We start from the raw sequence: 144,179 nt of genomic DNA, 5'->3' as shown, positions 1-144,179 counted from the left end.
CGCATAGTGTTACACCAACCACCATCATCTCGCATAGTATTACACAAACCGTCATCATCTCACATAGTATTACACCAACCACCATCATCTCACATAGTGTTACACCAACCTCCATCACCTCACATAGTATTACACCAACCACCATCATCTCACATAGTGTTACACCAACCACCATCATCTCACATAGTGTTACACCAAATACCATCATCTCGCATAGTATTACACCAACCCCTATCATCTCGCATAGTACTACACAAACCCCTATCATCTCACATAGTATTACACCAACCACCATCATCTCACATAGTGTTACACCAACCACCATCATCTCGCATAGTATTACACCAACCACCATCATCTCGCATAGTATTACACCAACCCCTATCATCTCACATAGTATTACACCAACCACCATCATCTCACATAGTGTTACACCAACCACCATCATCTCACATAGTATTACACCAACCCCTATCATCTTGCATAGTACTACACCAACCTCCATCACCTCACATAGTGTTACACCAACCACCATCATCTCACATAGTGTTACACCAACCACCATCATCTCGCATAGTATTACACCAACCCCTATCATCTCGCATAGTATTACACCAACCCCTATCATCTCACATAGTATTACACCAACCACCATCATCTCACATAGTGTTACACCAACCACCATCATCTCACATGGTGTTACACCAACCACCATCATATCGCATAGTATTACACCAACCCCTATCATCTCGCATAGTATTACACCAACCCCTATCATCTCGCATAGTATAACACCAACCCCGATCATCTCGCATAGTATTACACCAACCACCATCATCTCACATAGTGTTACACCAACCCCTATCATCTCTCATAGTACTACACCAACCGTCATCATCTCACATAGTATTACACCAACCCCTATCATCTCACATAGTGTTACACCAACCACCATCATCTCACATGGTGTTACACCAACCACCATCATATCGCATAGTATTACACCAACCCCGATCATCTCACATAGTATTACACCAACCTCCATCACCTCACATAGTGTTACACCAACCACCATCATCTCACATAGTGTTACACCAACCACCATCATCTCGCATAGTATTACACCAACCCCCATCATCTCGCATAGTATTACACCAACCCCTATCATCTCACATAGTATTACACCAACCACCATCATCTCACATAGTGTTACACCAAAAACCATCATCTCTCGCATAGTATTACACCAACCACCATCATCTCGCATAGTATAACACCAACCACCATCATCTCACATCGTATAACACCAACCCCGATCATCTCGCATAGTATTACACCAACCACCATCATCTCACATAGTGTTACACCAACCCCTATCATCTCGCATAGTACTACACCAACCACCATCATCTCACACAGTGTTACACCAACCACCATCATCTCGCATAGTATTACACCAACCCCTATCATCTCGCATAGTATTACACCAACTCCTATCATCTCACATAGTATTACACCAACCACCATCATCTCACATAGTGTTACACCAACCACCATCATCTCACATAGTATAACACCAACCCCTATCATCTCACATAGTATTACACCAACCACCATCATTTCACATAGTATTACACCAACCCCTATCATCTCACATAGTATTACACCAACCACCATCATCTCGCATAGTATTACACCAACCCCGATCATCTCAAATAGTATTACACCAACCACCATCATCTCGCATAGTATTACACCATCCCCGATCATCTCGCATAGTATTACACCAACCACCATCATCTCGCATACTAGTACACCAACTCCTATCATCTCACATAGTACTACACCAACCACCATCATCTCGCATAGTATTACACCAACCACCATCATCTCGCATAGTATTACACCAACCCCGATCATCTCGCATAGTATTACACCAACCCCTATCATCTCACATAGTATTACACCAACCACCATCATCTCACATAGTGTTACACCAACCACCATCATCTCGCATAGTAATACACCAACCCCTATCATCTCGAATAGTACTACACCAACCTCCATCATCTCGCATAGTGCTACACCAACCACCATCATCTCGCATAGTATTACACCAACCGTCATCATCTCACATAGTGTTACACCAACCACCATCATCTCGCATAGTATTACACCAACCCCGATCATCTCACATAGTATTACACCAACCCCTATCATCTCGCATAGTATAACACCAACCGTCATCATCTCACATAGTATTAAACCAACCACCATCATCTCGCATAATATTACACCAACCTCCATGATCTAACATAGTGTTACACCAACCACCATCATCTCGCATAGTATTACACCAACCACCATCATCTCGCATAGTATTACACCAACCCCTATCATCTCGCATAGTATTACACCAACCGTCATCATCTCGCATAGTATTACACCAACCCCTATCATCTCACATAGTGTTACACCAACCACCATCATCTCGCATAGTATTACACCATCCACTATCATCTCGCATAGTACTACACCAACCGTCATCATCTCACATAGTATTACACCAACCTCCATCACCTCACATAGTGTTACACCAACCCCTATCATCTCGCATAGTATTACAAAAACCACCATCATCTCACATAGTATGACACCAACCCCCATCATCTCACATAGTGTTACACCAACCTCCATCACCTCACATAGTATTACACCAACAACCATCATCTCGCATAGTCTAACACCAACCCCGATCATCTCGCATAGCATTACACCAACCACCATCATCTCACATAGTGTTACACCAACCACCATCATCTCGCATAGTATTACACCAACCCCTATCATCTCACATAGTATTACACCAAACCCTATCATCTCACATAGTATTACACCAACCCCTATCATCTCACATAGTAGTACACCAACCACCATCATCTCACATAGTGTTACACGAACCCCTATCATCTCACATAGTATTACACCAACCGTCATCATCTCACATAGTATTACACCAACCCCTATCATCTCACATAGTACTACACCAACCACCATCATCTCACATAGTATTACACCAACCCCTATCATCTCACATAGTGTTACACCAACCACCATCATCTTTCATAGTATTACACCAACCACCATCATCTCGCATAGTATTACACCAACCATCATCATCTCGCATAGTATTACACCAACCCCTATCATCTCACATAGTATTACACCAACCCCTATCATCTCGCATAGTATTACACCAACTGTCATCATCTCGCATAGTATTACACCAACCACCATCATCCCACATAGTGTTACACCAACCCCTATCATCTCGCATAGTACTACACCAACCGTCATCATCTCACATAGTGTTTCACCAACCACCATCATCTCGCATAGTATTACACCATCCACCATTATCTCGCATAGTATTACACCAACCCCTATCATCTCACATAGTATTACACCAACCACCATCATCTCACATAGTGTTACACCAACCCTTATCATCTCACATAGTATTACACCAAACGTCATCATCTCACATAGTATTACACCAACCGTCATCATCTCGCATAGTATTACACCAACCCCTATCATCTCACATAGTGTTACACCAACCCCTATCATCTCACATAGTGTTACACCAACCACCATCATCTCACATAGTATTACACCAACCACCATCATCTCTCATTGTATTACACCAACCACCATCATCTCGCATAGTATTGCACCAACCCCTATCATCTCACATAGTATTACACCAACCCCTATCATCTCGGATAGTATTACACCAACCGTCATCATCTCACATAGTATTACACCAACCGTCATCATCTCGCATAGTATTACACCAACCCCTATCATCTCACATAGTATTACACCAACCGTCATCATCTCACATAGTATTACACCAACTCCTATCATCTCACATAGTATTACACCAACCCCTATCATCTCGCATAGTATTACACCAACCGTCATCATCTCACATAGTATTACACCAACCCCTATCATCTCACATAGTATTACACCAACCCCTATCATCTCGCATAGTATTACACCAACCGTCATCATCTCGCATAGTATTACACCAACCCCTATCATCTCACATAGTATTACACCAACCCCTATCATCTCGCATAGTATTACACCAACCGTCATCATCTCACATAGTATTAAACCAACCACCATCATCTCGCATAGTATTACACCAACCCCCATGATCTCACATAGTGTTACACCAACCACCATCATCTCGCATAGTATTACACCAACCACCATCATCTCGCATAGTATTACACCAACCCCTATCATCTCACATAGTATTACACCAACCGTCATCATCTCACATAGTATTACACCAACTCCTATCATCTCACATAGTATTACACCAACCCCTATCATCTCGCATAGTATTACACCAACCGTCATCATCTCACATAGTATTACACCAACCCCTATCATCTCACATAGTATTACACCAACCCCTATCATCTCGCATAGTATTACACCAACCGTCATCATCTCGCATAGTATTACACCAACCCCTATCATCTCACATAGTATTACACCAACCCCTATCATCTCGCATAGTATTACACCAACCGTCATCATCTCACATAGTATTACACCAACCCCTATCAACTCACATAGTGTTACACCAACCTACCATCATCTCGCATAGTATTACACCATCCACCATCATCTCGCATAGTATTACACCAACCGTCATCATCTCACATAGTATTACACCAACCTCCATCACCTCACATAGTGTTACACCAACCCCTATCATCTCGCATAGTATTACACCAACCACCATCATCTCACATTGTATGACACCAACCCCCATCATCTCACATAGTGTTACACCAACCTCCATCACCTCACATAGTATTACACCAACCACCATCATCTCGAATAGTATAACACCAACCCCGATCACCTCGCATAGTATTACACCAACCACCATCATCTCACATAGTGTTACACCAAACCCTATCATCTCGCATAGTATTACACCAACCGTCATCATCTCACATAGTGTTACACCAACCACCATCATCTCGCATAGTATTACACCAACCCCTATCATATCACATAGTATTACACCAAACCCTATCATCTCACATAGTATTACACCAACCCCTATCATCTCAGCTAGTAGTACACCAACCACCATCATCTCACATAGTATTACACCAACCCCTATCATCTCACATAGTGTTACACCAACCACCATCATCTTGCATAGTATTACACCAACCACCATCATCTCGCATAGTATTACACCAACCGTCATCATGTCGCATAGTATTACACCAACCCCTATCATCTCACATAGTATTACACCAACCCCTATCATCTCGGATAGTATTACACCAACCGTCATCATCTCACATAGTATTACACCAACCGTCATCATCTCGCATAGTATAACACCAACCCCTATCATCTCACATAGTATTACACCAACCGTCATCATCTCACATAGTATTACACCAACCCCTATCATCTCACATAGTATTACACCAACCCCTATCATCTCGCATAGTATTACACCAACCGTCATCATCTCACGTAGTATTACACCAACTACCATCATCTCACATAGTATTACACCAACCACCATCATCTCGCATAGTATTACACCAACCGTCATCATCTCGCATAGTATTACACCAACCCCTATCATCTCACATAGTATTACACCAACCCCTATCATCTCGCATAGTATTACACCAACCGTCATCATCTCACATAGTATTAAACCAACCACCATCATCTCGCATAGTAGTACACCAACCCCCATGATCTCACATAGTGTTACACCAACCACCATCATCTCGCATAGTATTACACCAACCACCATCATCTCGCATAGTATTACACCAACCCCTATCATCTCACATAGTGTTACACCAACCACCATCATCTCGCATAGTATTACACCATCCACTATCATCTCGCATTGTATTACACCAACCGTCATCATCTCACATAGTATTACACCAACCTCCATCACCTCACATAGTGTTACACCAACCCCTATCATCTCGCATAGTATTACACCAACCACCATCATCTCACATAGTATGACACCAACCCCCATCATCTCACATAGTGTTACACCAACCTCCATCACCTCACATAGTATTACACCAACAACCATCATCTCGCATAGTCTAACACCAACCCCGATCATCTCGCATAGTATTACACCAACCACCATCATCTCACATAGTGTTACACCAACCCCTATCATCTCGCATAGTATTACACCAACCGTCATCATCTCACATAGTGTTACACCAACCACCATCATCTCGCATAGTACTACACCAACCCCTATCATCTCACATAGTATTACACCAAACCCTATCATCTCACATAGTATTACACCAACCCCTATCATCTCACATAGTAGTACACCAACCACCATCATCTCACATAGTGTTACACCAACCCCTATCATCTCACATAGTATTACACCAACCGTCATCATCTCACATAGTATTACACCAACCCCTATCATCTCACATAGTATTACACCAACCACCATCATCTCACATAGTATTACACCAACCCCTATCATCTCACATAGTGTTACACCAACCACCATCATCTTTCATAGTATTACACCAACCACCATCATCTCGCATAGTATTACACCAACCGTCATCATCTCGCATAGTATTACACCAACCCCTATCATCTCACATAGTATTACACCAACCCCTATCATCTCGCATAGTGTTACACCAACCGTCATCATCTCACATAGTATTACACCAACCACCATCATCTCGCATAGTATTACACCAACCACCATCATCTCACATAGTATTACACCAACCCCTATCATCTCACATAGTGTTACACCAACCACCATCATCTCACATAGTATTACACCAACCACCATCATCTCACATAGTATTACACCAACCACCATCATCTCGCATAGTATTACACCAACCGTCATCATCTCACATAGTATTACACCAACCCCTATCATCTCACATAGTATTACACCAACCACCATCATCTCACATAGTATTACACCAACCACCATCATCTCACATAGTATTGCACCAACCACCATCATCTCGCATAGTATTACACCAACCACCATCATCTCACATAGTGTTACACCAACCCCTATCATCTCACATAGTATTACACCAACCCCTATCATCTCACATAGTATTACACCAACCACCATCATCTCACATAGTATTACACCAACCACCATCATCTCACATAGTATTGCACCAACCACCATCATCTCGCATAGTATTACACCAACCACCATCATCTCACATAGTATTACACCAACCCCTATCATGTCACATAGTATTGCACCAACCACCATCATCTCGCATAGTATTACACCAACCACCATCATCTCACATAGTATTACACCAACCCCTATCATGTCACATAGTATTACACCAACCCCTATCATCTCACATAGTATTACACCAACCACCATCATCTCGCATAGTATTACACCAACCCCTATCATCTCACATAGTATTACACCAACCCCTATCATCTCACATAGTATTACACCAACCACCATCATCTCGCATAGTATTACACCAACCGTCATCATCTCGCATAGTATTACACCAACCCCTATCATCTCACATAGTGTTACACCAACCACCATCATCTCACATAGTATTACACCAACCCCTATCATCTCACATAGTATGACACCAACCGTCATCATCTCGCATAGTATTACACCAACCCCTATCATCTCACATAGTATTACACCAACCCCTATCATCTCGCATAGTGTTACACCAACCGTCATCATCTCGCATAGTATTACACCAACCACCATCATCTCACATAGTATTACACCAACCCCTATCATCTCGCATAGTATTACACCAACCGTCATGATCTCACATACTGTTACACCAACCACCATCATCTCACATAGTATTACACCAACCCCTATCATCTCGCATAGTATTACACCAACCGTCATGATCTCACATACTGTTACATGAAATCCCAGTCACACAACCCCATACACCACAACACTGAACAGCATTACACCGCCACCTGGCGTCGAAGCCTGACGTCACAGAATGAAGCAGATTGCTGAAATAAAGTGTAAGCTGATTCTCGTCTCTCTAACTTTTAGGTTTCTTTTTTCCCGCGATATACAAGACGGAACCCAGCTTAAAATACCGCTTATGGAAGGGAAGAACTGCCCCGCCACCACCACCCCCCCCCCCCCCCCTCGACGTCTGACAGCGTGATTCATATTTCAAATGACCACCATGTACATCATTTTAATGTTTCCAAAACTCTTCGAATATTTCCTGGTGAATTACATATCCCTACATGTCAGTGTTATATTGAATACTGTAAACGACATTGTAGAGTACGAAATGTTAAATTGGAGATGGCAGATCATTAAACGCATTGAATCACTACGGTCACTTGGCAACTAAGCCACTCATCGATTCATCTGTGTGCTGAAGTCGACTTAGGACAACAAGGAGGCTTTCACTGCTGATGTTGTGTTGTTTACCACCCTGGGTATCTGTGATGTTGTAACCATTGATCTCTTACAACACGTACGCTTAACGCACCTACATCAATAGAAATCCACATTCCTGATCTGCGAAATAACTTACATAATTTATGTTTTCCTATGTTTCCTTTTCCCATTTACATGTATAGCTTCCTCGCTCTCCCTTTGTCTCTCCCCACCCCTCTCTATCTCTCCTCTCTCTCTCATTCTCTCTCTCCTCTCTCTCTCCTCTCTCTCTCTCCTCTCTCTCTCTCTCTCCGAACTCTCTCTCCGAACTCTGTCCGAACTCCCTCTCGTCCTAACTAGACGATCACAGGTCCTTGACGAAAATCCATCGTGTTCAGCATTTTAGCCGCCGTGATATTGCTGGAATATTGATATATGCAGCGTAAAACTAAACACTCACTCAGTGTTTATGATAGGTCCGCTTCATCTCAACGTCACGAAAGAGCGTCAGTGAAGTTATTCCAAATGGCCATGCATATTAATTTCAAGACGCTGTTGTTCCCTTCAACATACAAAGATATTTGATCATCAGTTAACATCTCAGATTTGTTTCATAAATAAGTCCTTGTGTTTCATTAACGTAGCGGGCTTTTTAAAGGTTTCAGTTAACTGCTTACAGACGGACCCAAAAGAAGTCGCTCTCGCTCACAGAGATATTTTACTTTGTGTTTCCGTCACATAACTGAAATGCATATGATATCTCTCTCACTCCCACCGAGATGACTGGAAGACGGACTAAGCAGTCTGAACATAACAGTCACTGGAGATGGTAGGTTAACCAAGCTCACAACTATGTTACATTGTCGTGTTAGCAATCGAGAAGACGTCCTGGTTGGTTTAAATAGACTGTAAAATGTTTTTTGATTTGTAGGCACCATACAAGATGTGTTTCTCTGATAGATGTCGTTCCTTCCACAATACGTTAAGTCATCGTGATATAAACGACGCCATATTGCAGATATGACAGCAGACACCGAAACATGGCTTGTGAATAACTGCGCAATGAGCGAGTTTAGTTTTTCACCGCTCCTAGCCCCAGCAATATCACGGCCGGGGAGACCAGAAATCTGCTCAACACTTCGTAACAATGTGGGGAATCGAACCCGTGCCTTCGGCAGCACCAGAGAATTCCTTAACCACTAGCCAGACAGAGGCTACTGAATCCAGCTGTGGAGGATAAATAGAAAAGGTCATGACAAATACCTCCATCTTGGCCTCATTATGTTGACGGAAAGCAAAGAAGGGGAAGTCGATGACAGCTGTATTTTATTCAGTTCATTAAGAAACAAAGGTGCAAAAATTCCATATTCAGATGAGAACAGAAATACAAGCAAAATTTGCTTTTAAAACAAACAGAATTAGCAGTCTGAGTATGTTTAACTGGATAATTACTTCAAGGGTGAACATATAAATAGGTGACTTTCCACATTCTAGAAATCACAGTTGTCTGCAATAAAGGTATCTTTGGGCAAGATACATTCAGCAGGACAGGACATGTCGTGCCTTTAACATGGTTCCATGTCTAGTATTCGTCTCCTTCCTCCTCTTCGTCCTGAGCGGAATCCATTCCAACTTCCTCGTAGTCCTTCTCCAGGGCTGCCAAGTCCTCACGGGCCTCGGAGAACTCTCCCTCCTCCATACCCTCACCCACGTACCAGTGGACGAAGGCTCGTTTGGCGTACATCAGGTCGAACTTGTGGTCAAGACGAGCCCAAGCCTCGGCAATGGCAGTGGTGTTGCTCAACATGCAAACAGCTCTCTGGACCTTGGCCAGATCACCACCGGGAACAACAGTTGGTGGCTGATAGTTGATGCCCACCTTGAAACCAGTGGGACACCAGTCGACAAACTGGATGGTTCTCTTAGTCTTGATGGTGGCGATGGCAGCGTTGACGTCCTTCGGGACAATATCACCACGGTAAAGCAGACAGCAGGCCATATACTTTCCGTGACGGGGATCGCATTTGACCATCTGGTTGGCGGGCTCGAAACAAGCACTGGTGACTTCAGCAACACTCAGCTGTTCGTGGTAGGCCTTCTCCGCAGAGATCACTGGTGCATAGGTAGCCAAAGGGAAATGAATACGTGGATAGGGCACCAAGTTGGTCTGGAACTCGGTCAGATCCACGTTCAGGGCACCATCAAATCGGAGTGAAGCAGTGATGGAGCTGACAATCTGACCAATCAGACGGTTCAAATTGGTGTATGTTGGACGTTCAATGTCGAGGTTGCGGCGGCAGATGTCGTAGATAGCCTCGTTGTCGACCATGAAGGCGCAGTCGGAGTGTTCAAGGGTGGTGTGGGTAGTCAGGATGGAGTTGTAGGGCTCCACGACGGCAGTAGACACCTGTGGGGCGGGGTATATGGCGAACTCAAGCTTGGATTTCTTGCCGTAGTCCACAGACAACCGTTCCATCAAGAGAGAGGTGAAGCCGGAGCCAGTACCACCACCGAAGCTGTGGAAGATGAGGAAGCCCTGGAGTCCAGTGCACTGGTCAGCCAACTTCCTGATGCGGTCAAGGACAAGGTCAATAAGCTCTTTGCCTACAGTGTAGTGGCCACGAGCGTAGTTGTTGGCGGCGTCCTCCTTGCCGGTGACAAGCTCCTCGGGATGGAACAGCTGGCGGTAAGTCCCGGTACGGACCTCATCTGTGGAAGAGAATTGTATCTTCTGGATCTGTCCTGATACCAAATTAATTCTTCGTGTCGTCAAGATAATATTGACGATTGATCGTCTGAGTCTAAAGAACTTTTTTCGTCAGTTCTTTATAAATGCCTGTGGTACACACGTCATGTCTTAAACAGTGCTGAATTAAATGTCCACATGACAGACCATGTAACGGTATGACTGTAATGAAATCGACAAGTCTTTAAATCACTCATAACCACGGCACTTACCCACTACCGTTGGCTCAAGGTCGACTTACCCACTACCGTTGGCTCAAGGTCGACGAAGACGGCCCTGGGGACATGTTTTCCCGCTCCAGTCTCGCTGAAGAAGGTGTTGAAGGAGTCGTCACCACCCCCGATGGTTTTGTCAGAGGGCATCTGGCCATCGGGCTGGATGCCGTGCTCCAGACAATACAACTCCCAGCATGCATTGCCCATCTGGACTCCAGCCTGGCCGACGTGGACAGAGATGCATTCCCTCTGGAAACAATGAATACGGTTGACTATACGAACTTGCATGAAAACAGGTTCGTAGAGCAGGAATGCGTCGGTTATGTTCATAGCTGTATCAGGAGTTATTCCACAAAATATTCACAAAAATTGAATTCGTTTCTGAGGATAGTCAAGGACAATCTTTTCTGTTGCCTCCTTCTGTTGCTGGCTCATGCTCCATCAGACATTATGGAGTTCTTTCACGGAGCACCTTCTTACAATTAAAATGAGAGCTGTTAAATGCATTATTAGTCATATATAATTTACACCTTCGGTATTTCAGTATCTGTGGCTCATGTGACGTGACCGTCGCCATGTAGCCGGAATATTACTGACTGCGGCGTAAAACTAAACTACCTCACTCACTCACTCACTCATGTCACGAAACTTGCCTTTTAACTTACATCAATCTGTATTTTTAAGGAATAAGTATCGATATTCGTTTCAGTGATGGCTGTATAATTAATCTGAAGTGATGACTGTTGAATAGGACATAGCATACACATCAATATCTTCCATGATTTCACACCATCTTATCAGTGATGACGTCACGGACAAATGACTATCTGGTTCACTTAGTTTGTCGATGTAAACATAACACTACGGTTGCCATGGTAGCATCACGGGAGACTGCACACGGCGTGATACATCCACGAGGATGACACAGACAGCGGAATAACGTTCATGACAACGCCTTCTAAACGATAACGTCCTATTAATCGATTCCCCACATAGGCACAATATGTGTAGCCCATTTCTGGTGTCCAACGCCGTGATATGGTTGGAATATTGCTAAAAGCGGCGTAACACCACACTCATTCATTCACTAATACTTTCAAATAAACACCGACAGAACAATATTAGAATTATTTCAAGATAGGTATAGCCATTGGGGCACAGCACATACAATTCCTTGTAGGTATACCTGAATATACATGTTGCTACCTGGGTTGATGAACAGTTGCTTTACTAAGTTGTAGGCTAAATGATGTAGGCTAAAGTCTCTAGGGCCTTGGAATGAATATACTAAGCCACAACCGTATCTTCACAACACCTCTCCACATCATTAATCACTATGTTTAGCATGATAACTATGCTTATTGATCTTCCGACAGGAATACCTATATTTTCAGTCTTCTGTTGCTAACGTTTATGCTACCTTCAAGACTGGGTCAAGAGTTATGTTGCCAACAGCTTATGAATGACACCAACACTCCCGTGCCAGAAGTTCCTACAAACGAGCGTCTAAAGTTATACTCGAAATGCCCGAAGCCACTGTGGCTTCATGTAGTGTTACTGCATTAACCAAAACATTGTACTTACCATGGTGAGCTAACAGTGGTGCCTGACCTGTCAAAGACGAACTCGCTGAAACCCTTCCAATGAAGACCGGCGAGACGAATGAACCTGTGACAGTAGTGGTGATCAATTGTACCAGACTCGTTGCCAAGACAGTCGCGAAACAATTGTCACTATCAACAGTTCGTCTCCAGCACTTTAATCATTTAAAACCACTTGTGCCTCGTGCCTTGTTTCTTCATATAAGCACTGAAACGTGACGTCTTGGTTGATTGATAATGCCGACTGCGTCAGTTTATTTGTCAGTATGTACTTTGTTGAAGTTTTAGTTGTTAGAGAAAGATGATGAAGTAGGTGGGGAGGAAGGATCGATGTTTTAAATACATTGGCTGCTTTGTATCTACAGTTGCCCTAGCTGCTCTGTTGACTTAAATATTTCTATCCCTGGGATGTCCTTAAGTGCAAATTGCCAACTGATACCAACATAGATGGACGGTTGGTCAGTTGATTGGTCAGAACCAGGAAGATGCAGGCCAACAGGAGATGGAGTCTCGGGTGATAAGCACTAGGCATTACTAATGATGGAACGGGCAAATGGTTGTCTGGTTCAATGAGCATGTCATAATCAAAATGAACACTAGTTGTCATTGTAGCTGAACGGATATCGCACCAGCGCTCTACGTGTTTTTTTAAGTTTGTACATATACCATGAGGGGTTGTAGATCTGGGTGACACACCTGCACTATCAGCGATAATATGGCCATTACTTCGATTAAAGAGTCACAACAGTCTTTATGTTACAATGTACGTCAGTTATGAAAACCCATTGCTCTTATTATTTGTGATTCTATTCCCTGAATAAACGAGCCATGGTTTTCCAACAGCTGACAGTGACTGTCTCTAGGTGACGGATTCCCCAGCTGTTTATGGTGACTGTCTCTGGGTGACGGATTCCCCACTGGTTATAATGACTGTCTGTGAGTAACGGATTCCCCCACTTTTTATGGTGACTGTCCCTAGGTGACGGATTCCCCTACTGCTTATGGTGACTGTCTCTGGGTGACGGATTCCCCAAGTGTGTATGGTGACTGTCCCTAGGTGACGGACTCCCCTACTGCTTATGGTGACTGTCTCTGGGTGACGGATTCCCCAAATGTGTATGGTGACTGTCCCTAGGTGACGGATTCCCCTACTGTTTATGGTGACTGTCCCTAGGTGACGGATTCCCCTACTGCTTATGGCGACTGTCTCTAGGTGACGGATTCCCCCACTGTTTATGGTGACTGCCTCTGGGTGACGGATTCCCTCACTGTTTATGGTAACTGTCTCTGGGTGACGGATTCCCCCACTGTTTATGGTGACCGGTTCTCCCACAGATTATGTCAACTGTCTCTTTTTTCTCTCACAGTTGATCTGAATTGATCGTAAGTGACTGGTTCTCCTGTTGTTTATCATAATTATCCCAGGGTGACTGGTTCTCCCAAACTTTAGATTGATTGTCACAAGGTTCCCACACAGTTTACAGCGATTTTCTCTACAATTCTACAGGTTCATCTGTTCATGAAGAGAAGTTGTGTTTTCCTCACAGCCGCCCTGGAGAACATCAAACTCGTGTTCTTCTGTTCTAACAGTTGTACAGATGTGAGGTTCGCAAGAAGGTCACAGAACATCATGCAATATTGTGTAAACATAATGATGCCGCAATCTCGTTTCATCCTTTGTACTGTTGCCCGGATGATGGCAGTGTGATACACAACTATTTTCGAATTAACGACCACGCTGTTTCCGCTATGGGATTCAAATTACGTGTGCCTAGCTTTCAAATTTGTCCAGTATTACATTGGTCTGTCTATTCGTTAAGCTACTTAATTTAGGTGATCATATTCCGAATGGCCATGCATGTTCATTTCAAGACGCTGTTGTTCCCTCAACGTTCAGGGATCTTCTAGTGATCGGTTCTTATCCTAGATTCGTGTCGGTGATGATACCTGGTGTTTCCTTAACGTTGCGGCCTTTTTGAAGTACTACTTGCTGCCTTGTCAAAAAGAAGTCGAACACTCGCCGCTTAGACTTTTCGCGATATTACTGAAATGCCGCTCTCATTCACACGCACCGAAATAACGGGAAGATGGAATAAACCGTGTTAGCATAACAGTTACTGTCTAACTACTGGAGATGTTTGGTTCAGCAAACTGACAGCTATTTTACAACTTCGAGTTAATAATCACGACGACTCAGTGGTTATTTAAGTGAAATGTTTCTTTATTTATCGGCAGCATACCAGGCTTGTTTCTCTGATAGATGTCTTTCCTCAAGCAGTAAACTAAGATGCCGTGATTAAAATACAATCTGCTATGCTTTGCAAATACATAGCTAGTATTGTAGAGTCTACTTAATCAAGGTGTGGAGAATTAATAGAAACGGTCATGACAAATACCACCATCTTGGCCTCATTATGCTGACGGGAAACAAAACAAATGGGGAACGTTGATAACAGCTGTATTCTATTCAGTTTATTACTTTAAATCAACACTGTTCTTGGATAAACAAAAAGTAACAGAGTCCGAATTCAGACGTCAAAAGGGATAAAAACAAATTTGCTATTAGAACATTTGATGTTTAAACTGGATAACATTAGGGTTGACAGATAAACAGGTGACTTTTCGCTGTAGTTTAATGCTAGAAATCACAGTTCCCCGGAATACAGTTATATTTGTGAAAGAATATCTAACAAGAAAGGACACAAGAAGTTCCATGTCTAGTATTCGTCTCCTTCCTCCTCACCCTCGGCATCAACAGAGTCGACTCCAACCTCCTCGTAGTCCTTCTCCAAAGCAGCCAAGTCTTCACGGGCCTCGGAGAACTCTCCCTCTTCCATACCCTCACCCACGTACCAGTGGACGAAGGCTCGTTTGGCGTACATCAGGTCGAACTTGTGGTCAAGACGAGCCCAAGCCTCGGCAATGGCAGTGGTATTGCTCAACATACAGACGGCTCTCTGGACCTTGGCCACGTCACCACCGGGAACAACTGTTGGTGGCTGATAGTTGATGCCCACCTTGAAACCAGTTGGACACCAGTCGACAAACTGGATGGTTCTCTTCGTCTTGATGGTGACGATGGCAGCGTTGACGTCCTTCGGGACGACATCACCACGGTAAAGCAGACAGCAGGCCATATACTTTCCGTGACGGGGATCGCATTTGACCATCTGGTTGGCGGGCTCGAAACAAGCACTGGTGACTTCAGCAACACTCAGCTGTTCGTGGTAGGCCTTCTCCGCAGAGATGATTGGGGCATAGGTAGCCAAAGGGAAATGAATACGTGGATAGGGCACCAAGTTGGTCTGAAATTCGGTCATATCCACGTTCAAGGCACCATCAAATCGGAGAGAGGCAGTGATGGAGCTGACAATCTGACCAATCAGACGGTTCAAATTGGTGTATGTTGGACGTTCAATGTCGAGGTTACGTCGGCAGATGTCGTAGATAGCTTCGTTGTCGACCATGAAGGCGCAGTCGGAGTGTTCAAGGGTGGTGTGGGTGGTCAGGATGGAGTTGTAGGGCTCCACGACGGCGGTAGACACCTGTGGGGAAGGGTATATGGCGAACTCAAGCTTGGCTTTCTTCCCATAGTCCACAGACAACCGTTCCATCAAGAGAGAGGTGAAGCCGGAGCCAGTACCACCACCGAAGCTGTGGAAGATGAGGAAGCCCTGGAGTCCAGTGCACTGGTCAGCCAACTTCCTGATGCGGTCAAGGACAAGGTCAATAAGCTCTTTGCCTACAGTGTAATGGCCACGAGCGTAGTTGTTGGCGGCGTCCTCCTTGCCGGTGATCAGCTGCTCGGGATGGAACAGCTGGCGGTAAGTTCCGGTACGGACCTCATCTGTTAAAGAGAAATGGACCTTCAGGATATGTTCTGATACCAAATTGATTCTTCTTCTTCTCAAGATGATACTGAAGATTAATCATCTGTGTCAAAACAACATTTCTTAGATTTCTTTTTTCGTCAGTACTTTATAAATGCCTGTGGTACACACGCTACGGCTTAAACACTTCTAATTTCAATGTCCACATGACAGACCATGTAACGGTATGACTGTAATGAAATCACTAAAGTCTATGCATCACTCAAAATCACGGCACTTACCGACAACAGTGGGTTCAAGGTCGACGAAGACGGCCCTGGGGACGTGTTTCCCTGCTCCTGTCTCGCTGAAGAAGGTGTTGAAGGAGTCGTCACCACCACCGAGGGTCTTGTCAGAGGGCATCTGACCATCAGGCTGGATGCCATGCTCCAGACAATACAACTCCCAGCATGCATTGCCAATCTGACATCCGGCCTGGCCGACGTGGATAGAGATGCATTCCCTCTGGAAACATGAGTAAGGTTGACTTTTAGAACTTGCATGAAAACAGGTTCTTAGAGCAGGTATGTGGTGGCTATGTTTACAACTGTATCAAGAGAGATTCAGAGGGGCTGTGCACGTGTAATACTTCGAACATCAAAGGTGTTCACTCTAAAACACATTCACATTCACATTCACATTCACATTCACATTCACATTCACATTCACATTCACATTCACAGGTGTTTTCATCCTCTACACCAAATGGAATTTGTCTCTGAGGATGGTTGAAAACAGTCTTCACTGTTGCCATTGTATAGTTATATGTGAGTTTGATATCAAGGCTGATTAATACTACACCAGATATTACGGAACCCCTGGACGAAGCATCTCTGTACAATTAAAGTAAGAGCTATTAAATGCATTTTCAGTTATATATAATTTTCGCCTGTAGTATTTTAGTATATGTGGCTCACGTGAGGTGACCGCCGCCATATAGCCGGAAAATTGCTGAATGCGGCGTAAAGCTAAACTGAATCACACTCACTCACTAATATCACAGAAGTTACTTTATAATCATAACATTGAATACTAGTAATTGAATATTGTGGTGAAAGAGTCATCGACGATCACCTTTAACTCGATCCGTACTTACAAAAAATATGTATCGATATTCGTTTCAGTGATGACTGTATAATTACGTCATCCAATCTGAAGTGATGACTGTTGAATAGGACATAGCATACATATCAGTATATTCCATGATTTCACACCATCTCAAATTATTCAGATATTTCTCACCAAAATATATGTTATATTTCGTACATTTTGTTAAAGTATTCACGTTGTAGCAGACTTGTTATCGGTAACTTGCGTAACTGACAGCTGACCATGCTACTGGCATCGCCCCATGCCGCTAAAAGCCTGATTGAGAATACACTCCAGTGTTTGTAGTGACCGCTCCGGCCACAACTTAATGGTCAAATATTCAAACCTGTACACGCTGTAAAGTTAGACAGATGTAGATGTGGAGGCTTAACCACGTACATTACTGGTTATTACTCAACTTTTCCGACAATACACGGCCAATTATAATCTCTAAAGCCATCTCCAAAAATTGAGTAATATCTCGATGCCATAACTTTTCAAAAGTTAGGCAAAGCGTCGTCTCCATTTCAGGGAAACTGATCATACCATACAAGCAGAGAGTTCAGCTATATAAGCACCAGGGTCTGAAACATGCATCAGTCTGACCCTGGGACCCTTCTGTTTGTATCAAGGTAAGACATAGTTGCTTAATGCTTTGCTGTTTCCATATTTTTTTTATTAAAATGCGCCTTACTTGAACAATGAACCTAGTTCTATATGTTATCAAAGTCATATTCTAATCTTGTACCTTGGCCGCGCTGTTATGATTAATGTAACTTATCATGCAACGGTATCATTACTACGGTAGTTCTGTATGCCGATACTTTGTAAGACTGGTATAGTTATAACTTAAACACAAAATCTGGCTGTATGACAAGTTTACAAGTCAGGCTTCTATTATTTCTAAACTATCGCAATATGTGTCCTGGACATTTCCGTTAACAATGTATATACGTGAGTTCTGTAATTTAGGATATGTACAGGTGACACGCTGTGAGAATGCGGTTTAAGTCGCCATATTCGCACAACTGTATTATTCGTATGTGTAGAATTCGTCTTTTCAAATATTATGGAAAATGTTGAATAATACCCATACTTTCCCGTGTCAATTCACTGTTCAGTTACATTCCTGCCTGACAGACGGAGTTATTAGTTCACTTCAATTCGGATGTTTAACCATCGCATATTGTCGAAACCCAAAACCAATTCTAGGTGCGAAGTATCCTTGGTGATAAACCAAGTACGACTTTAGTAGCATCACGGGAGACTGCACACGGTGTGATACATCCACCAGGATGACACAGACAGCGGAATAACTTTCATGAGCTTTCTACATGACATCGTCCAGTTCATCATTTCCCCACATGGGCACAATATGTGAAGCCCATGTCTGGTGTCCAAAGCCGTGCTATTGCTGGAATGTTGCTAAAAGCGATGTAACACCATACTCATTCATTCGCTGTTAGTTTCGAATAAACATTGACAGAACAATATTGATAAAACAGGTAGAGTCACTGGTACACAGCACACACAGTTCCTTACAGGCATATCTGAATACACATGTGTATCCACAAGTACCTAACAGTGGATAAACAGTTGCTTTTATATTGTAGGCTAATCTCTAGGGCATAGTTTAAATACACTCATCCACAACAGGATCCCTTACTTTAAGTCAATCTCACAACACTCTACACAACACCTCTCCTCATCATTAAAAACTGTGTTGATTATGATAACCGTGATTACAAATTTAAGGTATTTACAGGAATCCCTACCATTCTTCTGTTACCTTGAAGATCGTTTTGACTGCGCAGTTTTTATAATGCTAAACATAACTTTTTGATGACTGAGTTATGTTATTAACAGCATATGAATGACACCAACACTCCCATATCAGAAGTCCCTACAAGCGAGCGTCTAAAGGTATACTCGAAGTGCCCGAAACACCGGTGCATCTGTACCAGCCACTGTGGCTTCATGTAGTGTTACTGCCTTAAGCAAAACATTGTACTTACCATGGTGAGCTTACAGTGGTACCTGACCTGTCAAAGACGAACTCGCTGAAACCTTTCCGACGGAGACCGGCGAGATGAATGAAACTGCGACAGCAGTGGTAATCAATTGTACCGGGCTCGTTGCCAAGACAGTCGCGAGACAATTGTCACTATCAACAGTTCGTCTCCAGCACTTTAATCATTTAAAACCACTTGTGCCTCGTGCCTTGTTTCTTCATCTAAACACTGAATCGTGACGTCTTGGTTGGTTGATAATGCCGACTGCGTCAGTTTATTTGTCAGTATGTACTTTGTTGAAGTTTTAGTTGTTAGGGAAATATGATGATGTAGGTGAGGAGGAAAGATCGATGTTTTAAATACATTGGCTGCTTTGTATCTACAGTTGCCCTAGCTGCTCTGTTGACTTAAATATTTCTATCCCTGGGATGTCCTTAAGTGCAAATTGCCAACTGATACCAACATAGATGGACGGTTGGTCAGTTGATTGGTCAGAACCAGGAAGATGCAGGCCAACAGGAGATGGAGTCTCGGGTGATAAGCACTAGGCATTACTAATGATGGAACGGGCAAATGGTTGCCTGGTTCAATGAGCATGTCATTGTCAAAACAAACACTAGTTGTCATTGTAGCTGAACGGATATCGCACAAGATATCTACACGAACGTTTATGTTTGTACATACACCATACGGTGTAGATCTGGGTGACACACCTGCACTATCAGCGATGATATGGCCATTACTTCGATTAAAGAGTCACAACAGTCTTTATGTTACAATGTACGTCAGTTATGAAAACCCATTGCTCTTATTATTTGTGATTCTATTCCCTCAATAAACGAGCCATGGCTTTCCAACAGCTGACAGTGACTGTCTCTAGGTGACGGATTCCCCAGCTGTTTATGGTGACTGTCTCTGGGTGACGGATTCCAACACTTTTGATGGTGACTGTCTCTGGGTGACGGATTCCCCACTGGTTATAATGACTGTCTGTGAGTAACGGATTCCCCAACTGTTTATGGTGACTGTCCCTAGGTGACGGATTCCCCTACTGCTTATGGTGACTGTCTCTGGGTGACGGACTCCCCCATCGTTTATGGTGACTGTCTCTGGGTAACGTATTCCCCAAATGTGTATGGTGACTGTCTCTGGGTAACGTATTCCCCAAATGTGTATGGTGACTGTCTCTGGGTAACGTATTCCCCAAATGTGTATGGTGACTGTCTCTGGGTAACGTATTCCCCAAATGTGTTTGGTGACTGTCTCTGGGTGACGTATTCCCCAAATGTGTATGGTGACTGTCTCTGGGTGACGGACTCCCCCATCGTTTATGGTGACTGTCTCTGGGTAACGAATTCCCCAAATGTGTATGGTGACTGTCTCTGGGTAACGTATTCCCCAAATGTGTATGGTGACTGTCTCTGGGTAACGTATTCCCCAAATGTGTATGGTGACTGTCTCTGGGTAACGTATTCCCCAAATGTGTTTGGTGACTGTCTCTGGGTAACGTATTTCACAAATGTGTATGGTGACTGTCTCTGGGTAACGCATTCCCCAGATGTGTATGGTGACTGTCTCTGGGTAACGCATTCCCCAAATGTGTATGGTGACTGTCTCTGGGTAACGTATTCCCCAAATGTGTATGGTGACTGTCTCTGGGTAACGAATTCCCCAAATGTGTATGGTGACTGTCTCTGGGTAACGTATTCCCCAAATGTGTATGGTGACTGTCTCTGGGTGACGTATTCCCCAAATGTGTATGGTGACTGTCTCTGGGTAACGTATTCCCCAAATGTGTATGGTGACTGTCTCTGGGTAACGTATTTCACAAATGTGTATGGTGACAGTCTCTGGGTAACGTATTCCCCAAATGTGTATGGTGACTGTCTCTGGGTGACGTATTCCCCAAATGTGTATGGTGACTGTCTCTGGGTAACGTATTCCCCAAATGTGTATGGTGACTGTCTCTGGGTAACGTATTCCCCAAATGTGTATGGTGACTGTCTCTGGGTAACGCATTCCCCAAATGTGTATGGTGACTGTCTCTGGGTAACGTATTCCCCAAATGTGTATGGTGACTGTCTCTGGGTAACGCATTCCCCAAATGTGTATGGTGACTGTCTCTGGGTAACGTATTCCCCAAATGTGTATGGTGACTGTCTTTGGGTGACGTATTCCCCAAATGTGTATGGTGACTGTCTCTGGGTAACGGATTCCCCCACTGGTTGTGGTGACCGGTTCTCCCACAGTTTATGTGAACTGTCTCTGGATAACGTTTTCTCTCACAGTTGATCTGAATTGGTCCTAAGTGACTGGTTCTCCTGTTGTTTATTATAATTATCCCAGGGTGACTGGTTCTCCCAAACTTTAGATTGATTGTCACAAGTTTCCCACACAGTTTACAGCGATTTTCTCTACAATTCTACAGGTTCATCTGTTCATGAAGAGAAGTTGTGTTTTGCTCACAGCCGCCCTGGAGAACATCACAATCGTGTTCTTCTGTTCCGGCAGTTGTACAGATGTGAGGTTCGCAAGAAGGTCACAGAACATCATGCAATATTGTGTAAACATAATGATGCCGCAATCTCGTTTCATCCTTTGTACTGTTGCCCGGATGATGGCAGTGTGATACACAACTATTTTCGAATTAACGACCACGCTGTTTCCGCTATGGGATTCAAATTACGTGTGCCCAGCTTTCAAGTTTGTCCAGTATTACATTGTTCCATCCATACGTTAAGCTACTCAATTACGGTGATCATATTCCGAATGGCCATGCATGTTCATTTCAAGACGCTGTTGTTCCCTCAACGTTCAGGGATCTTCTAGTGATCGGTTCTTATCCTAGATTCGTGTCGGTGATGATACCTGGTGTTTCCTTAATGTTGCGGCCTTTTTGAAGTACTACTTGCTGCCTTGTTGAAAAGAAGTCAAACACTCGCCGCTTAGACTTTTCGTGAAATACCGCTCTCATTCACACGCACCGAAATAACGGGAAGATGGAATAAACCGTGTTAGCATAACAGTTACTATCTAACTACTGGAGATGTTTGGTTAAACAAACTGACAGCTATCACGACGACTCAGTGGTTATTTAAGTGAAATGTTTCTTTATTTGTCGGCAGCATACCAGGCTTGTTTCTCTGATAGATGTCTTTCCTCAAGCAGTAAACTAAGATGCCGTGATTAAAATACAATCTGCTATGCTTTGCAAATACATAGCTAGTATTGTAGAGTCTACTTAATCAAGGTGTGGAGAATTAATAGAAACGGTCATGACAAATACCACCATCTTGGCCTCATTATGCTGACGGGAAACAAAACAAATGGAGAACGTTGATAACAGCTGTATTTTATTCAGTTTATTACTTTAAATCAACACTGTTCTTGGATAAACAAAAAGTAACAGAGTCCGAATTCAGACGTCAAAAGGGATAAAAACAAATTTGCTATTAGAACATTTGATGTTTAAACTGGATAACATTAGGGTTGACAGATAAACAGGTGACTTTTCGCTGTAGTTTAATGCTAGAAATCACAGTTCCCCGGAATACAGTTATATTTGTGAAAGAATATCTAACAAGAAAGGACACAAGAAGTTCCATGTCTAGTATTCGTCTCCTTCCTCCTCACCCTCGGCATCAACAGAGTCGACTCCAACCTCCTCGTAGTCCTTCTCCAAAGCAGCCAAGTCTTCACGGGCCTCGGAGAACTCTCCCTCTTCCATACCCTCACCCACGTACCAGTGGACGAAGGCTCGCTTCGCGTACATCAGGTCAAACTTGTGGTCAAGACGAGCCCAGGCCTCGGCAATAGCAGTGGTGTTGCTCAACATACAGACGGCTCTCTGGACCTTGGCCACGTCACCACCGGGGACAACTGTTGGTGGCTGATAGTTGATGCCCACCTTGAAACCAGTTGGACACCAGTCAACGAACTGGATGGTCCTCTTGGTCTTGATGGTGGCGATGGCAGCGTTGACGTCCTTCGGGACGACATCACCACGGTAAAGCAGACAGCAGGCCATGTACTTGCCGTGACGGGGATCGCATTTGACCATCTGGTTGGCGGGCTCGAAACAAGCACTGGTGACTTCAGCAACACTCAACTGTTCGTGGTAGGCCTTCTCCGCAGAAATGATTGGTGCATAGGTAGCCAAAGGGAAGTGAATACGTGGATAGGGCACCAAGTTGGTCTGAAATTCAGTCATATCCACGTTCAGGGCACCATCAAATCGGAGAGAGGCAGTGATGGAGCTGACAATCTGACCAATCAGACGGTTCAAATTGGTGTATGTTGGACGTTCAATGTCGAGGTTACGTCGGCAGATGTCGTAGATAGCCTCGTTGTCGACCATGAAGGCGCAGTCGGAGTGTTCCAAGGTGGTGTGGGTGGTCAGGATGGAGTTGTAGGGCTCCACGACGGCGGTCGATACCTGTGGGGAAGGGTAAATGGCGAACTCAAGCTTGGCTTTCTTGCCGTAGTCCACAGACAACCGTTCCATCAAGAGAGAGGTGAAGCCGGAGCCAGTTCCGCCACCGAAGCTGTGGAAGATGAGGAAGCCCTGGAGTCCAGTGCACTGGTCAGCCAACTTCCTGATGCGGTCAAGGACAAGGTCAATAAGCTCTTTGCCTACGGTGTAGTGGCCACGAGCGTAGTTGTTGGCGGCGTCCTCCTTGCCGGTGATCAGCTGCTCGGGATGGAACAGCTGGCGGTAGGTGCCGGTACGGACCTCATCTGTTAAAGAGAAATGGACCTTCAGGATATGTTCTGATACCAAAATGATTCTTCTTCTTGTCAAGATGATACTGAAGATCAATCATCTGCGTCTAAAGAACATTTGATTTCTTTCTTCGTCAGTTTTTCATAAATGCCTGTGGTACACACGCCATGTCTTAAGCACTTCTGAATTAAATGGACACAGACCATGTAAAGGTATGACTGTAATATATTCAGAAAAAATATAAGCCACTCATAACCACGGCACCTACCGACAACAGTGGGTTCAAGGTCGACGAAGATGGCCCTGGGGACATGTTTCCCTGCTCCAGTCTCGCTGAAGAAGGTGTTGAAGGAGTCGTCACCACCACCGAGGGTCTTGTCAGAGGGCATCTGACCATCAGGCTGGATGCCATGCTCCAGACAATACAACTCCCAGCATGCATTGCCAATCTGACACCCGGCCTGGCCGACGTGGATAGAGATACATTCCCTCTGGAAACATAAGTAAGGTTGACTTTTAGAACTTGCATGAAAACAGGTTCGTAGAGCAGATATGTGGTGGCTATGTTTACAACTGTATCAAGAGAGATTCAGAGGGGCTGTGCACGTGTAATACTTCGAACATCAAATGTACAGACGTTCACTCTAAAGCAACTTCATGTCACATTCACAGGTGTTTACAACCTTTACACCAAATGGAATTTGTCTCTGAGGATGGTTGAAAGCAGTCTTCAATGTTGCCATTGTATAGTTATATGTGAGTTTGACATCAAGACTGATTAATGCTACACCAGATATTACGGAACTCCTGGACGAAGCATCTCTGTACAATTAAAGTGAGTTATATATAATTTTCGCCTGTAGTATTTTAGTAGCTGTGGTTCACGTAAGGTGACCGCCGCCATATAGCCGGAAAATTGCTGAATGCGGCGTAAAACTAAACTGACTCACTATCTTACTCATATCATGGAACTTACTTTATAATCATAATATTGAATAATTAAATATTTTGGTGAATGAGTCAACAACAATGCCGTTTAACTCGATCAGTACTCTCAAAGAATATGTATCGACATTCGTTTCAGTGATGGCTGTATAATTACGTCATCCAATCTGAAGTGATGACTGTTGAATAGGACATAGCATACATATCAATATCTTCCATGATTTCACACCATCTTATCAGTGATGACGTCACGGACAAATGACTATCTGGTTCACTTAGTTTGTCGATGTAAACATAACACTACGGTTGCCATGGCAGCATCACGGGAGACTGCACACGGCGTGATACATCCACGAGGATGACACAGACAGCGGAATAACGTTCATGAGCTTTCTAAATGACATCGTCCAGTTCATCATTTCCCCACATGGGCACAATATGTGAAGCCCATGTCTGGTGTCCAAAGCCGTGCTATTGCTGGAATGTTGCTAAAAGCGATGTAACACCATACTCATTCATTCGCTGTTAGTTTCGAATAAACATTGACAGAACAATATTGATAAAACAGGTAGAGTCACTGGTACACAGCACACACAGTTCCTTACAGGCATATCTGAATACACATGTGTATCCACAAGTACCTAACAGTGGATAAATAGTTGCTTTTATATTGTAGGCTAATCTCTAGGGCATAGTTTAAATACACTCATCCACAACAGGATCCCTTACTTTAAGTCAATCTCACAACACTCTACACAACACCTCTTCTCATCATTAAAAACTGTGTTGATTATGATAACCGTGATTACAAATGTAAGGTATTTACAGGAATCCCTACCATTCTTCTGTTACCTTGAAGATCGTTTTGACTGCGCAGTTTTTATAATGCTAAACATAACTTTTTGATGACTGAGTTATGTTATTAACAGCATATGAATGACACCAACACTCCCATATCAGAAGTCCCTACAAGCGAGCGTCTAAAGGTATACTCGAAGTGCCCGAAACACCGGTGCATCTGTACCAGCCACTGTGGCTTCATGTTACTGCCTTAAGCAAAACATTGTACTTACCATGGTGAGCTTACAGTGGTACCTGTTCTGTCAAAGACGAACTCGCTGAAACCTTTCCGATGGAGACCGGCGAGACGAATGAAACTGTGACAACAGTGGTGATCAATTGTACCGGGCTCGTTGCCAAGACAGTCGCAAGACAATTGTCACTATCAACATTTCGTCTCCAGCACTTTAATCATTTAAAACCACTTGTGCCTCGTGCTTTGTTTCTTCATACAAGCACTGAATCGTGACGTCTTGGTTGGTTGATGTATGTGAGGAGGAAACATCGATGGTTTAAATACATTGGCTGCTTTGTATCTACAGTTGCCATAGCTGCTCTGATGATAGAATTATTCCTATCCCTGGGATGTCCTTAAGTGTAAACTGCCAACTGATACCAACATAGAAGGACAATGAATCATTTGATTGGTCAGAACCCGGAAGACGAATACTAAACAGCCAAATTGTGCATTTAATGATAAAAGCATAAAACATTTTATTAACTGATGCCTAACTGGGAACATTTTCACATATGGAGGCACTCAAAATGGGCAAGTCCACAATAACATTGTACACTCAACACACGGACACGTGGAGTATTCACTGTAAGGGGATGTACATTGTTGTGGAGTTCTTGATGAATTTGACTGAGTTTAGCTTTGCGCCGCACAAAGCAATATTCCAGCTACATGACGGCGGGTTTCTGCACATGAAGCAGACCTACCAACTTTGGGAGGGAAAATGAGGTCTACTTCATGTGCTTTAGACAAGTAGTGTTAAGTCTGTTATAATTATGTTGTTTCTACCCAACTAATCCGGACTATATGCGTTCTATAGCTCGTTAGTTCTATTTGACTACCTTCTTAGTAACACGGTACATACAAAATGAAATCATATATATATATAGGTTATCACGGGAGTGTGTTTTGGGATGGTTAATTTCCTGCATTATGAATAAACATTGTATTTAGCGAGCATTGGCGATTCCAAAGACTACAACGTCTGCAGTTACTGTTCGTAACCTAATCATTTTATAACGATGCATTGCAGCATGATCAACATGAAGTATGGTGGGAATATCGGTTTCTCGATGACTGCAAGGATCAAATGAAGTCATATTCATCCAATGTTTTCACAATACCAGGTTTCAACTTTTGTGCAGCGACATTTGGCTGTTCTGATATTACTGTAACATATGTTTTCATATGAGCCAAAAAGTCTCGTTTTGTACCAGTGCGAAAGCATCGCTTTTCTAAAAGAGATGACTTATGCTTTCATCATGTAAATTTCCGAATGTGAAATGTGTCGCCTAATGTACACTCTGATAAGAGTTCTGATGTGAAGGATTTGATTTATTTCACTTAGGTTATTGCATTCCGCTTACCATTCCCTATTTTCGAAAAAAGTTCATGTTTTCGTAGAACACAAGATGGCGGCCTCCATGTACCCATTGCCATGTGCTCTGGAATAAAGCCTTGAAGCATGAAACAGACACTGCTTTTCATGGTCCCGCGAGCCGGATACGTTGCCAAATGGATGGACAGCCACTGAACCGTGTCTTTAGTGATGAATCTAAATTTTCCAACATGGAAAGGCTAGCCGACCCAGTCTCCCATGCAGTTACCAATGCCATCACGAAGACACCCCCACTCTGGACATCAACGGTGACAACCTCCACTGCCAGTGCCCAAGGTTTGATTCAGGGTATTATGTCTTTACGTCAATCCTCACGAGAGAGACATTTACCACACCATTTGACAGATTATGTGTTAAATCTCCCAGATGGCAGGAATATAGACAAGTCAGTTCGCTCTGTAGAGAAGTCTGATCACTGCAAAACTAAACACTCCATGATAACCAAGACTTCAAATGTATCCAGACGTTCAGATATGTCAGATGTGTCACTTACCTCTAAACTCAGTGATCTCCAATCAGCAGAATTAACGAGACAAAGAAGGCAACTAGAGTTAGCTGAACTAAAGAGACAGGCTATAGAAGATGCCAAGGTTGATGAAGAAATGAGGGTGTTAAATGATAAAGCATATTTAGCCCGCATGGAAGCAGAGGAGCAAATGCTTAGGGCTCGAAAGCGAGCAGAAGACATTGAACGTCTAGTGATAAGGCAGCGTCATAAAAAGGAATACTGAACTGGGACGAGAGCGCAGGATCCGCAAAGCAGAGAATTCCTTGAAGGAGGCAGATCTTTTGGCATCCCTGATAGGAATAGGTTTGAATCCACCAGCTGCAGTAACCACTTCCACCACTATTACCCCATCAACACATGGTCAGCAAGCTGTAATGGCAAATGTTGAAAACCAGGTTGAACAAGTTGTTTTCAAAACTGAGAAGACTAACCAAGAGGACTCTGCATTCTGTTCATAATGCCATGCCTGTACCATATGAGAAGGAAACTTGTGTGAAACCGGATGAGCCATCCTTGCCACCGAATTTCCCAAACATAGCTGCTGAACCATTCCAAAGTGCTCCAGTTCACCCTTCTTCTGGGGACACATCCTTTGGACCCCAAACTTATGGTCCACCAAGTTTCCCTCATGGACAAACTCCACCTATGATACCAAACATGACTGAACTATTGATTTCCTCATCATATGGGATTCCACGACCTACTTTGCCTTTGTTCAACAGCGAGAAGGAAAAGGACTTTGCCATTCTCAAAATGGCCCTGGATAATCTGGTCAATGTCCATACTCATTTAACTGAACAGTACAAATACCAGTTGTTGCTTGATAGGCTGGGTGGCAGAGCTAAACGTTTAGCAGAAGCATACATGTATGCACCACAGCCTTACCCCGAAGCCTTTGAAGCCCTCAAGAATAAGTACGGTCAGCCTCGTCAGTTAGTTCAAGGAGAGCTTGGAGCAATTTTGAGTATGCCCTTTGTAAAGTTTGGAGATAATGAGGCATTTGAGAACTTTGCCCTTGCTGTACATTCCCTGGTTGGGGTGCTGAAATCTCTGGATGGTGAGAGTTGTGCAGAGTTACAGTGTGGTTCCCATGTGGATAGACTGTTGAGTAAGCTACCAGTGAGGCTAAAAGATAGTTTCATTGAACATTGCCTCAAGACAGGTGTGATAGGAGAGCACTCAAGTCAAACCTACACTCTTTCTCAGTTTAGTTATTGGCTTCAGATTAAATCTCAAGCCAGACGTTTATCTGGTCAAGTCACCTCATCATATCATAATGATGACAACCGATCAGGCAGTGGCAACAAACCCTTGAACATAGGTCGATTCAGACGAGTACCACCAAGGAGAAATGAACCAACAATGATGACCAGTTTCCATACGCGATCTGACTCACGAAACCCAAGTACCCATATTCCTACATCCAGTACAGTAAGTAGGGATGAGACAAAGACGATGACCAAGTTCATAGCCTACTGCCCTTACTGCTCTTCCTCAGAACACTATTTGAACTCTTGTAAGGAGTTTCAGAAACTATCATTAGACGGAATTATCAGATGGATGAAAGAAGGGAACCGATGCTCAAAGTGTGCACGTACTCACAAACCGGTAGACTGTACACTCAGGAAAGTGTGCCACACCTGCAAGGACTGCACTTGACTGTACTCCATGATGCTGTTAAAGCCCAAACTAACAAGGTATATTCAGTCATGACAGAGAAACCAGCAGTTTATGTTGATCAACCCTCCAAACCATGCTCTGTTATGTTGAAATTTGTTAATGTTGTCCTCCATGGCCCAGGTGGTCAGATGGAAACATACGCTGTCCTGGATGATGGATCACAACGAACTATGATTTTCACATCAACTGCAGAAAGGCTTAAACTCTGTGGTAGAACAGATGAAATCCTCCTGTCAACAATCCGGCATGAATCTTACCGTTGTACAGGGAAGAGTGTCAACCTTTCCACATCGCCAGGTGACTCGCCACAGATTCAGTATCCAATATCAAATGCGTTCACCTCACCTTCACTTTGCCTGTCAGAGTACACGTATCCAGTGAAGGATTTGCAGATCAGATGGCCACATTTGAGAGATTATCCTCTACCCTCCATCTACAATGCACAGCGTGTGATCCTGATTGGCTCAGATTATGCAGACATAATTCTCCCACAGGAGCCTGTGCAGTTTGGACCCAAGGGAGCACCGGTCGCTGTACATACGCGACTAGGCTGGTCTTTACAAGGTCAAGCAGACATGCACTTACACTTACGGATGTCACAGACAGTTGAGCAGTGTCTACTCACTTCCAGTGTTCACCGTGATCCTGAGCTTTGGAGTAATGTTGAGAAACTGTGGCAGATTGATGCAGTTCCCAATGGAACAAAGGATGTGACCAGGTCAAAGCAGGACAAGCAAGCCTTGGAAACTTTAGAGACATTCACAGAAAGAGTTGAGATGTATGAAGTAGTGCGATATGCTTCCCCCTTGCTTAGGATTAATAGTGGAGTTTCCCTTATTGCCACAGAAGAATCTGTTAAGCATAATCTCATCCGTACAAAAATGAGACTTACGTCAAATCCTGAACTAGCTCATGTGCACAAGGAAGAGATTCAGAAGTTCGTAGATGCAGGTTACGTGAAGATTATCAGCCCGGAAGAGGCAGGGGAAAGTGCTGAATCTTGGTACATTCCACATCATATTGTGCAACACATTGGAAAGAGTCGTTTGGTGTTCAATTGCTCGTACAGCTATGAAAGCAGAACCCTGAATGAGAATTTACTTCCTGGGCCTCAACTTGGATCGTCCCTGATTGGAGTCTTACTGCGTTTCAGACAGCATCGCGTAGCAATCTCAGGTGACATAAAGGCCATGTTCCACAAAGTGAGACTACTGCCAAAGGATCGACCCTTACTACGATTCATCTGGCGTGACATGGATCAGACAGTTCCACCAAACATTTATGAATGGCAGGTGCTACCTTTCAGAACCACCTGAAGCCCTTGCTGTGCCACATATGCACTGCAGACACATGCACATGGTCACAAAGAGGAAAACCCTGATGTATACAGATCAGTTGCCACAGCTTTCTATGTAGACAACTGCCTAGACAGCGTTCCCACAGCAGCGGAAGCCAAAGTGTTAGTACATGACATGAGTGCTTTGCTGGATAAAGGCGGATTCCACCTCAGGCAGTGGATGATCTACCTACAGAGGACCAGGCAGCCAATTATGAACGTTGGCTCAGTCTTGGCGAAGCAGGACTTACAGAAGGAACCTTGGGACTCCAGTGGCAATGTGACAGTGATGTGCTTGGATATAGGGTCAAGGAAATTAGCCATGATTGCCTCACCACGAAAGTCATATATCGAATCTTGGCAAGCCAGTATGACCCCTTGGGATATTTAACTCCTTTCACAGCAAGAACAAATGTCATTGTCCAAGATCTGTGGAAATTGAAGAGACACTGGGATGCATCTATTGTGGAGGGAAGTGAATATGAGAAGTGATGTTCATGGGAAAATTAGCTACCGAACATTGAGAACGTGAATCTACCTCGATGTTACACGCCTCATCATGTTCATACCACGAATTCAGTTCAACAACTACATATCATCTCGGATGCCTCGGAGCGTGTGTATGGAGCAGTTGCCTTCCTTCGGACAGTGTATCAAGGAAAGGTTTATGTCAGCTTTGTAGAAGCCAGATCCAGAGTTGCTCCAAAACGTCAGCTTTCCATACCTCGACTTGAACTCTCAGCAGCACTGGTGGGAGCACAACTTGCAGACATGCTGAACAGAGAACTTACCTTACCTATTGAAAGAGTCACCTTGTGGAGTGATTCAACAACAGTGCTGCCTTGGCTGAGATCTGATTCGTGCAGATATAAGGTATTTGTTGGAACCAGGGTTGCAGAGATTCAAACTCTGACCAACGTTGCAGATTGGCGGTATGTGAACACGAAAGATAACCCTGCTGATGATCTTACTAGAGGCAAGACACTGGAGAAGCTTGCAAATTCTTCCGCTTGGCAGAATGGTCCATCCTTCCTTCAACAATCACCAGATGAGTGGCCGCCTGACATAGTAATGAAAGTGGAGTATACAATTCAAAATTGTGTGATACGGTTTCCTGAAATGACGTAAAAGACACTACTTGACAATGCAAGACGTTTTGGAAATACATGATGGCAAGCTACTGGCTTGCGTGGTGCAGGGATGTCCTGTCGTAACATTGGTGCTTTTACTTCATGGCTGTTAGTCCACTCACGAAGAATCTTTTGGCCTACGAGGAACCACCAGATTGAGGAACACCAGTGATCGTGATGAATGTGTGTAAATTCAACTGTCTCAAGGTGACTGGATCTCCAACAGTTTAGAATGACTGTCTCAGGGTGACTGGATCTCCCACAGTTTAGAATGACTGTCTCAGGGTGACTGGATCTCCCACAGTTTAGAATGACTGTCTCAATGTGACTGGATCTCCCACACTTTAGAATGACTGTGTCAATGTGACTGGATCTCCCACAGTTTAGAATGACTGTCTCAGGGTGACTTGTTCTTCCATAGTTTAGAATGACTGTCTCAGGGTGACCGGTTCTTCCAAGTTTAGAATGACTGTCTAAGGGTGACCGGTTCTTCCACAGTTTAGAATGACTGTCTCAATGTGACTGGCTCTTCCACATTTTAGAATGATTGTCTCAATGTGACTGGTTCTCCAACGGTTTAGAATGATTGTCTCAATGTGACAGGTGACCCGTGAAGGTCCCGGGGTAGAATAGGCCTTCAGCAACCCATGCTTGCCATAACAGCTTGACGTATGTGCTTGTCGTAAGAGGCGACTAACGGGATCGGGTAGTCAGGCTTGCTGACTTGGTTGACTCATGTCATCGGTTCCCCATTGCGCAGATCGATGTTGTTGATCACTGGATTGCATGGTCCAGACTCGATTATTTTACAAACCGCCGCCATATAGCTGGAATATTGCTGAGTGCAGCGTAAAACTAAACTCACTCACACACTCACTCACTATGTGACTGGTTCTTCCACAGTTTAGAATGATTGTCTCTATGTGACTGGTTCTCCCACGGTTTAGAATGATTGTCTCTATATGACTGGTTCTTCCATAGTTTAAAATGACTGACTGTCTCAATGTTTTATGTTGACTATATCTGGGTGACAGTTTGTGATTTTGGTTGTCACCAGATTCGTATTGCCATACAATATCGGGACCATGTTTTGAGCCTAGCAACACCAGGTGAATCAACCCCAGACCATTCTGGAACGTAAGGTTCACCTGTCCATGAAGACCAGTTGTGTTTTCCTCACAGCCGCCGTGGAAAACATCACAATCGTGTTCTTCTGTTCCAACAGTTGTACAGATGTGAGGTTCGCAGGAAGGTCACAGAACATCATGCAATATTTTGTAAACATAATGATGCCGCAATCTCGTTTCATACTGTTGCCCGGATGATGGCAGTGTGATACACATCTATTTTCGAATTAACGACCACGCTGTTTCCGCTATGGGATTCAAATTACGTGTGCCCAGCTTTCAAGTTTGTCCAATATTACATTGTTCCATCCATACGTTAAGCTACTTAATTTCGGTGATCATATTCCGAGGGCCATGCATATTTCAAGACGCTCTCGGTCCTTCATCGTCCAATGATCTTCTGGTGATCGGTTCCTATCCCAAATTCGTGTCGGTGATGATACCTGGAGTTTCATTAAAGAAGAGGCTTTTTGAAGTACTACTTACAGCCGTGTCGAAAAGACGTCATACATTCGCTCACAGAGATGCTTTACTTGGAGATTTCGTCATATTTATGAAACGTTGTTCACAGTGGTCTCTCGATTATTCATCCACCGAGATGATAGCAAGATAGACTATTGGTAAACACATATAAGATGATCCACGACCGGACAAATGACCCCAATTTGCATACTTGGGAACGCTCCACAGAACGATCCACTTGAAACAAGAGGGAGACAGGTTGTCAGATAAATATCGAGAAGTTCATTTTCCCCGTGCGTTTCAAGCATTAATTGTTATAGCACACTCGATTTGGGAACAGGTACAATCCCAACGAATTGAACACAATATACTCAGCAAATATGTTTAGAACCACCGATCCATTTCACGAAGCAAATGACATTTTCCTGGGGTTTTTTTAAACAAAATTGTTGAATATCTAAAATGCTTGTGAATGCCCCAATCATCTATTTGTCTTCGTCTTAACTAAAGGTTAGCGTGGAATATCAGTATCTTATGCCTGAAATTGCAGTCTTATCATTCGAAGGAATATGCGCTGTTGATTTCATGTCACGGTTAGCATGTATTGCACGTGCATAATCGCCAAGCTACCTGTAGCAGCTAAGTGTACTCGCCCAATTCGTTGTACCGCCTCTCTTGTCACAAATGCGTTTAGTGCGCAGGATCATCTAATATGTGTCTAGCAGTATGTCGTCTGAATATAATACTCACTATCTCACCACTGGATATATTTGTTTGAACAAACTGACAGCTATCTTACAATCTCGAGTTGATAATCACGACGACCCAGTGGGTATTTAAGTGAAAAGCTTCTTTATTTGTCGGCAGCATACCAGGCTTGTTTCTGAGGGAAGTCGATGACAGCTGTATTTTATTCAGTTCATTACTTAAATCGTCTCAATGCAACTATCGAACCCATTCGTCAGGAGAGCATGATAATGACATCTCGAAATAAAACTTGCAATAATTTTTCAACAAGTCAGATTTATGTGTCATTTCAATTATGGATGAAATGCACTAATTCTCAGCTTTCTAAATATACAATCTGTAATAAGTGTATATACCTTAAATCGAAACGCCTGCGAATTAAAAATGTGATCGCCAAATTTCTCGGCACACAGTCGCAAATAACGGCTATTGTTGACTTCAAGCACATCACGCTGAGTGGTACCCAGTCTAATATTTTCTTCATAATGAAATATATATATATTTTTTTATATTAATTTCATCAATATTTTTGTTCTTTGGTGACGACAAAGCACATACGTTTCCCATTTTCTAACAATTGGTACTTTCGATTTAAATAATTATAAACAAAACCAATTTCAATGTTACATCACCGATTGGACGAACAGGAACGATCATGGCAACGGCGGTAAACAAACAAGTCCACATGCTTCGTGATGCCGAAGAAAATGTGCCATTATTTTGATATATCCAACTATTTTATCTGGAATTAATTACATGGTGTGAATAGGTGAATATGATTGTCACTGCACAGAAATTACCATATTTAGCGAGTTATTTTGATTTTGTTTGGTAAACCTTCCAACATTCACAATATTGACAGCTGTAGGTGACCCGAAAGGGTGTGGTCAACCTTGCCGTTTTTTCTCAGTGACAAGACACTAAGGATGTTTGAAAATATGTGTTCATAAGCAGAATGTGAACTCATATACATTGAAAGAAAACGACTCAATATGTATATAATGCAGATCATGAAACAGTATCACAATATTTGTAATTGTACCCATCCTTGATGAAACCGGAAGCGCGTACACAGCATGGCACTCGTGGAGGTAAAATATAAATGAGTTGGAAAACGACCATTGATACATTTTCTAAATTGATTCAAATTCCCGTAAGATCCATACTATGCACCAGAATTACCTTTCAGTCTTCCTCAATTAGTTACTGTTGGTTGTGTTCAATAGCAGTTGTCATTTTTTGCTTGTGTTGAAGTATTTTTCCTCAAGCTAGCCGTCGATGTGTTGATCTTTAGTTTAGTAAATCCAAAGTCGATGATTTTCACAGTCTTTTTTTTCGAAGAATGCTCTGACACGGGGAGACTTATAAATTGTCAGTGTGTCATAACAATAACATTATATTGTTTTGTGTATATCTTCACAAGAAGTACAGTTTTGATGATTGAAGATGTCATGAATGAAATCATTTTTCCTTTCGCAGAAACGAACGAAACCAGTGTGTAAGAATGTAACGTAAATGATTTTCATAAAAATCTGAACAAAATTGTCATCGTCTGTGGGAATGCTTTTCACTCAAAATCAGTACTTATTTTAGCCATTAAAACAGCCAAACAGCTAATCTTTTGTTCAAATAATTCTGTTACTTCAAAAAGCAGAGCTTTCGGGGTTTAATTCTATATCTACTGTACTGCATGTAATTTGTAAGATCAGAGTGTTTGGTGCGTGTGCATATTTATAAAAAAAAGTTGTCATGTGACTCAATGCATGGCTTGATACAGCATTTAGAAATGCACTAGTTCAAAATGTAACCTCATATTTATGGTCATACTTATACCTACTTACACAATGTCCATGTTCATATTTTACTGTCATAAACAGACTTCATCTGACAGACTGATGATCCAAACTGTCTTGCAGCATTGATACCCTGACCATGATTGACAGAGAGACTCAGTTCTTTATGTCATGAAATTTTATGAAGTAATATAAAATTATATAATTTTGTTGTAGTGGTGTTGTGAATATGGAATATCAAAAGACAAATGACAGATAATTGTTAAGCAGGAGGTGCAACCTGTGTTAGTCTGAGGCATCAAGGTAATCATTGAAGGTGGCACCAGGGACAAATAGATTTCTCTTTCCTAACACTGAGCTCTGCAATGAGTGGTTTTCGTTGTCCAGTTTGGAGCTATTTCATTAAGATTTCAATTTAGAATTTCTCATTGCCATATGTATGTGGCAAAGACATATCAAATGCTTCCAGACCCTAAACGAAAGACTGCTCTGTATTTGGCCTTTTGTTATTCAAAGAGGACTGTACTTGACACTTCTTGTTTATGGTGGTTTAGGCTATTGGACACTAAATAACTGGAGTATGTCATTATCAGACACTTCAGCAAACAGAAACAATCCTTGAAAGTTCAACAGATTCATTTCACATTGTGACATTGCTCCTAAACCCAGGAAAAGATAATAAGGTACGATAATTTCTATTTACAGAATATGAAGCCTGTTTACTTTCACCAGAGGCAATACAGCTGATTAAATGTATATGGTTTCTTTTTTTATCAAATGATAACATTTTCTGATAAATATACTGTTACTGCAACAACATCAATGATATTAGTCAAGTGTGATTCAAAATAATTCACCAAAGAGGTACTGTTGAAAACAAAAATAGGTCATCACCCATTTGTATTTGATGTATATTTAGCAAGATATTATAAAGAAACAAAATATACTAAATAATATGAAACATCTATCCATATATTTTATGGTATTCATGTACTTGTATTAAAGAATTGTGTAACATTGTCAGCTTTCTACATCACCGAAAGGCATTAATTAAAATTTGGTTATTTGCACATCCTGAGTGTCTCTGCCTATGTCAATTTGGGAGAAAAAAAAAATAGTTGTCATATTATTAATATCAGTCAGCATATGACAATATATGACAAGAGTTAAAATTATGAATGTAATTCAACTTGTTCTGAAATGAGACATATAATTTTGCATACATGTAATATCCCCAATTTCATTTGAAACTATAACTTAAAATATATTTTAGTTTATAAAACATGCATTGTACAGTTACTACACTACATCGTCACAAAAACAAAAGTGTGAATGTCATTTTGAAACACAAATGCCACGCCCATATCCGCGCACCTGTTGTTGAGGCTGATGTTTGTAAACGTTTTTGCGTCGGACCATGTGACAAATAAGAACAAGCTAGCATCAGCATGCATCACAATTATATCTTTGCTATCTTCATATTCAGTGGACAACAAAGTAATGGGTCTAAAATGAACCAAAATTCAAATAAATATTACTGAAATACTTGCATCTGGAGTGTTGATCGACTACTGTTTCCGGGTCAATCTCAAACTGGTTCGGCTATGTGCGGATTATATAGTAAAAAATACACCAAGAAATTGCTGTGAGCTCTGATTAATCATTTTAAACAGTTACTTGTGCTAAATTTGGGTTTGCCAGATGAAATTATATTATTAATATTCAATAATGAATGAATTTTATCATGCAATCCCTGTCTGTGACATCACATTCGGTGACCTTTGCACTTACCAGAAAACAGGTTGGATTTCACGATCTTAATTTTCGTCTGTCTCTCGTCATACTAAACGGAAAGTGATAAATGAAATACTTGTAGAATGAGAAAATCTCCCCTTTTCCCCATGTCTTACTTAGAAGAGTTCTGTATACTTTCTTCTGACCAAAATAGCTATATTTTATGTAGGGTTTGGACGAAGCGCTCCCGTGTTTGTTTTTCGTACGTGTAACACGATCGAACACCGGCAAAAATTAAAGAACCGTAACACTTGAAATGAAAAACTTGAAAAACTCATGAACGCTTATAAATCATGTATTTTATTCTGCTATTTTCATGACACGACACGTTTGAATAAACGTAATAGTTCCATTTCAATAAGACCTGTGATGACATCAAAACTATGATTTAATTACGACGAACGTTTTCGATTATTTTTTTTCAGAATTCATTTTTAATTTGTCGTCGCGCGGATATTTACTGATTCAAATATACGAAATTAAAGTCAGATATTTAGGAAATATCAGTAATAAGAATATTGAAATCGATTTGCGCTAATTGGACAATTTATTCGGTTCCTTAATGTAGAACGCATTGGGCTGTCAATCGAGTAATTTAGTAATTTATGATAATGTTCATTTTTCTATCTAGTATTAATGAGCCAAATATTTTTTCAGTTGTTCCTTATTTAGTGACACACTGACTGTTAGAAATCACCCACCCTCCTATCAATTCCTGATGCTGAAATTGATTCAGCAGGCTAAAGATTAAATCAACAGTGTCCTTAGATAAATAACAAAGTAACAAAGTCCGAATTCAGACGAGAAAAAGGGATAAATCAAATTTGCTTTAGAAACATTTTATGTTTAACTGGATAACATTAGCGCTGACAGATAAATAGGTGACTTTCCACTGGAATTTAATGCTAGAAATCACCGTTGCTGTGAATATCCAAAAAGAAAGGTCATAGTTCCATGTCTAGTATTCCTCTTCTTCCCCCTCCTCAGTTTCAACAGAGTCGACTCCAACCTCCTCGTAGTCCTTCTCCAAAGCAGCCAAGTCTTCACGGGCCTCGGAGAACTCTCCCTCTTCCATACCCTCACCCACGTACCAGTGGACGAAGGCTCGCTTGGCGTACATCAGGTCAAACTTGTAGTCAAGACGAGCCCAAGCCTCGGCGATGGCGGTGGTGTTGCTCAACATACAGACGGCTCTCTGGACCTTAGCCAGATCACCACCGGGAACAACTGTTGGTGGCTGGTAGTTGATGCCCACCTTGAAACCCGTGGGACACCAGTCGACAAACTGGATGGTTCTCTTGGTCTTGATGGTGGCGATGGCAGCGTTGACGTCCTTCGGAACAATATCACCACGGTAAAGCAGACAGCAGGCCATATACTTCCCGTGACGGGGGTCGCATTTGACCATCTGGTTGGCGGGCTCGAAACAAGCACTGGTGACTTCAGCAACACTCAGTTGTTCGTGGTAGGCCTTCTCGGCAGAGATGATTGGTGCATAGGTAGCCAAAGGGAAATGAATACGTGGATAGGGCACCAAGTTGGTCTGGAACTCGGTCATATCCACGTTCAGGGCACCATCAAATCGGAGTGAAGCAGTGATGGAGCTGACAATCTGACCAATCAAACGGTTCAAATTGGTGTATGTTGGACGTTCAATGTCGAGGTTGCGGCGGCAGATGTCGTAGATAGCTTCGTTGTCGACCATGAAGGCGCAGTCAGAGTGTTCGAGGGTGGTGTGGGTGGTCAGAATGGTGTTGTAGGGTTCCACTACGGCGGTCGACACCTGTGGGGAAGGGTAAATGGCGAACTCAAGCTTGGATTTTTTGCCGTAGTCAACGCTAAGACGCTCCATCAGAAGTGAAGAGAAGCCGGAGCCGGTGCCACCACCGAAGCTGTGGAAAATGAGGAAGCCCTGGAGTCCAGTGCACTGGTCAGCCAACTTCCTGATACGATCAAGGACAATGTCAATATGCTCTTTGCCTACAGTGTAGTGGCCACGAGCGTAGTTGTTGGCGGCGTCCTCCTTGCCGGTGATCAGCTGCTCGGGATGGAACAGCTGGCGATAGGTGCCGGTACGGACCTCATCTGTTAAAGAGAAATGGACCTTCAGGATATGTCCGATACCAGCATGACCCTCCTTCACGTCAACATAATGCTGAAGATATATCATCTGCATCAAAAGAACTCAGTATTTCTTTCTTCATCAGTTCTTTATGAATGCCTGTGGTACACACGCCATGCCTTAAACACTTCTGAATTAAATGTCCACATGACAGACCATGTAACGGTATGACTGTATTGAAATCAATAAAGTCTATACATCACTCATAACTACGGCACTTACCGACAACAGTGGGTTCAAGGTCGACGAAGACGGCCCTGGGAACGTGTTTCCCTGCTCCTGTCTCGCTGAAGAAGGTGTTGAAGGAGTCGTCACCACCCCCGATGGTCTTGTCAGAGGGCATCTGACCATCAGGCTGGATGCCATGCTCCAGACAATACAACTCCCAGCATGCATTGCCCATCTGCACTCCGGCCTGGCCAACGTGGACAGAGATACATTCCCTCTGGAAACATAATTAAGGTTGACGTTTACATGAAATCAGGTTTGTAGAGCAGGTATGCGTTGGTTATCTTATAGCTGTATCAAGAGGGGCTGTGCAAGTGTGTAACTTCGAAATATCAAATGTACAGGCGTTCACTCTACAGCAAATTCATGTCACATTCACAACTGTTTTCCCCCTTCACACCAAATGGAAAGTGTCTCTGAGGATGGTCGAAAGCTGTCTTTGTTGGCATCAAAGGAAGAGGACTCATCCATGCTCCATCGGATATTGGGGAACTGTGGAACGATGAACTCATGCCTATCTCCTTACAAGTTGAAATGAGACCAGTCCAATGAATTTTGAGCTCAGTATGTTTGTGTTTTTTGCGTTCAGTATTTGTGACTCATGTGACGGAACTTAAATCACAAAACGACACAACACCACACATATCGATATAGTTCATGACTAATGAACTATCTGGTTCACTTAGTTTGTCGATGTAAACATTAGACTACGGTTGCCTTGGTAACATCACGGGAGACTGCACACAGCGTGATGCTTCAACGAGTTTGACATAGACAACAGATTAAAGTTCAAGACAACGCCCAGAGCTTTCTAAACAAAGTCATCCTCTTCATTGATTCCCCGCATGGACACAATTTGTGAAGCTCATTTCAGGTGTATCCCACCCTGATGTTGGAAAAAATGCTAAAAACACCATATTCACTGACTCACTTATCCTGTTCAAGGATGCACTCCTTATTAGTGTCGAGTAAACATTAACAGAACAATATTGAAACTATTCCTTGTAGCTATACCTGAATATACATATCTAAACATGTTGCTAATCGAGAGGATAAACAGTTGCTTAATGCAGTTTAAATATTGTAGGCACATCTCTGGGGCTTAGAATATACTTATCCACAACGGGATCCATTACTTTACGTAAAACTGACAACACTCCACATAACACCTCTCCACATTATTGAGCACCAAGCTGTCAAACTATGTTTATGATGACAATTATAGTCATAAAAAGTACTCAGGTTGTTGATTGACATCTAGAATGTCATACCTAACATATTTCATTCTTCTTCGGCCTTGATGATCTGTCTGATCGCACGTTGTGCTGTAATGCTAAATCGAACTAAATGGACTGGATTTAGAGTTGCGTTGTCAACTGTATATTACACCCGCATGTCACACGTTCCTGCAAGCGAGTGTCTGAAGTTATCCTCGAAGTGCCCGAAACACCAGTACATCTGTATCAGGAACTGTGGCATCATGCAGTGGTACTGCCCTACCCAGAACATTATACTTACCATGGTGAGCTTACAGTGGTACCTGACTTCTCAAAGACGAACTCGCTGAAACTCTTCCGATGGAAACCGGCGAGACGAATGAAACTGCGACAACAGTGGTGATCAATTATACCGGACTCGTTGCCAAGACAGTCGCGAGACAATTTTCATGCACCATCAACATCAACATTTCGTCTCCGGCATTTTAATCATTTTAAACCACTTGTGCCTCGTGCTTTGTTTCTTCATACAAGCCTTGAATCGTGACGTCTCGGTTGGTTGATGACGCCGACTCACGTTGAAAGCAAGCTATTTCATGCGTGTCAAGGCTATTGGACACAATCTGAAATTTGAGGTTGATTTTGTTGATAGTGATGTATTACTGGATGATGCAGCGACCCTGAACGTGTCCAATCTGTCCTATAAATGATGATTTCAAACTTCTCTGAAGTAGGCCCATATACAGTGTGAGACCAATTCCTGCCAAAAACCTGATCTTGTCCTTTTTGACAAAGCCAGTGAAAATATTTATAATATTCTGTCCCTACTGACAGCAGCGTGACTGGCAAGACTCCTGGCACAGATCAGGAGAGTGTCCGGGTTCTCCACCGGAAGCACAGCCCTTCTGACAATCTGGGTAATGCAGAAGGCTGCAGTGTTGGGGACCCTCCATTTTCTCCGGAAAGTTCTTGGTGGGTTCGACTGGGCAGTGTTTCCTGGAAGATGTCCCATTCGCTGTCTGGGCTGCGTGTAGAACCGGCGAGGGCCCTGAGCTGATGATGAGCCTTGACGGCCTGACTGTGCTAGGATCACCCAAGCCTTTCTGCTGCATTTTCATCTTAATCTGTAAACATAATGAGTATTTATAAAGCATCTAGTAATTGTATTTATAAAGCGCTGTATCCATCCTCAATGTGCATGTTCAATAATAAAACCTATGAATGATGAAATAAGCCCATGAAAAACAGCTGGAGCCAATGCCTATGAATTATAGTTCATATACAATAAGGTGAAAACAGTCTATGAATAATAGCACGAACATGACTGCGTCTTGAGTTTTGATTTTAATGCAATTAATGATGATGAAGGAGAATGTCCAGAGGAAGTTTGTTCCTTAGTCGAGGAGATACGTGACTGAAGGACGTCTGTCCATGGCTTGTAAGATTATATGGCCGTGAAGGTCCCTGGATAGAACAGGCATTCAGCAACCCATGCTTGCCATAAGAGGCGACTATGCTTGTCGTAAGAAGCGACTAACGGGATCGGGTGGTCAGGTTCGCTGACTTAGTTGACACATGTCATCAGTTCCCAATTGTGCAGATCGTTGCTCATGTTGTTGATCACTGGATTCTCTGGTCCAGACTCGATTATTTACACACCGTCGCCATGTAGGTGGAATATTGCTGAGTGCGGAGTAAACCTCAACTCACTCACTCGCCAGTAAGACTATATACCGCCCTTGTGGGGAGACGACACGTTTGAGAAGGCACTGACTATTTTTTCTGAAAAGGCGCAAAGCAGACGGTAACTGGAAGTGGTGAATATGTGTGATCAAAGGTCTTCCAGTCAGCGTCCTTTTCAGGTCAAAGTATGGAGGATCTGGCCACATACAAAGCCAGAATAGGAACTTTTCGCCACCCACCTGGTACTCGGCAGGTGAGCGATGTTGACGAATACATGCCATTCACTCGACGCCGCGATCGTGATGTTGACACCATGCCTTATTGTTTCATGATATGCGCTTTGTTGTTCAGAGTACATTTGTCACTTTCTGTCCTCATTGTATGTAACCACAAGGTTATTCTCAATCTCTCGTTTGATCATTTTGTGCCGAAAGAAACAACATTTCATTGTGTTTCGTGTGACGTCACCAACTCTAACTGTGTGTTCGTATGGTGTTAAGACAAACCCGCGACCCGTCACACTTGAACAGGTTCAAGAGAACTTACTCAGCGCAATTGAAAATATGAAATCAGAATTAGCTACCGCCAAAAATGACCCAAGTTGACAGATCTCCTCTCTTCGGAAAGACATCAATGATATTAGCTGCAAGTGTGAACACCTCGAACGCTCTGTAACAGACATTCGTGAAGACATAGATATCATCAGACAAAATCATAATATTGTGAACGAAGACATCGATGCCCTCGCGGAGAAAGTCGATGCTGTGATCGTGACAATATTATAATATATGGCATACCCTAGGTTGACGGCGAGGAGAAATCTATCGCATGCAAGCGTTGTCCACTCTAAACGAGTACGCCACTTTCAAAACGTGGGAAACGTCTGACGTTATCCGTGCACACAGGCTTGGCGTGAAGCGGGTTAATGCTACCAGACCTCGTCCAATGATTATTACGTTGCACGTGTCTGACGATAAAGTGCGCTCCCTGAAAGCAAGACCAGCTTTCAAAGCAACGGGTCTTGGTATCTCTAGTGACCTAACGTCACGTCAACGTCAGCAACTTAAGGCTTTGAAGGGGACAAATATGTTCGGCTACTTTAAGGATGTCCAGTTGGTGACAGTACCTCGTTCAACCAGTGGAGCAACCGGATCTATCAACGTACGAGATGCTACAATACGTGCCAATACGAGGAAACGACGAGTGAGGTCGAATTCAACCCTCGGATTCGGGCAGAGTACTACTAGCAGTGACACAGGTATTACGCTCACTGATCACAACTTGTGCAACGGCATGCTCTCATTTCTGTGCTGGAATATAAACGGACTTCGTAACAAATCAGATGATGATGACCTCATAGACTATTTTAGTAAATTTGAGATTATTTGCCTTCTCGAATTAACTGTTGACTCTATTTACGACATAAACTGGTTTGTGGATTTTCAAAGTTTTCTTCAGATCAGCTGTGAAACTGTCTGATTATGGCAGACTTTCGGGAGGTGTCTGCGTATGTATACATCAGTCCATTAGTACGTTCTGTAAGTTGAAAACTACAGATATCGACAATTTCATATGCATACACATGTAAAGAGCTTTATTTGCTTTTGATAAGCATGTTAATTTGATATGCACATATATACCACCCGAAGGCTCTCCTTGTTATAACCATGTTGATACCAACTGTAGCTGAAATAAACTAGAGGATTTTTTTATTAGACAAGCAATCGGAACTAAGTGATACACATACTGTTTTGTGTGGTGATCTATATTCCCTATCTGGTACTTCTAATAACCCTGAACATCCTCAAGTGATGATATATTACACAGATACTTTCGGTTTCATGAAGATGGTGACGTTAATGTTGATAATCGGAACTCCCACGATTCAGTCACAAACATATTTGGCCAGAAACTTTTAGACAATTGTTACGCATTTCAATTGTTTATCGGTAATGGGAGAGTGTATGGCGATTTACAAGGGGAATAAAACTTCGTTTGGAGAAAATTTACTTTAAAAATTGATACAGATGTAAATGGGTCCAAAAATGACTTTGTGGAGCTTTTGTCGACTTCAGCTAATATTGTATGCTGAAAGATGTCAATCACAAACAACGAGCAAATATTCTGAATACAAATTGTAAAAAAGCGCGAAGCAATGCTCGTAGACATCTTCGTAGATTCAGAATGACTCGCAGCAATTATGATAGCATCATCAAATAGAAATTATAAGTTGTACAAAGCATTTACAGATTTTGACTTTTGAAAAAGCATTCGATTCGCTCAGTAGTTCTAAATTATGACAGTGTTTGAGCAAAACAGATTTACAAGGGAAAATGATAAGCATTCTGAAATCAATGTATTCTGACGTTCGTTCTTGCGTGAGTTGCAAAGACGGGATTACAGATTTGTTCGATTATCCACTTGGTTTAAGACAAGGTTGTTGTTTAAGTCCACTCGAATTTTCTATCTTCAATAGTGAATTATATCATGATATCAATTTATGTGGAAAACATGGAATTCAAATGTACCCAGATCTTTTAGAAGTCCTAATACTCCTCTTTGCTGATGACGCTATTTTAGTTTCGGATACTGCGGTCGGTTTACAAAATCAATTAAGAAACATAAACAGCTACACGAAAGAATGGAAGTTAACAGTTGATTTAAGCAAAACAGAAATTTTAATATGTTGGAGGGGCGGTCCTGTGGTTTTACGTGGAAAAAACTTTAATACAAGTTCTAACGGTTGGAACTATGTCACCCAGTGTGTGTTTTAAGATATTCAATACTCAGATTCAACCTATCCTAGTATATGGAGCTGAAATATGGGGTTTTCAGTGGTTCGATTCTATAGAGAGAGTTCATCTTTTAGCCTGTAAAAAATACCCCAATATACACCTAACTGCATGATATGTGGTGAATGCGGCAGATTTCCCTTATATATTAATTCTCAAATAAGATGTTTAAAATATTGGTTCAAGATTCTGAATCTGCACGAACAACATCTGCCAAAATTAGCTTACCATATGCTCTAAATGTCATTTAGGTCTGTTATCGCTAATGATTAATGAGGGTAGAAAACTTCTGTAGATAAAGAAAGTCGATGTTGTCCTTTATGCAACATGGATGAGAAAATGAAACCTATTTACACTGATATGTCCTTGTTATGATGAATTGAGACAGAGGGAACAATTGGATGCCAACCATTTGCCTACTGTTTTAATGTTACAGACTATGAATGGAACAGATCTCATAGACATGTCAGTTGTACCAGATTTTAGTGTCTGACGTGTCCAACAGTAACTCTGTCTGTTTGCCAGGCACATTTTCTCGTGATGTAATGCCTGTTCAACATGATCCCATCGCTAAGCCTGAAGTTCTAAAACGTGTGTCTCATCTTAGTCATATTGCCGACAAGCTCAGAGCATATCAACCTGACTTAGAGATAGGACTGCTGATTGGATGCAACTGTCCGGAAGCTCTGCAGCCCCAAGGGATAATCTCTTCAGATGATGCAGGGTCATATTTGCAGTCTGTTACAAGCTTGGCTGGACATCGAACGGACTACTTCAACTTACCCAAAATCTCCAGGGCAATACAGTAGTCTGCAGCAGAATGGTTCTACAAGAAATGGTGAAAGTCAGTGAGGTTATTAAACCTGAGTATCTTCTGAAACTGTTTGAGCTGGATTTCAATGAGCATGGTTTAGTTCAGGAACCTGGTCAGCGAGGATATTCAATCTAAGATCAACGCTTCATAGGTGACACTGATAAGAACATGACGTTTCCTGATGGCCACTTTCAGATTCCACTCCCATTTCGCAAGACTGATGTGATGTCATGTAACAGACACCAAGCTGTTAAACGTATTTTGTGGCAAAGAAAAAGATGTTATCACAGAGACTATGATGCCTCCATGAACACTATTTTGTTAAAAGGATACGCTTGTGAGGTTCCCAAGAGTGAACTTTGTGGTCGACCTGGTCATATCTGGCATTTGCCTCATCACGGCGTGTACCATCCCCGTAAACCCAACAACATCCGGGTAGTGTTTGATTGCAGTGCATTCGATGGTGTGTCAATAGATGATGTACTGCTGCAAGGACCAGACTTCACCAACTCATTGATTTGGGTGCTCAACAGGTTCCGCAGGAGTCACTGAAGCAATGTTTCATCAAGTAAAAGTACCCAAGGAGCAGCAAGATTAACAGCGGTTTCCTTACTGGTCTGATGGTGATGTAGACAGTGATTTGAAGAAACACAGAATGACTATTCACACCTTTGGTACTATTTCTTCCACAAGTATCGCCAAATATGCTCTGAAAACATCTGGACGTAAGTCTGTGGGCAAGTATGATTCTGAAGTTGCCTATACAATTGATAGAAACGTTTATGTAGACGACTGTCTTAAGTGTGTTCAGGATGAAGAGACTGCTGTCACCATGATCTCACAGATGCAATCAGCATGTGTGGAAGGGGGATTTAATCAAAGTTCACCAGTAACAGTAAGCATATCTTGTCTTCCCTTCCTCCAGAACATTGTTCTAAAGATATCCAAGCCATAGATCTTCACTGCGATGACATCCCCATGGAACGGGCCTTCGGTATGCAATGGCACATTCAGTCTGACTCATTCAGTTTCTCAGTTGACTTGCCAGAAAAGCCTGCTACACGACGAGGGATCTTGTCTACAGTGTCTTCCCTTTATGACCCTCTTGTATCTCCAGTTCTACTTCCAGCCAAGAAAATATTGCAAGACATCTGCAAGGACAAGCCTCTTGACTGGGATGACCAAGTAGGAAGGAGCTGTTGCGATAACTGGAATAGGTGGCTATGTGAGCTTGAGTTACTTAGAGACCTTGAGGTAAGTCGCTCTTCAAAACCACCTGCTTTTGGTAATGTTGTTTCTTGCCAGCTCCATATATTTTCGGATGCAAATGTTACAGGTTATGGCTGTGCAACCTATATTCAACACTTTAATGAAGAGAGCATTCACACTGCTCTCGTAATGGCTAAAGCACGACTTGCACCTCTCAAGACCATCACTATACCGCGCCTGGAGCTGACAGTAGCAACCACTGCAGTGAAGATTGGTAAATTTCTTCAGAAGGGGCTCGACATGCTCATTGATAGTACAACATATTATACAGACCCCACAACAGTACTTTAATACATCACCAACGAGCGAAATAGATACCCCGTGTTTGTGACTAATGGAGTAAAGCTTATAAGAGATTACACGCTAGAGAAGCCTTCCTTAGGTTTGTCCAGTATCAAAAATACCAGTCTGAGAGCACAGAATGTAAGCAGACACAGCCCATTGTACAAATTGAACCCAATTATAAAAAGATGGCTTTCTCTGTGTTGGTGGATGCCTGAGTAGGGCTGATATTTCTGAAGACACAAAACATCCTATTATTCTGCCCCAAAAGAGCCATGTTTCCACGTTGATCATTAGAGACATTCATGTTAGGCTTGGGCATGTAAGGAGAAATCATGTTCTATCAGCAGTGAGGGCCAATGCAAGTATTGGATCACTTGAGCAAGTTCTGCTATTAGGAATGTTGTGAACAATTGTCTATTTTGCAGAAGGTTTAAAACACCGACAAGTACACAGATGATGTCTGACCTGCCAGCATGCAAAGTGAATTCAGCAGGTCCATTCACCTACACAGGAATGGATTTTTTTGGACCACACTTTTTGAAGGATGGCAGGAAGTGTGTTAAGAGCTATGGTGTGCTCTTCACGCGTCTCGGTAGCCGAGCTGTCCCTATTAAAACGGCTAACTCACTTGATACAAGTTCCTTCATTAACTCTATTCGTCGCTTCATTGCCAGGAGGGGACAAGTTCAAGAAATCTTCTGTGATAATGGGGCAAGCTTTTTTGGCGGAGCTAGAGAGCACAAATAATCTTTGGATCAGCTGGAGAGGTTGATCAGATGTGTCCGTAGCATTCTCAGTCCCATTCTTCATGAATTTGGGTCATACCTTGCCGATGAACTGTACAGAACATTACTGTGTGAAATTGAGGCTATCCTGAACTCCAGGCCCCTTACTATAGTTTCTGGAGATCCGGATGACCTTTGCCCCCTCACTCCAAATCATCTCCTTATGATGAAGTCTGATGTTTTTATCCCACCGCCTGGTACGTTTCAGCAGAATCATGTGTACGCCCGTCAACGTTGGAAACGTATTCAGTATCTGACAAATGTCTTCTGGTCCAGATGGAAGAAAGAGTACCTTCAGTGGAAGAAAATGGAATTTTCCAAATAAGGAACTTTCAACTGGATGCTTTTGTTCTTATCAAAGAGGATACTCTACAGAGGGGTGCATAGTCTGTGGGTCGTGTAATCCAGACTGAGGCGGATACGCATGGTACTGTCAAAAGTATTTTGTTGAAAACAAGAGGCGCGGACCTATTCTGCCCCTCCCATCGGACTCAGCTGAAATGTGAGATATTTGTTGAACATTGCATCATATATGTTTTTTTAAACTACCTTTGGTATGTTTAAGAGGCCGAGTGTGTTCATGCACGATTCATAGAGTATATTTTGTGCATAATTTCCGCATGTAGATATCACATAAGTTTCATATGCATCATAAATGACTTTCTAATTTGTACTGTCTCCGTAGCACAGTGCAGCTACCAGGTGTGTGATATTGCCTAGCTTGATAGTAATCAAAACCCGCTTTCCACTGAAACTGTTTTCGTTAATTTGTTATATATCCCAGCACCACTTTCAGGTCATGTGACCATGAAAAGCACGTGTGGTGCTGGGATCATATGCTCAGTGTGTGAGCAGCCTCCATGTTGTGAAGATGTCGCCTCTGACTGCAAAAAACGTAACATGGCACTAAGGAAGACAAATGTGTCTTGCAACTTTATTTCTTGTTCAGATAACGTGTTCAAATGTTTTCAATATTTCTAAATGTGAATTTAGGTGATAGTTTGTTAATGCATTATATTAATGTCAAGAAATATTACAATTGTTTAATTACAGTTTTCCATATCTCATTCATTGGCTAATGATAATGTCAACGTCTGCCAACGCACAACACACCATTAAACCCAGTGGATGCGAGTTCTTGGTCGTTTGTTTTTCTTGCGTCTACAATACATACCACACCATTTTCTTGCTAAACAACCCCTATATGCATATATGTCTTTGTTACAAAGCATTAAAAAAACTATTATTGTTCAACTATCTTTGTATATAAAGTATGCATAAGCAAGAAGAGATGATCTTATTAAACGAATTGTATACCCTTAAATATATATGTAAATATCTCTTCATCACTCAGTCTATAACTCTCATGTATATGGGCCGGGGGCCTACAATAAACTTATTTTGACTTTGAGTTGTAAGATTATAGTTTGGTGTCTTCAGAAGATTCATATTTTGAGATCGAAGATTCTTTATAGGGAGGTAGTTTACCAGCATACATGTATTAGAAGGATATGGTGGGGCAATATCATTTCGACATTTGTACGCCATGCCTAGAATTCTAAAGTTGATTCTCGCTTCAGTAGGAAGCTAATGCAAATCCTCAAGACCTGGCGTTATGAACGATGATTTTGGCGTTCTCGTCACTATCCTGACAGCAGTGTTCTGGACTTTGTGAACCGCTGACTTTTACTGATTCCTACAAGAAAGCTGTTACTTTAGTCAAGTTTAGAATAAACAAGCATTTGCACATGTCCTTTTTTGAACTACATTGTCCTTTTATTTATGTTACTAAGAAGGCCTATCGTGGCTAACATGATAAGCTTTATAGGTCCTTAGCGCCTAATTGTTTTGTTTTGCCTGTTTCGGTTTTGTCATTAATTCGAGAGGCTAGCACGCGTTTCCTCCTGAAAGCCACACGGCTCTCTTTTGCATTCTGAGGTTCTCCAGTCATCCCTGTTTGCCACAAATGTGATAGCCTTGGTTCACTTAGATACTCGAACATGCGTACATGTAGCGCGTCGTAATGGGCCCGTGTGTGCGTGCATGCATGCGTGCGTGCGTGTGTCTGAATGGAAGTCTTCACTCACTCACCCACTCACCCAGAAGGGGAAAAATGATAGACAATTCTTGATATATATGGCCATGTGACATGTTAAGTTGAGGGAAAGAAAAACAAAAGGCGGAGGTAGATGACAGCGTTATTTCAGTTTAGTACTAGGTGGACACGAAGCCATAAAGTAACACTGATACGGAGAGTCCCTGGACAAACGATAAACACAGTGTTTTGTAATTAGCATACATTTATATATGGCAAATCATCTATCTTATTTCTACTTCATCAAGCAGTTTCCTGAAATGTCACTCCGTGATTTAACGCAGTACTGCTTAGTACTCCGAGTAAAGCTTAAAAAGACAATTGAACAAAACCACCCTTGTTGACATAAACATCAAGGGTGAATAAGCACATTGTGACATTCAACTGGATTGCATATAAGAGAATCTGTTGAGAAAAGGTTAAAAATCATCGTTGCCAGTTTGGATGTTATTTTTTCTAAAACCTTTACGCTTTACCTATAACTCAGGCATCTGCCTAATATTCCTCTCCTTCTTCCTCCTCGTCCTGAGTGGAGTCAACTCCAACTTCCTCATAGTCCTTCTCCAGAGCTGCCAAGTCCTCACGGGCCTCGGAGAACTCTCCCTCTTCCATACCCTCACCCACGTACCAGTGGACGAAGGCTCGCTTGGCGTACATCAGGTCGAACTTGTGGTCAAGACGAGCCCAAGCCTCGGCAATAGCGGTGGTATTGCTCAACATACAGACAGCTCTCTGGACCTTGGCCAGGTCACCACCGGGAACAACGGTGGGTGGCTGGTAGTTGATGCCCACCTTGAAACCAGTTGGACACCAGTCAACAAACTGAATGGTTCTCTTGGTCTTGATGGTGGCGATGGCAGCGTTGACGTCCTTCGGGACGACATCACCACGGTACAACATACAGCAGGCCATGTACTTGCCATGTCGAGGGTCACACTTGACCATCTGGTTGGCGGGCTCGAAACAAGCATTGGTGACTTCAGCAACACTCAACTGTTCGTGGTAGGCCTTCTCCGCAGAGACGACTGGTGCATAGGTAGCCAGAGGGAAATGTATACGTGGATAGGGCACCAAGTTGGTCTGGAACTCGGTCAGATCCACGTTCAGGGCACCATCAAATCGGAGTGAGGCAGTGATGGAGCTGACAATCTGTCCAATCAGACGGTTCAGATTGGTGTATGTTGGACGTTCAATGTCGAGGTTGCGGCGGCAGATGTCGTAGATAGCCTCGTTGTCGACCATGAAGGCGCAGTCGGAGTGTTCAAGGGTGGTGTGAGTGGTCAGGATGGAGTTGTAGGGTTCCACTACGGCGGTAGACACCTGTGGGGCGGGGTATATGGCGAACTCAAGCTTGGATTTCTTGCCGTAGTCCACAGACAACCGTTCCATCAAGAGAGAGGTGAAGCCGGAGCCAGTTCCGCCACCGAAGCTGTGGAAGATGAGGAAGCCCTGGAGTCCAGTGCACTGGTCAGCCAACTTCCTGATACGGTCAAGGACAAGGTCAATAAGCTCTTTGCCTACAGTGTAGTGGCCACGAGCGTAGTTGTTGGCGGCGTCCTCCTTGCCGGTGATCAGCTGCTCGGGATGGAACAGCTGGCGATAGGTGCCGGTACGGACCTCATCTGTTGCAATAAAAAGAACCTTTTCTTTCAAACGATTTTAAGACACAAATTTGTAACCACTTCAATCACTACTTCTCTGTTTTGTGAGGGAAATTGCTGGCATCTTTAAGGTAGACCATAATGTTTTGTACACTTGATTATTTTCAAAGAACTGATGCGATTGTGCAACCTTTCTAGCACGTCACCTACCGACAACTGTTGGCTCGAGGTCTGCAAAGATGGCCCGTGGGACGTGTTTCCCTGCTCCTGTCTCGCTGAAGAAGGTGTTGAAGGAGTCGTCACCACCCCCGACGGTCTTGTCAGAGGGCATCTGACCATCAGGCTGAATGCCGTGCTCCAGACAGTACAACTCCCAGCAAGCGTTGCCCATCTGGACTCCGGCCTGACCGACGTGGACAGAGATACATTCCCTCTGGAAAGAAGGAATAATGTTAGAACTAGCAACTTGTTTAATAACAAGTTGGTTGACGAACACCCGAGAATGCACAAGCCTTTTTAAGAAAGATTAATGTTTGTTAATCGCAAATAGCTTCAGAGCTTTCTCTTCTATAGGTCATAGTGTGCAATAGGTAGAATTCATTGCGTGAAGACCCGGGTTAGAATTGATCTTCTGTAACTCAAGCTTGTCGTAAGAAGCGACTAACGGGAAGGGATGGTCAGGCTCACTGACTTGGTTGACACATGCCATGGTATCTCAGTTGCGTAGATCGATGCTCCTGCTTATTATCACTGGATTGTCTGGTCAAGGCTCGATTATATACAAAACGCCATCATATAGCTGGAATACTGCTGTGAGCGGCGTAAAGCTAAACTCACTCACTTATAAAGTAAATCTTTCAGAAGGTTCAGTGGTAGAGATGTGGGAGTAGTTCCAAGTTTGACACACCAGTTACCAAAATGATGCTCCACGCAACCAACTGACATGCCGCATTCTCACGTACGTATTCTGGTGAAAACTTGACTAGTACGTTTCACGTATTTGTGACCTGTTCCAGAATTGTGAACACCATATATCATCTGATACTGACTGGCAAAGACATGCTCACGACGCAATAACCATCTCAACATGGACCATATCTGCTATTACGGAAATAAGGTTGTCCCTCTTGCATGTGTGATGTTCAGGTCAGTACGTCTTCGGTTATATCTATATGTGATATCCGTGACATTTCGTCATGGGTTATGTGTATGTGATGTTCAGGTCAATACGTCTTCGGTTATATCTATATGTGATATCCGTGCCATTGCGTCATGGGTTATGTGCATGTGATGTTCAGGTCAATACGTCTTCGGTTATATCTATATGTGATATCCGTGACATTTCGTCATGGGTTATGTGTATGTGATGTTCAGGTCAATACGTCTTCGGTTATATCTATATGTGATATCCGTGCCATTGCGTCATGGGTTATGTGTATGTGATGTTCAGGTCAATACGTCTTCGGTTATATCTATATGTGATATCCGTGACATTTCGTCATGGGTTATGTGTATGTGATGTTCAGGTCAATACGTCTTCGGTTATATCTATATGTGATATCCGTGCCATTGCGTCATGGGTTATGTGTATGTGATGTTCAGGTCAATACGTCTTCGGTTATATCTATATGTGATATCCGTGCCATTGCGTCATGGGTTATGTGTATGTGATGTTCAGGTCAATACGTCTTCGGTTATATCTATATGTGATATCCGTGCCATTGCGTCATGGGTTATGTGTATGTGATATTAATTTCAATACGACATGGGTTATATGTATGTGATATCAATGCCGTTACGTCATTGGGTCATATGTATGTGATATCCATGTCAATACGTCATGGGTTATGTGTATGTGATATCAATGCCGTTACGTCATTGGTTATATGTATGTTATATCAATGTCAGTACGGCATGGGTTATGTGTATGTGATATCAATGTCAATACAACATGGGTTATGTGTATGTTATATCAATGTCAATACGTCATGGGTTATGTGTATGTGATATTCATGCCATTACGTCACTGATTATATTTTGTGAGACCCGTGAAGGTCCCGGGGTAGAATAGCCCTTCAGCAACCCATGCTTGCCATAAAAGGCGACTATGCTTGTCGCAAGAGGCGACTAACGGGATCGGGTGGACATGGTCAGGCTCGCTGACGTGGTTGACACATGTCATCGGTCCCAAATTGCGCAGATCGATGCTCATGTTGTTGATCACTGGATTGTCTCGTCCAGACTCGATTATTTACAGACCGTCGCCATATAGCTGGAATATTGCTGAGTGCGGTGTAGAACTAAACTCACTCACTCACTCACTTATGTGTATGTGATATCCATGTCAGTACGCCATGTGTTGTCGTTACTGCCAGCATTCGTGAAGCATGTAATACTGTTAGGCCTCCTGATCAGTAATACATCTTGTGGATAAAGCTTCAAGGTTCTAACAACCCCATGAGCTACTGAAAGACCTGGCTCAGTCTTGCAGTAGTCGACGCACCCACGCTGAATGCCCTTTCCCCAGCAACATCGATCTGTGTTCAAAGAACAAGTATCGATTTTCATTTTGTTATTGTTGTTTAACAGATCATCTAAGTTTTACATACACCTTAGATCGATCTGACAAATGCGTACACAACATATACTGACGCAACTATAGAGGATCAAAGCTTCAATCATTTCACACTAATCGATATATTGTAAACACTAATGGTTGATTCAGTATACCGATGCAATTGTTGTCATGGAAACCCGCCACGAGACTTAATACCACTCGGTGCATCCACAACTCACGACAAGAATAGGGACCTCCGTTAATTGCAACACCAAATGTTTTCCGGGAATATTCCACATGAATATTGAATAGAAATATTTATGAGAGTCTCAACCTTGACAGAGAAATATAGAAATCATTTCAAGATAAAAATGGTTAGGCATAACACACATAAAGAACAATCATTAACGGGTGAGTCATGCCACGGCCCATACCGCACTGTCTCTGGCTGTCCCCGATGGCAAATGCCCACACGGGTGTTCGAGGTGATGAGTATATATATATATACCTCCATAGATATGTCTAGATGGCATCAACTCAACAAGAAAAGCACTTACTTTACTTTACATAACCCTGGGGATGCTCAACGCAGCTGTCAAACGATGAGAGATTTGATTATTAGATTAACAAACTATGTTGTCAGTGGCATATTACAGTTACCCGGGGTATCTAACATATCGCACAACTGATCGTCCAATATACCACCGCCGTGGCTGGTCACGTTACTTTCATGGCAGAATCACGAAATAAATTATCAGACGGGTTTACTAAACACTCTACAAATCATTACCCACCAAGCTGTCAAACCATGTTTATGATGATAAAGTGATTATGAAAATACTCAGGTTGTTGACTGACATCTAGAATGTTATATCTTCTGTTACCTTGGAGATCTGTTTGATCGCATATTTTGATATAACGCCAAACCATTTAGACTGTAATTAGAGTTGACAACAGCTTATGTATGACATCAACGCTCCCATGTCAGTAGTTCCTACAAGCGAGCGTCCGAAGTTACACTCAGAATGAACCATCTGTATCAGGAACTGTGACTTCGTGTAGTGTTACTGCCTTAACCAGAACATTGTACTTACCATGGTGAGCTTACAGTGGTACCTGACTTCTCAAAGACGAACTCGCTGAAACCTTTCCGATGAAGACCGACGAGACGAATGAAACTGCGACAACAGTGGTAATCAATTATACCGGGCTCGTTGCCAAGGCAGTCGCGAGACAATTGTCACTATCAACATGCCGTTTCTAGCATTGTGATAAATTATGAACACCAGGACGTTTCCACAAGCATTCACCGTATTGTAAAATTTTGCATGGTTGATTATGTGGGCGAAGGCGGGGACAAATGGTTGTACGTTTGGGTGAGCAATGCTGCTGCAGTGTCAAAGAATGGTAGTGACAGTACAATGCATGCACGTTGAACAGGTGTTAGTTATATAATAACGAATGTATAAGAAGTAAAGTATGTCTCTGTGTTCTTGTTGAAGGGTTCAAAAGACTAAACAGTCTGGAAGGGAGGAAGTGGATACATTAAAAGAGTTGGAAAAGGTGCAGTTATTTTTATACGTTAGAGTTACAGTGTTGAAGTGAAGATGAGTCGTGCAATGGCCAGAATATTTACATCAGATCAGTCAAGTCTCCGATCTTAAAGTGTGCAATGGCCAGAATATTTACATCAGATCAGTCAAGTCTCCGATCTTAACGTGTGCAATAGCCAGAATATTTACATCAGATCAGTCAAGTCTCCGAACTTAAGGTGTGTAATGGTCAGAATATCTAGATCATATCAGTCAAGTCTCAGATCTTAACGTGTGCAATGGCCAGAATATTTAATAATTTACATCAGATCAGTCAAGTCTCCGTTCTTAACGTGTGCAGTGGCCAGAATACCTATAACAGATCAGTAATGTCTCCAATCTTAATTTGTGCAACGGCCAGAATATCTACATCAGATCAGACAAGTATCCGATCTCAATGTGTACAATGGCGAGAATATCTGCAGGGGACACGTTAAGTAAGACGGCGTGTTAGGCTGCAACCGCTTGTTGGCTAGATCTTGGATGTACTGGGTTCATACTGGCTTATATGTATTCTAAAATTAAAAAAAAATCTTTGTCTGTCAAATTTATGGCAGGCAGGTGGAACATTAAATTATTGTTTATCACAATACGGGTATGTTGTCGATCTTTTTGCGGGGTTCTCATGACACAATATGCTAATCCGTATCTGCGTGTCTGTTTGTCAAAGGTATCAGGTAAAAGTGCCTGATTTACTCCCTTAAGGAAAATGAATTTCATTTATATATGGTGTAAAGTGTTCTGTTTGATAACTGTTTCTGAAAACTCAGTCGTCTTGGTGGTTTATAGAGATGGTTGGTTCTACGGTCTTAGCTGAGTGAGTCCTCTCAGTACAAAGTCCAAGGGGACACAACGCCGCGCTTTGTTGCTGTCATCAAAACCCGCCTCTAGACTTCCGTTGAGATGTCTTCAGTTTCTGTGTAGATTGCATCCTCGCCGTAGACCAAACAGGTGACAGTGTAAATGTGTGTCACTGTTCAGAAGTTCATCGTTGGACGCTCTGGGTGCAAAAATGTCAATAATATCAAAATTCTATTTCGACATATCTTCATAATTCATCTTCTCTGAAAATATTTCATCCAGTAAAATTGTTTTCATCATATTTTATAAGGAAATAGAGGAGATTTTCAAAACCACCGTTGTGGTAAGAGGCTATTCTGCAATAGCCTTGAAGGAATGATTTCTTCCACTTTGTATGAAAGTCTTCCTTTTTTCAGTGTCAGCCGATGCCCAGTTGTCTTGATTCAGTGACGCATGACAAGTTCATTATACAATTACACAATCAGAAATTGTGCTCTTATTTTTATTGTGTTCTAATTTTTATGTTGACAGCATTTATATTTACGTATGTATTTAGCAGTAAAATGGAAGCAACGTTTTCCTCAAGTGAAATGTTCGAAGCGAATGGAAGCAATTTGACAAACATGTCATCTGAGCATCTAAGGCATAAGTGGGAACTTCAGACTGTCCAGAATTTGGTCTGTTGGCTTCTTGTCTAAAGATCACATATACCCATCGGGTGCAAATATATAAATCACTCATTGGCACCGTTATGAATGAAACCCCGTCATTAAAACTACTTATTTCGATCTTTAATTACCTTAAATCGACCTTTTTGACAACAGTACACAATTCTCAGCCGCGAACGAAATTTCCATCAATCAGAGCGGCGTGTCTCCGTGACGTAATAGAAGGTATAGATATGAGGCCTGTGCAGAATTCATCTAGATGTCACGGGATTAAATATTTCGTTTACAGATTTGTACAAACCTGAAATCGCGACAGTTGTTGTGAAAACTGAAAACTATATGTTCTCACAATCTCTTATCATTTAGTTTTGTCTCCTGCTTTGCCTAGTTTCGGAGTTACAACTTGTTTTCATAGACGACTCTGTCAAGATCACTTGGTCTCGCTAGGTTGTAATCCGTGTTAGGTAGTATAAACCCACACGTTATTTGCCATCATTCACTTGTTGCTCAGTTAATGAATTTATAACAGGTACAATTAGTGGTAACGCAACTTTACCCGACAAAGATCCCCATTTGGCATTTCTTGTGTCTGGATCGATCAAAGAATTAACCGACAACACGCTGATTGATTAATTACTTTTATGCGGATTTATCAAAAGACCGTGTTTATGTATGTTTTTACTAATTTATACTGAATACATTCTTTCGTGTCTGTGTCAACACCCTTCTTTCAAAGGATTAACCGCCAGTACAGTGATTGTTTGCTCATTATTGGCTAACTAAATTACTTTTTTTAAAAAGAAAGACGGACCTTATGCAATGGGTGCACTATATTGGGTGGCCAATGAGACTATACAGCAATGTGAAATACCTGAAACGACATTTCACTTTTTCGTATATTAGACTGTTAAAAGACACATCACTTGGGAAATCTGCAGATGAATTATATATCACTTGTTTTCGTGGATCTTGATGGATACATTCCTCGAAGAAGGTAATAGCCTGACATTGCTCCTATAACTTTAATTTGTTCTAATTTTAATATTTGCATTTTGTTTTTATTAAGCCATCGTAGAATTCAACAGAATCATTGTTTTCGTCGTGAAATATAATGATACAGACAACATACACTAGGGCGTGCATGTGAATTATGATTCACATTGGCAAACTATATAATGTCTAGATATTACATTCCTGTTATACATTCGCTAAAAGTATTAGCAGATCGCTTCTTTTCATTACGTTGTCTCATGTAAAACCCTTTTGGTTATGATTCAAATACATATTTAACTAGTAGAAAGTAGTCTTGGTTTTCGAACGTGATGAAAACACACCATAATCTCATTAATTCTAACGGACTTAACGATTTTCTAGGATAAATGCTATTTGAGTTTGTTTTCACCGACCTACGAAACCCAAATTACTTTCTATTGGTAGTAACATATGGATCCTATTGATGGACAACATGATTTTGTATGACATTGCTTATAACATAACAATTTCACTCTTGGAAGTGAGGTGAGATGTCACTTCGACAACCCCCCACCCCTGCCCCACCTCGCTTCTGTGGAAGAAATCGTTATGTTACAAATCACGGTTTTTAAGCATCTGGACCCCGCCTTTTTTCTTTGGGGGGTTGGAAGCTCTGCACTCAGTAAAGTTTGTTGTCATTATAGGGTGCCATTGTATGTTTTAACTTTACGTTTACATGAAAAGCATGACGTTTAGTATATCATCCGCAGCAGACACGACCATAGCCCTGTGCTTCTAGGCTGTGGGGTAAAATATTGTATGAGTGTTTCTTTCTATATCTTATAGTGAAGAAAGCGCGAATAAAATCATAGTCATAGGTCTCAACCAGGCTCGTGAATCAAGCCGTCGGGTGTTCTGGCTCGTATTATTTAAGTTTCACCAAAGCTATATCTTCACTGTAGCTACAGACGCTCTCATCTGTATCTTTTTCTGAAGGTTTAATAGTAGGATGTTGTAAGCATTTACAATCTGTCGGACATGGCATTAATCAGATGTGAGCTAAATATGAGTTCCTGTATATCTGTTTAACGTAACCTCAAGGTTTCTCAAATGATGCTTGCATTGATTAATTCATGTGAAAGGAGAGAATTCAGGAAAGTACACAGTCATATCTAATACCGAAAAATGAAGCTACAAAGCTGTACAGTGACAATGAAATCAGGTGCTTCGATGAGCAGACGGTATGTGCAACTTGATAAATGAGGATAAGTACAGGAGGTAACTAAACTCTGCTCTGTGAATTAATCTAGATCTGCTGCCTGTATTCCGGCATTTATGACTTTCAAACTGGTTATTTTCCATACATTAAATACAATATTTTGAAAGACATTTTGAACGACTATTTAGAGTATTGTAGTGTAAATCCTGAAACGTGTCTTCAACACTTTGCTAGGTGCACAGTAGCAATGTTTGAAAACATGCCACAAATACATGTAGCTTCAGCCATTATACTTAGATAATCTGTATTAATATTGTAAACCCCGGAAGAGAGATACCCTACTGTTGCGATTCACGTTCAGGGCATTCTCTCTACTATTGGTAAATTAAATACTCCCAGGTACAGTTTCCTGCTTTCTGAAGATAAAATTGTCTAATTTTGTGTAAAATGTATTTTTTTTCCAGCTACGTTTGACCAATGTTTTTCATATTTCTTTAAAACATTCTTTGTTGAAAGTTATTGCATCTGTGCATAGTGTTCAGAACTAAACTTAATTAGAAATATTTGCAAACGTGTAAAATAACTGTTTTGTTCAGTTTAAGTATATACAATAGCTGCATTGTTGGCTTCAGTTCATAATCCAGAAAATTACATCATATATACCTTCAGGTTTGTTCAGTCAGTAATTGAGGTGTGGATTTCAGTGAGAATATCCGACATTCAACAAGCATGTCAGATCAATACTTTGACCTACCCTCAAAACGTCTGGCCCACCTATCTACGTCAGGCAGTGTGCTGGTTAAACAAGCAGTCTCCCACTGTGAATGTCGGTAGATAGAACTAACTTAGTGCCATCATGACTCACTGCATCACCGTTGACACTATGAGAGAGTGTCCACCTTGTGGTCTTTCCTGTCAATCAGACCATTTGCTGACATGTTTATTAATATACATCTCATTAATATGCAATACGTACAGCTCATAGCGCGTACATGTTTAGCACAAAGGATTCGTGCTTTAACTAGAAACGAAACGTTCAGAAACAAAATGACTGCCGTGGATCCTAAGAATGTAATCGCTGACGACAAGTTTACCGTCTATACAAATCACATGCGTTCATTCAACTACATCTTGTACACATGAGAAAGAGATATCAATTCCTCACCTGTGTTGTTTTATCCAAGTGAATAAAGCAACACCTATAGCTACCCCTGTGCCATTCCTATTGTATGTCTGTGTTTCCACAGGAAGCAAATAAATATAACTATTTCGCTCGACTATACATGGAATGTAGTGAATACGGTACGTGGACTTCAAGACGCGTCGAATCCATTTCAGCTGTATGCCTGATGTCATATCGATGGGGCAGGACAGCTTTGAAATGGAGCAGATATTAGATATTTACCACTTTTTAAAGCCAAGTGTGAGGTAAATCAGCTATTCGAATCCACAAGCGGAGCTATCCTAATGGACACCGATCTGAAGGAAGGGTGTGGGAGCGCCTCCAAACGTCTTTGTAGATGACTGCTCACAATGTCCAACTGAGGGTTTCTTATGATGAAAACATGTTCCCTGTACCTTACAGTATCAAATACAATATGTGTTGATCAACTTAGGTGAAGCCTGAAGCAATGCAGATTGTAAATCGTGTGCCATGCTGGCTGTAGGTAGGCCAGAAGTCAAGGATCGTCTGGAGTTTGACGACATCAGGACCCAGCGCGACAGGAGGATGCAGAACTAGTGCGGGTCAAATTCTCCAAACTCACACTATACCCGCATATGTTGACTCTCGTCAGGATATCGGTTCCGCAGTATAGTTTGTGCAAACATGTAAGATTTTCATGTGACGTCTTAGCAACCATATTCAGGCCAGTGTTTGATAACTCACCCACCGATATATTTGGACTAAATTGGCATGAAAAAACACTGAGGAAAATGCCCAGTATTTCTTGAAACACATTGAATCCAAACGCAGTACAGTATGTCATGTTATGTCGATTGGATAGTAATGCTGACTGACGGAATAATGAACCCTTACGCTGGCGGTGCTGTGTTTCATGAGACTTGGCCGCTACAGACCGGTATTCCTCGAAAGGTTGACAAATGGTAGAGAATGTCTTGCAGTATTTCATGACACTGAGGGTTGACTGCCGGTAAAGAGAACACCTAGCAGTCTTTTATGAAAATTTGATTGCAGGGCAGAGAATACCCAACAGTATTTCATGAAACGTTGACTGAGGACAGGGAGTATCTAGAAGTGTTTCATGAAACCTTGACTGAGCACAGGGAGTATCTCTAGCAGTGTTTCATGAAACGTTGACTGAACGCAAGGAGTATCTATCAGGGTTTCACGAAGTTTCATAGCGTTTTGCATCGTGTCGTGCGTTGCCAGGTTTGTTTAACGTGTGCAGGGCACCATGGAGTAAGAGCATGCCACTAAATGCATGCACATAGGAGAAAGCATTTACGCTATCACTGACCGACAAGTGCCAACATGTCTGTAGGAATGCCACAAACTATAACAATCGATAAGCAGCATAACTGCCCAACAGAGAGATTACATCAAAGTGTCTAGTCGCGAACATGAGAACATTATTAGGGGTTTGCGTGTTTTATCGTGATGTGTATACACATTATTCTTGGATACGGGTTATTTGCGTAGCAACTGGCGCCACAAGAACACCTCTAATCTCACACTCAGTATCGGCGGAATCAATGACCCTTGGTGAACGTAGATCAAGCTGCGTGCCCCGGGTGATACCCTTGTGTACAAGGTACTAAGACACTTGTACTCGGTGTCACACCACTGTAAGCAGAGAGGTAACACTCCACATTGTCAGCACCCTCATCTCTCACCTACCAACAACACGTACCTAACGGTTCTACGCTTGTGTCAGACAAACCACAGACCACCACTGGACACTTCAGCAGCCCAGATATGACGACGTCCTGATTTGATCCACGACCTTCAGTCAACGTCTTCAAGATACTGAACCATCTAAATAACAGGAGAGGTCCACTCTCCAATATCACCCGAATCTATAACAGACGCTGAACATTCATCAGTATCTATCATCAAGTGATTTGTTAAAAAAAATGAAAGTGAATGTCATCTGAAGCTGAATGCGAAAACTGTATGTGAAATTCTGGACTACGTCACTGATAAGATCAATGTGACCTGTGGACGAGGAGGTAGGCATCCCCGTGGTAACCGGTTGTGTTCCCACTGCTACAGATGTAATTCCTTATGCACATTAATAGGAACTTCTCGAATTGTCAAAAACAAAGGAATTTGGCTCAAAAGATTAACTTCAGCCTCAGGTATTTCTATAATCTGATAACGTTCAATAACGGCCCAACGGTCAATTACTTTCCACTGATCGACCAGCCTGATATTTACTCACTAGATACAAGGTGAGAAGAGGAAACCGTCTCATCTGTTTCATACCTAGATCTATACAGAGAGATCCAGACTGACAAACAGATATCCAGATAGGGTCTGAATGGCAAAGGAATTTTGCCTTTAAGCAAAACAATGTCACCAAAGCTTCAGACATTTTATCTACTTTCCACTACTTTTGGGGTGAAATCGAGATTGTTCTTTCCTGAAAGGGCGCCGTCTAAGAGGTCGTTTCATCAAGGTAACAGTGTCAACGTATTACCTTTTGTTTATATATAACTACGAGGCAATCTACACATTTTTAACAGGTAAGTTTGTCGTTTTTCACAGACCCCCGATGTCATACAGTCAATTAAGTCAAAAACAAACTCGAACAAGGGTAGTAGCAGTCTCAAGTTAACAAAGACGGGGTGTTCCCCAAATACCTAGTTATACACATTTTAGAGCAAATACGGTACATCTCTACAACTGCTGCACGTTGCTGGTATACCGGCGATAGTAAGACAGATTACCGCTAAAGGGTTGTATAAGGAGAAATAAGCCACACATCGTTATTTACCATGTTATGAGGGAATATCTGACGTGGTGGCTTACTCGTGACAGTGTAATCCTAACAACTGTCAAATGCCCATACGTTACTTTCTGAAGGATTCTGCCAGTATATGGACCGTTACCATTGACGACAACTGTATACAACACGACCCGCCCAAAGGTCGGCTTAGTTGCTGAAGAACAAGGTGAACTCCGCGAACAGAACCGAGACTTCATGTCAATCACAATTCGTGATTCGGTACCTTTAATGCTAATTTCACCTCTTCATGAAGATCATGCCACGTCTATTTATCGACACCTGATATAAAGTGTTAGTCGTTGCCGTAAATACCCAGTGCATGTCAGTAATGTTATTTTCCCTCTCCTGTACTAAACACTACGTTACCACTCAAAATACTTAAGTTCAAATTAACTGCGTCGTATGTTTATACACCGTGTATTTCAGAAAGTTTTCACATGTTACAAACTCCACTACCTGTTGTTAGCTGTGTGCCTTTCTGGAGTTTAAACCACAAGGTGGGGCGCCTAATCGCAAGTCAGCGATCTAACCCACTCAGCCACCGAGGCTTTAACTGGTAGCCTACATCATGTATTATTCAGCACCAAAGATACGTACTCATCCAAAACACATTGTGATCATGTCCGCTCATGTTATTCACTGGTTGTCCTTGTTCATGATGTTACCGTTGTCTTTATTGCTAATGCAGTCTATATACTTATAATCGGCAGTGAAGGCTTGAACGCAGAGCACCTCATAAGTATTTCAAACTTGTATTGAGCACACTTGTACTGAAGGTTTGAGCACAGAGTCACTCGTCAGCAGTTCATTTTTATACTGAAGTATGGGGCACAGAGACCCTCGTCAGAAGAAAAAAAGGTTTGAACACTGAGCTCCTCGTCTATAGAAATAATTATATTGAAGGTCTAAACACTGAGCTCCTCGTCTACTGAAATAATTATATGGAAGGTTTGAACACAGAGCACCTCATCTACAGAGAAATGTACTGAAGGTTTGTACACACATATGATTGTCCGCACATTTTTCGACAAGATTAACACTGTAAGTTAATTGTGTCTTAGTAGGTTTAAAATGTATGCAAACATGAGGATGATAGAAAAAATATAACTGTCACCCTCATATATGCTAACTGAATACTGTGCATTTTGTCCGATAAGAACTGAAAAAAATTAATGCAAACTGCATAAATCCCCTGCAAAACAAACAGGCCAGGGAGGAAGCGGCCGGTGCATATGCTATGGTTATTAACAGGTAGATTCGGGCATATGGTCATCAACACTCAGAGGCCGTATAATGTGTATATCTGAGACAGGTCGAGTTTGTTTATGTATTGAGTTGAAAGAAGACAAGTACTGTTTTGTAGTTAATGACGTTAAGATGTTGCCATTTATGCCTGATAACATCCTGATTATGCAGATGAGGAGAAAGGGGAAATCACTATAAATCATCTTAAATCTCCCTCATTCCTGACACTGTGATGAAGATAGCTTCCCTTTGTAGGCGTGGCTTAACTTGTACAGACCAGTTCACAAGACTGAAATGCATGAATTACAATTAACATAACTGGAGTTGATTGTGGTTGGCGCGTGGCTCAAAGTTATCATCATTACAAAATATTTATCTACACTGATCATCAGACTACCGGGTATGTCTGACTCGCTGACCTGGCTGATGCATGTCATTGTAGTCCAGTTGCGTAAACTGATGCCTATGATGTCAATCACGTGATTGTCTGATCCTGACAAACTTGTCATATACCTGAAATCTGGCAAGGTGCAACAAACAAATCAACCAGCAAACTCCTGTGATTACTGGTACCTATGTCGACTGTAACTTGACAAAGCCGATACAAACGCCTTGCGTGATAGTGATAAGGCTGTTTCCAGTACAGATATTTTAGAGTTCCATTGCGTTCCTTGGAAGTAATTAACACAGGGCTGTGAACGAGAAAATCAAGTTCTGCAATAGGTAGTTCGTGTGAGCAACTCTATAAAAATCAATTTAACTCTGGCGCAAATAGATTTTGGATTGCACGTTGCTCCTTTACACTGGGTGTGGTTAGTACAAGCGTTACTTTTTAAGATTCTCTCATAATAACGCCAGAAGTGGCAGCCACGGAACTATGTTGCATGTACGTACACAACTATCTGCCACAACACATGCCCACAGCATAAACACCTGGTGTCTTTCGTGATCATGTCTTCCAAAGACGCTGTTTTATTGTGTAACAGTAGCCTGGAACAAGGTTTTGAATGCTGCTGTGGCATTACTGACATGTCACCAACTCTGGTTTGAAAATACTTCCCATGCAAATGGTAATCTGCATCATTGCGTCATTGATAAATCGTAACCGAGACAATCCTGTGGACGATGGCATGAGCAGCGGTAAAGTTGAGTCTCATGTCAGGATGTCGTCATCTTGAGTAACAGAGCGCCGGCCTTTGTTATTTCATGCAATAGTAACCTGTGTTTTTGTGTTGTTCTGTAATCTACGTTGCCTTGTGTTGTACATTAACCAACGTTGCCTTGTGTTGTACATTAACCAACGTTACCTTGTGTTGTACATTAACCAACGTTACCTTGTGTTGTACATTAAACAACGTTACCTTGTGTTGCACATTAACCAACGTTACCTTGTGTTGTACATTAACCAACGTTGCCTTGTGTTGTACATTAACCAACGTTGCCTTGTGTTACTAGGCAACCTCTCCTGTCACAAGCTATACGGCAACCTCTCCTGTCACAAGTTAAACGGCAACCTCTCCTGTCACAAGCTATATGGCAACATCTCCTGTCACAAGCTATATGGCAACCTCTCCTGTCACAAACTCTACGGCAACCTCTGATGTCTCATATCATATGGTAACCTCTGCTGCCTTACATTATAGGGTAACCACTACTGTCTTCTAATGTACGGCTACCTCTCCTGTCACAAGCTATACGGCAACCTCTCCTGTCACAAGCTATACGGCAACCTCTCCTGTCACAAGCTATACGGCAACCTCCGGTGTCACAATCTATACGGTAACCTTTCAAGTATAAAAAATATGAACTCCGATAAGTTCGCCCTCGTAGGTAATCAATTTTCATTTGTTTGGGAACCCATGCTTGCCATAAAAGGAGACTTTGACGTCGTAAGTGGCGACTAACGGGATCAGGTGGTCAGACTCGCTGACTTGGTTGACACATGTCATCGGTTCCCAATTGCGCAGATCGATGCTCATGTTGATTCTCTGGTCCAGACTCGATTATTTACAGACCGCAGCCACGTAGCTGGAATATTGCTGAATGCGGCGTAAAACTAAACTCACTCACTCATGGTAGTGACCTGACTTTAGGGAAAGGGTACTCTCTTGTTTTCTAACCTTCATATAACGTTAGTTATATTGCCTGCTTTATTACTGACACAGGTAGCAGCTACAGACACATGTAATCCCGGCAAACTCCTCTAGGGCGAGGAACAGACCATGGCGATTGGAGCTCCCGCCATTAATAATCAACTAGTGCAGCTTTATCAGATGAGATCAGGTGAAGAGATTTAATCTATTCCGTGATTAACTGACTTAACGCAACAACACATGAATTTACTGAAAAGGACACAATACCAAGATATCTGCCCTTCTTACTGTCTCAGTTATAGAACTATTCTACCGTCAAACTACACCGTTTGGCTTGCTTCTCCTGTTAGCGGTTACTGTCTAAGGTTTGTGTGTGTGTGTGTGTGTGTGTGTGTGTGTGTGTGTGTGTGTGTGTGTGTGTGTGTGTGTCTGCCTGTCTGTCTGTGTCTGTGTGTCTGTGTGTGAGAACATTATAAGCAGAAGAAGAGTCTAATGTACGCCGAATACGCCTTAATGTGGAAGAGTCCATTGTAAGCTGAATTCCCCTTAATTTTGAAGAGCCCAATGAACGACGAATCCCTGTTAATGTGGAAGAGTCCAATGAACGATGAATCCCGCTACTAAAGAGGATAGTCCAGTGAAGGACGAATCCCTGTTAATGTGGAAGTCAGTTGACGTTGAATCCCCGATAATGTGGAAGAGTCCAGTATATGGCACGAATCCCCGTTAATGTAGAGGAATCATTTGACTTTGAATCCCCGTTGATGTTGAAGTGACCTTGTACTGCGAACCCCCGTCAAGAGTCAACTGTACGGCGAATCCGAGTGTATTTGTATGTGACTATATTTGTGTGAATGTGTTTATGTGTGGCTACGGTTTTGTACACATGTAAATGTGTAAATGTATAAATGAATACTTATGTGCTTATATGGGACTATGTTATATGTATTATGTGTAAATGTAACTATCAATATGTACATATGTGTCTGCCTATCAATATGTACATATGTGTCTGCCTATCAATATGTACATATGTGTCTGCCTATCAATATGTACATATGTGTCTGCCTATCAATATGTACATATGTGTCTGCCTATCAATATGTACATATGTGTCTGCCTATCAATATGTACATATGTGTCTGCCTATCAATATGTACATATGTGTCTGCCTATCAATATGCACATATGTGTCTGCCTATACTATGGAATTTCGTGTTGAATTATGTAATTCTCTCTGAATGTGCACGTGTGGGCTGTTGTTCACGTGAACGTATATTCGCATATGTATTCGCCGGTTTCGCCTATTCATTCATGTGTCGCCTTAGAAGGGTGAAGACATTTTAAGGCAACGTCTTCAAGATATTTACGACCGAGGATGGTCTATGTTAGTAAATAATTCAAGGTTTTTAGAATACTTTTCTTCTGATATAGCTTTGTTAGAGCCGCTGTATTATGTTATGAATGTTAAAGATAAAAATTGTTAATACAGGTTTAAAATTGGTTTTCATAATTCTATAATTAACTATTTACGCCAATACAACAGAGCTCTGATTGATGATAACGAATCTGTTTGTAAAAAATGAAATACAGGATATAGTGAAATTGAATTTCATGCAATATTTGTGTGCATCTAGTATTCGGATAAGCGAAGTAAGTATCTATCATATATATCAGCACCTGTAAGAAATAAACAAATATTGTCCAGTCTGTTTAAATCTAAGAATTTTGATCTTTCAAATATTGATATTGATTATCAAATCTATTGCAATTTATCTAAAACATGTTTTCGATGCACAAAATATGTTACTATCACCATGTGCATTTAACTGAAACACTTGTAGTACTATAGACTTTAGTCCCGAAAAACTGAATAACATGAATCAGCTGTGTCTACATTCTACATTAGTCAGAATACAGTTTAAATACATTATGTGACGAGTCTTGTGTGAAACAAACGTTGTCAAAGTCTTTCATATATCTCCTACCAACTGTTAGAAGTATACATACTGACAACCCTGGAGGGAAGCCTGTTTTACAGGTGTGCACTACCACCGAACCAACACAAACACATCTGTCTGAATACTACCTTGACAATTCCATATTCGAATACTACCTTGACAATTCTATATTCGAATACTGCCTTGACAATTCCGTATTCATCAGTTTAACAACACAATTTGTGCATCTTCCACTGGTGCCAGTATATATCGGTATGTTCTGATTTGTTGTGGTTCAAGTAGACACCACAACTTGTCATCTCAACTTTAAAAGTAAGTACAATCTAAATAAAACCAGGCGCTCGCGTAATGAACTGTATGTGTATGTTAATTTGTCGTTATGGTTACAGGAACTGTGAGAAGATAAACCCAAAGACTGTCGGAAAGCTCGTATCAACAGGTATTCTTTCGGCTGCAACAATTCTCTACAGCAAATACCCCAATAACTGAGACACACACTGAGACACACACTGAGACTGATGATGAGGTGAGACCAATCAATGCACACCGCTGGTCTACTCGGCCCCAAGTAGCGAGATTGCGTGCAACAGGTAGAACACATGATCCAATATCCCGAGCAACGCGTGTCACGTGATCACCGGTATTGCAGGTTGTCCCTCGATACGTTGTGTAAACAAAGTCAGGGATAAAAGCGCGCCCCTCATTGCTCCAGATCACAAGTCTCTCTCCATACAGCCACTTCAAGGTCTCTGTGAGAGTACAGCTCTTTGTTAGCTTTCCTCTACCTTCCTTGTTAACTAACCACAACCAAACATGGTAAGTAAGCAATTGTTTTGTACAATGTTCCATATTAATAAAAATGTGTAATTTATTATTTTTGACAGGTCTTTCGATAAAATGTTAAAAGGGCCGAATGTGATAGCATGTGTCGATTGATATATTTGGAGTGATTTTTAAAGGAAATTCAGTCAGTCAGTCATTCTAATGTAAAGGTCGTATCCGAGTCATATGGTCATTCCGTGTGAAATTAGTCCTATCCTTGTAGCAAAAAAGCGTCCAAACTACACACCCCCCCTTAAACAATGACGTCCATTGCATGTGTTCTCCACGTGGGTACTTCTAGAACATTGATACATGGCTTATACAGTTATATTTAATGGTCCACTCTTAAATCACCCATCGACGCCTTGTGGCACATGGCCCGTGAATTTAGAATTCTTGTAACACTTGTGTGATTAACGGCAAAATTTTAAAATTCCCTCTCCAATTAATATACCTTTACATCAAGAATCGAGTGGTTGAAGTCTCGCGTCGTCATATAACATGTGTGTCCCTCGCCGTATTGAGTGCAATTCAAGTACTTCATAGTATTTCCCGCCCACTTGCCTTTGTTTGGCCATGTTTGAATAAATCCCGTTTAATACACCTGTCCGCTATTTGAATGCCTGTGTCATAGTCTTGGTTTATGTACGGGGATGGACACTGTCGTCGTTTGGTACACATATCAAATACAGTCCACATACATTCACTAAAGCAATATTTGTTCTCAAGTAATCGTGGACGCTGGAGGTGTCACATTACGACCGCTTCAGCAGTACCTACCCATCTTCAGCGGTACCTACCCGTCTACGATATTTCTATAGCCAGTCGAGATCTACATCGTATCATGCACTCTTTTAATATTACAAAGTTACTGTAAAGTCATTTAGAAATTCCAACTGAGGCCGGATTTAATCGGTTTGGCTCGGTTTTCTTCAATCCATTTAAACAGGTTTTAGCCGGCAGTCTCACGCTGGAAGTTGACCCGCAGTTTCCGTCAGGGGCATTGTGAAAGGGGTATTCTCAAATGTTATACGATTAAATATAACCTAACATACGTGAAGCATTATCGGTATTGATATTTCAACGGGTACTTTCTTCCTATAACCATTAGGGATAAAAGCTGCATTTCGACATTTCTCTTTTTAAAAAAAACGTTTACACAAAAATGTACAATAATTACTATGACACGGCCCCCAGAGGTCAACCACTGTCAGCTGTAACGCGATTTCGTCTCCATGCCGAAAGCCTTACATTACTATAGCTTAAAGGGTCGCCTTAGGGACAAGGAAATGAAAACCACTTCTTTCACAACAAAGGGAATTTTAGCCGTTCGCACAATATCTAATCAGATCAAAGGTTGATCCAAGTACAGCTCCGTCGGCCAAGGACTAATTATATACGTCGGCATAATGGAAAGTTATACTAATTTCATTCCGAACTGGGAGGCATTGGGTCGTTTGATCGTGAATAATTGAACAGAAGCTTAATTACAGAGCACCTTGACACGAACAGCCCGCACAGCTGATTTTGTTTTAGGCTATGTGTTTCCTAGTGAAATGATTAAATCAGAAGGATTTTGTCCTATTTGATAATATATATTCTGGGAAAGACAGTGTTTATTGTTTATGAAAACTAGATAGTTAGTCACTGTTTCACAATTGGAACAAATAATTTGTTTATGTATTCGACTATTGATAGATACTTCTATTATCAATAATTTCGCTTCCAGAGGGAATGTATCTCTGTCCACGTCGGCCAGGCCGGAGTCCAGATGGGCAATGCATGCTGGGAGTTGTATTGTCTGGAGCACGGCATCCAGCCTGATGGTCAGATGCCCTCTGACAAAACCATCGGGGGTGGTGACGACTCCTTCAACACCTTCTTCAGCGAGACAGGAGCAGGGAAACACGTCCCCAGGGCCGTCTTCGTTGACCTTGAGCCAACAGTTGTCGGTAAGGGAATTGTAAAAACAAATGAAAAGTAAACGTGATACAGAGCTAAATGCGTTGATCAACAAAGTTTTGGTTCTGTATCTTACAGGCAGGAGTTGCCAGTGTATCTGTAAACCGTTTTGCGACAGTCAATCTCATCATCTCATGGATGCCCAAACATTTCTTCCACAGATGAGGTCCGTACCGGCACCTACCGCCAGCTGTTCCATCCTGAGCAGCTGATCACTGGCAAGGAGGACGCCGCCAACAACTACGCTCGTGGCCATTACACCATCGGCAAGGAGATAGTCGACCTTGTCCTTGACCGCATCAGGAAGTTGGCTGACCAGTGCACTGGACTCCAGGGCTTCCTCATTTTCCACAGCTTCGGTGGCGGAACTGGCTCCGGCTTCACCTCTCTCTTGATGGAACGGTTGTCTGTGGACTACGGCAAGAAATCTAAGCTTGAGTTCGCCGTTTATCCCGCCCCACAGGTATCGACCGCCGTGGTGGAACCCTACAACTCCATCCTGACCACCCACACCACCCTGGAACACTCTGACTGCGCCTTCATGGTCGACAACGAGGCTATCTACGACATCTGCCGCCGCAACCTCGACATTGAACGTCCAACATACACCAATCTGAACCGTCTGATTGGCCAGATTGTCAGCTCCATCACTGCCTCACTCCGATTTGATGGTGCTCTGAACGTGGATCTGACCGAGTTCCAGACCAACTTGGTGCCCTATCCACGTATTCACTTCCCTTTGGCTACCTATGCACCAGTCATCTCTGCGGAAAAGGCCTACCACGAACAGCTATCTGTAGCTGAGATCACTAATGCCACTTTTGAGCCCGCCAACCAAATGGTCAAGTGTGACCCCCGACACGGAAAGTACATGGCCTGCTGCATGTTGTACCGTGGTGATGTTGTCCCCAAGGATGTCAACGCTGCCATCGCCACCATCAAGACCAAGAGAACCATCCAGTTCGTTGACTGGTGTCCAACTGGTTTCAAGGTGGGCATCAACTACCAGCCACCAACGGTTGTTCCCGGTGGTGACCTGGCCAAGGTCCAGAGAGCTGTCTGCATGTTGAGCAACACCACCGCTATTGCCGAGGCTTGGGCTCGTCTTGACCACAAGTTCGACCTGATGTACGCCAAGCGTGCCTTCGTCCACTGGTACGTGGGTGAGGGTATGGAGGAGGGAGAGTTTTCTGAGGCCCGTGAGGACTTGGCAGCTCTGGAGAAGGACTACGAGGAGGTTGGAGTCGACTCTGTTGAGGGCGAAGGTGAAGAGGAAGGAGAGGAATACTAAAAGGTCTTCCTCAAGAATAACAATGAGCTGAATAAACAAATAAACTAAAGCTATCCGTTGTTGTTTATGGCATATATGTTTCTACATCAGCACATAGAAATAACAGCAGTCGATGATCTGCCATAATCTGAATGACGGAGGTAGGCATTATGAGATACTCATAGAACGCAATAAGCGGTAGCGATGATTCAGATCAATAACAATGAGCTGAATGAACAAATAAACTAAAGCTATACGTTCTTGTTTATGGCATATATTTTGATGCATCTATCAACACATAGAAATAACAGTCGATTAACTCCCTTAATCTGAATGAGGAAAGCATTATAAGATAGAGATAGAACTTGTTTAGCTTTAGCGATCAACGGGTTTACCTGAGATTGACTTAAACGCTAATTCTGGGATAGTCTAGTGGTTAGAGCGTTCATTCGTCACGCCGAAGACCCGGGATCGATTCTCCACATGGGTACAGTGTGTGAAGCCCGGTATATTGCTGGAACATTGCTAAAAGCGACGTAAAACCATACTCGCTCGCTCGCTCGCTCACTCACTCGCTCACTCACTCGCTCACTCACTAAATGATAATTCTGTAAAAATAAATCTGCTAACAGACGAACTTCAGATCGACTATATTCAACAGTTGAACTTAATGGTTCTCCGTACTTCAGTTTAATGTCTAGTTCACTGATCCTATTGAAGAAGTGTCTATATCTATGTGTCTCAAAGTAGTAAAAATACTTCTTTTCCTTCTAAAAAACCCATTCAAGTGCCTTTTGTGTCATGGCTGTGGATTTATGCTTAACAAAATAACGCCACGTGGTCTGAGGATTATTCCAAATCACATGAAGTGATTTATCATTCCAAATGTTGCATACACACTGGATGAATAACTCAGAATACATGCATGTAGAGAATCTCACCCAAGTATCTAGTGGCTATATCTACACGCGTTGATAAAGTGATGATATTTTGATATCAATTGATTTGACTGTTGATATAATTGATATCGGTAGACAAGAGGGAGAGATTCTATTTATCGTTAAAAAGTAACTCTCCATTACTTTTCAGTGAAAGATGCACATTTCAGAAAACGGTAATGCCATTAGACCAGGGCCCGCTTGCACAGAGCAATCGTAGTTACAATCAATCTTAGGCCCCTACAATCAACTTTACAGTCACCATACAATTGCCCTAATCCACATGCACAAAGACGATCTTAAGACAGCACGGATTTAAGATCGCGATCTTAACTAAGATCGAACTCTTCAACGTTGGAGGTAGAAATTTCTTAAACTCGACTCCTGTCTACAGTTGTCTTCAAGTGCGCATAGCATGGTCAGCCAAATAAAACGTGGAACTGGTTACTGCACGCAAATGGCACCCCTTCCTTAATCGCACCTTGCGGATTTTTCATGAAAACAAAACAAAACCCCCCAAAACTCCAACCCACAAATCTTTGAAGGAAATGATAACGTTGAAGAAGGAAGCGATAACGTGGAAGGTAACATGTATAATCACTCTTACCTCAGGGGTTATTCTCTAACTTTTCTACATTCTAATTTTTTTATGAACTAGACGTGATACTGCAACCACAGAAATATCATGTTTTATGCAAGTAATGAAATGCAAACAAATACGTTAACAAATTGGGTCTTGAGTTATTGACCTAATAATCATGAAATTAAAAGATAGCACATATCCCACAAGCATTAGATTTGTAAAGATATGAAAGTGTGACATGACTGTGGGAGTGTTGTGGAAAATTCATAGCAGGAAAATATGAAAACGTAACTTATTTCGTGTGTGTTGTATGTGTTGTTGAATGCTCATCCACAGTATATTAATTACTTTATGATATTTTGTTGATAATTATTTTTTCGTTTTGTTAAAAAAACGTTTTATGCAAATTTCACATACCCCAGCAAGTGTATTTTTCCCGTTTGTAGAATACTTATTTAAAATGCATAGTTTACAACTCTTGTCTCTCGTCAGATTCAATTATGCACGTTATCCAACTGTAGATTATTTCAATGATAAACTAAGACAAAATCATTAACCGAAAAGAAACACGTGGAGATCTGTTCTGTCACAACAGAACATGCATTGTATTTAGGCATGGCAGATTTTACGGCAACGGCATAATCTGCAAAGGGAAACCACTCCCATCTTGCGTAGAAACTAAAATTAGCTGCCCTTGAGTTATTGATAAGGTCATGGCCACTGCTAATCGCATGCAGACACCTTTCGTTACTATCCTTTCCTTGTTTATCAAAAAGGTATGGTGTTCATACTTTTTCCAACACTGAATCGGGTGAGAATTGTACTCAATGATATCGACTCGATAATGATGTTGTTCACCACCTCAAATAACGATATTTCAAACGTTAAATGGATGTTGCATTCTCCGTGTTGTTGAAGTGTCGAGGCGAATCATACAGTTTTATGCAATATAAAAGCAATCCCCAAACGCAAAGCTATTTATTTGCGTGAAACTGACAACAACTTGAACGCCATTTTGCTACTGATTACAATGATCTTAGTTCCTTACAATTGGTTCCGACCAATTGTAAGTTTTGATTGTAACTTACAATGATCTTAGCCTGCAATCGCTTTGTGCAATTGCAAGTGGATGGCGATTGTAGCCGAAGCCTAAGATCGCGATCTTAAGGATTTACAATAATTGTAGCTCTAAGATCGTTTTGTGCAAGTGGGCCCTGCAGTACAGCGATGTCAAGGCATAGTGACGTCACCAAGTTCATGACGTCATAGCATTGTCAGGGCATTGTACAAAATCTACTGTCAAAATGATATCTGCTAGATATATCGTTTGATCTCACACAAGCAATATCTCCTGCGGAATATTTTTGGGTGATTAAGTAATCGATTTCTTGGGGTTACTGTTAGTAGAAACTACCTCTTTTGCGACATTTCTACTTGAATTACATGCGCTAATAATATTATTGCAAGGAGTCGATCAGAAACGAGGGCAACAGACTGGCGCTCGGTTTATGTCCTAGGTTAGTAATGATATATTACTTACGTCATATATTACGCTTCATACTATAATCAGATAATTATATGGTCTCTGCTTTAATGAGTATCAATTCAGGGTGGATGTAGAATCTTGGCTTGGTAGAACCTTTCTAAACTGGTGCTGCAATTGCTGAGCATGGTTAGAATAATATTTCACCATTTTGATTACATATAATGTTCAAGATATGAACTCTTCTTTGGTGCACACCGAAATAAATAAAACAGTGGATTAACCTCGTCAGTTTCGGGGGAAGCTTCTAGCTTACGACGCCATGTGGTTGACAATATGTCAATCAAATGTAAATCCAATCTTGACTCCGATGAGGCAACTGTCTTGTTGCAGGCGAGTCATATCGGAGTGTAAGATCAAATTGTAGACTGAAAATCTGTGTAACTGTCTCCATGCGTTGGTTGCAGGTACTTGGCAAATGCAATGACCGTGACAACACAGTTCAAGCTGTCAGTGACAATGCGCACCACCAGGAGCGTACGCCTTATATATTTGTTGAAGCGCTGGTAAAATACATCATCAATTGCCACTGTCAGTACAAACATTTCTTCATTCCGACGGTGGACAGTCGTTTGGTTACAATACACAAAAACAACGTTATGGAGTAACCAAAATATGACTTTCGGTCATGACTTCTTGCAGCATATGACTCACGGGTATATAAATTTCTAGCCATATCTTGGGACATAAAGCCCGAAACAGTTTGCCGGTGGGATCAAGGAAACAGCGCCAGTCAGGCGCGTAGCGAACCAACTTTTTCGTGTAAGCCCGATTTGTTGCAAAGCTTTATATTCAGATAGTATTGAAGAGTTTGCAACAATCATGTGTAAGCCCGATTTGATGCAAAGCTTTATATTCAGATAGCATTGAGGAGTTTGCAACAAGCATGTGTAAGCCCGATTTGTTGCAAACTTTATATTCAGATAGTATTCAGGAGTTTTACATAATGGTAGGTAAGACCCTGTCTGTTGTGACTGGATCTGACTATTGTACCCATATGAGGAATGAAACCCGTGTCTTCTCTGTCACCACTAGGCTAATTCTTTTTTGGGTTAAGAGTGAGTGAGTTTTACGTAGGTTTGTTTTAAACCTATTTTATTCGTGAGAAAAGGATTGGGTACAAGTTATACAACTTAGAACACCTTCTCCTTAGTATTTACATAATATTTTTATATTCATTATACAAGATGTACAGACAAGAACAGAAAGATGAGAAAGATTGGGGCAATTGCAATAATTATGAAAATCTTTTTGCTTGACAAATATATGTTTGAACGATTTTAAATATGTTTTGTTTGGCATGATCAGTCAGATCTGCATTGCCACGTATCAGTAACTCAGAGTTTATAGTAACATTCGTAACACTGCGTAAGTTAGCCATCATGGTAGATCTCTGTTGAGTCTATAGTTGACAGTCAAATAGGTAATGGTAAGAATTTTCACAAACATATCCACAAGAACATTTTGGATTATCTATTATACCAGCACGGAACAGATCGTAATTAGATTGATTTTACGTAGGTTTTAGCAACATCAAACTACCACGGTCTGGGTTAAGAAAAGGGATATATAAATTTAGCACTTAGCATCTGACACGGAGCCCGGACAGCATGGGTCGGTGCTTTTACCATATATCACTGGATTGTCTGGACCAGTCCCGATTATTAACAGTACGCCGTCATGCACTGGAAATATTGCTGAACGTGATGTTAAACAAAAACACATTTCGATACATCATAGAGATGTTTCCAGCGACTACAGTCAGACTAGATGCCCAAATTAGCCACAGACATCTTCTGCAATTACTTACATCCGCTGGTCACGTTTCGGCCAGATTGGAACAAATTGGAGAAGCATACCGGAAATAATCTTCAACTATTTTCAGATGACATAATTTATTCTTCCAAACGAGTTCCTGGAAGTTTCTTTGCGACCATACGTATTCATTTTTGCGAAATATTCTTTAGAAATATTCAAAAAAGTGTGGTGATAGTAGACGACAAAGCCCACTGTGGATTTCGTGGTCGTAAGAAATATGCAAACACTGTGTGAGTTTGGTTTTGCGCCGCTTTTAGCAATATTCCAGCTTTATCACGGAGGGGAACATCAGAAATGGTCTTCACACTTTGAAGTCATGTAGGGAATCGAACCTGGTCTCCAGCGTGATGAACGAACGCTTTAACCACTAGGTAACCCCATCGCAGAAAATATGCTAACAACATCCAGAATGGTTCCGACTTGAATCTTAGTTCGAAGCATCCAATGCGTACCATTTCTCGTATCATCCAGCATTGAGCACATTGGTGTGATGGATCTGGATTATAAACTGACACAGTAGCCCGTTATGATATGTGCTCATAAGATCAATACACAGACTTCACACAGTGCTTTCTCATCACAGCGAAGACCTGGGTTCAATGGGTACAATCTGTGAAGCCCATTTCTGGTGTCCATCGGTGTGATATTGCTGCATGGAATATAGCTAAAAGCAGAATAAAGCTATATTCATGCACTTGAAGGAAGTGCCATATGGACCCACCCACCCAGATTTCAGCGATAAAAAAAGACTGAAAGTTGTTCTGATATTGTTTTAAACTGAAGCAAACTGCAGCGGCGGCCGGTTACGTCAGGGATGTCTGCGTGACATTGCCATGTTGGTAGTGAAACAAGTCAGAGCGTTGTGGGATGAGGTCTTAACGTTTCGCAGTCAGTAATTAGCACTTTACAATCAAGATATCGACAGACAAATAACGTGGAAGACAGACGTCGATCTGGCGCACAAAACCGTTACCACAGAACGGCTATGTCAGGAAACCGTGGTCAAAGTGCCTGTTTAAGAGTGAGTGGACAGACGATTCGTAATCGGTTACACAGATGGAGTCAGGATGCTTGACGCCCGTTTGCTCACGATTGACGGACCGACAGATTAATGCAAGACGTTAGTGCCGTTGGTGTCCAGTGATAACTCTGGGCCAGTCCTCGTTTTTGGAAACGCAATGCTTTCGGATGAATTAATGTTCACTTTCTTGACAAGCGCAACAGAGTATTTTCATGCTGTTCACATCAGACTATACGATCATTTTGAGGTGGCTAATGTAAGTAATGTTGTGTGATTGACAGAACACATTTACACATTACTCATGGAGGTGGTATTGGTGGTGTGTTGTGGTGGTGATGGAACATTGCTAAAAGTGGCAAAACAACATTCATTCATTCACTCACTCACATGCCCTCTTCATAAAAGAACACAAAAAAGACATTTTGTAAATGATTTATTTACATCAAAATATGACATATCATGATGTTTGTATCTATAAGAACCTAAATCCGAACACTTAAAGTTATTTCACCCTTTGGGTCCACGTGACAGCATTAAACATGCACTGAAGTTTTGCCATGATGCATGGTTGATGCCATACTACTCTAAAGTTGATAGGGATGGTTTTACCATTCCATGATATATACAACTCCTTACATGTCATATACAAGTATCCTCATGAAATGTTGAGTAGTATCTAATAGCTGTTTGAAGTTAAAAATCTAAATGGTAGTTATTAGCATCCAGAACTGGTTGAAACTTACAACTGATTGCTTCATTACCAAGAACAATCATCGAAAACAATTGGTCAGCGTTATTTTTCAGATTTTCCTATCCAGTTTGTTATTGCAGATATGTAATAATGAGTGAGTGAGGCAGTTTATTTTATGAGACATGTAATAACATGATGCACCTTGCTACTTTAAAGGACAACTAATATATCGTGAACATAAACATCCTGCAGTCTTCAAGAAATATTCATGTCATGTCTTTTCAGTTAGTGAAGCGAGTTTTCTAAAAAATGAACATGTTTTCAGGCTCTGACAACATCGAGGATAGGTTCCATCATCAAGTGTTTTTAATAATAAAACAGTAGTTCCAAAACCGTTTGCGTTAGATTATGAGAAAATGTAATAGATTGCTTGGTTGTTGGGTTGCTGCGACCAATCTTCGATTATTTCAATTAATCAGAGCACCACTAGCATTTATTCATCAAATATACCTTGTTACAGAAGATAATGACCAACATATTGATGCCTATGTGGGGCAAAAAACAATAAATAAAAATCTTTTCATGTAAGTGTACATTTTCGCCCAATGAAAACAAAATGATTTTAATTTTTCAGATTGTAAAATTATTATCATTTTTGTTGTTGTTGTTGTTGAAAACATACAACCTGCAGATCTGTAAAACAAGATATCAAACTGGTCCTGGCTTAAATCTAGCATTAACACCATGTCACTCAATAAATATAATTGCCTACACCATTCAGTTACCCATGTACTCAATGAGTGCATGACTGAGTTTAGTTGTATGTTGCACTCAGCAATATTCCAGCTATATGGCAGTATCTGTAAATGTTTCAGAAGTCTGTCTGCTCATCCTGTATCAGTTAATACATTTGTGACCTCACACTACTGTCTGCTCACTCAATTACTTTTCAAGAATGACGCGATGTGTACCAGTTTCAAATTAAAGACCTGATTTGGTCATTTTGACATTTACTTTTGATAACAGAAATATTTTCCAATACTCTGAATGTAATTCAAGTGGGGTAATATCCTCGTAACTCTACATTCCTTAAAACTAATGTGCCTCAAACCCTCCAGGACCTCGGCTCAAGGTTTTTGAGGTATGGAGAGTTACTCAGACATTACCCTATACGTAAGTGTTTTGCTATTTTCTTCTCCAGACACATTAAAGGATATCCACAACTGGTAGACTGTGTTCTGCAATACTCACCAGCCATGACATATTAACCATCATTATACAAAAGAAAACTTCTGTTCTTTAAATTCCTTCAGCAGTGTATATTATATTCTTGTAACCAAGTACATCTGTGTATATATTGTATGGCTAATATCTTGTTCAACCTGGAAGTTACCCCGTTAGTCAGATTATACTATTTGGGTAGACAAGGTTGTTTACAATCTTCAGTGGGAGTTGAATGAGTGGCTTATTGAGTATTACAGTAGCTGGTTTCATACTGACTGCACTTATGATGAAGTTCCAGAGAAGAACAATCCTCATGAATTGTTCGAACAATACCTTTTAAAATCAGTCCATCAAACTTGCAATGAAAGAAAACCCAAGCAAACAACAGCTGTTTGTCATTTATCTATTGTGACACTTAAAACAATTGACCATGCCTGTATTAACGTTTAATCCTATACTTCAACAACAGCTGTTTGTCATATATCTATTGTGACACTTTAAACAATTGAGCAGTATTAATGTTTGATCCTATATACTTCATATACACAATAAATGGATTTCATAGACTTTTCAAACTCTTTAATCATCAGCCCCATGCTCCACCATCTTCTACGGGACATTTTTGTATGAAGCATGACATCTGAGTTTGCTGAATGTGTTAAATGAGAAATAATAGTCTTCACAGGGAGAGCTCTGAGAATTTTGAGGCTCAAAATATTTTTTGTTGTGAAAGTAAGAGTTGAACAGACACCAGCTTGTTGTATGACCCTTACCCTACTCTGTAACTCTGTAACTCTGTAACACCATAACAAGGTATCAGATGTATACACAACAAGGTACAGGACATATACACAACAAGGATTATGACATATACACACACACAAACACAGAAGTTTGGCATCATGCACAAACACACAGCCATTAATTGTAAAATTATGTCACCTATGAGTTTTCTGAGGCAAAACTGTTTTCATACTGTAGACAGTCAACAAGCAAATGTGGCACAACTGTCCCTGTGTTACCTACATGCATAAAATATATTATTTGAACACAAAATAATTAATAAAAAAATAATGACAAAATGTTAATGCCACAACTAAGGTTTAGATTGTCATATATTGTCATATTCAGACACTATTTTGTACTGTCAGGAGATTCTTGTTTTTCAAATCCACGTATTCCTCCCAAAACTCTTCAGCTGTGACGTTGACAAGAAAGCTTGCTTCAACCTCAGGTGACACAAAAGATATACTCTCTTCCACATTCATCACTCTCTCCTTGTCACTGCAACACCTGAAAATACAACAAATACTTAGTTCACTAAACACCATTCAAATGGTCAGTGAAAACCATGAATAGGTGAGTAAACACCATCAAGTGATCAGTAAACACAATCAAATGATCGATAATCACCATCAAATGATCAGTAAATACCATCAACTGATCAGTAAACACCATCAACTGATCAGTAAACACCATGAGTAAGTCAGGAAACACCATCAACTGATCAGTGACTACTATCAACTGGATAGTAAACACCATCAACTGCTACAATGCACAGATGATTGATGGCAGTGTTCCATTTCCACATACAAATATACTTTCTCTTTCTTTATTATACTTTGGCTTTTGACATCTTTAAGTACATCACTAGAGCAAGGAAATAAAATGAATATTTTACCATACGTTTGTGAAGTTTTAGTCATATCAACACTGAACTTAAATCAAAGAATACCTGAAAACCTCTAAAACTACATTTTAACATTCAGCTTTATTTCAAATACCCATAAAAATTTAACGCTTTCAAAAACGTGAATGTGGTGACAATTTTGGCAATAATCTCTAAACATTCTGCTCATTGTGTAAAATATGCAACTACTGCAGGACAAAAAGTGAAGTGTTTCTTAATGTGTCCTTCTTTGATGGATCTGCTTACAACTGACCTGTTGACTGCCAGGAGTTTGAGGGCGCGGGCTTCCAGATAGGGTGGGACATCACACAGAGACTGAACCTCGTCTGTGGCAGGGGCAAACAGCATCACACCCACCCTGAAACATGTTGACATGCCAATAGCAGGTGTGGTTTGTTTACACCCTGCATAAGCAAATTCACAGCAACCTTCATGACGTACTTGTTATTTGTAAATATACAGGAGAAAAACAGTCAGGGTTATATGTAAATTGGAAATCATTAATAGTAATATTTATTTATTGACACACCCATAAGATATCAATCATAAATATACCAATATCATTAACTTATTTTGTCCAGTACAGTGGAAGCTGTTATAACCGGCATCTGTCTAATCCAGCAAGTTCCCAACACCAGCACAAAATCTCAGTCCCATCATTGGCTTGTACATTTATCGCAAGCTCTATAATCCATCACATTGTCTAAAAAGGATTGTTTCTTCAGTCCCAGTGAGTGCTGGTTCAGACAGCTTCCACTGCATTGCATCTCATCTTATCTGAAGACACCCTTCCTCTCATCTCATCTGATATTGTTTGCATTCCATCTGATTGTGGCCTTCTAGACAGTATTTGGCATTTTTTGTCATTTTACTTAATAGTGGTCTTCCTAATATTGCTTGACATTTCATCTGACAATGGCCTTCTTGGCAGTATTTATCACTTTATCTGATAGTGGCCTTCTTGACAGTGTTTGTTATTTCTTTACATTATTTGTCATTTCATCTGATAGTGGCCTTCTTGACAGTGTTTGTTATTTCTTTACATTATTTGTCATTTCATCTGATAGTGGCCTTCTTGACAGTGTTTGTTATTTCTTTAAATTATTTGTCATTCCATCTGATAGTGGCCTTCTTCGCATTGTTTGTCATTTCTTCACATCATTTGTAATTTCATCCAATAGTGGCCATCTTGACATCATTTGTCATTTTATCTGATAATGACCTTCCCGACATTGTTTGTCATTTTATCTGATAGTGGCCTACCTGACATTTATTATCATTTTATCTGACGGTGACATTCTGGATATAGAATGTAATGGTGGCAAACCTACTGTTATTGCATCATATCTATTAATGGCCTTCCTGATATCTGAACTAACGCAAACTTAGGAATATGCATCTTGGAATATCTGATAAATCTGCATACAGAATCTCAATCCAAGTTCCTACCTGATCATGGCCCTCCTCGCTGTTGGTCTGTCTTGTGGGTTGTCCAGCACCAGTTGTTTGAGTACATCACACAGACCATGAGAAAACCCCACTGGCAAGTCAGGGATGGCAGAGTCAAAATAGTGGGGCTTGTTCACCGATGACTGAGGGAAATCGTCTCTATCCCCTAGAGGGCGCAGCAAGCTGTAGAACATCCGACTCACAGCAAAACCATCGGCTTTGGCATAAATTTCTTGCAGGGAGGTCTGCAAAAAACATACACAAGGTCATCGCTCAGAGAATTATAGCATATAATGATTGGTGAAACTAATTGTTTGTGTCTCAATTTGGGAAGACAGGCATTATTTTACTCCAGATTTGGGAAACTTTTGGAAGGGTAATAATTGTTACAATTCACATGTACTCTATATTTCCAATTCAATACTGTACCTCTAAAACTAAGCATTAAAAATAAGTAATAGCTTCAAAGCTAACATGCAAGCCAGGATCAGCTTAGTTTTAATTCAACCAGGGGTTCAAAACATTTTTTAAAAGCCTCTTGCCACAAGGAGAGTGACTTTAAGAAAGTAACTTGTCCTGACTAATTTTCCACTTACCTTGATTCTTATGACATAATCATGATGATGCAATTATGAAAGAATAAATCAACATGGTATTTGACATAAATGTTGGCTGGTATTTTCTTTGAAAAGTGATAAATAGCCAAGAAAAGTATTATCGCTGCAAAATTTAATACCTACATTTGGAGCAGACACGAAATGAAGTCCAAGTTTATCTGCAGTTAGACACCATAAGCAGAAATTATCTAGTATCCTACAGACAAGTAAATACCATTATCTGACTGCCCAAAATGAACACTGACTTGTCCCGGCCATCCGGCGATGGCATTTTTGAACCCCTGTTCAAGTTTTGTCAAAATGTATCAGCATTTGTCATAAAATAACCTATTTTAAGGAAAAGGTAAGGCTTTCAAGTTTCATAACATCAAAGTTCAAAGTCTGGACCTATCTTGAGTTTTCACTACATATTGAGGATGTACTGTGAAATTTATCAGCAAATTAATTTTTTTCCACACCAGTAGTTTTTTTGCCCTCACAGGCCAGGGACGAACTTACACTGATGCAGCCATTACAGTGAGGTAATGAGACTTGACCAGAATGAGTCATCACAAATATCTAGTACATGTAAGTGTAATATTCCTCCTCTTATATATACTGCTGACCCTCTTTCAGTCTCCAAATAACATTCTCGGTAATGCTAAACGTTCAGGCTTATATAAGGCCTTTAAGTAGGTCATGGCCCTTCGTGTTATCTCACGTCGTTTAGTTTAGTTTCTGGTGACAAAGAACATTTCAAACCTTTCTGAATGGTCTAATGGTTGTCAGTTGACAGTAAGGAACCAATAATCCTTGCACTTATAGCAAATATCTCATCAAACCATCCCCAAATTAGCCAACTATTACAACTGTCAACAACTGTGACAGCCAAGTATTTCTCTACACTTGGTCCTGTCAAGCAAAGTCATATTTGGCAGCCGCACAAATTATAACCAGAACTGGTTCTTTAATATACACTTGTCACCCTAAATCTGGTACCAACAGTTGCACCCCATGAGACTTATGGGCCCTTTTGAGTTTCTGATTAAAAAACCCCAACTATTTCACATTTAATGTTTGGCTATATTCATCCCAACTTGAGAAAACCCACAAAAAAATAATACTGAAACCAATATAAAGCTACTCTGTCTGTCTTGTTATAGACTCAGACAACTGCTCAGTCTTTAATGTCAAATAGCCCACTTCATCATAATCATGACCAACTTTATACTCTTAAAGTCCATTTGATTTAATTTGAGACCACTGAACTGCTCACTAAACAGAAAATCTACCATTTACATGATTATGAAATCGACAGACCAACTCTGATGATTTGTCTCATAATTTTAGACACCTAAATAAAAGAATTGTTGAACAAATGATCATTATTCTGTTTGCTATTTTTGACAAGGGGGACCACACCCAGGTAGTCAACAAGCATTGGTACTGAAGTTTCAATTTCACACTCACAGCTCGCACTCCTAGCTGTTCTAACAGCCAATGACTCCCCCTTCGTATAATATAACTGTTTGTTTAATAGCTTATATATTTGGTTGTCCTCAATCAATAAATCATCGATTTTATAGACTGCAAAACTTGTTTTTTGTTGCAAGTGATAGATTTTGTTTTAGTGAGCAATTCATCAATCTCAAATGAAATCAAATTGACCGTAATTGCCTTTGAGTATATTAAGAAGTTATTTTGTATCCAATATACACAGTCTTCAACTTTTCCTCTTTTATATATGAAGTATCCACTTCAAAATCTTGTATAAATATTACCAGTATTATTTACCTATTAGAGCCACCTTGCCTAATCCCCCCTTTAGTGGATGATTGTAAGTTAAGACATTATGACATTTACTTCAAATACTGCCTGTGTTTATTGATGCACTCAGTGTCATGACTGGCATCTCAACTTGAACAGATGGAAGCACAATAGAGTCTGTGAGTTATCTGTGATTAACAAGAAACTAAGGACAATGAGAGACCATTTAGGAAGTATATAAGATTTCTAAATGAAATATGCTGTATACAACAGTCTATAAAGCATAGAGAAGAGAACTGACTTCAGGTTCATTGGTTCAATACCACAGATTATGTATCTCGAATTAGGCAGGATGACATCCTCCATTGTAGATTATTGCACACTGTAAAGTTGGCTACTCACATGTCCATTATTGAGCTATACATTACAACTCACAAAGACACATACACGCTTACTGGTTGTCTAAAAAGAGATATATGCAAGAGCCAGCATACTCGTATTATCATATCAAATGCTATGCGTGAAATATAACAAATGATAAACAGGATTTTGAACCAGCATTCGAAATAATCTCCAGTCTGGAGGCCCTGCACTGGCAGTTTCAAATATGTGCAGGCCCTTGTTGCCTTCAATAAATTATCTGTATTTTTTTCAACTTAAGTATTTCCATATTTTATTCTCTCTCAGTGCGCAGGAACCATCCATGATCCTTCATGTTAGAATAACTTACTGTTTTAGTTTGCACTTAAGAATGTCAACACCAGTCTTTTACAAATAACAACACTTCTCTGCACAATAGGTTGATTATAAAACCTGCAGCCGGCAGCAGGCCCAGATGGCCAATTGACAAATTAAAGTATTGTGAACACTGATTTCAACCCATAGTTTTTTGTTCAAATTACCTAAATAGAGCGTCAAACATTGCTTACCAGATGAGGCAAGGACTCCGGGCCATTGTGATGGAAGCGTGTCAACTCGGGGGCCCATGCATTTGAGTTTCCTGCACAAGCTTGGGTCTTATTCACAAACATCTGCTTCTGGCCCTGAGGTGTATACAAGGATCGTGCGAATCCAAAATCAGCCAGCACTGGCCGCAAACACTTGTCCAGGAACACATTATCTCCCTTGATGTCTCTGTGCACAATATGGTTGCACTGTAGGAAGTCAATTACAGATAGCATCTGGTACAGGAGTAGGAGGAGGAAGACATTGGGCAAACCATAGCACGGTTCGGGACATATCGTCCGCTGGTTCACCATGAAAGACAAGAGGGTCTGGGGATAACTTTCTAAAACTAAGAACGAGGTACGTGTTGCCATTTCCAGAGGGACATCCAGGCTGGAGGGAACAAGAAGGTCTTGATATCTGCGGAAATGGTCGGTGGAGCCTTGATAGTAATGCATGACACTGACAATATTCCGATGTTTGGATAGGAACAGAGGTACATGGTACTCAGGTCCGAAGTTCCGGATTAAATACCCATCGAGACTGCAGCCCTGATCATGATTTGTGTAATCTAGATTTATAAGGTTTATCATCATCTGAAATAGAAGAATGGCAAAGAGGTCAACTTTGATGACACTGCATACATAAAGGATCTTGAGAGGAAGTATATTTACATTTGGGTGACCAATCAGACTTGATCCTTTACCACACTCATAGGTCGTCGATGCAGATGAACAATATGGTGAATTGATGCTGCGTCAACAGAAAGTGCTTATGTGCTTGACTACCCTACTGAATATTACTAACACCTGGAAACTAACATAAGAATCAGTTCAGTCTTCTGTGTTCAAGAAATGTCAGAGCAGTTTACTATGAAACAACAAAGAAGGAATGTCTGCGATGACATCACATGTACATGAAAGGGGCAAAACAATTACAACTGATGTTTAAACCACTCCCTCGCTGAGACATTCATTATGGTGTAGAAGTGAATCAAACCAGTTAGTAATAAATGGTCACCTTTATAACAGACGATATATTATGTTGGTCACGTTCCTACAGGACTATTTATACTGGTCACCTGCGTACTGGGCTGTATATACTGGTCACCTTCTTGCAGGACTATATATACTGGTCACCTGCGTACTGGGCTATATATACTGGTCACCTTCCTGCAGGACTATTTATACTGGTCACCTGTGTACTGGGCTGTATATACTGGTCACCTTCCTGCAGGACTATTTATACTGGTCACCTGCGTACTGGGCTGTATATACTGGTCACCTTCCTGCAGGACTAAATATACTGGTCACCTGCCTACAGGGCTATATATACTGGTCACCTTCTTGCAGGACTATATATACTGGTCACCTGCGTACAGGGCTATATATACTGGTCACCTTCCTGCAAGACTATATATACTGGTCACCTGCCTACAGGGCTGTATATACTGGTCACCTGCCTACAGGGCTATACATATACTGGTCACCTGCCTACAGGGCTATATATATACTGCTCCCCTTTCTACAGGGCTATATATATACTGCTCCCCTTTCTACAGGGATACATGAACTGGTCCCCTTCCTACATGTCGATATATACTGGTCACTTTCCTACAGGGCTATATATACTGGTCACCTTTCTACAGACCTATAATTCAATGGTCACTTTCCTACAGGGCTATATATACTGGTCACCTAGGGCTATATATACTGATCACCTAAGGCTATATATACTGGTCACCTTGGGCTACATACACTAGTATTCCTAAACTTTGTTCACATTAACCCTCATAAACCTTCTTGAACCCATCTAGGTTTTGTGGTTGATGTGAAACTCACTTGCACAAATCATACACTGATATTCAACCTTATCTTACAACTCGTTGCACTAGTTGATTTGCTTTGAAATTTTGTTTATGCCTAAGTGTATTTGGCTGACGGTTAGATAATTTTTTAACAATGTTTGTCTATTTTCAAAACTACTGTTAAAAAATTATGACTTTTGACTCAATTAAAGATTCTGGCTAAAGAACTAAAAGACTCAGGTCTAAAATTTAATACAATGTACCTTTGGGGTCTACAGAAATTAAAGCAAAATGTGTCCCATATGGCCATATATAGTCAATAATTCTTCAAATTCATTACCATATGGGTAAAATGTGAAAAAGCCCATTTCTGGTGTCCCTGCCATGATGTTGCTGGAATACTGCTAAAAGCATCGCAAAACTACACTCACTCACCCTCTCACTCTCTCACTCACTCACTCACTCACTCAATTACAATTTGTATACATCAAATCATTATGTACAACTAAGATTAATGCCAAAGTTGACAAACTTACTTTGAGAATGTACATGGAACCATTTCTCCTAATTTGAAAGACAAGCGAACACGAGCCATTTCGTACACCATCTTTGACATGGTTAAGTGGTCCGTCACCAACAATGTCATAGTCCAAACCTGGCACCCACTCCACACTGGAGTCCATCCTTGACACACTGGCAGGCTGCAACCACACTGCCTGCAGGTGCCCCCTGAGATTGTCTAGCACCAGCCTGCTATTGCACATATCACTGCTATGGTCTAGCGTTTTCATAAATGTCAGCAAATGTTTATGGGTGACATCTCTCTGTGGACAGCCTTCCTTGGAGCTCCTGCCATTCTCTGTCTTCAGGGAGGCAGACATGCTCCTGGCAATCAGTTTCTGCTGTTTCACAACCTCAAAGTTTTTTCTCCTTTCAATAGCCAACATTTCCTGCACACTGTGCAAGTCTCTTGACTTCTGTTCATATTGCTGTAGTAACTCCCTGTTCAACTTCTCTAGGTCTTTGACCTTGTTCTGCAAGAGAACATTGCTCTGCTCCGCCTTGAGAATCTGTTCACTGTACTTTACAACCTCCAGCTGAAATCAAATACAATAACTTATATTTGTCACACATGGGCAGACAATATAGTTTCTTCTTCTTCTTCAAGTCTTACTATTTTCAACAGCGATTACATTTTGACTGATACAACAAAAAAATTCAGAACTGGTTAATAGATTTTCAAATTGAAAAATGATTAATAGATTTTGAAGATCAAGCACCATCTTTCCTCACCTGTAAAGATTCAGCAAAGTTTTCAAGAATGCATCTGTCATCATGGTTGCTTTTACTTCCGGTGACTGCCATCTTGGGAGCAGCCCTTGGCGCTTCTGGGGTCTCATGGTAGTCATGGTAAGGTGTCTGGAGCAGATGGCTTCTATTAGGTTCCTTCTGTATTCTTCCATCATTGATAATCAATGGTTGTGTGTGGCTGGAGGCATCAGTGTTTTCTTGGGCTTCCACATACTTTCGGCCACTAATGCCAACTGATGGCGGCACCTGACAAATTGGCTTTAGAGTAGAATTGAGTAGTAAATTGTTTGAAAGCTTCGACGTTTCTGAAGCTGTACTTTCTCTAATGTTTGGGATGAAGGAAAGATCTTTGGTCTTTGGCCATGATGTTGGTGCTATAGAAAGTTGAAAGTCCACTAAGTCTGAGTTTGGGCCAGAGTTTGGCAGCGATCTAAATATCTGTTGACCTGTAACAAAGAATGCGTGATGTGGTTATTCAGGGGATACAGGAGGCTTGTATGAGATCGTTGGGATTCAACTCAAGATATCTCAAGCTAGCTTACCAACTTGAACTTCTTTGTTTATGAGGCCAAGGGTGATATTTGACCACAAGCTTCATGAATAATAATGTCAAATTATACAATAAAATTACAAAACAAAGAAATTTTAAATGTGGAAATGACCTCCAAGCCCAGTCTCTCAAGCACCAAACGGTTTAACCTCACTGTGCCTGCGCTCTGTATGTTGTTACGTGTAGGGATTTAAAGGCCACAGATCACTGCATTTCCAGTTACAAAGTTGGCAAGAGCCAGTGAACTGTTCTCACAGAGTCAACACTGTTTAATTAATGTCAACTTATGATGAACACTTTTAAAGAATGTCATTGATGAAACCCATATGTTTAGAAGTGAGTAGTATTGAATGGAAAATGCCTGTGTTGCAATGTATATAATTTGCCAGGTCACCCTAGCCATTGCAAAATGGCAAGTGAGCAATTGGACAGAACATTGCTCATACTGGTAACAGATTTAGAATTATCAAGAGCAAGAGAGAAGTATTGCTGCAGAAAGAACTGTCCAGCAACGATAAACAGATCCAACCACTTTGGAATCCTTATCCAGAATGAAATATAAACTTTGAAATGAGACCAAGCCTGTTCTAATAATCTACCAAGAAGAATTGACAGGCAAGTTGCATTTTACAAGTAATATGTTACTTGATTAGTGATACTTCCTCTAGTTTATGGACTCCTTCCATATAAGTGCCATATAATGTAGAGTTTGTCCAAATTGTTAAACAATTTCCAATAACATCCTCAGATGGCACCAATAACATCCTCAGATGGCACCAATGACATCCTCAGAGACTTTGAACAGGCTGCCCAAAATGCTGTTCAGAAAAATGTGTTCAGTTTCCAATGGAAAGGATGCATCTTCCACTACCGTCAAGCAATTTGGAGAAATGCTCAGAAATGTGGTCTCCAGACACTCTTCAACAATGATCCCAGACTCATCCGTCATGCTTCTGCCTTGACTCTCATCCATCCATTTGAAATAGATGACGTCTGGGTGAATGCCCTTCAGAATGTTGATCTTGAAGATACTAGGATTGTGAAATTCACTGAATACCTAACCAGAAAGTGGGTTGAAGTGGAAGTGCATGGTATTTGGAATCACTTTCATACAGTTGGAAGGTTGGCACTCGAAGCTAAACAAGTTAGGTACCAACCATCCAAGCATATAAAAGTCTGTGGATATGATCAAGATGGAGTAGTCCCATACGAAGACTGATCTCCAGATTCAGGCTGGTGGCAGACTGTCACCAAAGAGAAGCAAGTACGAGGGTTGGCTGAAAAATTCTCAGTCTGAGTGGTTTTTCCCCACCAGGTAGAGACAGGTGTTTGCCACCAATGAGGACAATCATTTAGTGAATCATAGGCACAAGAACTACAAACGTACTAATAGTTTTATCTCAACTACAGCTCTTTTGGTAAACCTACCCTCTGAAATCATCAGAAATGGACAAAACTGAATACAGGGCAGTCATCAAGTACTTGCAAAAGAAAGGGATGTCCCCAACACAGATACATGCTGACATGGTCTCCACTCTAGGGGATGATGCTCCTTCATTTTCCACAGTAAAGAAGTGGGTTGCAGAATTTAAGCGTGGCAGACAAAGCCTTGATGATGACCCACGCTCAGGAAGGGCTTCAACAGCAACCACTCCAGAAAACATCACGCGAGTGCTCGATATGTTGATGGATGATCGACCATTGACTACTCGACATATTGCTAGTGTAGTGGGCATCTCTCATGAGAGGGTTGAGCATAATTATTATCACCAACGAATTAGGAATGACGAAAGTTTCTGCAAGATCGGTGCCAAAGCTCTTTACAGCAGAACAGAAACGTGACAGATTCCAGACGTCCCTTGACAATTTGCGTCGTTTTGAAGCAGATCCCGATGATTTTGTGGCACGATTTGTAACCATGGATGAGACCTGGATACATCACTTTCAACCAGAAACAAAACTACAGTCAAAACAGTGGAAGCATCCTGATTCACCAGCTCCGAAAAAAGCTGTTCCTTCAGCTGGAAAGGTGATGGCATCAGTCTTTTGGGATTCCAGGGGTATTCTGCTAATTGATTATCTTGAAAAAGGTCAAACTATCAAGACATCCACCAAGACAATGCCCCTGTTCACATGTAAATGTGTATGTTATTATAGGCATCTTTAGGAGTAAATTATGTGAACAGAGTATTTCAGGAGTTGAAGTCTACTTTAATGCAACAGATTCTAGTTAATCCCCCTCTTGTTAACCTATCTACTAAACCTCTACCTCGAATAATAGGTGCAGGCACAGTAAGGTGGCCAACCAAACAATAATTCACAGTTAATTCCCTGTAACAGTGAGTGAGTTTACTTTTAGGCGGTTTTTAGCAATATTCAAGTAATGGCAGGGAACTTTGTTCCTGTGAGGGAAATCGTATCTTATGGAGAACACAGTGTTGCATACGTTTGAATTAATCCTAATACTATGGTCTGTAAAGCAGGGTTTCTGGGATAAACATCTGGGGTCTACATTAACCAGGAAGACGTATATGAAATAACTCACTGGCCATATACTGTTCAAGCTTGGCAGCAGCCAGACTATGACACTGACTCTCTGCCTCCTGCAGTGGGGTTTTACAAGATTCGTTGAGAACAAAGGGATCAGCTGCTGCAGCGATGAAGGCATCAATGATGTCCGCAAAACCTCTGTATGCCGCAAGATGAAGTGGCGTGTCCCCTCGGTTGTTTTGAAGATTCAGATTAGCTCCCCTGGTGGAGAAAATTGAAATTAATTAATTTGTGAGCATACATCACAGTACCATGCCTTTCTTTCAACAAAACCAAACACAGTAAATCAAATGTACTGTTGTTTGTAATCTCCACTGAAGATGTGCTGGGTTTCTTATCATCTTGCATATTTTATGGATACTGTGTTTTGTTTGTTATTTGTGTGGCTACTTCTATTTCACATTGTGTTTACATTTTCAATATTTCAATCTCAGCTAATATCTTAGACAGGTATGATTTTACACACTGTTGACTGACTTCCACCAATATCAGGGCTTCCAATACAAACTAGCAGCTTCATATTGCAATACTTTATTAGTCTCCTTCTCAGATGATCGAGTTTGTGAGTGTGGTCATTAGATTCTTGCATGGGAATAATAATTTCCCCTTGAAACAAGGCAGAAAATCCACTGAACCGATACAAGACTTGTGTGTTTTGATATCAATCCCTGATTTTTTCCAAGGTTACATCCTGTCACACCTTACTGTCTGATTGAGTTATTCTTTTTACATAATTTTAAACATTAATTCAACCATGTAACTGCAACAGGGACAAAGCATCTTCTTTACGAATTGTACCCATGTACGGAATTAATCAAGGGTCTTGATGAGCAAACACTATCATTACATGGCTTTAAGTGATTGCATACCATATATTGTGTTTAACAATAAAGTGTCATGAGACTTGATTACAAACCATCACACTGATGACCAATAGATATATTTCAACTGACCAGGTAACTAATATGTTGACACAGTTGAGATGACCTCTGTCTGCGGCAGCATGAAGGGCAGACGACCCCCACTTGACCTGTGCATCAATTCTACATCTAGACTTCAGCAGCGTTTCACAGATCTTCCAATAGCCCCGACAAGCCCCCCAGTAAAGTGCAGTAGCGTCGTCCTTGTCACGGATCTCAGTAGACAATCCCAAGGTCAGCAGTTTTTGCACATTTTCATGGTAACCATTTTTGGCCGCAGTGATAAGATCGGACATGATGACATCTTCGTTGTTTGTCTATGAGTGTAGATGAGAAGATGCCAAGGGATGGTGTTTAATGAGTTCTCACTTCCTTGTATTGTGCAGCCCCTACAACAATAGGAAGATGATTAGACAGGGAATCACAATACCAGACAAGTCAGCAGATATATAACAGAACAAGCACCAGGTCATTATTCAAGAAAGTCATCATATCGACCTTGATGACTTTAGTTTAAAGAGTGGAGGGAATATTGGCAGTCATAGCGCTAACGCACCTTGAAGATACAGGACAACTTCTGTGTTGAATGTTGATATCTTTGTTCATAGACTGCTTTGTTCAAAACAACTGAGTGAATATGGTTTTACGTTGTTATCAACATCACCGTAGGGGACACTAGGAATGGACTTCACACATTGCCCCCATGTGGGGAATAAAACCCGTGTCTTAAGTGGTGATGAGTGGAAGCATTAACCATTAAGCTACACCACCTCTCCCTTTTTCCATACAAAGTGTGAAAAGAAAACAACATCAGCATAAAAGAACTTCAACTGCCATCAGTCAGTCAAGATCAAAATGTTTTCCCCTCCAGTTCTTGGGACAATAAATTGAACTTTGAATCAACCCTTTTATCTTTTGTATAAATGCAGTTATTGTACCTGGTATCAATGGCCATCAACTCCATCCAAATACAATGTATAAATCCTTCTCTTGAATATATCTAGTTACAGAATACATGCAATACAAAGAACTGGTCATCCATAACACTCTTTGTCAGAATTAACATGAAGAGTCAGTTAAAAGGTGTAAGGAAAATCTGACACATGGTAAATGAGGATCATTTTCAGAACTATTACAGTTTTAAGTGAAGTATTTTCCTTCTCCACTAATGACCAGGGTTGTCATTGACTATCCAAAAAATAAAACAATCTGGAGTAGAAAACACTTACATGTGGATCAACCTGTTGTGAAAAGCACTAGATGATGTATTTCATTATTTCTTTAAGAATAATTTAGAAATAATCATTCTCAGTGTGTACATAAACTGTATAAACATAACTTTACGCATGTATATAAATGCTTCACCAACAGCACGATACATCTCTTGCTCCTACCATCTACATTGTCAAATTGCCCAAATCTATACTGAACAGCAAAAGAAACACAACTGTTTTTTGTCAAGTTTTTAAATAGAAGTGATAAAAATGAATACTTACTTTTATGAGATTTCATTTCTTCAAAATTTGATTTTTGCTTGCTGTTCAATATACATAGGACAAAGCATCTACTTTGAGACTTCTGTAAGTTCAATACATCAACATTCAATACAACACTGTCTAACTGTACATGATTACAAAACCATAATACCACATCGGGCCAGAAATATTAATGAATGTTGATGAATAATAATATTAAATGGCACCATTCCACGCACCAAATTATCAAAATCACTTCCAAAAACTTCCTTGTGAATCTTTTTTTAATGAGTTTTTCTCCTAAGACTGGAAATAAACCTTGAACCCTAAAGTAGCACAGTGTTGTTCTGAGGGTTCAGATTCTGTGACATACAAATCTCACTTACTCTTTTGGCCTCACCTGATTTGTCACTAAATAACAATTCAAATTACCAGTCATATTGACTCTACACATCAGCGTCAATTTGTCATCACATGATAAAATCCGTGATAAAACACCATTTTGTCTCCCCAATATATCCGTTTTGTGGACACCACTGAAATATTATAATCATAATCCATAAACATTCAGTCCGTGAAATCTATCCAGGGTGAGAGTTTCTTCACCGATGTCATGACTTTACATGTCTTTACAGTGAGATACACATACAGCAAACCGGATACACACAATCAGTGATGAAGACGTATGAGTTGTGGGAAAGCCCCGAGAAGTCATCGAAAAACATGGTTACACAGCCATTACTAAAGAGGGGGTTCCCCTAAACAAGCCATTCACTAACTCATATGACTACCTCTTATGTGTTTGCAACCAGGATGTTCACTCATAAAAGATGTATACAAACAGGATCAACCATGTGCAAAAACATGACCAAGACATATTTAACAGTTGAATTTAAAGTTGGAGGTATAATTTATCTGCAAGGGTGCATGTACACTTGTTCAACATTTTTCTGACAAGTTTGCCCAATTTTTTTTCAGACTGACCAGTTTTATTTCTTGTTTTAAGGATACACCGGTCATATTTTTTCAAGTATAAAAAATAATAACAGTATATTTTCCCCACTAAAACAATAAATGCCTAATGTTTCTATTGGTCAAAAATGTACACTTACAAGAAAAATGTTCTTAGGTTGTTTTTTTGCCCAATATACATTTCATAAAAAATGTTTAGAAGAAATATTACTTTCATTGGTGTTTTTATTTTAATTTTTTCGCTGCCTGCCCTTTTCCCTCACAAGGGACATCTACCATCATGTATCCAGATTTAGATTTTATTATTATTGTCATGTACTTACTTACAGACATTCATCCTAGCATAACTATATATATCACAGATACATCACGATACACATCACAGAACAACAGAGTGGCACACCAACATAGTAGAATGCTTATTGTACATGTCTCATGGCAGGCATATTATATTATATTATATTATATTATATTATATTATATTATATTATATTATATTATATTATATTATATTATATTATATTATATATTGTTACAGAAATCCAGTTGCTTTGATATCTGAAAAGGACAACAGTAAACAGTTAAGGTGACAGAAAAGGGAAACAAGTTCACACCTGAAGTTATGTGACATACCACCTAATCCATATCACATGGCAAATTTGAAAATTTTATTGGTCATAAAAGTTACCTATGTTGATAAGCACATAATGGTGTTTTGCAAGGTGTTCCCACTATGTTCCAGCTATAAACCTGTTACCATCAAATAGACATGGCATATATCTGTTTCATTTGATATCTGCACTATCAGCAGAGGCACTTCAATTCCAGGTTTGTCATGAACATGTGTCTGTGAATCCCTATCAAATATGAAATAACTACACAGTGATTGCAGAAAAAGTTAACAACATCCTTTCCTACAGATGGCATCTTCCCCAAACATATGACCGACATGTCAGTTGGTCACAAGAAAGAATAGGTGGGGAAGCCTACTGGATCAAATGTTTGGTCCTCACGCCAAAGTCCCAGGTTTGATTCCCCTTTTCTGGTGTCCCCAGCCATGATATTGCTGGAATATTGGTAAAAGCAGGGAACTGTGTTGTAATCTTTTTGGTAACTGATGCGTCAGATTTGGAATGATCAAGCAGCTTGTGACAAAGAGTCACATGATAATCTTTGAAACCTTCATAGGAAGAACTTGCTCTGTTGTACATCAAGCATGGCCGGAACAGTGCTCTGCTCAACATGAAATGAAAAACAACTCATGGGAAGTTTATTTCACTCTGAAACAAGATCTTTATATGAAACTATTTTTCTGTGATTTCTTATATTTCTAGTCCAGGTGGTTACATCTCTATAAGAGACCTAGTTCACATGACAATTATTGAACCATATCCAATTATTGACATGAATGTGCATTTAACATATGATACATACTCCAAGACTGACACTGGTGTTTCATAGCCTCTGTACAGGGTAGATACTTTGGCAAACTCAGACCATGAAACAATGGCATGGCACTATCACGAAGAATGTTTAGTTTGTATAATACATACAGCATGATAACAAGCACCTGCATACACACCTGTATGGATAACAACTGAATTGATCAAACTGCTGCAAAGTTTCACATACAAATACAGCAACACTGCCACAGAGTTGTGATGTGTCTACACTGACAGGTTCCCTCTGTGTTAACATTGGAGAATTCAACCTGTTTTGATCTAAATTCATTATTTTGAAGAAAAACATTAAACAGAGACTTACTGTACATTACAGTACATTTCCTCCATGAAAGATTGTCACCTAAACATTAAAAGTTCATCAAATCATCACTCTCAATAAAATAACTTGCTGAATATGATTTAATTTGCTGTGGCCTTTGTAAATATAAAACAGATTTCATCGTGTGTGACAGAGATCATATATATGTAAATATTAACATCACATCATGAACTAGCAGCTCAGGACATGTTTTATTGACTTTCTACATGGGTGGAGCTTATGTTGACTTATGTCCTTCATGGTGAGAAGATGTTTGAACAGACAGTGGGGAAGTTTAAAAATACATTGCATGGTCTCAACTTCAGGAATGATTTCAGAACTATGATTACAAACACTTGACATTACAACATCTTGCCATTTCTTCAAATCTTGTACAGTGAACATGAAATTACAAGATAAAACTAAATTTGAAAATATTTGACAGAATTTCAAAGGCTTAAAAAATGTTCAGAAAACATCTGCAGTACACTTTGAATCATCAACAATAATGAAGAACACCTCTGGTCACTTGAATATGAAAATCTATGACACTATGATAACAAAGGTAATTACAGTAACCATTAAAGTGCCAGCATGTTTGTCACATTAAATACAGGTAATGTGCTATTGACTTTCCAGGTTTATGGACTATTGTGTTATAAATACTATCAGCAGTGTGCCATGGGTACTATTATCTCCAGTGCTACAGTACCACCAGTAACAGCTGTCCTTATAATGCATATTTGAATCTCTCCATTTTTACATTTTACATCTGTGTACTCTTGAGAAAATTGTACAAATGTTGTCACACTACAAATATCTTTCAAAGAAATAGACAAAGGACATAATAGAAGCAATTTGGTCATAATTAAAGAAATATCAGTTGAACAAGCAGTAAAATTATCACAAATTTTCCATGGTGTAAGTTTCCAAGAACTGACAAATAGAACTGACAGACTATGGTACTGACAGACTGATGTGTATACTGTCACATATTCAGATAAAAAAAATGTGTCACTTCAGTTTTGAAAATGTATACTAGTGACAAAGAGTAAGAAGAATGGAAACACTTATTACCTGTAGAGTACACACACAAAGTACTTCTCCCAACACATCTACGCACTGGCATTCCACCAGTCTCGTTCAACCAGGAAGTAAAAGGCTAAATGCGTATTGAAAAGCCAGGATCTCGAAGCCTGATGAAACAAACCTGTGCCAGTGTCACCATGTACCTGATCAATATTGCACAGCAGGGCAGTTGTCTGTGCTGTAGAGGAATAAGTTGCATGCATGATGATGACAATCACACTACTGTCAGTAACTGCAATGTGATACTTTAAACAGTAAACATAAACCTCATAGTAAACTACAACATAAAGCACTCAGTAAACTACAACATAAAGCACTCAGTAAACTACATCTAGAACATGAAATGCTGAGTAAGCTACAACCATAACAAACACAAAGGAAACACTAATAATATAACTGACGTTATAAATAAATATACTCTGTTACATGCTAAAATATATCAGTATCTGGCTAACTGCCTCCCCTCCCTACGACAACTGCCCCCTGAAAACTGGCCCCTGACAATTGCCCCTTGGCCATCTGCTTCCACCATTTGTTGCTGAATTAAGTAACAATTTGTTGAGTTGTGCCTTTATAAATAAGTAACTGGCTATCTAGGTCATTGGCTTCTCGGTTAAGGTGACAATGCTAGTATATAAGCATTAAGGAAAAGTGTCCTGTCAGATGCCATGTTCACCATATGCATCTGTTCAACGGAAGAGTTACAAGGTGCTATGAATATCAAATATATGAAAAACTATTACTTTTAGTTTGTGTGTTTTTGTCATGATGTTAGATGTTTATATCAAAACATCATTATAATATGCCTCTGTTCGTTATAAATATAGTATATTGTATCTGTATGTCTCTTAACAAGCCAAATAACGACACTTGCACACAAAGAAAAACACACATCACAATGTATCAACTAAATATTTAAACCTTAGTTAATGTGTGAGGCAGACAATGTAACCAGTGCAAAATGAAACAGTTCAAGGGTTAGTATGAGGCCATCTTACCCTGTAATATGGGTAGTATGGAAGACCCAGACAGTTTGTTATTTTTGACACTTAAATCCAGCTCACTTGGGGAATTTATCTAGACATCAAGTTTGATAGAATATGCTGCTCCATACATATGATTGACAGCGGGACCTATATATGTACTGATATATATCCTAAACAAGGTGACCCGTGAAGGTTCGGGGTAGAATAGGCCTTCAGCAACCCATGCTTGCCATAAAAGGCGACTCAGCTTGTCGTAAGAGGCGACTAACGGGATCGAGTGGTCAGGCTCGCTGACTTGGTTGACACATGTCATCGGTTCCCACTTGCGCAGATCGATGCTCATGTTGTTTATCACTGGATTGTCTGGTCCAGACTCGATTATTTACAGACCGCCGCCATATAGCTGGAATATTGCTGAGTGCGGCGTAAAACTAAACTCACTCACTCACTCACCTAAACAAGGTATTACCTGAAGTAACAAGTCCCTTAAAACATAGGTTTTAAACCTACAAGAGTTATGTCCCTTCAAACTTCATTCCACAATGTTCGTTTGCAGCAACAATCATGGAGAAATGCTTTGCATCAAATACAATGAATGATATAGAATAAAAAAATAATGAGTTGTGTGCTTTTCATCTCAAGAACAACAGTACTATGATATTTACTAGAATTTTGACTCCCTAAAGTTCAAAGTGTAATAAATCAATTACACAGGTAAGTATGGGAAGGTACCGCACATTGAATCTGTATCTCCTGAGGCCAAAGGGCTGTATCATGCAATAAGACATGGAAAATGGCCATATAAATAATAATGTTGAATTGGTTTTGATAAACATTATGATGCAAACGTTTTATTTCAGATGTCTGCTGGTAGTCAATCAGTATTCCCAAAGTCATGGACTGTCTTCTGATTGTTCTAAAGAAAGAGTCACTATATGGCTGAAACATTGCTGAAGTGATGTTAAAGTTTAACTCACTCACTCTAATGAAAGATTCTACACAGATATGCAGCCATGAAGCCATGAATATATTTACAAACGTTTACAGACAAAAGTTCCATTACAGAGAAACAGTTAATGAGTTCCTCTATCATCACATATCGTCGCACCAAAGGTCACATTAAAGGTCAAGTGAAGCAGAACCAAAAATTCCAATTTAACAAAACTTTGATGTAATGCTCTTCTGTCCAATGAAGTCTAGTTGATACCAGAGGGCAGAATCATTGTAGTATATCTGTTTTTGAACTTGCAACAAAACACTGATCTGAATATAAACTACATTTGAATTTACAGTTTCGGACATGTTTGATATTCTCATACACATGGCAAGTGGGTTTGTCCAAATTTCCTGTTAACCCAGCAGAAAATGGGTAATCAGTGGGATAACTCATCTGACTAGCAGCATGGGTTATCTGGGGAAATAACATGGCGTACTTTGATTGTAAATACTATCATTATTACATGTATATTTCACTTCTCAACATTGTCAACAGCATCCAGGATCTAAGGGTCCATACTGTCCATTACAGTGTTATATCCTACCACAATGTTAGACTTCTCTCTATTGCTAAAATATGACTAAATATTTTCAAAGAGTGAAGATGTTTCAATTATTAAAAAATCTTCATTTAAGGGCATGAACATATCACTTTCATCATCCTTTATGTCTTCAATAGTAATAGTCTTCATAGTATTACTGATTAAGGCTTCTGAAAGATTGTTTTATGATTTGTTGACATCACCATTTTGGGTAATGAAGAAATCCTACCTCATAGTGTTAGCACACATTATATCCTAGTTTCATGTATCCTAGACAGACACCATAAACCCTAAAACAGTCATGACGAGGGAAAATATTACACCCTTATTCAATATATCTATGCAGAACACATGCCCTGGTTTAGAAACCCAGTCGCACGTACATGAACAACCTCAGGGGTTTTCTTCAATCTAACGCAAATTTTACCTTAATATTCTCCCACACATCTAATGAAGATTTATGGACATATGTAATAAACCAAATACAAACATCAAAGAGATTTTATCATTTTGCTCTTTTTCAGACCTGATATTAACTAACTGTCTACATGAAATATAGACATATTTCCTTAGCAGCATTTTCACTGTCAGTTGTCAGGTGGTTTGAAAAAGTGCCAACAGCTGTTACAGTTTTCTGACTGCAGCAATATGTTAGAATATAAATTCCATACCTTGCTATGGAGAATGTGTTTTGTAGTTTGGATCATTTTTCAGTTTTTGCATAAATATGTTTTAATTTTCAAAATTCATTGTAGGCCTGGCACATTTCATGAATATTTTACATATTTCTATCAAATATGTCAGGATTATTGTCACAGAATAATTAGGGGCAGGATTAAAAATGAGGGAATTTCAAAGAGAATGGTTCGGAAATGATCAACGGCATATTGAGGCCTACACCAGACAATTACTTTAAATCCTGTCTGCAAACAACCGCCAGCGCCTCCCTTGGAGCTCATTGTCCAAGCTGTGGCTGATTAAGTCAGTGACATACCAAGCTATATATGGCAGACTAAGACATAAAAAGCTTCAACAAGAATGATGTGAGTCTTTAATCCTAGTTCGTGCTCTGCCCATATTTATATACACTTAGGAATCTTGCTGCTTTGACGTCTACTGTCAGGGCAACAAGTGCTTCATCTAAACAACAATTCATCACAGGTTCAGGGGTCATCTCAAAACTTATATGGCACTAAATCACCTCATGCCTATTCTTTCTGATGACATATCCAGAATATATTGTATACTTTTACTGTCCAAAGTAATGTAATTAAAGCTTATCATAAATGCTACTCTGATATAGATTTCATCACCAGGTAAATATTTTACAAATTTACTGTCAGAGATAATTAGAGAAAATTACTGTATCGGTAATGAATTATATAATATTTCCCTTTCGCAAGCACAGAATCTCAAGGTTCAAATAATTCGTAATTTATCCCAAACCAAACACAAAACCTATGATATATATTTTCAACTGACCTATGGAAGATGGTTTCTAAGTTGTTCTAGAATTATCAGACAGAGCCACTCACTGGTCTGAAGCAGTTAGCATTGTTATGTCCCTTCATTTAGTCAGGATCTGGTCTGATTGAAACCTTAGTCTTTCTCCATGCATCAAGCTGACATATCTTGAAGAATACTTTGTGCCGTGAAAACTCATCTTACAAAAAACATTTTGAATAATTCACCTGGACATAAAAAGCTATTCACTAACAATAAGATTCTTTATATTAATATTAAAGTAAATTTTTAAAAAATATGCAGGAATATAAGTGTACATTTCATATTGCATAACTTAGAGAATGTTATACTTAAACTCATAACTATCGCTTGTAAAAGTTAAAAACATTCCAAGAAAGCTGTTTAAGTAAATATTCACGTATCGCATAATCAACTTATGAAAAACATTCACACTACAAAGTGTAATTAGTTAAAGGCATCATTTTAACAGAAGTTCACTTAATTAGAAGTATTTGGTTTTGAGACAGCAAGCCTGCATTTAAAACAAATAACACACATTCTATAAAAACAAGATTAGAAATGACATGTAACTATACTAGCCACTGCATGTTCTCTAGTTGAAGTTTTACTTACACTACACAGCATGTAAGGGTCATATGACTCCCAAACTTTATAACTTCCTGATCACTGTGACCGATTTCAATCGCACTGTGAGTTAGCCACTGTGAGTTAACCAGACTCAACCAATAATAGCCAGCTTCACACCAGGAAGCTCTGTGACCTAGTTAGCAGCCTACAGCTTATCACAGCGAGGCCATGTCATCAAAACAGGCAGTCAAGAAAAGAGAGGCTTACATTTCTCGCCACTAGCTGAAAGCTTTTATTAAAAGAACAGTATGTAACTAGATATTTAACCTATTTGTAAATACTATGACACATTCTACCATAGAATAACCTGTGAAAAACCAGTATGGAACACAATTTCTTTTCATTTGTACAGCCTTTAACTTCTCTGATACCAAACTGTTTATTTATGTAAGCATTTGTCATTTTCACCATGTTTTCAATATGCCTTGTTAGTAATAAATAATAGTTATAATTTACAAGTCTCCATATTGTTTAGCTTTATGGCATGGTCACTATGATCTGGACAAGAGGACGTAAACTTGTTTTAAAGTGACTGTTGAGTGAAGCTGCGTCTTGTGTAACATCAGCAATATTTCAGGCATATAGTGATTACACCAAGTCTGCATACATAAACATTGTAAGTGACAGGATGGTTTTCTATGTTTAAAAAAATGTATGAAATATTTCATGTGCATGTACCCTAATTATGCGATGCATATAGATAGTCATTCATAATGTTTCTAGCTAATGATATTTTTCAATTATCAATCTTTTTAGCTAGCCCTGCATTCCTTAAGAATGAATTACAAAATTCTAAAAGCCATTTTTGGTTAGATCAGATTAGACTCTGTTTATGAAATCTTTGAATAACAATATATTCCTTGGGCATAGGGAGCCAATGGCTCTCCAACCCAAAGTTCCTTGCAGTCAGTCTAGTACTGTCACATCATCACATCTTTCACGTTTCATTATGAATTCTTCAAATGATTCACTCAAAGTTTATCCAGATAACCATATGTTTTACTTTGACAATATCCCCACACATGAAAAATTATTTGCATTGGACTATTTATTCATCAATGCCAAAAAGAAAGCTACTGGTTGTATCTTTATAATTATTATAAACAATTTGTAAAGCCATGCTGAAAAGCTTCCATTAGACCTGTCTGCACTGAATTCAGACTAACCAAACACATACCCAGTCATACAGACTGCGTACAACAATAGTGTGGTTACCGAAGCACAGGTGTGACGCTGAATAAGGAAAGCAGGCGTGACCATGTTCACAGTTACCAGCTGCTGTTTTTCAGTTCTGCTCCAGAACAGGTGCCTGTCCCTTCAAATCAGAGGTATTTTACTGGTTGTAAACTAAATATTGAAGCCTGACCATGTGATTTGCTGTATTGCATTCATTGTATTGACCACTGGTTTCTTGGCCTGAAACCTGATGAATTATCTGTCCCAAGCCAATGAATTTAATGGCTCTGGCAAGGGCCTTTCAACAATAATTCACAAGGGGTAGATAACTTTAATTCTGAGCTACGATTATGCACTTCTTTATATAAGCCCCTGACTAATTCTGCTAAAAATGTAGAATAATGTGGTTTTCCTTATTTCAAATGAATCATGAACAATTTATTTTTTGGACACTACAGTGAAGCACTGTTGTCAAACTCTGATGACTCAATATCTCGATGGTCTGGATAGAACATCTGAGTCCCAGCAAAAACCTTCATAATTTATCATAATTTGAGCTCATAATTTGACTTTATATGGATGTCTTGATATATTGGATACCTTGATATAATTTCGTGGTCCAGGAAAGCAGAATTACCTTCTTTAACACGATATTTGCAAAGAAACTTGATATTTGCAAAGAAACGATATTTGTGAAGAATCTCAATATTCACCTACCTTTCGAGAGCAAGTGTCCCTCTGAACTGAGGTTGTTTACACGGTGCAGTATGATGTAAAGGGATACAGCAGTGTAAACAAATTAGGGCTTATTGCCATGAATGTGTCACTTGTTTGTTATTTAATCAGGATTAATTAAGAAGGAATTAATTTGGAAGTACTAACTGTTACTATTAAACACTGCTGAAAAATACTGAGGATTTGTTGGTTTCACGTTAATTTTCAACTCTCTGTGCTCATGCGCAGAACGTGTGAAAATATCTACTGACCAACTTCCTCATTGGTCCTATGCTTTACTGATAGTGGAAACACACTGTAAAGAAAATCAAAATCAAAACAAGAAGACAGTGTCATCAATATCCCCTGCATTACCTCCAATTTCAGTCGAAGTCAAACTTGTTGCCATGGAAATGCCAAAAATATTTTATTCATAATTCCAAAACTATAAAAAAGCACCTGTACACCACTAGACCAATCTATATGTCAAGTTTGGTGAAGAAATATTGAACGGTTTCTGAGTTCTGCTCTGGAAAAGATAAATGTACACGGATGGATGGACGCACGGACAGACAGGGTGCATTAAAACACGAATGCAACTTATCTCACATTTTTTTTTAAACCAAAGACCAGAAGTGGTGACATAAATAGTTTAATTTACGTAAACAAACTACTGTGTAAACACATCTCACCACCACCCTTCTCACAACTAACAAAGCACACATTTCTAATGCTGCTGCAACCAAAATAGGATATCAATGACTGAATAGCACAGACAAATGGATGTATGTAGTCAGCTATGAACAGTTGTCACACGTAAATAATTATTTTATTTTGAGTGTATTTACACCACTGTCAAACATACAACCTCAGCGGAAGTTTGCCAGGGGGTATTTTTACATGTTTTGCACATGCGCACAGTGAGTAAAAAATTCATGCAAAACCAACGAATGAGGATTTTGTGTAATCACAATACTAGCATGTGATTGTTGAGTTGTTTTAAAATTGCCACCACGAAATGCCCATCAGTCTGAAGTTTCAGAACCCTTTGTTTTCTTTGTTGAATAAACTTCCCTGTGAGTAAAAAATGTACATGCGAATAAAGATACACAAAATCTACTTTTTGTTTTGCTTTCTTTAATGGTTATATGTGATGATATTCCCTGGCCTTGAAATTTTGTTCTTGTTCTTATCATGAATATTGAGACAGCAATGCTCGACTATACCTTCATATGACGCCATGTTGGTAAGGGCCTCTTTGCAAACACTTAAAACATTACAATTGTCATACTGCTTTGTATGAAATACCAATATCTCCACACACTTAAATGTACATGAGTAGGGATGAACATAAGGATTTCCACTTGAATTGTAATTGCCCATGACACATCATATAGGACATATCACAAAATATATAAACATTTCCACTGTTTCATTGTGACAGCATCATTTGGCATCATACTTTTGACTAAGGTATTTACTTTTAACCATCACATCAAAACATTACCATACCACTGGTTAACCAGTAACTGGCTTCAACCACTGAACATTGTTACTGACAATAGTAACATCACAGCTAAATGTTCATTTCAAAGTCAGAATTCTTATATGTAGAAAAGATAATGTCAGAAAAACAATGTTTAGTGACCAGAAAAGGCTTTATAATGGTATTACAAATCATACTAATATTAGTAACATGTCATAGCTGACTACTGACAGGAAATTCATAATTGTTACAACGTATATCAAAACCTGTCATGGTTTACTCATAGGTTCAAAATATGCAGAAAACTACAGTGTAGGTTTCAGGGGAAAAATCACCTTTCAGCCTCAGACAGAAAACATTTGTCTCTTCCTTGATCTCTGTTTAGATATTATGCTCACAAACATGTGCAATTACCAACATTTCCTGACTTTCTGACTGAAAAAATATCTTGAAAATACCAACATTATTCCTGTACTTCCTCAACCAGGAGCTTCAAAGATCCTTCTACAGCTCAGGGTAAGATATATTTAAAATCCTTTTCCTTAATATGCCAATGTCTGTGAAAATAACACCTGAGATCACTCACACTCTAAACTGTGTTAAAAGCAGAAACACATTTTACAAACCCCTGCATCAGGAAAATGTACTTCACACTGAGCTGTTAATTTTGGATGGACAAAACATGAAATTTTATAAATACTCTCACATCATGGTACATTAATTTTAAATGAAATCATTTGATGACTTGGAACAGGTTGGATTTTCCATGACATATGACATCTGGGTTACTTATAATGCTTCATATTTCAATGTAATGAATCATCAGATTTACATAAAGTATACACATAAAAAGCATGACTTATGAATGTACATCCTGTCAATACGTTTGGTTAAAGTTGTGTTTATACAAAAAGTTCTGTTAAATTTAATTAGATCCAGCCTCAATCATCATTTTAAACACTGAATTTCTGTCATTCCAAATGAGATAATCAACGAAACTTCCACATATACCGGGGACAAAAAGAATATTTTGAAAGCATTGTACAACATGAATTTGCATTGATTTCATTTGATCTGGAAATGCAAAGCTTTACTTTTACTCATAAATAGAGATCTATATGTCTCAAAGTCTCCTTTCTTCCTCTCTATATTCCTTCTTCCTTCTGTCTTTCTGAACCAAGCAGATATCCCAATGCAATATATTTTTAAGACATATTGAGTGTTAAACAAAACTACTTTTCATGAAGGTTAAAAGTACTCTGATGAACTTCAGAATTGCAGTATAGATAAGGGTACGTCATTTTTGCAACTGTTCTTCCTTGTCCTAATATTATCATTGATTAGATAAGCAAGGTGAACAACTAGGTTGTTGAATACTTAGGTCTCACTGGCAGCATTATATCTTTTTTCCTTGTTTAAAATCTAACTTTTTCTGTGGAGATGAATTAAATTATCTGCCATTTCACTGCAAACTTTGTTAAAAAACACAAACATTGCTAGGCAGAAATTTTAATTTAAATTTCTTTAAGGTTTAATGAAAATTAACCAATAAGCTTATGCAAGCAAGAGGTCAATCTGAACTCCAAATGACAATCTGTTAACTGTAAAACTTTAGTGAAAAGTAACAACAGTTTTCTAATTTCATTAATATTTTGAAAATTTAAATTTTCACATTAAATAAACATTACTTTTGCGTTTAACACCCTTTTGGAATGTATGCTTTTGTAATTCATTTCAGAACCTGGGATCTCATTGGGTTTGATAGACTGAAATTCTTAAACTAAACTTAATGAAAGCGGACAGCTTCCAAGCAGAGACCACTTGCCATATATGGAATGTGAACAATTGCTCAGTACACTGAAAATTGTCACACATGGTGTTGTCAGCGTTTGCCAAACTGCTTTCACTTAGGAGTTGTGCACAGGATATTTGTAACAAGCCCTCCAAGAGACACAACTCTATTGGGTTTGCATAAAATAGAGGGGGCAAAAGTCAATTTAATTCAATGTTGCATTCAGTCATTAGAACTTTTAAATTTAATATTGTCATCAAAATATACAATTCTTTAGGGAACAAATAATATGGTAGCTTAGCCGAGTGCTGATAGTATCACTGAGAGAATAGAGCAGAGTATTTTGTTTATAGGTTTGTCTAAACTTGCAATCATGACAACTGTTTTGAAAAATTAAAGGTTTGTGTTTTCACAATGTACTGCCATTTAATCTGGTCACCTGCTTCGCATATTTTCCAAGATGCAACTAGTTTTCACTGACGCTTATGTCAAAATCGCTTGTTGTCATAATGGTTAGAAATCATCCTGCTACAAACAGTGTCATGCAAAATCTTTTTAGCCATGATTCAAAAGAATATTTAACTATGAGTAGGAAGTAGTTTTGATCTTTTATCTTGATGAAAACAAACCATAATCTAATTGATTTTCAAGGTAACTTTCGAGGGTGACGCCACAATTTTACAAAATGGTGGTGCCCTGTCTGAGAATAAATGCTATTTAGGATTGTTTTTAACCAGGTTTAAAATCGAAAACTACTTTTTACTGGTAGTAAAATATGTCTATTTGATTGATAGTATGATTTTGCATGACATTGCTTATAACATCAGTATAATACTGCACAACAATACCATTGTCAATTCAACCACAACCTCACTTCCGAGGAAGAAATCTTTATGTTCCAAGTCATGTCATGCAAATCCTAGTGGTCATCAGTCATTAACTACAACTAGTAAGTAGTTTTGATTTGTAACTCAGTGAAAACAAATGTAAATAGCATCTTCTATCTTGGAAGTGAGGTAGGTGTCAAATCACCCAACTGATACGTCCAGGCTTCCACAATACTCGCTTTGCACTCACAAACAACATGTTTAGCATGAACTGAAGGGTCCTGTAGAAATCTGTGCTTGGTGACACCCTCACCCAACACCAGGGAGCAACTGACAGCAAAAAGCAATTTGGTATGTTTTTGTTTATGTCCAGAAATCAGCAAATTGACAAACTTGTTGCACATTTTATATAATATGTACGAAATCCTTCCTCAAATGACATCACTGCGGTTCACTGTATATTGCTCTGGCGACAGAGTTACATAACATGTCTCTGGTTTCGCTGGCAGATGAGAGTGAAGCAAACAACTTTTGATTAACCACACATTTTTATGAACGATTTTGGTGTTCTGATCAAGAACCACAAGTCTTCCATATGTAATGGTTAAAAGAGTACCAAAAATGTGAGTTTATTCATTCTATAAGATGTATAGTGATCCCAAGCAAATGAAATCTGTCTGTCTGTCTCTGTCTGTCTGTCTGATCCTATAATTCCAACAATACATTAACAACACCTTCTACCTCTACATATGAGACATCTACATATACTACTGGGCATGTGACTTACATACTGAAATAAACTTTAAAAAAAGGTTAACAAATTAAACACACTTTCAATGCATGAAATACTTTTATCAAATTTTAAGACAAATTTGGATGTGAACTGTGAGATTAGACAGGAAATTCAAGGTCTAAAGAACTTCTGTTGTGTTAACAATGCTGGTGTTGACAAATGGCCACCAAAACCAATACAATGCTGGTGCTGACAAATGGCCACCAAAACCAATACAATCCTGTGATGAGTGACAGACAGAAATAAAGTTTTCATCATTACAAATTACTGTCTAATACTATCAAATATTAGCTACTGTTGAGCTCATTAATAATCAACTCCGACTTGATAACCTATTTAAAGTTTGTCAAATGAATAATCAACTTTTCCATTACCCAAGCTTCCCAAACGTTCCCAACTAACTTGTGAAATGGCTTATAATCTCAGCCTAACTGAAAGTCTGAACTGAAATGACAACTCACACACGCCAATTTGATGCTGATCACATCAGCTACAAGAACCTATCAGGATATATTGTATAGGGAAGTACATTTACAATCATGTTCTACCGCCATTAGATCAATAGATTAGCTAGCATTGAAAACATAGCACACAGCAATTTATAAATTTACTATAATTTACTGAATAAGGTCATATGGTAATTAGTTCCAAGTAGATTAATGTACTGTGTGCAAGTTCATCATGGTTGGACACATATCAGCATCTGCTGAAGGAAACAAACAAATTCAGCTTTTAATGCAGGTCAGCACAGTACTGAGGAAACACGTCCACATGAAAACAATCAGTTGTACATGCTCTTTTTGTGAATCAGTCAGTAGTAAGCCATATTTCAAGGAAATAATTGTACCTGGTATTCAGGAAACAATTTACATGTTTTTTCATGGAAACAACTACATTATTAAGGAAACTATCAATTTTACATGATTTCATGGAAACAACTGAAACTGATAGTACAAGGAAACAGTTACACCTAGTATTTATGTAAAGCAATCAGTTGTATGTGTTATTTCAAGGAAACAATTGTACCTGGAATTGAAGTAAAGCAAAGAATTGTACTTACTGTTCCATGGCAATACAACTATCTCGTATGTAAGTAAAGAAATCAATTGTAACTGCTGTTTCATGGAAACAATCACAACAATAGTAATTGTACATATGTGATATAACCATCTGTACCTTCTATTTCAAATAAACTAATCACACGTACCCACAATATCAGAATAAACATTCATCATCTATGTTAATTGGAAATATATATATGTATGCAATATTTTGCACTTATGGTCATCATGTAATGATTGACTTTCTGCAGATTTGTCACAATTTTAATCACACTGAAATCATAGTTGACTCCCAGGATAAAACATGAAATAAAGGTAGCACAATTAAATCTTAAGTCTTAAGTCTTAAGTCTTATGTGATTCAGTTATGTCATCTACTATTTCTACTAATGCCACTCAATGTGTTGATATTTATAACATTTATGACAAAATGACTGGTCCTCTTACACTCATGCTACACTCATGACACAATGTGGGGACAATATCGCCATGCCATCTGGATAAAAGCTAATTGCTGACACAAGGACATTTTGTAGAAAAACAGCTTCCAAACAATAATAATAATAAAGTCAGAACGGACTTTTTCCATGTTTAAAGCACATGCTCAAAGCAGTAACGCATTGATTAACATTACCCCAGATAAGCCAAGCTGCTTCGTGAATAGAAATTTAATAGTAAAATGACATCCCACTTGGTACCCATTTTTTGCTGAGTGAACAGAGGCCATTTTTTAACAATTTTACCAACTTACCAAAGTGAAGACAACATGACATCATGTGTGCTTTGTTGCGGGGCTGTGAATCGAAGTCTCTCTCAGGAGTCAAGTTGCCAAATATGGTCATCCATCAAAGGCTCTCCACACCTTACCTTCAACACCGTTGCTAAACATCAACTATTTGGTGATTTCAGCGCTATGCACAGGACCACACACTACCAAATAGCCAAAACTGTTTATGACCTTGTTATGTGCTATTGTACCCTGACATCAATGTTCATTCAAACCTCTAAAGTCAAGTTCCTGAATGCTACAAAGAATTTCTTTTTCCAATCCCTCAATATTCAATCAATGTTACCAACTTTCTTGCAGCAAGTTTGGCATTTTCATGATTAATCAATTCTGCTAAATCAAATTTGATCAGGTTAAGTCAATATTTGTCTCAAAAATTTTTATGGGTCATCAATGGTCACATGTCACATGACCCATTTGGTTCTGCTTGCTAAAACATGCATTAGATTCCCATTTGTCCAAGACTTCTTAAAACTAATCCCTCACAACCCATGGAAATTAAATAACCGATAATAATGAATGAATGTTGACCAGAATCAATGGCTTTGAATCCAGCCTGTGTCTACAGGTTACACATTCAAGTACATCTACTTTTGTCAATGTAATATCACAAAGTGAAATAGTTGCAGGTGAAGACATGTGAACTTTGACCAGTATCATCACTGACTGACCTGACCACCTATCAGGACACAGGGATCTGTTGTCTTTTATCAGGAACTATCCATAAATTAGATTAAGTTACACTCCAGTATTTGTTTTATCTTCTTGAAAACCAACATATTAATATATGGTGAGGCATTTATAAACATTGATCCTTCCTAGCATACACAATGCATAATGTTCAAAGTTGGATTTTTTCACAGAATTATCAGAAAATACATGTATACACATACCTCTAATTTTCAATCATTATCTCTGTATTTCACAGGTAGTATTCTGCAATGTCTGTGCGAGAGAGTGAGTTTGGTTTTAAGCCTATTTTAGTAACTTTCCAGCAATATCAGGGTGGGGACACCAGAAATGGGCTTAATACAGTGTACCCACGTGGGTAATCGAACCCGGGTGTTCTTCATCGTAAGAAAAGGCTTTAACCATTAGGCTACCAAACTGCCTCAACTGATGATGAAAGCCATGTCAGTTGGTATTAAATTCTGTACACAAAGAAATCATCTCTACTTTGTCTTCAAACATCAAACATGACAAATTTGTTGTCAGAGACAATTTTGACAAGTATGACATTAAATGGTGACACAAGCTGGCACAGTTGAAGACACTGGGGCACTTGGAAAATATTTTCAAGAAACATTTTCACAAAATAGAACAAAACATTACAGTTTCTAATCATGTTGGCTTTGCTGCTCAGTCAGTCAGTCAGTCAGTCAGTCAGTCAGTCAGTCAGTCAGTCAGTCAGTCAGTCGTCGTTGCATCATCGTCGCCGCCGCTGTTGTTGTTGTTGTTGTTGTGCTGGTGGTGGTAGTGGTCTTGATGTTGTTGTTGACATGACGAGTTGTGATTAAGCTTTCACCAGTCTTGCAGTGAAGTCACAGGACAAGACATCTTCACATACTGAACCCATGTTAGGAATCAAACCATACCTATGGCAGGAAAGACAAACACTTCAACCACTGGCCCACGCCATGTCTCCCCATAGCAAACAGAAATGAAGAAGTTCCTGTTTTTCAGTATGTTTACAAATATAAGTTGCATTTGAAGAAATCATTCTCCGGCAATTAAATGTTAATCGGAAATCTCTATGAAGTGACCTTAAATGTCGGACAATGTCTGCTCTCTCTTCAGTAAACCAGCTTTAATGTCATGCCAAGGAGAAAACTGCTTCCCATGTCTCCCCAACCTCAGCACAAAAGAATGGTGTGTCTTTTCATTAGCTAAATTCTCTGAAACAGACACAGCCTGTACTTATTGATCTCTTTCAAATCAACGTAATATTTAAAATATGTTTTTCTTGAAGCGTTTTCATGAGTTCTGAAGAAGAAACATCATGGATAAAGGATAAACAATAAAGGATAAACCTTCATCTGGAAAAAATGTTGAAAATGTACCCAAACATGAATATCATCCCCTTTCCTTGCAGCAGACATGTCAGTTCCTTTGTTTGGAGTTAGATATAGTGAAGGTTGCTATTGTGACGAGACCAATTACTCTTCCTAAGATACCCTAGAGAGCTGCCGGAGGATTGGATCATGTGTAATTACTTTGTGTGACAATGAGGAGGAAATGACAAGTGCTGGCTTCAATGTGAGAGCAGTAGGGAACAGGAAGTGCCACTCCATTGCGGCCATTCCGTCTCCAATATGACACATTACAGATCACGTCCTGAATATACATACATGCCTTAGTCACGCCACACCAACCACACTGATACAGCTGTACCTTACAACAGTTCATACTGAATGCTTCAGAATGTTGGTATAAAATAGGTTTACACGTGTCACATGTAGAACAGGGCTTGTTAACACATCTACAGGGCAGAAAGTGTGTAAACGTGTGACATTGAGTGAATATTTTCCATGAAAACATATCTGTGTGTCCCATGTTGACAAGTGTTGTTCACTCTTGTCAAAAACAATTTTCATAATGGATGTGTATGATAGATCAGACCTGTATAGGTATGTCTCAGTCATTTTGCCAGATATTGACCTATTGAAAGATTTATTTTAAGTAGAATTCAAGGAACTAAATATAGACGATGGCATGTTCATTTCTCAGAAGACTTGAGATCATTGCAAGTATATTACATTGTAAGCAAAGACTTCAAAATAGGGCTTGTTTGTTTGTTTGTTTAATATTTCTGATGTGGGAAATTTGTGTTCTGGAAACATCCAAAACCCTTACTAATTATTCACTGGATGAAATACCCGTGAAGAACAGGGTTAGACTCAGTTTTCAGCTCTCAGACTTGTCATACGACGCAACCAACGGGATCAGGTGGTCAGACTTGTTGTCATCTTATGTCAAATGTAACATCCATGAATATACAGGGTAGAATAGATCTTCAGGAACCCATGCTTGCCACAAAAGACGACTATGCTTGTTGTAAGAGGCCATTAACGGGATCGGGTGGTCAGACTTGATTGGCACATGTCATCAGTTCCCAGTTGTGCAGATTGATGCTCATGCTGTTGATCACTGGATTGTCTCGTCCACACTTTATTATTTACAGACCACCACCATATAACTGGAATATGAGTGCAGAGTAAAACTAAACTCACTCACTCACTCAAATTAGTAGATCGATGCTCATGGTGTTGATGACTGGAATGTCTAGTCCTGACTTGATTATTTATATAGACTGCTGCCAATTTACAGCTGCAGTATTGCTGAGTGCAGCATTAACCAACCAAACAACTGGATGAACTCTTCTTCCATATTCTCTTTCTACATCTCCACTCTGGATATACCCTCTTTCAATCTGATGTTGTGATACACTCACATGACAGACTAAGCATCTTGTCCATAAATATGTGAACCCCACTGTACAGGTCAATGGAGAGTTTCAGGACAAACAATTACCGGTACACCAGTATACCAGTATACCACCATAACAGTATACGTTAATAGCAACTTTTCAAACAATAAACACTGCAACATTTTTTCCCAAAACCAGTATATTGGGTCAAGAGCATATACAAATTGTTTGTGATTATCAATATGGTTTAAATTAAAATCTACACAAGATTGACAGACTTTATGGATAACAACTTCTTTATTACAATAGTGCGACATTTCGGTACAGATTCTTGCATCATTATCAAGCAGGAATCCTCCAGCCTGAACATGACCCCACCCAGCTCCTCACCCACCTAAACAACCAGCACCCCTACCCTTCCCAGACGTTCTTGTAACCCGCACCTCCTCCAACCATCTCCAAACCACTGTGTACAGAAAACCCACCCATACGGATCACTACATCAACTACATCAGTTAAGACTGGCATCATATCTACCCTAACTAGAAGAGTGGAAAATATATGCTCAACAAACCTGCATGATGGAATTCAACACCTGAAGACAACCTTTGTAGAACTGAACAACTATCCAGCCCAAATAATCCACAGAACCGTAGCTGCTACCCTGTCACCTCCCTCAGGCCCAAACCTGAGTCCAAACCCCCATCAAGATCACCATCCCCTATATTGGCAAACCAAAAACACCAAATCAGCCGAATCCTGAAACAACAAGCAGGCACCACTTTTCCATCATCATCCAGTCTCAACAACCTTCTCCATGCCAACAGAAGAAAACCTGCAACTGCCAACAACAAAAACTCGAAATGTGTGATTTACAAAATAAACTGATTGTGGACAGAGCTATATTGGCGAAACATCCCAACCGATCCACACCCGTGTGAAAGAACACCAGACATCAGTCACAAAGTCCGACAGCAAATCAGCCATCGCTGATCACATCCAGTCTAACCCCAATCACCTCATTAACTGGACTGACATCACCATCCTGGCCAACAACCAAAAGGACTTCACCAAACGCAAACTCACCGAAGCCATTCATATCAAACATCAAAAGCCTACCATCAACTGAGATCAAGGATATTACATTCCATCTGCTTATGATACACTCCTACAAGCCCAATCAGCTGTATTGTGTCAGTTATCTTGTTATCTTGTTGTCTTTGTTAGCCTCATTATATATACTTTGCCACCACTGAATGTTACATTCCTGCTTGACAACGGTCCAAGAATCTGCACTGAAACATCACATTATCATAATAAAGAGGTTGCTATCCATAAAGTTTGTCAATCTTGTACTCCCCAACTTCTACAATGTCACTCAAAGAGGTTAAAATCTACACAGACTATCACTGACAGAAGACGGTTTAGTCTGATAGTCAGTGACAAATGCATACTGTAAAACTATGAAATCATATAATAGAAAACAGAATCCCAAGTTTGATACTGCTGTTATCAGAACCATAACACATATTTTGAGGGACTTAAAATGTAGAAAATACGATCGACATGTATAATCATTGTCACCTACTATCAAACACTTCCAAATATAAAGTTCACCAAAAAAAGTTAAACAAAAAATCGCACCCTACGTTTAACTCTATATAACATATATGGGTATCTGTATTGCAATAATTTATGTTGCAATATAATGTCTTTGCCAATACAGCCCTACTAAACAAAATATTCATGTTAACAGTAAAATATTTGAACATATTCTAATGTCTGTAATTTGTGAGCTTGGAGACACTGCAAACAGAATCAATACCGGTAAATCCATGACATAATGAACGTTTTTCAGTTTAATTGAAACAACATAGATCTTTTTGCAAATTTTTCTAATCACAACTTAAAGATATATGTAGAAAAATAAATATCATTAATCTATTCATATTTTCTATGAAGCAGAAGACGAAATAGTAGAAGCATACAATTTATAGTATCCTGTTATCTTCCCCAACCCTCCCACCAACCTCACCAAGACATCCTTGAGAGAAGCATACAACTTACATTATCCTGTTATCCTCCCCATCCCTCCCATCAAGCTCTCTAAAACACCTTCCAGTGACAGGTTCCTTATCTTTGAGCTCATGCTTATATAGCCAGAGATTACATCTTGACACTGACATGCCACAAATATGCTCTTTTTTTAAATTCCAGTAGGATGGTCTAAGAAAAGAAAATGATATTATTACATCAATATTTTCTTTGTGGGACAAGCACATTTTTGTTTTGTTTCACTCATGCCCTTGAAGACTTGTAGGTTTATGTATACTCTTTGTGACAAGGTTTCTCATATGAGATGAATAAGTGAGAGATCAAGCTGTTAAGCCGCTTTTACAAATATTTTACCATTATCATTGTGGGGAACACCAGAAATGGGTTTCACACATTGAACCCTTACCCACCATCCCTTGTAATATAATGACAGAGGCCTATAGCTGTTAATTATGTGTGTATGTAATTTTAGTACCCAGGTCAGATTCTGAGAAATTGGCATCATATTTAAAACTGCTAACCCATAACTTGATATTTTTTCATTTCTTACCTTCTTTATGTATAGGAGAAAACACACCTCCAAGTTTTTGGCAGACAATGTAAAACCACAGTGACTTCCCAACCCCAATGGTTTCACATTGTCTACCAAAACCGACGAGAAGTGTTTTCTCTTACTTATGAACCATCTAAGAAAGCACTTTAAAGCACTGCGTTATAACAAATCAAGAGAATCATACAGTGCTAAAGTGGGGACAGGTTGCTCTGCCATACAAACCATGTAACTGCACGAACTTCTCATGATCACATCAGTTTTATGCCATGTGGTTAGTTAACACAGGCCATTGCAAACCATTTCTTCAAGCATTAGTGATGTGGAATTGTTCTTAACACAATCAACATTCAGGAAATCTGACAAAGACGACGAGTGTGATTTTGCTTTTTGTTTTGGTAACCCGTTGACTGAAGAGGAGGTCAATAAGAAATTGGAAACATGCCTTCCTAAAACTGCAAGGTATAAAAATGATTGAGCAATGAGTGTTTTTAAAAGATGGCAAGAGGAGGGAAGACAATGACCCATTGGTGATAATACCGCTTTTTCACCGTCAGTGCTGAAGGATGACTTGCTTGTAATGAACGCTGAAGACCTTAATACCACCTTGAAATATTTCCTTTTTGAGACAAGGAAAGTCGATGGTATGTTCAGGCTGTCAGAATCCAACAGAAGCAATATCAAGAGACGAAGAAAATATTTTGTGGGAGAAGGGAGTGCTAGGAGAAGCCCATCCACAACAACTACTAGACACGGTGCTGTACCTGACTGGTGAGTGCTTTTTCAAATGTTTTCATCCCTAAAATATGTGCTTTTCCGACAAAGCTTGGTCGCCTGTTGAACTGAAAAATTGTGTACTGTACAAATTAAGTTATTTGCAAATGTTCAATACATTAAAACATTTATATTTCCAGGACTACACTTCACACTACGAGGTGGGAAGGAACCTGCGACTACACAAGAACCCACAGATTACAGGGCCACATGTTGACGAGAACAGATGCAGATATTTGTAGTACATTGATGATGTATCAAAAACCAATCCTGGAGGAGTGAGAAGTCGTAAAATGCAAAAGAAAAAGGTGCAAGCCTACGAAAATAAGGAGAATCCTGAAAGATGCTACCTTCACCTATTTGAAAACTACAAGTCACTTTGGTAAGTTTTGGTCACAAAAAGAACTGAAAGTCCAAATGTACTAAAGTATGTAAAGAAAGTATAATGTAGGTTTAGAGTAAGGTTTAGTGTTGCAGGAACGAATATTTGACTTGAAGTTTCTTTGAAATATCCATTGTTTTCATAAAACCTCCATTGTAAACATTTCACACCCAGTGCTTGTAAAATTTAAGATAAATTTAATAAACGTGTCATTTTAAAATTTTAGCTGTTAGTAAACCCAAACCAAAAGTCCATCCTAGATATAACTTTTATGCGATCACAATTTACAACTGTTTCAGTCCATCGTCTTCAACACAAGGAAACGCTTTTTACTTCACTGCTTTGAAGAAACCTAAGGATGGAAAATGATATCTGGAATCGCCTGTGGGACACAATGCGATTCAAACAACAGTGAAGCGGATATGTGCTGTGGCCGGAATTGGAGGAAAGAAAACAAATCATTCCCTGAGGTCAACTGCTGCGACCCGTCTGTACGAAGCCAACAATAGTGAACAGCAGATCTGTGAGCAAACGGGTGTGTACATACTGTAGGAGGTAAAGCATGGTTTCTTGTCAAATCATGCAGAATCTCTGTTGTGAAAAGTATGGATTATTTAAATTGTGGTTGGAATGTTTACTAACCAAAATAAACATGCATTCTATTTTCAATAAGACATGAAAAAATAGTTCATATCGTCAGATCTATACTGCATGATGTATTTAAGTGAAATGTTTCATTCTAGGACACAGAAGCGATGCAGTAAAGCTGTACAAAAGGACAACTGACGAATAGAAGGTGATGGCGTCAGATGTTTTGGCCTGCATAGCCCCAAAAGTAGCGAACCCAAAGGAAAATATCTCGGCAAAATTGTCTGTTCCTCATCTTCAATCAAAGTCAAGCTCAACAGAAAATCTTACTCGCGGAAATGTCACAATGACGTTTAATTTTCATTAAAGAAATATCAAGCTTGTTTTGTCGTCTTTTAGCTGACATACAGTCTGATACTGTGCCCACTTACACAAAGCGAATGTATCCTTTGTAGCCCATTCATTAACATCTACAGTCAATTATGGTGCTACCATTGATGGTGTTTTGTGCAGGTGGGCCTTGGGCAATTTTGGGACGAGGGTTCATTCACAGTAAACCCTGGGAAGCGGTTTTACTAAACTCCAGTAAAACCGCTTCCCAGGTTTTACTTTGTGAGTAAAACCTCGTCCCTGGTTGTGGTGAGTGTAGAAAACGTAATGCATTTTTATGGTAGTTACGACAATTAGGTTTATAAAAGGTTTGCAAATCCACACATATTCTTATATTCATTTTCAAAATAGTATTTTTATATTCATTTTCAAAATGGTATTAAGAGTACTTGCATAAAGAATACTGTAACATAAAAAATAATCTGTACAGAACAAAGAATGTGAGAAAACAACACAGATGTATAGATCAATATAGAACAAGGAATCTGACAACACAGATTTACAGATCAATACAGAACAAGGAATCTGACAACACAGATGTACAGATCAATACAGAACAAGGAATCTGACAACTCAGATGTACAGATCAATACAGAACAAGGAATCTGACAACACAGATGTACAGATCAATACAGAACAAGGAATCTGACAACACAGATGTAAAGATCAATACAGAACAAGGAATCTGACAACACTGTTGTGCAGATCAACATATAACAAGGAATCTGACAACACAGATGTACAGATCAATACAGAACAAGGAATCAGACAACACAGATGTACAGATCAACACAGAACAAGGAAACGGACAACACAGATGTACAGATCAACACATAACAAGGAAACTGACAACACAGATGTACAGATCAACACAGAACAAGGAAACGGACAACACAGATGTACAGATCAATACAGAACAAGGAAACTGACAACACAGATGTACAGATCAACACATAACAAGGAAACGGACAACACAGATGTACAGATCAACACATAACAAGGAAACGGACAACACAGATGTACAGATCAACACATAACAAGGAAACGGACAACACAGATGTACAGATCAACACATAACAAGGAAACTGACAACACAGATGTATGGATCAATACAGAACAACAAGGAACCTGACAATTAACTGCTCTAGATTAATGAATAGGAATTTGGCAAATCCATTTTGGTACAGATATGGTACTTATACAAAACGGCATAAACACCAACTGGTCTCCCACAAAAAGAATTTTTTAGGATATAAATAATGAATTGAAGACAAAATGTGAACACATTCCACCTCAATGGTCAACAAACGCTCAATGCAAGGCTCTCACCTGCCCATGGTCACACACAAGTAACAATATTGTTGCCATGACATCCACATTTGCCATGTGAGACTGCGGTCTTGTACATGCAGGTTTCACACTATTCCCTATCATATTCGTAGCAGCACAAGATGGATGGGCCTTGCATCATAAAGTCATCAAAAGTACAATCCAGCGCTGTAGCCTCCAGCCATTAAACCCTGTGTGAGGAGGTCTACTTTATCTTCACCATTTACCATATTGTCTCTGGTGAGCCAGATCTGCAGGAATTCAACACTAAAAAACTCAAGATTTTTCCACTTTCAGACTTAAATACATAATTAATCTAACATGTAAATTCTGACATCATTAAACAGTGATTTTGTTCAATGTCCATAGAATAGAATACTCTCCCAGGTAATTGAAACCTTGTTAGACCAATAACCTTGCATTCCAAATGACAATATGTGCATGAACCAGAACTCCATACCGATACATATAAATTTGATTTATGCAAACGAAATGCAAACAATAATTTTGCATTGCAATAAAATTCTGTATTGCCAATTAGAGGGGGGAATTGGAAACCACTACTGATCATTTGAGGACTTGTGATCAATTATCAATTATTACTGAAATAGATACACTTTTAATGTAAACACCAATATTAGGGTTTCTTCTCAAGGTTTTTTAATGAATGACTTTTATAACTAATACTTTCATGCAAAGAAACACAGGAATTGTATCTAAACAATAAAAGTTGTTAAAATTAAAATATTTATCAGTATATCCCATTACCTTCACAATATAGACAGGCTTCGGAAATATTTACTACAGTGCTGAATACAAAACTATGAATACAAACAGTATAACTTTATGCTGTTGAGTGCATATTCGTTCATGAATATTCCTCAAATTTAATGTTTAGTTTACTTCATTCAAGTGCATTATACAAAAGCAACAAAATTCTGATTAATTGAAAATATGTTTTTTAAGAATCATTACAATTTTTCATCCTTCTTGCATTTGATTTTTGATTATTTTCAATCATTGGAACACCATCAGGCAATCATTACACCACTATAAGAATGCGTGCAAGTTCTTACAATGAGATTTGATTGCACTTCACTAAAATGTACAGTTGTACTTCAGTTGTACTTAGGCATTCCTTTGAACTCTTGAACCAATTTCAAAGAAAAATTATGTTAACAATTTAGAATTTAGGATGTAAACTCTAAGCTTTGTTTTTCCATTTTTGCCTCATTTCACATCAGTGTCCTTGGATTTGTAATGCACTACATTAATTCATGAGTTAATACTTTTCCAATATAAAAAACACACTTAGCCAAACAAGGGAAGAAAAGACATCACAAATAATTACATTTCATTTTGAACATTTCATTAGTCATGATAAACATCTGTACACAATGGCACATATCAGTTTATTTATATACAATCAACTCCACCACAACACTTAAACCACAACCATACCTTAAAAAGTTACTTTGTTATTTCGTATGTCTCAGAACATCAATTAGAAATAACCTGATTTATCTCGGTGAGAATCATCAAATCATTTTCAAAACTTTTTGGTAGATTATCCAAAACACTGATATCAAAACAAGCACTGATAGGTATAAATTTCAACATATACATAAACATCTTAATCATTTAACCATTCATTATGGCTGAATGAACTTAATTCTTTCACAACATAGGATAACGATAATTATTAAGCTTGTCTATACTTCCACAAGTGCTTTTTGATAGATTTAAAGGTGTTTAAAAGATTAAAATCTTTATCAGTTTATTTCTTAAATAGGCTAATGACCAACATGAAAAACACACTGTACAATTTTCAAAAGTGCATTGCCAACATTTTGCCTGCTCCAATAGACTTAATACACATAACAGTTCAAACTTAATATCCAGTGTAACATTAACACATCAACCTTATCATCCAATGTAACAACAGCAACCAACCTTATCATCCAATGTAACAATAGCAACCAACCTTATCATCCAGTGTAACAATAGCACTCCAACTTAACCTTATCATCCAGTGTAACAATAGCAACCAGCCTTATCATCCAATGTAATAACAGCAACTAACTTTATCATCAAGTGTAACAACAGCACACCAACTTAACCTTATCATCCAGTGTAACAACAGCAACCAACCTTATCATCCAATGTAACAACTGCAACCAAACTTATCATCCAGTGTAACAATAGCACACCAACTTAACCTTATCATCCAGTGTAACAATAGCAACCAACCTTATCATCCAATGTAACAACAGCACACTAGTCTTATCATCCAATGTAACCACAGCAACCAACCTTATCATCCAATGTAACAATAGCACACCAACCTTATCATCCAGTGTAACAATAGCACACCAACCTTATCAAATGAAACAATAGGCACACCAACCTTATCATCAACTGAAACAATAGGCACACCAACCTTATCTTCAACTGAAACAATACACACACCAACCATATCATCAACCGAAACAATTATCAACTGAAACAATAGTGGGCAGATAAACCTTAGCAGCCAATGGAGCAACAGGTAAACGAACCTCATCATCACAGTCTAAAGGTGTCGAGAGGTTTGACAACTCGGGTGTCTGACAAATGGGGTAAAACTGAGAAAAGCCATAACAACAGGGCCAAAGTTTGTAATGGGGAAGGCACTACCTACATTTGAGGCTGCAGTTCCTGGGAGGTCCAATATTTGTTAAATTTTTAACTAGATTCTCTCAGATGCATAAAATTTGTTGTTTTTTGAAAAGTTTCTTTGTTCAAAATTGTAGGATATGCACATAATGTTTTGAACGAAACTTTATAAATATGTTCAGACAGATTTGTACATGCAAAACAACTGTTTTGCTAAGTTTACATATAGATATGAAAGTTTACTGTTCCCAGGAAATATCAAACATGACGTTGACCCCATTATGCACATTTAGCTGTATTTGAATTTCCTCCAGTGTGTCTTTCTGGAGTGGATAGTGCCTCAGTCTAAGTAAACTTTGTCTAAGTGTATTTCGTTACACTCCACCACTGAGTCTAACAAAACCTAGTAGAAGGTCGCGTCAGGTAACCTTTGAGCAACCAATCACAGTCCAATCAAATGCAAGACAGTTAAATAGATTTAACCAATCAGATAATGGCTACTATTTCGGGATCGGAAGGAGTTTCAAAATATTCAGGTCACCAACACAGATCTCTCCACAAACAAAAATCAGCATATAACACAGTTATTTGACCTGCAGTATATACGCTTTGGGTTTTCTGTTACCATGGTTACCATTAGCTAATATTTCCGCGAGGGAACATCCTTGAATATTGTCAAGCACACTATTTTCAGGGACTGTTTACTCATTGTTGTCATGGCTGTACGTACCCCGTGTGCATCACCCAGAAGTGAGCGTACGCTAAATAGCATTCGGAATCGTTCAGATACGAACCATTTCGAGATAAAAAGTTCAAAAGGTATGTGCAAATGTGCACTTTCACGATTTGGTAGGCTGTGTTCTGATTGGTCAATCTCAAAGGTTACCTGACGCGACCGCCCATAAGGTTTTGTTAGACTCAGTGGTGGAGTGTAATGAAAAGTACAGAGGATAGGTTTACTTAGACTGGATAGTGCCTGGACATGATATCAAAGGTCACAGTGCTTCTGCATGTGTGCAGCACTGCTAGACCATATTATAGAAGTTCCTTTTTCTAATAAAGTCTTTTGTTTGTTAATTATTAGGTATTAGACAATATGCTTTCAGTTTATAGGTTTTTCGGTAGTCATTGCCCTGTATTTTTTATTGCATTTATTAATACTTGTGATCATATGTAATTACGTGTATCATTCTGGTCAGATGGGCTGCCCGCAATCATGAGATGTTGATTTCAGGGCTGCAGTGAGGTTATATGACATCAAAAAACGTGTTATATCAATACTTTGATACAAAAAGACTTATCTGTAAAAAAAAAATAGGCAGACAGCTGCCCTCCCTTGGCTACTTATGGTCCTGTACAAGCAAAGCATATCTTGAATACAGAAGACTACAGAATTATATTCAAAATGTTAATCTGGATCCATACTGGTGGGCTATACGTGGTCCCATCATTTTAAACCTGAATGTGGGTCCATCACAACAAAAATCTATTTGGATCCATACCAGTGGGCTTAATGTGGACCCATCACAATAAAAATCTATTTGGATCCATACCAGTGGGCTTAATGTGGACCCATCACAATACACCTCTTTCTGGATCCATACCAGTGGGCTTAATGTGGGCCAATCACAATACACCTCTATCTGGATCCATACCAGTGGGCTTAATGTGGACCCAGCACAATACACCTCTATCTGGATCCATACCAGTGGGCTTAATGTGGGCCCATCACAATACACCTCTATCTTGATCCATATCAGTGGGCTTAATGTGGGCCCATCACAATACACCTCTATCTTGATCCATATCATTGGGCTTAATGTGGGCCCATCACAATACACCTCTATCTTGATGCATACCAGAGGGCATAATGCTTCAGGTGTTTAACATCAGGATCTCACCCCAGCTCTACAATACCCTGACTCAATGCTTCAGGTGTTTAACATCAGGATCTCACCCCAGTTCTACAATACCCTGACTCAATGCTTCAGGTGTTTAACATCAGGATCTCACCCCAGCTCTACAATACCCTGACTCAACGCTTCAGGTGTTTAACATCAGGATCTCACCCCAGCTCTACAATACCCTGACTCAATGCTTCAGGTGTTTAACATCAGGATCTCACCCCAGCTCTACAATATCCTGACTCAACGCTTCAGATGTGAAAAACAAACTTTAAACAAAATTATGAACAACAAACACAAAACTGACTCCTCACAGAGACATTTATTTTTCATCCAGCTGTATACTGAATTCATGTACATTTATGTGGACCTCTATGGTAATCATCACATGACAAGGGAAACGATATATTTTCTTCCAGCACTTCCGTGTGTTATGTTAGTCTACTATTGGCCACACCGTTTTTATTGTCCTGGTTTATGGATGTGTCTCACATATATTTCTACAGTCATGGATGTACATGACACATGGTACAAAAGACACACACATATACCAAACCACATGTCAAGGTATCTACATCATACAAAAGACACATACATACCAAATCATGCATCTAGATGTATCTACTTGATACAAAAGGCACATACATACCAATTAATGTGTCTAGGTGTATCTACAGGATACAAAAGACACATACATACCAAGTCATGCATCTAGATGTATCTACATGATACAGCAGACACACATACCAAATTATGTGTCCAGGTGAAAAGTAACATTCTTGTTAAAGGTCTTTGAGTGAATATCCAGAACAATCAAGCTTCCTCTGCCCCTGTTCTATACACTATTTACATTCTTTTAATGTTTAAATTCTACCTACCATCTTCCCTACTTTCCATTCTATGAATACTCCCTCCCTATTCTGCTGCTCACTGTATATACAAGCTCCTCTGTTCTACTGTTAAGAAAATCCCATTCTCTTCTACTGTTCCCTGTATATTCCATCCTCCTCTTGTCCACTGTTCTCTCAATATTATCTGTTCCTCTGTTCTACTGCTCTCTTTATATTCCCTTTCCTCAATTCTACAGCCCTCTGTTTATGCCATCTTCCTCTAGTCTACTGTTCTCTGTAAATTCCTTCTTCCTCTAGTCTAGTCTAATCTTCTCTGTATATTCCATCTTCCTCTAGTCTACTGTTCTCTGCATATTCCATGTTACTCCAGTCTACTCTTCTCTACATACTTGCTCTTCCTCTACTCTACTTTTCTCTATATATTCCCTCTTCCTCTAGTCTACTTTTCTCTGTATAATCCCTGTTCCTCTAGTCTACTTTTTTCTGTATATTCCCTCTTCCTCTAGTCTACTTTTCTCTGTATATTTCCTCTTCCTCTAGTCTACTTTTCTCTGTATATTCCCTCTTCCTCTAGTCTACTTTTCTCTGTATATTCCCTCTTCCTTTAGTCTACTTTTCTCTGTATAGTCCCTCTTCATCTAGTCTATCATTCTCTGTATATTCCCTCTTCCTCTAGTCTACTTTTCTCTGTATAGTCCCTCTTCCTCTAGTCTATCATTCTCTGTATAATCCCTCTTCCTCTAGTCTATCATTCTCTGTATAATCGCTCTTCTTCAGTTCTACTCGTCTCTATATTACCTCTTCCTCTGTTCAACTGTTCCTTACAAATACCGGCCCTCTATCTGTGCTGCGGCTATTCATCTATACGACTCTGATCAGAACATATCATCATGCATGTTTTTACAAAGAAACGTCAAAATTCTTTTCAAAAGACTGCATATTGTTATTACTATTTCACCGAGATATATACATATAAATCCAGTCAGTTGTCACGCTACAGTTTCCCCTATATAAACATTAAAAATGGTGTCATTATATCTGGTAGTTGAGTAAATATGGTCACCTACCTGTTGTCAATGCTGACATGTGTTCATCTCCTGCGGGCTGGGTAGTTCGGCAGTCACAGTTTTTCTTATCTTCTTTTCGCAGTAGAGATTGTATTCACTTGAATCACGTCGACGTACAGCGAAACGAAAGTGAATCTTCCGTCTCAGGCGCCTGGCCTGTAAACGACAGTTTGACAAGCACTAAAAGGCTCCGCATCCTGAATAACCTTGCGTCACTGTCATACTATATTAAATGAAAAAATATACTGGCGACTAAACGCGGAAGAAATGTCAGTACCAGCTTATTTGTGTATCACTAGGTATAACATTCTGTCATCAGCTGTTCAACAAACGTGATATTAGTACGATAGCACATCAGGGTCATATATAGCTGTAAAGGACACGCGGCTTCTGTCAGCGTGGGAAGCCCGTTAACTCTCGATCAGTTGTCAAAGACGTCGCAGGGTGGTGGTGATGTAGTTTTAGGGTGACAAAGACGTCAAAGTTCCTTGTGTAGAACTGTGTCCTTTTGATATCCAAGTAATTTATGATGGAACGTTCGAATCAACTCTTTGATGATATTTCAAGGTTAATTTGACGCCGTGAAGTTATTGAATTGCTACATCTGCCCAATAATGTCACATATCTCTCTCTCTCTGAGGTTGCCAGCGCCGGCACAGCTGAAGACCTTAGTCAACTGGACTCCGTACCCGATCATGAGCAATATCTTTTCCATACCACCTAACCCTCCCGAAGTGAGGGTCTATATTTCCACCAGGTACTAAATATCTGGTATCGCTGGGGCTCCCTTTCAGTTTAAATGGTTTTATTAATTACAATCAAAATTATGTAAGCGTTCGTCTGTTGAAGCGTCTTTTTTCATATGTGCTACTATTGAAGTGGACCAAGCACGCACGCATGCTTGCATACTCCACATACACCAGTACTGATTCTGCAATGAATATGTGTTATGTCAACAGTTCGTGACAGGAAAGATATAAGACCCGCGTTTTCTTCTCTTTCGTGTCAACCATCAGTTTCATCCAAAGTCGAGTGCGAAGCGTCTAATGCGACACTGAACAGAGTTTCAGACATCACAATGTGTGGCTAAATGTGCGAGTCGGAGCCCGTATACAACGCCCTGGGTGTAGTTGGGATTCGTTCCAACCATTACTTTGTCCAGCCACATCCAAGGAACATAACTCTAAGTATGTGTTTATTGACAGGACAATTTCACTGATACAGCAGAAAACTAACAAAACAATGGTGTGCGTCCCATTTAACCTTCGCCGTGTATGATTTATGGCGCCTGCAGGTTTCCGTAACTTCTCAGCCAAGCAGGAAGTGATTGAGGCCAAATAAGAACAGTGCGATTGGCTGCGATACCGGCAAGACTGCACACGACCGACGCTTCACGTGCTTTACATACTGATCTCAAACTCGGTTCATCAAATTACATTTTCTGAAGTCTTGAAACATTCTTTTCTAGAACAGAACATTCTGTCGATTTGTAAGGTGAATGCTTTTGACGACACCAGAGCGTAGCCTGCGCCTTCACTGTTACGGCCTGTAGATCGTGAACTCGGAAGTTTTTTTAAGATTAAACTCAACACTATGAAGCAGACGTAAGGCGATTGCTGTCTTATCTGTACGCTCCGTGATAAAATGGCTCGGCCACTCGGTATTCCTATTCTGAAGTGGGGCACTGTGCCGTTGTAAGATGTACAGAATTAAGAAATATTATACCACAAATGGGCTTAATTTAAATACCTATAACCGAACATAGAAGACTGTCGCTTCTTTGAATTAAACAGGTACAATTTGCTTAAGACAAAATGATCAGGGAAGTATATTGGTGGATTTTTGAACTCTTGAAATACCTTTTAGATTCTGAAATCAATGGATGAGTAGAACACCACCAGCTGATTCCCAACAACCCCTCCTAGTAGTACGAATTAAGCGACTCATGACTTGACTCTTTTACAATATATAGGTGTAGCTATGGGGGTATATTGCATGTACATTCAATTGTCCAGCATTATGTAAACATGTTTCAGATATATACTTGCGTGTATATATACACTCTGTGCACTGACTTAGCATTCACACAACGGTGTACAAAAAATAAAAAAATAAAAGAACTCTTGTAATCCATAAACCGTGTCATGTATTCATGTTCGTCCACCTTCTAAATGCCTTTCCAAAACGTTTGCACTGAAACGTTGTATAATGAATAAAAGAAGTTGCTATGCATAGTATAATACATGTCGTGTATTCACACGTGGTCAGTATTGCGTTATCTAACACAGCAGGGGATATCTGAAGTTGTCACAGCTATTGATATTCTATATCTTCAGTGAGATGATTAGTTTCACAGCACCACTGGGGCACATGACATATATTTGCGTTAGCTGTTGAACGTCAGATAACCATGGATTTTGTTAGATGATTGGTCGAAGCGTCCTACTGTCCACCACGTCCATTACCACGCAAACCAAAACGCATAAATACCACATGAATCCGCCTCTATGCTCAAGACAAGCCCGGATTCGTTGTGGCATATTCCTAGAACAAACGTCCATTGTAAAAGTTTTTAAAACTCCAATCCATCCCATTCTTCTTGTATGGTAGCTTGGATTGTGGTGGATGGTTGTTGACGGTATTGTACGCGCCGACCAACGATCTCCAAGGATTAGTTGTCTGTTGCTATGGTGATTATAACCTGCTAATTACTGACTGTGAAATTCGTGCCATAACGCTCTGTCTTGTCACAATTGTCATCTTCAACATGACAACTGCATGTAGCCTTGCTTTGCTCGAAGGCTGCACTGAATGTTGAGCCCATGTTACATAGTCATTCAATCCGACCAAAAAAAACAAGCGGACAGTACCCCAGTGACCAATTTATTATCTTCTTTTTACAAATGATCACTTCAACTATTAATTTTCACCATCGAGACTTGTGCAGGTCTACACGTAGTCCTTCATGGTATGACAGACGCCGCATGTCACAAAAACGTTTTTTAAATTTTAAAAAATAAAAATAAACAGACCAACTTTTAGTCTGATTTTCATCAACAGCATACAACTGGCACACGTCACGGTAAATGCCATATGTTGCCTGGATCATCATCAGTACAGTCACACGGAATTGTGTTAGCTCATGCATAACACGCTGTGAATACTCTTATTCTAAATCCGTCTATGCTGGCTCAGTGAGTTTAATTTTACGCCGCATTTACCAAGATCCCACCACGAAGGTGCACCACGAATGGGCTTTAACTCACTGTACCCATGTGGGGAATCGAACTCGAGTCTTCGGCTTGACGAGCGAACGCTTTATCCACTCGACTATCTCACTGCCTCCCCCAAATCCACATATACGTACAATCACATAACATGGTTCCCAAATAAATTCACAAAAAATGGAATATTTCTACCGTTGGCCACAGAGCATAATCTACCCTTGCAGGAAACACGAGACCGTTTCGTTAACTGAACGAAGCATGAACAGTCATGAAATGTTACGTTTACCAGCGTGCCTTGCATGTATACGAGAGGTTATCGCAAAATTTGAGCCAAAATACACCTGATGTGTGCATGATCAAAATAAATGTATGATATTGAAGAATGGTTTATATCATTCACAAAAACGTTGCAGGATCAATGAATATTCCTCTCGCACTCACTTTCAATATCGTGTCAGTGATGGGTGATAAGAATCTTTATTTGTGCTGTAAAATTCCAAACAACTATTGCCCTGCATATTTGTTTAGTCTCTTTATTTTGTTTGTACTTATTAATTTATTTTAAACACACACACACACACACACACACACACACACACACGCACACGCACACGCACACACGCACACACGCACACACGCACACACGCACGCACACACACACACACTCAGACACTTTATCTGTATATTACCCTATGTACGAAAGGTCACTGTAAGCCAATGCCACTGATACTGATGATCATATGCCAGTATGTATAGACCTGTGCTGTCGTACTGTAAATAAATAAATAAATAAATAAATAAATAAATAAATAAATAAATAAATAAATAAATAAATAAATCTCGTACTTTCATGTGTTCCCCTATTCGTTTCTATGTGTATATTTTTATCTGCAAAATATGTTACCGAATCATACATTCCTCCCATGTAAAACACTGCTCTTTAGGTGTCACCTTTGACTGAGGCAATTCCCAAAACGAAAAGAAAAGCACGAGTATATCTTTTTCTTTGTAGTGGGTTACAGTTAAACAAAGCACGCCCAACATTTTGCACATTTTATGGCGGTACGTTATAGCTAATTCTACAGAAGCTGGAGACAAGATTTACTTGTCTATCTTATGCATAGACTTTTGACTTTGTCCTTGAGTCGTTTCGTGTGTGTTCATCAACCAAGTTACTGGATCGCATGTTGCCTCGTACCACTCACCACCCATGTATGGTTCATATACACTCATTAGTATAGACAATAATCAAGACAGGAAGTGATGGTTATGGGTGACGTCCAAATGTTTGTTTGTTTGTTTGCCGTACACATCTACGTCATACTACAAATGTGTCAACCAGTACGCAAGTCTAGAGAACGTGTTTCCTGTAGTCTTCTCCTGAAACAAGCATTGGTTGCTGAAGATCAATTCTAACCCGGATCTTCACGAGAGAGACACAAATGTTTAGTGCCCGAAGATGAGAGTACTTGCACATGTGATTAACGCATTTAAAAGATTATTCCCGGCCTCTATCCCAGCACTAACCTACTGCATGTTCAAAGTTAACAACCAAATAGGATTAAAACCGATTTAGGATTGTGCAAGTAAAATTTTCACTAATTAATATTATTTTTTTAAATGTAAAATAATATCACACCTTTAGAAATCTGAATGGTAAATTAAGTTAGGATTCCACGTGAATAGAACAAAATTTAGAGGTGTCCACTCGTAGCGAAAGTACTTAGATATCAAGGCCACGGGTGTCAAAAGTAAGGATTAGTAAACTACATAGAGCCAACGAACACTTCTCCTAAAAAGGTTGACTACAAATTAAATGGTATAAGTAAATGTTATTTTAGTTCAAATGTTCTCTTTTGAACAGATGAAAATGAAATAGAAATGTAGGCAATATTACTAAAAATCTGTTAATAAGTACAAACAGTAACAGTTAGGTGTTAAGATTTCATTATTGCAACTTAAAGAAAACCCGTTCTCTTCATTGAACTGACATTTAAATGGTATAATCATTGCTAACATTCGTCAATTACTGTTTCCACACCATCTTCCTTTTGGATAAGAAGCTGAAAATATGCCCTGCATATTTGTTTGGTCTCTTTATTTTGTATATACTTATTAATTTCGTATATTGTGGCGCTATTACCGCTAAGCTTGTGTGTGTCCTGGCCCCGCCCCAGTTTCTCGAAACAAAGTTAAGTCTGAGTTTTGACTTATAAGTTATAGTTTTTGCTTAAATTTGAGAAAACTCGGGAAAGTGTCTGTCCCAGAATGAATTAAAAATCGATATTAACCTCAAACACAAAAGACAATTTGGGGTTGTTGAATAGATTACTTAAGTTATTGGCGTTGAGTTAAAGATTCACCTGTTTCAAAGTGTAAACTTCAGTTTGAAATTTGAATAAAAACTTAAATTTGTTTCGAGAAATCAGGGTCTGTTTTTCAAGGTCGACTTTTTGTGTGCATGTAATCATTTTCAATTTCAATAACCGTATAATTAGCAATACGAGAGAGGAAGTTACAAACGACTTACCTTCCAGTGGGTCTGAACTCCTTCTCCTTCGGCACACACCGTCCTGTGGTCGTGTCTCGCTTCTCTAGACTAAACATGCGTAGTTGAGAGATGTAACCAGTCTACATCCGTCTGACGTTTGGCAGCGTCAGTTCTGAAGGGACTGTTGCTCAATTCACATGAGAGCGGATCCGTGAAGATCCGGGCTACTGACCAGGATTGTTGTACGAGGGGGCATGCCCTTATCAGGCTGTCAGGACCCACCACTTGCATGAACGTGTCATTGTATCCCATGTGTGTGAACCGATGCTCATTATATCAACCCAGTGTCACATGAGGCCACGTCGACTACGTAGAGAGCGCTGTAAGAAAGTGAGGATGGCTCGTCTAGTTTGTGGTTAAACAAGAAGCATACACAGAGCATCATAGTAATGTTTTTTGAAAGTATGCGTGCAGTGTTTAAAAGGAGACATTTGCAACTTTTGTTGCACACTTACTTTTATGAAAAGCAGTCTGATTAACCAGACGAGAGTGAATGAATGAGCTTATACGCCTCCCTGAACACGACGTAGGTTGTATATCACGGTGTGCCGTTGTTGATCACTGGATAGTCTGGTCCAGACAAACAAACCAACCAACAAACAAACCCAATCTGTGGAGGGATGTTGTTTCCCAAACCAATATGCTCATAATTAACGTGACCTGGGATAACGAGGTTCAAGTTTTCTTTGATGTAGCTGTATTCACAAACACCCTGACCATATTTCCGTTGCAAAATCTCCTTCAAGGATCAATTGACTAAGTTTCCTTCACACAAAATAACCAGTCACATCTCCTAGTTTTCCAGACATGTTTTCTAGCAAAGCTGGACGTACCAGGTTCACACTTTCCCTGATATAACCGTCCTCAAGGACATGTTGACTAATATTGCCTTCAAGCACACCGTACCTAACAAGGCCCATGCTTTCCTTGATATAACCGTCCTCAAGGACATCTTGACTAATATTGCCTTCAAGCACACCGTACCTAACAAGGCCCATGCTTTCCTTGATATAACCGTCCTCAAGGACATCTTGACTAATATTGCCTTTAAGCACACCGTACCTAACAAGGCCCATGCTTTCCTTAATATAACCGTCCTCAAGGACATCTTGACTAATATTGCCTCCAAGCACACCGTACCTAACAAGGCCCATGCTTTCCTTAATATAACTGTCCTCAAGGACATCTTGACTAATATTGCCTTCATGCACATCGTATCTTACAAGGCCCATGCTTTCCTTGATATAACCGTCCTCAAGGACATCTTGACTAATATTGCCTTTAAGCACACCGTATCTAACAAGGTCCATGCTTTCCTTGACATAACCGTCCTCAAGGACATCTTGACTAATATTGCCTTCATGCACATCGTATCTTACAAGGCCCATGCTTTCCTTGATATAACCGTTCTCAGGGACATCTTGACTAATATTGCCTTCAAGCACACCGTATCTAACAAGGCCCATGCTTTCCTTGATATAACCGTCTTCAAGGACATCTTGACTAATATTGCCTTCAAGCACACCGTATCTAACAAGGCCCATGCTTTCCCTGATATAACCGTTCTCAAGGACACGTTGGCAAAACAGCTGCACGTTTTCATTATTTACACGGTTCTACCGTTTTCAGTAACATAAGAAGATGATATTCTAACATGTGACAAGCTGATGTATACAACAAGCAGCAGCCAATGAAAACGTTAACGTGTTCCGGTTTGTAAGTTGGACAGGATCTGTCCAGGCTGCATGTAACAGATATGAAGATAATAGATCCATAAATAACACGCTATATTACATGCATTCACCTTTCAAACACTATGTTTCTTGTGGTTGGGTGTTGTCCATGTAAACCTTCCAAAACTACCTATCTTTACAAAACATGGGTACAACTTTTACATTATGTAATAACAGAGTTGTTTGATTTTTTGTTGTTTAACACCACACTCGGCAATATTCCATCTATATGGCTATGGTCTGCATACAATCGAGCCCGTACCAGAGTCCAGTGATCAACATCATGAGCATCGATCTACACAGTTGCAACTGGATCATCCAAATCAGCGAACCTGACCTCCCGATTCCGTTTGTCGGCTGATCTTCAGGCATGTAATAACAAGGACTCGGAGTAAATGTCTTTACCGTGTTTCGTATCTAACAGCTGACAAAATAGGCACTCCAGTAACAGGAATTAATATATTCTGGGCTAAGGATATTGACGAGAAGAAACCATCTAGTGGTAGCAGAATTGTGTTAAACAGGAAAGTCTCTAGTTTGTTACACAACACTAATTACGATTACTGATTGGCTGCATAGCACTCATATATAATTGTAGTCACCAGGAAGAGACGTGAACACCAGGACAGAAGGTTTTTCTTTAAGGGGAATGAACTGATTGATGAATCAAGAGATACCACATCTAGTGAGACCCCGACTGAGTGCCCTGGAGAGAACAGTTCCAAAACAACAACAACATGAACGACTGCAACACCAACACTAATACAGGTCTGCAATCCGTCGTTCCTCCAGGAAACAACACACATAGGGTTTTGACCAGGTCTGCCAACAAAACATTTTACAACGCTTTATTGTGAACGCAAAAGTCATATACTTCAGGAAATCCCAAATATACCAAATCAAAACATTCATTTTATATTGTGGAACGTATCAGGTATGATACGCGAACCCTGCGAATCTGACTTTATCAGATAGCTGCACAATTTTAGTGTATAGAAGGTTTAACTGAGTCTTGTATGGATGATTTAGAACATGTATTTTCAGACTACTTTTCTACTTACAAACATGCAGAACGAATTAATTTCGAACTGTGGCAGACAGTCAGTGGACTATCTGAGAAATGTTTGTTCTGTGGTGAAAAATATCTGAAAATGAAGTATTTTTGTGTTTGATAAAAAACCTGTTTGTTCTAGATAATGATCTGTTATGTGCATGTGGTTATAATCATTCACACCCAGAATCATGTACCTGGTACAACAAAACACCATTATCATGTTTTGAAGACAATGAAAGTCTTCATATCTTATGTGGACTTCGGTGCAGGTACTAAAGCAGATTTTGTTGAGGAAATTTTCTTGAACAAGTTAAAAATCAAACTGTTTCACTATTCGATTCCACGTGTGATAATTTGTACTCAAGAAGTATAAATGGGTGTTGTTTTCCCATCTCTGCGCGGTACTTAACATTCACATAACATTACAAATTTTAGGATATTTTAGACAAATATTTTATTAGATTCCTAGATTATCAACCAAACATATTTATTTTCTTTATTAGTTAGTTAGGTACTTTTTCACATGCCTTTCAGTTGCATCCCGATGTTTCATATTTAAATATTTATTGCTTGCAGATGACATTGTTCTTATTCCAAATACCATTACTTGTCTACAGAAGCAAATTAACGAATTAAAACAACTGTAAAACATGCTTAACTGTAAATATGAATTAAACAAAATCAGTTGTTTTAAAAAAAATCGGAAATTATGAAAAAGGGAAACAGGACTCTATAAAGGCAGTACTAAAGACACAAATCATCATTCACAAATCTTTCATGACTGGTACATGAAAAATATGCAACTGTTTAGAGGTATTGAGAGGTATTTGGAGAGACATAAATATATAATCAAACCGATTCTACTGGTGCGGAAACTTGGGCATGACAATACTTAAATTCTACAGTGAAAAGTCTGCAATATTTGCAATATGATATTAACATGTGTCAAAGAAGCTAAAAGAATTGGCTAACACAAATTTTCACAAGTGGATTTAAGCATTTATGATATGAACAGAAATTCAGTTTTCATCGTTTCGTGTTTCTAAATACATTCACGCAAAGATTCAAAGATATTTAGCCGCAAAATATGATTGGAAACAATTTCAGTTGCTATTTCACATTAATATGCCTAGATGTTACTGTTCAGATGTGGCCAAGTTTAGATGCAGTGTATTGCCCCAGTAAGAATGGAAACTGGGCGACATGAAAATATACATGTGAGTGATAGGAATGTTTAATTGTACAGACTGTCATGTATGTAATGATATTGAAGAAAACGTATTGTAATTCTTATGGTGCGGGCTTGTATGTTTTAAGAAATACTGGAAAGCTTTTGTTTTATATTTAACCTGCTTTTTGATAATATAAAGGATTAGATATACTCATAAAGTGTTACCAGTTTTACGCATTTACTGCATGTTATAGATCTATATACTTGTAAGAGTTAAGAGTCATAACTCATATTGAGTGGTTCTGTACTTTTATTTACGTTCCATGTATGTGTTTAATATCATGTTGTATAGAAGTGGGACGTAAATTAAAAAATGTCTGGCAGAACTTCATATCGAACAGTTCACAAAATGTGTATTCCACTAACAGGAAATGTTATATTCTGGGCTGTGGACATTGACGAGAAGAAACTACCGAGGTATCCTGGCGTGATTCCGGGAGGATGGTGTTAAGGGGGATAGACCCTAGTTCGTTGCACAACACTAATTACAATTACTGATTGGCTGCATAGAACAGATTTAAAATTGGTAGTCACGAGGACTGACGTGATTATTGTTTAGGGAATGTACGTTCTTTGGATTCAGGATATTAAACACGAATAAGGGGAAATAGGTTTTGCTTCTTATTCATTTGCTGTGAATACTTTGCTCAGAATAGCTAGAAAAAGACATATTTGGGTTTCATGGTACGACTAATTCGATAACTCACCAAGGATTTGGTGTGATCACACTAGCACTTATCAGTATTAATGACGATTATAATTGGAAGCGCAACCAGCTCATCTTATTGTACATAAACATATTCTTTAAAACGCTATTTAAAAATATATATATTTAACTCCTTCTTTGAGTTGTAACACTAGGCTGACGAGAGACTAGTCTGGTCTGTAACACTGCAAACATGACTTGGTTTCCTGAAACCTGGAAACCATCCGTATTCTGGGTAATTGGTGAATCCAGTTGATTCCCATTCACTGAAACTGACTAACTGAGTTTCCAACTAGATTCCATTTTGGATTCTGTAAAAGGAAACCAAAAGACAAACTAAGGTTAGGGGTTTCTTGTTGGTTTCCATATCTGGAATTTGCAATTGAAGATTCCATTAAAAGGAAACCAACATAAAAACAGAAAATGTATTTTCACATTGGTTTCCTCTGCACTGTTTTGAACTAAGTTTGGCATAAAGTTGATCTTCCTGACATCCGATTGGTTTCATCGAAACTATCCTGAACTAGTTTCCAAATAGAATCCATAATGGATACTTATAGTTCAGAGGACGGAACCTAACAAGAAGCTATGGTCTTGTGTAGATTGTTACTTTCCATTCCTGTCTGAAACTTAGTTTTGAAGATTAACTTAGAATAATCGCGAGGCCTTAGAATTCACTTGCTTAGTTGAACAAGAAAAAGGTGTATTGTTGACGCATCATTCGGTGGATATCATAATATTCTTTTTTTAAAAATATTCTCAGTTTCAGTGTTCCGGAAACCAGCTCATTTTTGTAGTGTAACAGTATTTTTAATCTGGTATTTTCCAACTAAAACAGTTTTCCTACATTGAGTAATTTTATAGCCCGTCAAAGATGTACAGCGCCTTTAAATGGGGAGACAATTTGGTCTCAGTGGATATTTAACGCTTGTCTGTTTTGACAAATGGATTGTTGATCTGTGAACACGCTGGCTAAATCAGGATCAGAATAATGGATTTTCAGTTGTATAAACGATTTCATTTCCCATGAGCATAAAGAAATGAAATGTCAGATGCAGTTTATTTTGTCGATATTTGATGTCTGGTATAACTTACAGACACCGTGAAACAATTAGTCCAGGAAGAAGATGAGGATAAACTAGTAGTTCCACACACAGCTGTAGGTTTGTATCTGTAATATAATAAGCCATTAACTACTTGCAGGCGACGTCTCTTTTTCACTAAACGGTTTGGTCCTCGAAATTTGTTTGCAAGAAAATTTACATCAGACATTTTTAAAATCATTACCTGCACCAGTGCGCAGCAGAAACTATGCAAGTCGTAACTTGCCGCTCTTTGATCTGGTGATAAGGCTCGGCGGTTTGGCTATGTCAGGTCATTGTACCCAGGAGTGAGTGAATGAATGTGGTTTTACGCCGCTTTTAGCAATATTCCAGCAATATCACGACGCGGGACACCAGAAATGGGCTTCACACATTGTGCCCATGTGGGGAATCGAACCCGGATCTTCGGCGTAACGAGCGGACGCTTTAACCACTTGGCTACCTCACAACCTATCGCACCCTTTAGATAGTAAAGGTCATCTGAAGTTTACAGGGACATCGGTGTGTTTAATAATGATGAAATAACTAAATGTTATTCATAAACATCAAATCTTAAAAGACATGATGGCACAGGCAGGGGGTAGGGTGGGGTGCGGTGGGGTAGGGGAACTCCATGTTCTCCAGAAAGTTCTTGGTGGGCTCCCGTTAGAAGTCCCACTGTCTGTCTGGACTGTGTGTAGTGAAGATAAGGACCTAAGGCTGTTGATGAACCTTACAGGCCTGATCCTCCAAACCCTCTCTGTTGCATTTTTAATCTTAAAGTGTAAAACACCATAATTATAAGGTTGATTTGAGAGAAAACAACGTGTAGACTATGATGATGATGATGATGATGATGATGAAGATGATGATGATGATGATGGTGATGGTGGTCGTGGTGATGACGATGACGACGACAATGATGATGGTGGTGGTAATGATGACAATGACGACGATGGTGGTGTTGTTGATGATGATGGTGAGGAGGAGGACGACGACAACGGTGACGATGATGATGATGGTGGTGGTGGTGGTCATGGTGATGACAATGATGATGATGACAGTGATGATGGTGGTGGTAATGATGACGACGACAACAATAATGATGGTGGTGGTAATGATGATGACGACGTTGGTGTTGTTGATGATGATGGTGAGGAGGAGGAGAAGGACGATGACGATGGTGATGATTATTATTATTATCATGATGAATGTCTAGAAATGCTGGAGTTGCTCACAGATACCGATGCAATACCATGTGTACTGATCTGTATATGAATATTCATCAGTGACCCTCAACTCTTATTGTACACTTGTTTGTTAGAAATATGCTCTATGATTAAACTGTGAATGTCCTACATTGTTGGGAGCTAGGATAGTAAACCATAGACATACAAGGAGATCGTGAACTAGACATGACAGGACATTCCGGATTCAGAACCTCAAAGATAAACATAAGTCTATGCTAAAGCAGGGCGGTTACTGAACAGGGCACATGGTACAACACTGGATCGAGCATGATATAGGTGTTGTGAAGCCATCAAACTTGTCAGATTCTGTCCTGAATGTTTTTAGTAGAATAATGTTCCATTACTTATGTGAGCGGGTCACCAACTGGCCTTGAATACGGTTGTCAAATCCATATACTTGACAGGACCCATACTGATTCGCCTAAACTAGCAGCTGTTTTGAGAATTTATGACATGTAATGCTTACTTCATCTCGCTATTATGTGAATAGTGCATAATTTGGATTCTGATGTGAAATGTGAATTATACTGGATAATATTGGCGTGTATGATATAAGTAACTCTGAGTAATTTTACTTACTGTTGCCAGTTCTTGATTATTGTGACTAATGCGATGTT

General features: G+C 39.9%; 7 protein-coding genes and 1 pseudogene across 9 annotated transcripts; 2 read left to right on the top strand and 6 right to left on the bottom strand.

Moving 5' to 3' along the window:
- Nucleotides 1-9,818: 9,818 nt before the first annotated feature.
- LOC137255806 (tubulin alpha-1D chain-like) lies at nucleotides 9,819-13,171 on the bottom strand. The gene is made up of 3 exons (XM_067793347.1): nucleotides 13,055-13,171; nucleotides 11,497-11,719; nucleotides 9,819-11,218 (listed from the first exon to the last, which is right to left on the bottom strand). The coding sequence occupies exons 1-3, from the start codon at nucleotides 13,055-13,057 to the stop codon at nucleotides 10,092-10,094; spliced, it is 1,353 nt and encodes a 450-aa protein (XP_067649448.1). The 5' UTR covers nucleotides 13,058-13,171; the 3' UTR covers nucleotides 9,819-10,091.
- A 2,357-nt stretch (nucleotides 13,172-15,528) lies between these two features.
- On the bottom strand, nucleotides 15,529-20,132 carry LOC137255753 (tubulin alpha-1A chain-like). The gene is made up of 3 exons (XM_067793267.1): nucleotides 20,045-20,132; nucleotides 17,183-17,405; nucleotides 15,529-16,918 (listed from the first exon to the last, which is right to left on the bottom strand). The coding sequence occupies exons 1-3, from the start codon at nucleotides 20,045-20,047 to the stop codon at nucleotides 15,789-15,791; spliced, it is 1,356 nt and encodes a 451-aa protein (XP_067649368.1). The 5' UTR covers nucleotides 20,048-20,132; the 3' UTR covers nucleotides 15,529-15,788.
- A 3,245-nt stretch (nucleotides 20,133-23,377) lies between these two features.
- On the bottom strand, nucleotides 23,378-26,870 carry LOC137255752 (tubulin alpha-1A chain-like). Its single transcript, XM_067793265.1, has 3 exons — nucleotides 26,783-26,870; nucleotides 25,033-25,255; nucleotides 23,378-24,778 (listed from the first exon to the last, which is right to left on the bottom strand). The coding sequence occupies exons 1-3, from the start codon at nucleotides 26,783-26,785 to the stop codon at nucleotides 23,649-23,651; spliced, it is 1,356 nt and encodes a 451-aa protein (XP_067649366.1). The 5' UTR covers nucleotides 26,786-26,870; the 3' UTR covers nucleotides 23,378-23,648.
- Nucleotides 26,871-39,584: 12,714 nt separating this feature from the next.
- On the bottom strand, nucleotides 39,585-41,326 carry LOC137256011 (tubulin alpha-1 chain-like). The gene is made up of 2 exons (XM_067793666.1): nucleotides 41,105-41,326; nucleotides 39,585-40,845 (listed from the first exon to the last, which is right to left on the bottom strand). The coding sequence occupies exons 1-2, from the start codon at nucleotides 41,283-41,285 to the stop codon at nucleotides 39,719-39,721; spliced, it is 1,308 nt and encodes a 435-aa protein (XP_067649767.1). The 5' UTR covers nucleotides 41,286-41,326; the 3' UTR covers nucleotides 39,585-39,718.
- A 10,815-nt stretch (nucleotides 41,327-52,141) lies between these two features.
- LOC137255754 (tubulin alpha-3 chain-like) lies at nucleotides 52,142-57,415 on the bottom strand. Its single transcript, XM_067793268.1, has 3 exons — nucleotides 57,303-57,415; nucleotides 53,862-54,084; nucleotides 52,142-53,672 (listed from the first exon to the last, which is right to left on the bottom strand). The coding sequence occupies exons 1-3, from the start codon at nucleotides 57,303-57,305 to the stop codon at nucleotides 52,546-52,548; spliced, it is 1,353 nt and encodes a 450-aa protein (XP_067649369.1). The 5' UTR covers nucleotides 57,306-57,415; the 3' UTR covers nucleotides 52,142-52,545.
- Nucleotides 57,416-73,280: 15,865 nt separating this feature from the next.
- On the top strand, nucleotides 73,281-74,854 carry LOC137255690 (tubulin alpha-1A chain-like). Its single transcript, XM_067793178.1, has 2 exons — nucleotides 73,281-73,504; nucleotides 73,676-74,854. The coding sequence occupies exons 1-2, from the start codon at nucleotides 73,324-73,326 to the stop codon at nucleotides 74,803-74,805; spliced, it is 1,311 nt and encodes a 436-aa protein (XP_067649279.1). The 5' UTR covers nucleotides 73,281-73,323; the 3' UTR covers nucleotides 74,806-74,854.
- A 6,253-nt stretch (nucleotides 74,855-81,107) lies between these two features.
- Nucleotides 81,108-131,068, bottom strand: LOC137256253 (uncharacterized). 3 transcript variants are annotated; one of them, XM_067793981.1, is made up of 9 exons: nucleotides 130,729-131,068; nucleotides 96,221-96,576; nucleotides 95,263-95,468; nucleotides 92,150-92,613; nucleotides 91,393-91,953; nucleotides 89,034-89,645; nucleotides 85,742-85,986; nucleotides 84,546-84,650; nucleotides 81,108-83,895 (listed from the first exon to the last, which is right to left on the bottom strand). In XM_067793981.1, the coding sequence occupies exons 2-9, from the start codon at nucleotides 96,481-96,483 to the stop codon at nucleotides 83,730-83,732; spliced, it is 2,622 nt and encodes an 873-aa protein (XP_067650082.1). In that variant the 5' UTR covers nucleotides 96,484-96,576; nucleotides 130,729-131,068; the 3' UTR covers nucleotides 81,108-83,729. The 3 variants fall into 3 exon arrangements, with proteins under 3 accessions (XP_067650082.1, XP_067650083.1, XP_067650084.1); XM_067793982.1 differs by lacking the exon at nucleotides 130,729-131,068 and adding an exon at nucleotides 106,106-106,233; XM_067793983.1 differs by lacking the exon at nucleotides 130,729-131,068 and adding an exon at nucleotides 101,473-101,537.
- On the top strand, nucleotides 121,856-122,899 carry LOC137255206 (uncharacterized; annotated as a pseudogene).
- Nucleotides 131,069-144,179: the final 13,111 nt, after the last annotated feature.

This window comes from Haliotis asinina, chromosome 11 (assembly GCF_037392515.1).
Source record: "Haliotis asinina isolate JCU_RB_2024 chromosome 11, JCU_Hal_asi_v2, whole genome shotgun sequence".
NCBI classification, from domain to species: domain Eukaryota; kingdom Metazoa; phylum Mollusca; class Gastropoda; order Lepetellida; family Haliotidae; genus Haliotis; species Haliotis asinina.
This window is presented reverse-complemented; position numbering and strand designations above follow the sequence as displayed.

What these genes read in the sequence shown, in the direction of transcription:
- LOC137255806 (XM_067793347.1), bottom strand. An exon ending in CCTTGAGCCAACGGTAGTGG is followed by an intron (nt 11,219 to 11,496) that starts GTAAGTCGACCT and finishes TCTCTTCCACAG; the next exon opens with ATGAGGTCCGTACCGGGACT.
- LOC137255753 (XM_067793267.1), bottom strand. An exon ending in CCTTGAACCCACTGTTGTCG is followed by an intron (nt 16,919 to 17,182) that starts GTAAGTGCCGTG and finishes TCTCTTTAACAG; the next exon opens with ATGAGGTCCGTACCGGAACT.
- LOC137255752 (XM_067793265.1), bottom strand. An exon ending in CCTTGAACCCACTGTTGTCG is followed by an intron (nt 24,779 to 25,032) that starts GTAGGTGCCGTG and finishes TCTCTTTAACAG; the next exon opens with ATGAGGTCCGTACCGGCACC.
- LOC137256011 (XM_067793666.1), bottom strand. Translation starts at nt 41,285, where the DNA reads ATGGGCAATGCATGCTGGGAGTTGTATTGTCTGGAGCATGGCATCCAG. An exon ending in CCTTGAACCCACTGTTGTCG is followed by an intron (nt 40,846 to 41,104) that starts GTAAGTGCCGTA and finishes TCTCTTTAACAG; the next exon opens with ATGAGGTCCGTACCGGCACC.
- LOC137255754 (XM_067793268.1), bottom strand. An exon ending in CCTCGAGCCAACAGTTGTCG is followed by an intron (nt 53,673 to 53,861) that starts GTAGGTGACGTG and finishes TTATTGCAACAG; the next exon opens with ATGAGGTCCGTACCGGCACC.
- LOC137255690 (XM_067793178.1), top strand. Translation starts at nt 73,324, where the DNA reads ATGGGCAATGCATGCTGGGAGTTGTATTGTCTGGAGCACGGCATCCAG. An exon ending in CCTTGAGCCAACAGTTGTCG is followed by an intron (nt 73,505 to 73,675) that starts GTAAGGGAATTG and finishes TTTCTTCCACAG; the next exon opens with ATGAGGTCCGTACCGGCACC.
- LOC137256253 (XM_067793981.1), bottom strand. Translation starts at nt 96,483, where the DNA reads ATGTCCGATCTTATCACTGCGGCCAAAAATGGTTACCATGAAAATGTG. An exon ending in ACTTTGCTGAATCTTTACAG is followed by an intron (nt 91,954 to 92,149) that starts GTGAGGAAAGAT and finishes ATTTGATTTCAG; the next exon opens with CTGGAGGTTGTAAAGTACAG. An exon ending in GTTCCATGTACATTCTCAAA is followed by an intron (nt 89,646 to 91,392) that starts GTAAGTTTGTCA and finishes CTTCTATTTCAG; the next exon opens with ATGATGATAAACCTTATAAA.